We start from the raw sequence: 144,179 nt of genomic DNA on the forward strand, positions 1-144,179 counted from the left end.
TTAAGTTGATTAACATGTGCCCCAGGGCCTCGGTTAAAAAGTTAAAAACTTAAAAAGCTTAAAAACAGAATAAAGAAGAAACCATAAGCTATATACAAAGGGGTTATGAGTGATAGGAAGCCTACACAGATTAAGAGAATTTGGGTTACAGGAAGAAGATTAAATATATATACTCAACAATCTCTGTATCTTGGACTTTGGTGCATGAATATAGCTCTGCTTTCATCAAATGACAAACTATGGAAAATAGAATAATAACTGCCATTAGATTCTAGCAAGCTTGGTACTGAAACTGTGGGCTCAGGATGTCAGAATAGCTATAGAAAGTCTTGCTTTAAATGGGAATACTAATAACCAATTTGGGTTGCATAAATGCTCTATATGCAGAAAATGCTCTATAATCACCACCAACCCAGTTTGCATTCATAATGACAATCTGGAAGAAAAGGGCCAGATCCCACATGGATAAATGCAGATGCCAAAACCCAACAAGCAGCAAAGTCTGAGCTATGTTAATCTGAAACTATGTTAATACCTAATACCAACAAGCAAGTGATTGGACTAGAAGAGACAGCCTGAGATTTTTATATACAAGGGGATTAAAAGACTCAATCCAGAATCTTGTAGTGGACTTAATAAGCACCTTGTACTTAAGTGATAATGTTATGTGTGGGTGACACTGAGGGATAATTGGAATTAAGATGACATATAGCCTCTTTCCAAACCATTTTTGATACAACCACAGAAACGGAGAAGTATTAGCAAAATACTATTATCTGGTAAACATCCACTTTCCCTACTCAACAAAGGTTTCAGGCCTCAAGTCCCAAATACTTGCTGGCTTCATCACTTTTCTGAGATAGGATCTGGAAGATGCTTACATTATTGAGTACTAAATGGCCCATTGGCTAATATGCTTGAAACATTAGAACTACAAATAATATGAGCAATCTATGCAAATGGCTAATTGTCAAGCCTCCAGGGAAAGAGACTGCCACACAGAGCTCCATGAGACTGTCTCAGTGACACTACTAGAAAGAACAATTATTTTGTAATCCCCATGTTTAACAGCAAATACATTTTTTTCTGTGATGTTGCCTGAAACCTATTAACTGTCAGTGACACCACTAGAGTTAATTCATCAGTGGCACTGAATTAAGAAGCATCTGTAGCCAGTGTTTCGCTAACATCTTGTTACTCCACATGACTCCAGCAACAGTAACTGTTAATAGAAACCTGTATAACATGAAATTCAAAGACCCACATAATCAATGGTAGTTGCCAGAGCCCAAGTGAGTTAATGCTCCAGGGCCAGCATCAAATCACAGATGCTAACCGTTCTTGAAGATTGGTGTGGTAGCCAGTACCCAAGAGGACTCCAATAACCCTCACCTCCTGGTATTCACACTGTGTTTAGTCCCCTCCTGTGATACCAACAGAATACTAGAGAAGTGTATTACTGCCTCGGCTATCATAAAAAATACTAGATTTTCAGCCTTGGTCTCTGTTGGATCATTCTCTCTTGGGGAAGCCAGCCTCTGTGTCATGGAAACATTCAAGCAGTCCTACAAGCAGGCCTCCACAGGAAGGAACTGAGGTCTCCCACCAACAAATACCTCAGATTTATATGCCATGTGAGTGAACCACCTAGAAAGCTTGTCCTTTAGCTCCTGCCAAGTCTTCAAATGATAGCATCCTGGGCTGGCATCTCAACTACTAGCTCATGAGAGACACCTGAGCAAAAACTGCCCAGCTAAATGCTCCCAAATTCCTGATTCAGACAGAAAAAAATGCTCAGGGTAGTTTTAAGCCATTTGTTTTATGGCAATTTGTTACACAGTAATGGTTAACTAATAAAAGTGGGTTTTATCCTCTCCATCTTAATGATCTTACAAGTCTGAGTTAGTGATCCTCTTCTGTATTTCTTCAATATCCAGTGTTTATATCTGTTATGCCATTTATCATTCTCTGTCATAAATGATTACTTATCTTACCCTTCTTTAGATTGCAGGGCCTTGAAGCTAGGCCCTGGGCTTCCCCAGGGCCAAGCATTTCAGGTGCAAAATAAATGCCTGAAGAATGTCTGTTGTCTACAATAAGATGACTCTGTTGGTTAGAGTATGGAAAAAAAAAAGTGAAGAATACATGGTTCTAAATCACCTATCAGATGCCAGGGAAGATATAAATAAACTAGCAAGAACAGGGTGATGAGTATTAAGGAGGGCATGTGTTGTGATGAGCACTGGGTGTTACACACAACTAATGAATCACTGAACACTACATCAAAAACTAATGATGTACTATACAGTGACTAACTAAACATAATAATTAATAATCCCCACTGGGGATACAAACTGGTTGTAATACCACATAAGGGATTCTTTTTCACTTTAACTGGAAGACTTCTTCTTTTTTTTAAGATTTTATTTATTTATTTGACACAGAGAGAGAGAGAGAGATCATAAGTAGGCAGAGCAGCACACAGAAAGAGAGGGAAGCAGGCTCCCCACTGAGCAGAAAGCCCAGTGCAATGCTCGATCCCAGGACACTAAGACCATGACCCAAGCTGAAGGCAGAGGCTTAACCCACTGAGCCACCCAGGTGCCCCTAATTGGAAGGCTTATTCATTTCTCTCTATGGCACTTAGTCTCTCCAGCACTCAAAAAAATGTTTTTCCATCATTCAGAGCTGCTGCAATGTTGAGAACCATAAATACCAAACATGCTTAGTTCCAATATCCATAATACTACTATTGTGCTAAAATCTCATTCTATGTAATGCTTTCAAAATTTCCCCTGAGTATTGTATAAAATAAGAATCTAGTCTATACTCTGTTTTAAACATGGGGACTTCTATCTAGGCATTTTAAGGCATGTTGTAACTGAGGTTAAGTGAATTGTTAAAGGCTACTCAACAAATCAGCAGGTTGGTCCAAATTACCTAGCTTTAAATTCTACTTTTTTCCAAAGACAGTTCTCTGGAGTTTGTTATATCAGCACTAGAAGAAGTGTACGATGTAATACGCACCAGTGAAAGATTCATTCTTATCCATTCTTATTTAAAAGAATGACCAAACCCTATCTCAACACCTTTGCCAAAAACAAATCAATCTTTCTTTCTAGCAAAAAGGCAACAGAATTAGTCTTCATCTACTATAGAGCAAATATTACCTTGTTTCTTACAAAACTTACAGGAACATGTTACAATAGAAAAAAATAAGTCTTTAACATGAAATCAGATCTAAGTGGACCTGCCTCCTTCATGCCCAAAGAGTTCCTATATGTGAGTCCATTATACCCATTAAGTATGGCTGTTTGGTCCTCTCAGTTGCCTAGATATACAACAAAAAGATTTAATTTGAAGTTACTATTAATAAAATCTCAACCCATATTTTAAATATATGAAATTTTATGTTTTTGTATTTCTCATTTCTGTCAAAGGGTTCTCTACTTCTCGCACTCCATATTATTTTTCCCGAAATAATGACTTTTAGCATGCATTACACTTGGTCTTTGGAAATGTAAAGTTGTTACTAATCTGGATGGGTAACTCTTCCAGATTTAAATGGCAATTTCAAAACTGATTCTCTAACAAAGAGCATTATAGAGCCAATTGGTTACAAAGATCTGGATCATCTGGTAAAAGTTGTATCCAAAAGAACAGATTGCAGCTCTGAACATCTTGGACTTAAAAAAAATAATAATAAAATAAAGTCACCCTGGCCATCCCTGAAATATGAGCTTTAAAATGAACCTATTCAAGGGGCGCCTGGGTGGCTCAGTGGGTTAAGCCGCTACCTTCAGCTCAGGTCATGATCCCAGAGTTCTGGGATCGAGTCCCACATCGGGCTCTCTGCTCAGCAGGGAGCTTGCTTCCTCCTCTCTCTCTCTGCCTGCCTCTCTGCCTACATGTAATCTCTCTCTGTCAAATAAATAAATAAAATCTTTAAATAAATAAATAAATAAATAAAATGAACCTATTCAAAAAGAACCAAATCCATGTACTTGATCAAAATTGCATCAATAGGTAATAAAGCCACAGAATACGATGAAAAAGATGAATAACATATTCATAAGGTGAATAATGATATTTCTAAGCACTCCAATTTCTTGAATTTTCCAACAGTCTCACATTCAGTCAACAACCTATGTCAATTAGCTGTAAAAATAGAGAGCATTTATACAAATATAAATGAAGTTTTGTTATCAGGTTATTCTTCAGTAGATGGAAGGAAAATGTACTCTATACACACACCTGAGATGTAATTCTTATTGACAGTAAATACAGCAAAATTCTTTCTTGGACAGCTTTGAGGGTTTGTTACAAATTCCAATGGAATGTGAAAATATGTTAATGTTAATATTGCTTACATCTACAATGTGTCACATCAAATTAGCAATAGCTAATATATTTGGTTCCTAAAAGTTCTCAAATATACATTTTTATAATGGTATATAAACATAATGATAAAACTGAAATGAAGAAACATAGAAAATGTGATGATATCCTGACAAATCATTGCAACCAATCCTTAAAAAGATAACTAAAGCACCTAGGAATTCAAGAGAAATGCACAGTTTTGAACTAGAATGACTTAAGTCATTGAATCTGTGTAGAGTGGTCTACCCAAGCTACAGTGAGTTCATGAAACTTAAAACTAAGTTTTCCATTGAAGAACCTTTCTCAAAAATAAATTTATGTGCAACAACAACAAAATATTTAGGATAGCTTACATCTAACAAGAAATGGTCCATTTTTATACTTTTATCAATTACCTTTTTCTTGCATACAAAATTTATTTATGATTCTGTGAGCTGGCTGAGTAGATCCTCTGGTCTACACTAGCATGGCTGGCAATGAATAATCTATGATGGCTTACTCACATGTCTGAGGGCTGGCAGGCTTGTGGTCTAAGGAGATCAGAGCTAGGATGGCTTGTCTCTGGCTCCACAAGTATTTCATCCTCTAGTAGGAAATTCAGGATTTCTTTACACAGCAGTCTCAGAGTTAAAAAAAAAAATAGCAAGATGGGGTAAGCTCCAACATACAATGTTCTTCAAACGTCTGCTTGAATCAAATTTCTCAGTGTTCTCTTAACACTACCAAGGTAAATCATATTATCAAGCCTAGATTCAAGAATAGAGAAAGTAGATACCATCTATGATATATCTGTGACTTGTTTTTTCAACTAACTATGAAGTCTTCAACTTAGTATCAATAGCCTTGTTTAGGATTTGAGATATAAGGACTTTTTTTTTTATTCCAATGTTAAGGTTGCTTCTCCACTTCTGAATTGAACTAATGCTGTTATCTTTTCTCTTGTTATATAGTCTTCATTTCTTTTCATTCTCTCCCAACATTCCCCAGAATATAGATGCACTTTAAGAGAATAGAGAAGCAACATGGAGGCTTAAGTGGGTAGAAGAAGAATCAATGAAACAAGATGGGATTGGGAGGGAGACAAACCATAAGTGACTCTTAATCTCACAAAACAAACTGAGGGTTGCCAGGGGGAGGGGGTTTGGGAGAAGGGGGTGGGATTATGGACATTGGGGAGGGTATGTGCTTTGGTGAGTGCTGTGAAGTGTGTAAACCTGGTGATTCACAGACCTGTACCCCTGGGGATAAAAATATATGTTTATAAAAAATAAAAAATTAAAGATTTAGAAAGAGCCAGGAAAAAAAAAAAAGAACAATTTGTCTCTTTTATTTTGCATTGTCTGCCCCATTAATTTTCCCAGAATAAAATGTCTTTAAACAGAAAAAAAAAAAACAAAAAAACAAAAAAAAGAGAATAGAGAAGCTAATGAGGTAATGGGAAATATCAAGAATAATGAAAGAAAAGACAGCACCATCATGTATCCCTCTATTTATATCTCAAGTCAAAAGAAAACATGATCTAGAAATTTCTGATATGCTTTATGTTCTATGGATGTGATCTAAGCACAGGTCTGATATTCAGGGGAAAAAACTCATACCAATAGTTGCAATTAATAAAACATTTTGGGATCTGGGATGGGCAATTGATTTTTATCTCAAAAAATGAAAATATTATTATTATAAAAAAACATATATTACATTTAATATGGAAAACTCAGCTAATCCAATTTTTTAAAAATATACTATCCAAAGGCAGTCATTCAAGAGCTAATACCAAACATAATGCAGATTCCTCTGCTAACGTTATTAGAGTAATGAAAACCTTGTTTTCAGAAAGAATGTCTAACATGATGGCAGCCATTTTGTTGAGCCCAATCTGATCAAGAACACTTCATCATGGGTAAGTGACAAAGAGCTTCATTGCCATCTTAATGGCAATTAAATAACCACTGACATCATTGGTAGGAAATGTCTTTCATCACCATTTCATATTTCTTGAAATAGCAGGAGACATGATTTTGTCATCGTAGTGTTAATTCAGTTAGGTTGAGTAATAGTCTCATAAAAGTAAAAATAGAGCTTAAGATTTAATGACAATCACTGTCACTTTTTTAAGACAAACTATATGCATTTGATCAAGCCCCCAAACAGACTCGTAAGGTATCTTTTTCTTGTCAGTGAAACCATTTCTATTCCATCACAGAATTAATTATTCCAACCTAATAAGAAAGGCAGTCAACAGTAGAATTTAAAGTAGAACTGTGCATGTGGAAGTAAAAATAATCCATATATTTTTCCACTGGTATCTGAAGGCATCACATTTCTTACATTTGCCTTTAAACCACTCCTAACCTTTTTCTTTTATTTGGTCAATCTTCATGAAAATCTCTTACCTTAAGAACTCAAAATTCAAAATAACATATAATTTTGTGATATTTCATTTAATTCAATAATTGTTTCCATATTTTTTGGCTCTTTCTGACTAGCGTCAAACTGTTTTGATTATTAGCTGGTGAAAATAAGGAAATTTTTTTCGCCTGTACACTGCTGTTCAGCTTTCACTTAATAGCAGTTATTTCCTCTGATATCATGGCTTGCAAGCACTGCTTAACCATTTAAATCATGTGCTTCAGATTTCTGACTTTACTTCAGAGTAATTCTATGTGGAAGCCTATCTCTACTCCCAGAAGAAATTTTACTACTGGCAGCTACAGTATCCTTCAGAATTTAAAGAGAAAGAGACCACCACGATTGCAAAAAAATACTGTAGTGCTCTCATTCTCTTAAAAATGTGAAAATCCATGGACAAAGGAGTGAATAGTATATTGCAGTTACTCTTCTTAAACTATGGCAAGGTAAAACAATATTTGCCAGTCTTAAAAAAAAAAAAAAAGAAAGCCCTTACCCAAAGAATCAAGTAAGTTAAATATAACCAGAAATATTTTATACTTTTGTTTTCTTATTAATTCATATTTGGTTTTGTTCAAAAATTTACAGTGCAGTACCTGCCTGGCTCAGTCTATGCAGCCCGCAACTTTTGATCTTGGAGTTGTGAGTCCAACCCCCAGGGCATAGAGATTAAAAATTTTATGTTTAGAGTAATAAGCACAGAAAATTTTATACTATCTCAGGCAGCCTTCAAACATCTTTGGTGAGGTTAATCAGAGTTGGGAATTTTTTCAAACTTCTACAAAAACAAGATCTAGACTATAACTTAAAAAGGTTCTCAATGCAAAAAAGGAAAATGGCCAAAAAGATACCTCAACTCTCATCTGCATCTAAATTTGACTCTCACGTGTCCTGTGACAATACTGCCTTTGAATGTATCTACTCCCAGCAATTAACCTTTTACTCAGTGTCTTCCTCCCCTTTCCTCAAAAGCTCATCACATTTAAAATCAATTTGAAATGAAGACTCAAAGGAAATTACTACTACAATCCTAGCTTCTTGATTAAGTCTTTCCTCTCACAAATATACACATACTTTACTGAGAGTTGGGGCCACTACAGCTCAACTCTTAGAAAACTCCATTCCTATCATTCAAAACTGATGGTATGAAGGCATAGCTGGACAATTTGTGCCTGCTCTGGTCTTAATCTAGAAGAGACAGTATTTATGCTCATGCTGGCTTGCTTCCAAAGTGATCACCATTTTTGACAAATCATTACTCCTGGTTTTTTTGTTTTGTTTTGTTTTCTTTCCTCAAAGCAAATCTAGAATTCTGGAGTCAGTACTGCCACCACCTGAACTGTAGAGTGTCCTTTGAATGGGAATGTCCCACGGTTAGTGTAGTCAGCAAGAGCAAATGGAAGTCAAAAATCTGCTCACAAATCTAAAGTTTGTGAAGAGTCACAAATATTAGCACAAATTTCATGAAGCATCCACCCTGGGGGCATATTACTTCAAGAGAAACCGAGGAAAAAAGGCTAGAGGAGGTTCTTAGTTTTATTCTAACACTAACCTACCTACCTACGGTTTCTAAGTGTCAATGTATATCAGTTGGATATATGTGGCATGTCTTAATTCCACTTTGAGCAGCGGAATCATAAAAATTTTCCTCCCTTTCCATTATCTTATTTTCATACAAAGGGAAATAAATATCACTATAAGGAAAGAAATGATGAGAAAGAAAAACAAAATTTCTTTGATATGTGAAGAATAAAGTACACACTAAAGCACCGAATGACCCTTTAAAAACACTTGTCTAAAAGTAAAATCCACAAAGTCTGAGAAAAACCAAGCTTTAATTGTTATTCAAACATGGAACTTCTAAATAATTTTTAACTGAGGATATCTTCATTCTTTCCTAATGTTTATGTGTACTCAAAAGGAAAGTTAAATATTGTGATTTTTCAGAGTTGTTTTGTTAGTGTTTTGATCCAAAGAGTTCAATTTACTGAACTTCCCCTGAAAAGAATGTTTTGTCCTTATTTTCTTCAGCATAATTTGGTGTGTGTGAGGAACTGGAAGGGATTATAAGAAAACCACAAGACATAGTTCTCTTCTGGCTATTATTATTATTTGGCACCAGAACTTGAGCCTGAAAGGTTTATTTCCGTAAAGTTCAAAACACATCTTGTGTGCACTATGTAATTATCATATTATATGTTATATTTTTTACCTCCTTGAGGGAAATTTGCTCTTCTAGTTTGGTTCCCAGATGGCATAATTTCATAAGTCCGTAGGTCTAGTGTGTGTGTGTGTGTGTGTGTGTGTGTGTGTGTGTGTTTGCGCGCATGTGCACACATACACGCGCTTGCGCTTAAAAATACATCTCAAAGCATATATTTGACAGATGTCACAGTCCTCCAGACCAGCGCTCAGCTGGTTCTAAAGTTGGTAAGTCAAAAGTTCTATTGCTTGGCCCTCAGCAGTTTTAGTATTCATGTCCAAACTTCTGTCTTTAATAGTCACAGAATCTTTAGCCAGTTTCTTGCTACTTGCCTTGTTGGGCCACATGGCAATGCTACCACCTAGTGGAGCCTGATTATCCTTTGGTGAAAATGTTGCAATCTAACCCTATCGAGAAAGTCCCCACTTACGGATGGGTAAGTAGCCTTCTTCCAAGAATGCTCTTCCCCAAAATATTCCTTCCTACAGCAACTGCCAAACACTGATCTGTTCAGAAATTGCCATAAGATTCACTTTTGGGAAAGCTAGCCTTTGAAGAATGTATCATTGCTTCCAACAGGATGTGCGCTTAAATGTATGTGAGAGCTAGGAGGGAAAACTGTAATTCCTCTATTTTTTTTTCAAATTAACAGATTTTTTAATCTAATTATCAACTAAGAAGTAATTTCAATGCCAAAGTATAGTATGCTCAGAATATAACCTGAAGAACATGTACCAAAATATTGGCAGTGATTACCTCTGAAGGGTGCAGATGAAAGTAAATGGAGCAAGATGTAATGTTTTCTTGGCTTTTCAGACTTTCTGCAATGAGCAAGTATTTCGAAATTAAACAAATAAATGTAAATTTTTATTTGTATACCAGCCATGCAGAATGAATCAGTAACCAAGTTTTCAAACTGCTCAGTAGTAATATCCTTTTATTATAGACAAGGTAGCCACGGCTTAGAGAATTTAAGGAACTTATCTGAATTAACAGTGATGCTTAATTTTATGTGTCAACTTGACTGAGCCACAGAATGAACAGCTGGTTAAACCTTATTTCTGAATGTGTCCATGAAAGTGTTTCTAGAAGAGATTAGTATTTGAATCAGTGGTTTATGTAAAACAGCTGCCCCATTGCAAACTTGGTGGTCACCATCCAATCCAAGAGCCTTGATAGAACAAAAAGGCAGAGAATGCTTGGTTTTGCTTCCTGCCTGTTGAGGCTGGGACATGGATCTTCTCCTGCCCTCAGTGCCCCTGGTTCTTGGGCTTTCACCCCAGACTGGAACCAACACCATCAGCTCTCTAGCTCTCGGGCCTTCAAATAGCGCTACCCCTTCTTTTCCCTGTACCCAACCCCCACCCCCTGCCATCTTCCCTGAGTCTCCAGCTAGCAGACAGCAGACCCTGGGGCTTAGCCTTCACAATGATCTAAACTTATGAGCTTAGATAGATAATAGATAACTTTCTAGATATAGATATCTTTCTAGATATATAGATATATACTTTTCTGTTTCTGTTTTTATATTATCTATATATAGAGAGAGATATATATATACTCTTCTGTTTCTGTTTCTGGTTCTGTTTCTCTAGAGAATTCTGACTAATACAGTATCACAGCTAATCACTGGCAGAATCCCAGCTTTTCCGCTTCATTTCCAGTATTTATGCCACTATACCATGACACCTTTCCTCCATCTCCCCTCTGGTTGGATTTCTTACATAACCTCTTTCCACAGTGCTCATCTCACACTTACTGTATATTTTCCTATGAACAAAAATTTAGTCATGTATTCTTGTATGCAAGCGGAACAATAAGACTAGTGGTAATGAATGTCACATAAGTGACAGGAACAGAGTACAGTCTCACTGTGCATCAAATAATGTGCAGCATCCAATTATCTCAATTGATCAAAATACTTCCAATAGGCTAGTAACACTGGAATACTGACAAAAGTTTTCAGACTTTCTTATCAAAATATTCTTAAGGATAACATATAAAATAAAGGATAACATATAAGAAAAAATATCAACACTCTAACAAAAGCCTAAAAATCTTTTTGAAATAGTGAGTAAGGAATAATCCTACCCTAACATTGACTTGGTAAAATCCATGAGATGTTCTGTTTCTCACACCATCCCTCCTTGGCCAACGTGCAAGTAAGCAGGATATAAGGATACTGCCCAAGTATCCTTGGCTGCCCAAGTATCCTTACTGCCCAAGTAAATATACTAATTATATCTAATCATTTTCAGTTTAAAAGAACATTCTAATCTAGCTTTTATCAGTACTCCTTGTTATCATTTGTTAAGGTGCTACATTCTAGGTGCTTTGTAAATGTCACTAATTCTTAGAATAAACCCACAAGGTTGGTGGTGTTACCATTTGCTTTACTCATAAAGAAAATGAGGTTCTAAGAGCTTCTTGCCCAGTAATTCACACAGAGACACTACCAGTTCTCCCCTCATGAAGATTAAATATTTATGTCTAGAGTTGCATTTAATACTTTGTGTGCTAGGTGCTAACAAGTTATATCAGGATCTTGTTTACAATTATCCTGGTCACAAACCATTTCAGCAGTTGACCAAGTTGCCCGCTTGACAAGCATCTTCTTTTGCAGACAAAAGTATAGACATGAAATTAATTAACTGTTCCTTCTTAAAAAGGCCAAGTCTATTCAAGGATGAAGCAGAAAGGCTATATAAGAGACTCCTCAGAAAAAGAAAACACTATAACTAGTTCTTTCATTGAATTTCCTGAGGGGGAAGTAAACTGCCCAGTCTCCCAGAACATCAAAACTTTAGTTGAAAATGAGCTAATCTTTCAATCAGCTCCATTGGGCTCTTTGGCAAGAGGCAGAAGAACCTTGGACAGTTACAGTCTGTTGTAAGACTACAAGATTTTCTTCCTCAGTGCTATTATTTTGGCACTTTTCACAAGCAATAAATCCTTTAAAGCCTAACAAGTAATTGTAGAGATTGAAACTAAAGCTGCCATAGTGCAAAAGCTTTTAATGTATCACAGGAGTAAACCATCATGTTCACTGTTCTGAACAGAAATGCCCTTCAATACTATGGGGTTATTTTTTACCATCTGCTATATATCTGGCACTGTGTTAGGAACTACAAGGACTACAAAAACACATGTGTATCCAAACCAGTAATTCCTGTCACAAGAAATTTAATGTAACAATGAAGAGGCAAAACATTTATAAGTAATAATCATAATTTCTTAGTGAAACTTTCCCAGCACATTAAGAACAGATTCATAGCTGGGACATTCCAAAATTGTTAAATCCAAATATGAAGTTGTAGAATCTTGTACAGGTCCCATCAGAAAACAGAATTCTCCCTGAGATGGTTCAAATTAAAACATGCTAATGAAGGGACCAATAACAAAGGTGTGGGAAGAACTAAGCTAACAAAGAAGGGATGATAAGGCATCCAGAGACCCAATCATGGGAAGGCATTACAGCCCTAAGGCTAAAGGGGTAAAAGGAGAAAATAATGTTAAAGGAGCCCAGTAAGAGCTAAACCTATGGAAGGGTCTACCCAAGGAGAGCTAAATCATGGAAAAGGACATCTATTATAGGAGAAAATGCTACGTGGAATCTGTGGCTCTCTTTTCCTCTACCCATCCATGTCCTTCCTCCTAAAGCCTCCTCTGGCTAAACCCAAATGGAAATCAGCTAGAAAGGGGAACTAGGTAATACTGTTCACAATCAGCAGTCAACTCTCAGGCTATGAAGTAAGGGGGGAAGGAGGACAAATACAGAATATCTACATATATGCTGTTGAATTCTTATTATTATAAATACCAATAAGTAGTAAACATAACAGATTTATAATGCCAAACACTGGTCTCAGTATTTTACATATATTGAATAATTTAATCCTCACCATGATCTTATGAGTTAGAATTTGTATTAACCCATTTACAGATGAAGAAACTGAGGCACGGGGAGGTTAAGTATCTTGCCCATGGTCACAAAGCTAGTAAGTGGTAAAGCCCAGATTGGAACCCAAGTGATCTTGCTCCAAAGATCATGACTTTAAACATTATGTTCCACTGCCTATCCTAAGCCTACAAACCCTCTCTCCATGACAGCACCCCAGAGCAGCATCTCTGGATATGAATCAACAAAATAAAATCAAATTTGATGCCTCATGATTTCACCTAATATTTCTGTTAATTAACATGAAGAATGAGGTACATTCCTCTACCACACATGGAAAGAAAATTAGATATCATTTTGATTTTAACTTTAATTCCCACAGATGCAAGAATTCTTGGAGGGGTAGTGGGAAAATAATCAGCAAATACTCTATTGCAAAGGAGAAAAACAGTGGCGGAAAGGAAAAAGACATGATTTAAAGCCCAAGGAGAGAAGTTATTTTAACAAAGAGCAACTACTGCCATTGCTTGGCCTCTCCAGACTTGAACCTGGAGAAATGTTGATATTCTCAAACTAGTAAAACTGTAAAGCTCCTCAGAGACATTTCTTCTTGGAGGCAGAAGAAAACTGATTAGCCATTTAACCTGAGGTAGGTACTCAACTTGAGTTTAAAAGAAAGCAGGCATAAAGGACGACTTATTCAAACAAGTCTGCAATAGTCACCAGATTGTTGTTGCAACTCATCACATCCTTCCTGAAAAAATATGGAAGAAATGCTAAGCTTTCCCTGGCCCATAATAAATCACTCAGGAGCTGCCACTCCCAGGCTAAATCTTCCGGTCTGCTCCCTACCTCTCCCTTTTTTTCCCTTCATATTTTTCCTCTCTCATATTTCTAGTCTCCGTTGAAGGGAATGAGAAAAGAATGGAAATAAAAGTAGACCATTTTCCTGCTTCTCCTTAAAATTTCTGCATCAGAAATCATAGCTGACAAGGGTCCACCACGAGGACTTATCATTTTGGCTTCATACTTAAAAAGAGTGGGTGATCCGCTCACCTAAAAAGATGCAAGTTTTAAGATGGATCAGAAGATTTTTTCCAGAGTTTCTCTCCCACTATCCTGTATCAAGTCATCAAATTTCTTGAAGTTTTATTTTTTTGAACTATCAGTAAAAATAATTGGCTTATGTGCTGAACACATTTCAAAGCACATTAGAAGTGTTACCTATTTGATCTTCATAACAATCCTATGATTTATCCAACTTGCTCATCTCTGTTCTTATCACCACCATTGCTTATGGGGATTCATAAGGTAGGGACTCTAACAATTTGAAGACTAAGTGAGGCAGTATAGAAATGGGAAAAAGGGAGTCATTTTAAAGTGGAGAAACCTGACAAACACTATTTAAACCAGGTTAGAAAGTTTAACATCAAGAGTGATGAGACATGTTAGTAGTGTGCACTCTTGATGTTAAACTTTCTAACCTGGTTTAAATAGTGTTTGTCAGGTTTCTCCACATCTCTTGATGTTCTGGAAATGGCACTTTATCTCTGTGATTTTCTTCCCCAAAACACATAAACCCAGTCTAAGTATGAGAAAAATATAAGACAAATCCCAAGTGAAAGACGCCTATGAAATCCCTGACAAGTACTCCTCAAAACTATCAAAGTCTTCAAAAAGAACGAAAGTCTACCATAGCCGAGAGAAATTAAGATGTAATGATAAAATGTACTGTGGTGTCCTAGAAGAGAAAAAGGACATTTAAGTAAAAAAATAATAAAAATCAGAATAATTTTAGTATAGTTAATAATATATTAATATTGCTTTATTAATTGCAACAAACTGTATACTGCATTAATATGTTATTAATAGGGGAAAGTATGTGTAGACTATATGGGAACTCTCTGTACTATCTTCATAACTTTTCTGTAAATCCAAAACTGTTCTAAAAAGTAAAGCTTAGGGGCGCCTGGGTGGCTCAGTGGGTTGAAGCCTCTGCCTTCCACTTTGGTCATGGTCTCAGGGTCCTGGGATCGAGTCCCGCATCGGGTTCTCTGCGCCTGCTTCCCCCTCTCTCTCTGCCTGCCTCTCTGCCTACTTGTGATCTCTGCCTGTCAAATAAATAAATAAAATCTTAAAAAAATAAATAAATGAAGCTTACTATAAAAATGAAATGAGATAATATATATGAAGTTTTTTTAAAGCGACAGTATATTCTTAGTGTGATGATGTTGGTAATGATTAGAGCTGTGTTTTGGTGACAATCTGGCAGTAACTGGAAGGTAGATTAGTGCAGTATTCACAAAGGATTTTCCTTGGCTCAAATGCATACTACAATAGTCACAATTTCATTTTCTTGGAAAACACAAATTTGCAGATACATAATTTCTGAAAGTAGTCCTAATAATCATCAGATAGATACCAGAAATTATTTAATAGTTTATGAATCATTCTGAAAGTCATTTCCTTTAGTATTCTCCATGTTGTGGTTACTGTCTTAAGCACTGGGAGCACACAAAGACTCACATAGTTGATCTGCACTCCCAACTCCCAAGGAATGAATCCATAAAAGAAAAAAGTTAAAGAAACTAATGTTTATTGAGGTCCTATGGTTTAACAAGAACTTTACCTACATTGCCTCATGTAATCCTCATGATTTAGAAAACTTCTAAGGAATCTATCATTGTTTCCCAATAGTGTATCCAGTTCTTATCCCTCTTCTGGCACTTATGACACAGTAGCAATAGTCAACATACTGTCCATACCCACAACTAAACTGTCAAGTCCTTGAGGACAAAAACCTGTTCAATGTTGTAGTTCAAGCATAGTAAAGCATAAAACCTGCCTGTAATTGGTGAAGTGGGTGAATGAGATTTCGTTAAGCCTCTGAAAGCTTCCACCAATAAATTTCATCACCCTTACATAGGATCTAGCTGAATAAGTAGTATAAACTCTAAAGAAGATTCCAGATCATATTCCAGATAACTTACTGGATGACTTATCATTTAATATGCTACTCTGTACTCTACAGTTAAGAATCATTCCTGCTGGCTCTCTGCTCAGCAGGGAGCCTGCTTCCTCCTCTCTCTCTCTGCCTACCTCTCTGCCTACTTGTGATCTCTCTCTGTCAAATAAATAAATAAAATCTTTAAAAAAAAAAAAAGAATCATTCCTGCTGAACAACTAATGAAGCAACATCTCACTGCTTTTCTAGACCAGCTCTTTTCTACTTTAATGGAAGTCATCTAAGACAAACTGGATCATATCTGGAAGGTTGCTTGACATGCACTAGATCCCTGCTTTTATTTCCCACCTTGATTGTTAATACTTGCTGGGAACTCTATGAGATGTGTCAAAAATAAAAAATATAATTTTTTTCTGAAATTCAAATTACTCTGTACTTCATTTGGCAGCTGCAAACTAAAACCCACTAATGCAGGTTAAACTCAGTTAATTTGGGTACTCTTTCAATCAAATCAAAGTAAACTCAGTTTAGGGTTTTCTCCCCTCCTTCTTTAAGTTCTAGCTGGCTTAGTGTCATGGCATCAGGGAAAGGCACCCACTCCTCAATCCATGCTGACCTCTGCTGATATGCACCTCATTCCATCTGACTCATGAAAGGCATCATATCTCCATTCTGGCATCTGCTGAGGACATCTATCTATCTGTGCTACTTTCCAGTGATGGTCCTTGTTACAAATGCAAGGGCACTCCACAAATGCCTGCTATCAGGTACACGTCCACACCACATTCACACCACTCTATACTGGAACAGATTAGGCTGTTCCTCACACTACATAGGAGCAGAAGGAGATTCTCTCTAAGACCATTCTCCAGCAACCCTGTGCTGTCTTCAGCTACTCTGCTGCCCCATAGATAAGGATTGCAGAACCCTTGAAAAACCAGGAAGGGAGTAGAACACATAGCTTCTCTGAGTTCACCCAGACGTGGGCCAAAACTACTGCTGGGCCAGGTGTAGGGAAAAGCACAGGGCCCCTTGCCAAAGACCTCCAAGAGTGTCTAATGCCATTCCTCTCCAATTCTTTCTCCATAGCCCAAGGAATCGTTATCAAGTCTGGGAAAGAAAACAGCATTATCTTATATTATCATGAATTCTTGCCAACCCTCCAATCCTTTCTTTTAACCACTGCTTCTACTAGGAGTTTTAAACTCTGAAGCTGGGATCAACTAGTTTGTTTTCAATTGTTCTTCCAGGCCTTCCTTCTCTGAAACATGTCGCTCAGGCTATCTGAAATGGAGAAAAAGGTCATTCAGAAAAATTCTTTAAAAAAAGGATTACTAAAAATGTTAATGTCAAAATTCTCCCCATGATATAATCTGACCAAACTGAATTTCTGTATTTGAGGCACTGAGACCTGGGCCACAAAAGTGTAGAATGCAGATAGAAAAATAGAGCTGTTTCAAGCTAAACAGACTATGAATACTTGCTTTCAGAGTGACTTGACAAACTTCTTCACAAGAATTTTATAATAGTTTTAAGGCTATCCTAAGAAATGATCAGAGCAACCACCTGAAAAGATCTATGTAGTTTTCTTTGGCTAAGCCCTTAAGTAAATGATAACCAAGACAAGACAAGAGGACAAACTTCATGTTTAGCATTCAGACTTTTGTAATGAACATCATAACTTTATCATGGACACAAACCATGGCAAGTATCCAGAGGGCACTATGTGGACAGAGGTTTACAAATCCTCCCTACCCCACCCCAATCACCATGAAATCACTCTCACACTCCATCCTGAAGAAAAGCAAGGAAAAGGGATACAAACCTAAAGCACCATGCATTTAACACAAAGACACCAAGCCATCAAAAAGACATCTAATAAAGGTTTTAGTACCCAAAATATATAAAGAACTTATAAAACTCAACACTCAAAAAACAAATAATCCAATTAAAAATGGGCAGAAGACATGGACAGACATTTTTCCGAAGAAGACCTATAGATGGCCAACAAACACATGAAAAGATACTCCATATCACTCATCATCAGGGAAATGCAAATCAAAAATCATAATGAGATATCACTTCACATCTGTCAGAATGGCTAACATCAATAACAACACAAGAAAAATTGTTGATCAACAAATGTTGATGAAGACATAGAGAAGTGAACCCTCTTGCACTTTTGGTGGGAACGCAAACTGGTATAACCACTCTGGAAAACAGTTATGGAGATTCCTCAAAAACTTAAAAATAGAACCTTATGATCCAGTAATTGCACTATTAGGTATTTACCCAAAGAATACAAAAAAACATAATTCAAAGGGATCCATGTATCCCAATGTTTATAGCAGCTTTATCTATAACAGGCAAACTATGGAAACAGTTCAAGCATCTACCAACTGATGAGTGAATAAAAAGATGTGGTGTACTATCATATGATCTCCTTGATATGAGGAAGTGGAGATGCAATGTGGGGGGTTTAGGGGGTAGGAAAAGAATAAATGAAACAAGTTGGGATCAGGAGGGCGACAAACCATAAGAGACTCTTAATGTCACAAAACAAACTGAGAGTGGCCGGAGGGAGGAAGGGAGGGAGAAGGTGGTGGGGTTATGGACATTGGGGAGGGTATGTTCTGTGGTGAGTGCTGTGAAGTGTGTATACCTGGCGATTCACAGACCTGTACCCCTGGGGCTAATAATACATTATATGTTTATTTAAAAAATTAAAAAATAAAAAAAGATGTGTTGTGTATACACACACACACACACACACATATATATACATGCACTAGAATATTACTCAGTCATAAAAAATGAATGAAATCTTGCCATTTGCAATGACATGGAGCTAGCGAGTATTCTGCTATGCAAAGTAAGTCAGAAAAGGATAAATACCATATAATTTCATTCATATGTGGAATTTAAGAAACAAAACAAGTGAGCATAGGGGGAAAAAAAGAGAGAGAGAGAAGTAAACCAAAAAACAGACTCTAAACTATGGAAAACAAACTGATGGTTACCACAGGGGAGGTGGATGAGGGGATGTGTGAAATAGGTGATGGGGATTAAGGAGTGCACCTGTTATGATGAGCACTGGGTATTGTATGGAAGTGTTGAATCATTATACTGTACACCAGAAATTAATATTACACTGTAAATTAATTGGAATTTAAATAAAAACTTTTTTTAAAGAGCCTAAACTAGAAGAGTGTAAAAGATTATAAATTGCATATCACACTTTATTTTTTCCCTAACTACGCAGTGAGACTGTCAGCAATAGGGAAAGAAAAAAAAAAAGATGCTCAATTTTCCTTGCACTTCCAAGTGTAATGAGAGTGACTGCTGCTCTGCTAGCCAGTCCTCCAAAATCAATCATGCCAACAGTAGTATTTAGCAAAATGGAATGAGGCAAGACAGTACTAACTGCTCCCAGGTAGCAAATTACAATATTCCAAATCAAATGTCACAAAAGTTTGTACTCTGCTTAGTACTTTGGCTGAGTTGTGAACACTGAGGTGGTTAAAGAAAAAGGCAAACACATGGAAGGAAGAAAGAAGAGAGGGAGGGAGGGAAAAAGAGAAGAAAGGGGGAAGAGCCAGAAGGAAGGAAAGAAAAGGAGGAGGAAAAGAGCAACAAAAACGACTTGTGTTATACATAATAACTCTATGGTAAAATCATTTCCTCAACAAGTCCTGAGTCAAATGAAAGCCAGTGACTGTGCCAGATTATTCAAATAAATAATGATTCAGAAAGCTCTTCAGTAAATCCTCAGAGAATTCAGAGCAACAATAACAACATTTAAGATTTCTCATCTTTATCCTCCTGGTCTGAGTCTCTTCTCCAAAAGGACTTGATAACTCTCTATGCACCAACTGTAATATTACCAATTTATTAAATGTTATAAAATGCTGCTTTTTAAAATGAATGAAATAAAGAAGAAAGGAAGAAAAGAAGCATAAGGTAACCTAAAGGCTTTGAACATGTACACTTTAATGATTTTTATTAACATCTCCATAGAACTTACAGGTAAGTTCTAAAACCCATATCCATTTACTGATTTTCTATGCTATTGCTTATAGTTGAAAAAGATCTAATCCTCTCAGCAGAGTTGTAACCCATTTATCAGACTACACTGTAAATGAGCCTTCTTTCCTCCCAGGCTCCCCAGAAAGGGTGTAATCGCAACTCCAGTCACCATAATTGTTCCACAAATGCCTTCCAGGAGATCTGAGAAGACCCAAAAGCCCACAAAGCTTACTGACTTACACAGAATACACAAAGGAATTTTATTTTCAATTCCAATTTCTTAATTTTTTTTATTGTTTTCCCCAGCACAAAGCAGTCTTTGTGCCTGTGGATTTCCCTAAATGTTGATGTCCCAAAGGAAACAAGGGTGTGAAAAATGTGACTCATGTTCTTGATAAATTCACATTATAAGACATGGCCTTGAAAATGAAAAGAAATGAAATCGTTCTCTCCTTTAAATTTTCTTTCAGGTCAAAGGTTAGTCTTGCTTATTCAACAACTTGGACCCAGCACTTGAAAAATAATGAGTCTATCCAAGCAGTATCAACAACTAGGATTTTAGAAACATGAACAGAAAGCCTTTAGCAAAATAGGAAGGGTTAGCAGTTAGAGAAGAGTTCACAGTTTTACTAGTCTAGAAATAAATTATTGCAAACTGAGTAACTGATACAATGTATTCATTTCCTAACTTCTCCATAACCCACCAGGAAAATTTAAGAATGAGAACATTTGACATTAACTGCCTAACTCACTCTTAGAGAATCCTAAAATCTTGAATATTCATCCTATAAAATAAAACTGTTAAGAATGTAACAATCAAAAAACAAATTCTTCTCTTTTCTAGGAAAAGTATAACATTTAGACCTACATTTTAAGCCAACAACAAATCCTAACCAGATTATCCACTTAACACGACACAAATTTTTGCAAAAAATTTATTATTTGTTTTTTCTCTCCCACTGTTTGCAGGTTAATGAGAGCAAACCTCTGGCAGGCCACCAAAGAATTTAGCTTTAAATAGCACATAAAATAGTTGGACATCAGTCATTCCCCTTTCTGTTAAGGACTGGGACTTCTCTTTGCGTTTAGTTTACACAAGGAACCATTATGAAGTTATGAGTGAAAATATGATGGTCGCAAAATTTACCTGACAAAATGCCCTTAAACTGTCTGTTAACATGAACTGTTTGTCTACTCTATAATTTCTTAGTCTGTATTAAGGTAAAAATAACAGCCAACATGTAAGTGTGTGCTTACTATGTGCCAGTACTATTTAAAGCACTGACAAGGGTGCCTGGGTGGCTCAGTGGGTTAAGCCTCTGCCTTCACTCAGGTCATGATCTCAGGGTCCAGAACCAAGTCCCACATCTCATCGGGTTCTCTGCTCAGCAGGGAGCCTGGTTCCCCCTCCGCCTCTGCCTGCCTCACTGCCTACTTGTGATCTCTCTTTCTCTTGCAAATAAATAAATAAAATCTTTAAAAAATCAAAATAAAAAAATAAAGCACTGACAAAAATTAACTCAAATAATATTCATAACACTTTCTGCATTCCTTGGAAGACACACTAAAACCAATTAATATGAGAAAATGAAAAACAGTCCAAATTGTTTCGATGGCTAGATCATGAACTAATTTTTTCTTTCATTTTGATTGCCATTAACATTGCCACTGCTGTTGTTATTTTCACACAGTAAATACACATGTGAAGTTTTTTTAAAACTTCTATTTCCACCCTGAAAACTGGAGATAATAGTAGTACCTTCCTGATAGCGCTGCTCTATCCATTTTACACACTGCAAAAATCTTTCCAAAACACCACTTCTATTCATACAGCATTCAATTATTTGCTGGATCTAATCAAACTTCTTAGCTGGTCGTGCAAGTCACTCATAAACAAGAGTATCTCGCTACTTCTCCACACAACCTGTCATTCCAGTCAGTCCTACATTCACATCTAAATCATTTCATCTATTTGAACTCACCTTCCCTTCCCACCTCCTTATAAATATACTCATCACCCCTCTGCTAATCACGCCTCCCCCATCCTTCATTTTCCAAGTCACATTTTCCCTATCTCCTTTAAGTCTTCCCCATCTGACATGGATCTGACATGTACAGAGGGCCAATAATGTGCTTGGCACATTTTTTGTTATTTAATCCTTATAACAATTTTAGAGATAGTAAATAGTATCCCTATTAGATACATGAGGATTAGAGAGCTTGTGATTTTTTCAGGGTGGTGGACTCGGGGTTTTCTCTCAGTTATGCTGAACCGTCCTGCACTTAAGAGCTTGTAGCACAGAGTGCCTGGGTGGCTCAGTTGGTAAAGCATCTGACTTTTGATTGCAGCTCAGGTCATGATTTAGGGTTATGAGATGGAGCAGTGCCTCGGGCTCTGTGTTTGGCAGAGGAGTCTGCTTGGGATTCTCCCTCTCCTGCTTCCCCTGCACTCTCCTCTCTCTCTCCCTTAAAAAACAAACAAACAAACAAAAAAAACTTGTGCCATACAACTCCTTAAGTTTATATTGTCTTGTAATGTTCTCTAATTGCTTAATATGCTAAATCCATGTAATCCCATAAGTTCCTTGAGGTCCACATATCATGCAGTTCACACTGTATGTGCTTAGTTAATACTGCTGACTTGAATTAGCAAACAAGGAAAGCCTCAAAAGTGATAAGGGCTCCTAGCAGGCAAAGTTAGTTAGACGCTGCATTCTTCATTCCAGCTCATGTCTTGATCTCAAGGTCTTTAGATCATTGAGCCCCACATCTGGCTCTGAGCTCAGTGAGGGTTTTTTCTCTCTGTCTCCCTCTGCCCCTCCCTGTACTCACTCTCTTTCTCTCCTTATCTCTAGAATAAATAAATAAATCTTTTTTTTAAGTGATATGAAATTCCCATAAAAGGGTTACTCTTCAAATATTAAATCATCCCAAAATTCCCTAAAAGGACTACAAACTACCAGATGCTTCAGACAACCTGGTAGAAGCTTCATGAAAGCACCATCATATAGAAACACTCAGTAGGTATTTGAAGATGTTGATGAGAAACTCTTGAGGGAATTGGACCTTTGACAGACTAGAGTAGAAGTGTTCGAGGAAAATCAGAGTTGCCCTGCTAAATGTTAAGCACCCAAACGTTTAACTTCCAAAGAGTTTATGTCTTAAGAAGAAATAGGAAAGATAAATAGGGTGTTTCCTTCTATCACTTTCATATTTCAAGGCATTTCTTTTTCTTTTTTGACCCTAGAGGTTCACGTCAACTGAAGCAGATTTAGAAGACAACTAAATTGGGTTGTTTCACTACCACTAAGAAAAATCTGACATAATTCTTTATCTTCCATCCAGAGGCCTGGATCCAAACGGAAAGGAGGGAGAGCAGTTCCTGAACGTATCTCAGCAACCAACCACTCACGCAGCTCTTACTCCGGTATCACCAGGAAATACCTAGCCAAGCAGCCTGAGTTGCTGTCTTGTATCCCTTCTACACCAGGCACAGCAACTGTATAACAGAACATCCAGCCCTGAAGAGGTGCCCTGGGGATGGAGCTAATGCCAATAAATCCACAGCCAAAGATCTATCTGGGAAAAGCAAAACTTTGATAGCTTTGGGTTTCAACCTTAGCTGATGGCTAATGGCCACGCCTTTAAAAGAAAACTCCTATCCAACACCTTTTCAAGCAGTCTTCTTAGTAATTTTTAAATACTAATTATTTCTATCACTATGGTCCTTAAGTGCTTCTTAAAAATTCGTCCTTTGGAAACAGTGAACAAACCAGCAGTTAAAATCCCCTAGCTCCTCATTGCAATCCTGCTCAGCGATGTGTATGAGTCTCTTTGTGACTTTTATTCAGGGCATGTGGCAGCTGGAGCACAGTCAACCCCATCCTTCAACAGCCTCATGTGCCTGGCTTTCAGGGGTCAGAGACAACACTCCAGCTGCCAGTTCCATGCCCAATGACAGGGTGAAGGATCTTTTCCACAAAAAGGTAATGTTAATAAACAGCCCAAATCACTGACTTACTCTTTTTACTCTCCTTCCTTCTCATGTGCCAAGGGACCCCCCTCAGCTTTATAACGCCTTCTGTCACTAACACAATTAAGCCCACTACCATGCACCCACCCCCAACACCCTGACTTGTAGAGAATACTAATGCAACAAGACTTGGGCCAGCAGAGGAAAGAAGTAAAATATCTTACTGGGAAGATCTGTTCACTAAACCACTCATCTTTTAAGAACTTATTTCTATACTCCTAAAAAAATTAATAAAGCATTATTACCTCCCTCAAACTTCTAGGCACATTACATAAATCAGCCAAGAATGTATTTTCTTTTTTTTTTTTTTTAAGGACTTGCTAGACTATCATATGAAACATTTTTACCATATGAAACATCCTCAAAATATAAATATATATATATTATATATAATGTATATAAATGTATAAGCACAAATACATAGAAACACATAGAGAGCTGTGTATTATTTATGTTTTGAATTTTATCTATTATTTATATTTATATATCTATATATGAATATATATAAACATATATATGTATTTTAATATAGAGATATTAATTTTGTTAACATGAAATACATTAACATAAGTATTTCAAGTAACATACAGAAAATTTATCTTATATGTAAATACAAATATTTCCCAAAAGACCTTGTGAGAGTCATTAGGTCCACAGTGAAATTTTTCTCACCTCTTGTTTTATCTTTTCATGTTCGTTTATGTTATAAATGTGGAGGTGGTAACAACTACAGAATCACCACTTCTAATGAAGCCTGGCTCTACTATCAGGTCATGTAAAAACATCAATGGTTCTACAACCTTGAGGTGTCCTCATTGTTTAAAAAAACACTCTCATATTCAAGAGGAAGATAAAGGCATTATAAATAAAAGTTTTACCCCTAAATATCAACTAAAATAACTATTATAACTATTTTTTATGGACTTCATAGGTCAATATAACGATTCCAAAGTCAAGACTAAAAGTGGAGAGAATAGAAACTTTTAAATAATGCTAAGACAAGGATAATATTTATTCCCAGATACACAGATAACTTAAATAATATAACATAATAATATAACAATAAAACCATCAAATAATATAGTCTCAATCTTCAGAAAAAGGTTGTTTATTGGTTTCAAAATGTGTATGTGCCTATCTAAGTCACAAAGAATTTAAATCAAGGAAGATATAAACATACAGTTCTTATTAACTTATTTTTTATTTATCTACTTATCACTCAACAAATTTCAAAAAAGCATTTGAGGCAGAATTCCTTTCTAAACCATCAAAGATTTTACTAGTCAAAGGGTGTGGGGAGCAGTGGAAGTAGTGTTAACATGGCTGCTGCTTTTCCTGTCCTTCCCCAGACAAGGCTCTTTTACACCAGGTCAGCACTGTCGTCTCCCACTCCCTTGATTCAAACAAAAATAAATAAATAAACATTTTACTATCTGGCACTACGTCTGACTTTTTAAAAGCCATTCAATCAAACATTAAAAGTAAATAATTGTACAGTTTATGTATACAACTTGCATTGTTTATGGCAATTACGAAGGAAGAAAGGCAAAGAGGAAATATTTTCTTCTGGCACTTCAAAGCAGCTTCTGACATAACAAGTTACTGCATTTTAAAAATATAAACTGCCTCGATAAATTATATTCCCCTCAGGAACTGCTAAAATTGCACTCTACAAACACTGAAAAAGAAGAACAATAATACTTCTGCCAAATACCAAGATGGTATCTAACAGTGAAAGAGTTAAGAAAATGATAGAGCTCTGTAATAGATTTTGTTTTCATTCTAAATATGTTGAAAATGTTTTAGCAGCTCAGATGGATATATTTAGCACCTACACCTTGAAAGAAATTATTAATTTCACTTAAAAAGTTTACTATCAATGCTGTAACTTTTCCCAAACATTTTTACCACAAAATTGTTTCATCACATACATATTAACATCTTGTCAGATACTAATATTCTCAGGGCATAGCACAGAAATCAATTATACAAAATTTAATATCTGTTATCCAGTGGTATGGATAACAGAAGTACAGACAGGTGCTGAAGAAGGGGATATAGGTATTTATAGGTAGAAAATGCTCCTCAAATACTACACTCAACAGTCCTGAGTCCCACTTCTCCCTTCCATCCAGTCTTATTCAGTTTCCATACCTTTTAGATAATTCCTATTTTCCTAATTTAAGTTCTCAAACTAGCTCGTTTCTATCTGAATCAATTTTAATCAGATTTTTATTTAGATTTTTAAATATTTTATTTATTTATTTATTTATTTAACAGAGAGAGATCACAAGTAGGCAGAGAGGCAGGCAGAGAAAGGGAGGAAGCAGGTTCCCGCTAAGCAGAGAACCCAATGTGGGGCTCGATCCCAGGACCCCAAGATCAAGACCTGAGCCGAAGGCAAAGGCTTTACCCACTGAGCCACTCAGGTGCCCCTTATTTAGTTTTTTTAATAAGTCAAGCAGAGAAAGACAACTATCATATGATCTCCCTGATATGAGGAAGTGGTGATGCAACATGGGGGCTTAAGTGGGTAGGAGAAGAATAAATGAAACAAGATGGGATTGGGAGGGAGACAAACCATAAGTGACTCTTAATCTCACAAAACAAACTGAGGGTTGCTGGGGGGAGGGGGGTTGGGAGAAGGGGGGTGGGGTTATGGACATTGGGGAGGGTATGTGCTTTGGTGAGTGCTGTGAAGTGTGTAAACCTGGCGATTCACAGACCTGTATCCCTGGGGATAAAAATACAGGTTTATAAAAAAAAAAAAAAAATTTTAAAAATTAAAAAAAAAAGCCAAATTAACTAGCCAAAGCCACATTAAGCCTGTATAAATTATATTAATAACATAGTATTGAAATGGCAAAAAATAAATGAATTAAAAGATATTCCCCTTTTCAAGAACACTATAAAATAGGATAGAGAAATGCTAGAGTATATATAAAATAACTCTGAAAGGATACACAAAACTGATAATAATTGTTGTCTCTAGTTATTTTTTACTGTGTATTCTTTTGTAGTGTTGGAATTTTTCAACATATATATTGCTTTTGCAAACAATAAAAATATACATTAAATTAAAAAATTTAAAACAGAATATATAAAATCTAAAAAAATAAAAATTTAGAATACACATAGCAAACATAATATTGTAGGATTTGCCATCTACCTCATACATGAGATTTCATATTTAGTGAAAAGTTAAGACTATGATAATCATTTGATTAAACATTACAATTAACAAGAAATATTAGGATCTCCAGAGAAAAAATAAATAGCTATCCAAAACAAAAAATAAGGCTGATGCTAATGGGTTATAGCTGACTCCTGATTCAACATTAGTATTCAAATAAATATCTAAAAATTTTAAATTATTGAATCCAAAGTTAGAAGCTATTAAAAAAGCATTTCAGAATGTAAGAGACTTGGAAGAAGGAACATTAACCTTTCTAAGCAGTGACACCATGACACAAACAGAAAATTCTTAGGAAAAGAGAAAATGATTCAGACTTAAAACTTTTTATTTGAATACTGTTGATAAACAATGTTACATTAATTTTAGGTGTACAACTCTGTGATTTGACAAGTTTATACATTTCTATGTTCACCACAAATGTAGCAATCATCTGTTCCATTACAAGGCTATTACAATATCACTGACTGTATTCTTTATGCTGTGCCTTTTATTCCACTGACATTCATTCCATGACTAGAAGGCTGTATTTCCCTCTCCCATTCACCCATTTTGCCCAACTGTCCAACTCCAGCAACCATCAGTTTGTTCTCTGTATTTATAGCTCTGATTCTGCTTTTTGTTTATTCATTTGGATTTTTTTGATTCCCCTCATGAATGGAATTATATGGTAGCTATCTTTCTCAGCCTCACTTATTTCACTTAGTTTTAATACTCTCTAGGTCCATCCATGTTTTCTCAGATGACATAATCCCTTCCTTTTATATGGCTGTATAATATTGCATGGTATATATACCACATTTTCCTAAACCACTTGTCTATTGATGGACACTTAGTTGCTTCCATGTCTTGGCTATTTTAAATAATGCTGCAATAAACATAGGGGTGCATATATCTTTTTGAAGTAGTATTTTCACTTTCTTTGGATAAATACCCAACTGTAAAATTACTAAATCATATACTATTTCTATTTTTAATTTTTTGAGGAACCCCCTACATTGTTTTCCATAGTGGTTGTACTAATTTACACTCCCACCAACAGTGCATGAGGGTTCCTTTTTCTCCACATACTTGCCAACACGTTGTTTCTTGTCTTTTTTATTTTAGCCATTCTAACTGGTGTAAGGGAGAGACTCATCATGGTTTTTACAATTTTTTACATTTTATATTCTTGAGCATCTTTCCATGTAACTGTTGGCAATCTGCATGTCTGGAAAAACACCTTTTCAGGTCCTCTCCCCATTTTTTAATTGGATTTTTTGGCTTTTTGGTGCTGAGTTGTATAAGTTCTTTATGTATTTTGGATATTAACCGCTTACTAGATACATTATTTACAAATCTCTTCTCCCATTCAGTATGTTGTCTTTTTGTTTTGTTGGTTTCCTTTACTGTGCAAATGTTTTTAAATTAGGTATAGTCCCAACAGTTTATATTTGCTTTTATTTCCCCTACCTTAAGACATATCTAGAAAAATGCTGTGATGGTCAATGTTAAGAGAAATTATTGCCTGTCTTCTCTTCTAGGATTTTTATGGTTTCATGTCTTACATTTAGGTCTTTTACCCATTTTGAATTTTTTTTTGGCGGGGGGGGGCGGACGTTAGAAAGTGGTCCAGTTTCATTTTCTTACATACAGCTCTCCAGCTTTCCCAACACCATTTGTGGAAGTGGGAAAAAAATAAATTAAAAATAAAGTCTTTTCTCCATTGTGAATTCTTGCCTCCCTTGTCATATTAATTAACCATACAATTATGAGTTTATCTCTGGGTTTTCTATTCTGCTCCACTGATCTATGTGTCTATTTTTGTGCCAGTACCATAATGTTTTGAGTATTACAGCTTTGTAGTATATTTTGAAATCTAGTACTGTGATACCTCCAGTTCCTTCTCAGGATTCCTTTGGCTACTCAGGTTCTTCTGTGGGTCCATACAAATTTTAGTATTATTTATTCTACTGTTGTGCAAAATGTTGTTGATATTTTCATAGGGATTGCACTGAATCTGTAGACTGCTTTGGATAGTATGGAGACCTTAACAATATCAATTCTTCCAACCTATGAGCATGGACTATCTTTCCATTTATTTGTGTCATCTTCAATTTCTTCCATCAGTGTTTTATAACTTTTCCAGAGTATAGGTCTTTCACCTCTTTGGTTAAGTTTATTCCTAGATATTTTATTCTTTTTGGTGCAATTATTAATCATGGTTTTTTTTAGGGACATATGGTTATATAAGTACTGAAAAATAAGCCATAAGAAGAAAAACATTATATATTAAGACATTCATTACAGTTTAATTTTAAAATAGGAAAAGATGGAAGTAACCTATATGCACATTAATAGAGGAATTATTCAAAATTATAGAGTATCTCCTCAATTGAATTTTCATTGATTTTCATCATAAAACCTGTGGGAAAAAATGAAAATTATTTTTACCTAATGAAATTATAATATAAAACTGCATATATTCCATCATCAAAATGTGTTTCTGTGCCATATTGGTGGTAATTCACTACTGCAGCTACAAGACCGTAGAGAGAAAAAAAGCTAAAAGCCAAGATTCCTATGTTCAATCACACACATACACACACACCCCTTCCATCTCTTTAGGGTTGGCATGAGAATGGACACACATATCTGCCTCATGAAGAACACTTCCCAAAATACTGTCCCCTTTCCCAACCTTGAGGAAATTCCCCCAAATAACCCATATCTGTCCAGGATTAGAGAACTATCCTATCCATCTCAACACAAGCCAGTCTTCTACCTCCTCCCTTTTTTGAAGCATATTTCTAAGTTTCATCCTCTTAACTGGACCTAAGACCCTGAAACACAAAAGATTTTGACGGCCTCTCTGCCAGTTAAGTGATAATGTCAACTCTCAATGTCACAAAACAAACTGAGGGTGGCCACGGGGAAGGGAGTAGGGAAAGGGTGGTAGGATCATTGACATTAGGGAGGGTATGTGCTATGGTGAGTGCCGTGAAGTGTGTAAACCTGGCGATTCACAGATGTACCCCTGCGGCTAACAATACATTATATGTTTATTTAAAATTTTTTTAAATTATTTTTTTTTAAATGATAATGTCAAGAAGAAAAAGGATGTTAGGGAAAGCTGCCAGGATAGTTGAGGAAAACAGAACTCATTTGCTCCATCATCTAACAAAAATTTATTTCATGCACAGTATATACTGGCATGGAGAACAAAGCTGTAAACAAAATAAACACAGTTCCCATTCTCATTTGGGATAATTAATAATGAGTTATATCTGGACACACTAAATTTGAGTTACTGTCAGGATAACCTAATGGATAAGTCTGCAGACTGATAGAAACATGGCTTTCAAGAAAGTGTAGGCATGACTCCACAGGATTAGATGCTGAGCAGAAGAAATTGAATAAAGAGGCTTTAAAGGGGTTGAGTAATTGAGTGTTTCATTGAGACTACAACCCAGGCTTGGTAGAATGGGCAATAACCAAGATATCAATTCCACAAATTTTGGAGATGGAAGTCTACTTATAATGAATGATGAGGTCTAGAGTCTAGAGTATAATCACACCAGAACAGGATTAAAGTGGCGTGAAGACAAGAATTGGAGACCTCAAGGACAGCCAGGCCCACTAAGCTGAAGAAATGGAATAGGATTGTTTTCATTAGCCAAAGATTTTTCAACATATGAGCAATTTCAATCAACACAACAGAGCTTGAGATAAATTTCAATAATAACTCCATAAATGATTCTGAAAGAGAAGGAAAGCCTAAAAGAGGGTGACACACCTTAAAAGACCTGAGAAGGGAAATTTTCCTTGAATACAAACAGTAAAATGGCCTGGAGATGAGCTGAAAGACAAGGATAAATTTACAACTGTGTACGTTTTTATACGTACATATGTATTTTTTAAGTATATGACTCACAGAAAATACATTTAAAATATATTTTATGGAAAAAAAACAGTAAGAAAAATGTTGAAAATATATATATACAGCCTCAAAGATCACTGGAAAACTTGGAAAGAAAAAAAAAATGGAGGTGAGGAAGAGAGAAAAGAGCTAATAACCATTTCCAATTTGGCTCAAATGATGTCAAAATTTTTTACTAAACTAATAAATAATATCAAGATATGAATACTTTGTAGCCACTAGTGACCTAAAATTCCCATCTCTCATTCATACTGTAACCATAAACAATAAACTACACATTTGGAGACCATGAAATAATCAAAATAAAAGTTGCCTTTGGGGAGGTAACATTGGATAATACTGCTTTATCTGCAGTAATGAATGAGAATAAGCCACTGCAAAGAATAAAGAACTCCAAATTTTCTATATTGAGAGAGAAAATGTTTGGTTAATGTCACCATGGTACTTAGAGTAGCATAATTGGTGTGCTTTTCAGTAAATCTGATGTTTTTAATAGTATTTCAACATTTCTTCCCTGGCATCAGTTTTTAAAATTAGAAAATTCCAAAGTCAGTCAGAGAGAATTTAATCATTATGTAATTTATTAACTTGGGGGGCAGGTAGTTTAGTGTTTCATTTCAAAACTTACCTTTTTTTTTTTTTAGCTGCAATGGATTGAATCTGGTGAAGTTTTCCATATTTTTATGAAGACAAAATGCTATTAAGACCTATAAACAAAATGTATTTTTATTAAAAATGACTAATGCTTAGTGAAAAGTTCAAAGGCTGGAAAAGAAGCACTGAAAAGAGTTTTTAAAAGCAATAGTTCAGCTCACTCAGTTACTGGAAAAGTCATTTTCATAGTTAACCTTCAGGGCTATGCAGCAGCTGGAAAAGCAACCTATTTTATTTTATAGTTAATAAACGTCATGCACTTTTCCTGAAAGAGTCAAAATATGTTACCTTTAAATAATGCAAACAACTCCATAAAAGCAAACAAGATACACAATAGATTCAAGACACAATGCATACCACGATAAAAGAAATCTATCATTTGAATGCAGTGTATAGTCATTGACTGGTTTTTTTATCTAAAAATATAAATAAATCAAAGGCCATAAAAAATGTTAAAATTGAATAAATTTGAATACAGAGTCTATATTAAACTACTCTTACTGAGTTTAAGTTCAATTTTTTCAGTTTAACAATGTTTTAAACTTAGAGAATGTCTTTGTTAACACCTTAAAGACTCATGCTGTAGTATTTGGGGTTTAAATGTCTGTAACTTACTTTCATATGCATTTATTATGTGAGTGTATCACAGAGAGATAAAACACATGTTCCAAAAAATAAAAAATTGGTAAATCTAAATGTGGTGTTATGTACATCTACTGCATTATCATTCCAATTGTTCTATAGATTTTTAATTTTTATAAATAAAAATCTGGGGTGGGGAGAAAGCTATCTCAATCCAACATTAGAAAACAGACTCTCTACAGACAGGAAAATATCACTACAAAACCAAATTTATTTAGCATCTAAATACACATGGTACACTGTACTAGGTAGGTATTCTAAGAAAAAACTAACATCATATCTGGCTTTTAAAAACATACAATCTAAGGTAAACACTGTTGATAAAAATTACTTAAATAGAAATAAGAACACGTATATAAATCTACACAATAAATCAAGCACTTGTCCTAACAATCACCACTTTTCTGATCAAAGAAAAGCTGCCCAGATTTAACAAAGCTCATTCCAAACATTAAGACTGTAGGTACATACTACCACTTCATTTGGCCTCATGGGATACAGGAAGTTTGACCAGTGTCACCCTTTGTTTCAAGACAGCAGACTTAAGTGAGCATTAACGAGGGACTTGATTTTGTAAGACAAACTGGTTCATTTATGTTTAGACACTATAACAGAGTATTTTTCTGTTTAATTACAAATCCACCCTCTTCCCAACCCCTGCTTTCCTTCATGAGTCAATACAAATGTTCTTTCTTAGAAGCATTTTCTGTGGGCGCCTGGAGACTCCGTCAGTTAAGTAGCCGACTCATGATTTTGGCTCAGATCACGATCTCTGCGTCCTGGGATCAAGCCTGCATTGGGCTCCATCCAAAGAGTGGAGTCTGCTTGAGGATTCTTTCTTTTCTTTTTTTTTTTTTTTTCCTTGTCTGGCTTACTTTATTTAGCAGAGTGTTTTCAAAGTTCATCCACATGGTACCTTGTATCAGTACTCTATTTTTCTTTTTTTTTTATATTTCTTTTCAATGTTCCAGAATTCATTGTTTATGCACCACACCCAGTGCTCCATGCAATATGTACCCTCCTTAATAATCACCACCAGATTCACCCAACCTCCCACAAACCCCCCTCCAAAACCCTCAGTTTGTTTCTCAGGATCCACAGTCTCTCATGGTTTGTCTACCCCTCCGATTTCCCCCAACTCACTTCTCTTCAACTCCCTATGTCCTCCGTGTTATTCCTTATGCTCCACAAATGAGGATTCTTTGTCTCCCTCTGCCCCTCCCCCTGCACTCACTCAAACGATCTCTCTCTAAAATAAATAAATAATCTTAAAAGAAGAAGCAGCATTTTCTAATTGTTCCAAGTTACATGTCTTTTCATGTTCTCTTATTTATCCCCTAGTATTATCACTGATACTTTTGTCCACACTAATTCAGTATTTGCTAGGTTCTTGAAATTCAAGAATGAATAAGATATTTTTAACGATATCAGCAAGCTCTTAGCCTGATGAAGACACCAACCATGCAAAGAAATAATGATATCTACCATCTATTATCATGCCATCTACCAAGTTGTCAAAAACCTCAGATTCTTTTCTTGATTCCTCTCTTTTCTCAACTGACATCTAGGCCATTAGCAGGTTGACTTTATTACCAGATATATCCTGAATGCATCCATTTATCTTTATCTACACCATCACCATGGTCCAGACACTACCTTCTCTCACATGGACTGCTACTATGAGATACAACTGGCCCTCCCCTCTTAACTCCCTACAATCTATCTTCCACACAAGATCCAGAATAATCTTTTTTTTTAGTAATTTTTATTTTTTTATAAACATATAATATATTTTTATCCCCCGGGGTACAGGTATGTGAATTGCCAGGTTTACACACTTCACAGCACTCACCAAAGCACATACCCTCCCCAATGTCCATAACCCCACCCCCTTTCCCCCAACCCCCCTCCCCCCAGCAACCCTCAGTTTGTTTTGTGAGATTAAGAGTCACTTATGGTTTGTCTCCCTCCCAATCCCATCTTCTTTCATTTATTCTTCTCCTACCTCCTAAATCCCCCCTGTTGCATCTCCACTTCCTCATATCAGGGAGATCGTATGATAGTTGTCTTTCTCCACTTGACTTATTTCGCTAAGCATGATACCCTCTAGTTCCATCCACGTTGTTGCAAATGGCAAGATTTCATTTCTTTTGATGGCTGCATAGTATTCCATTGTGTATATATACCACATCTTCTTGATCCATTCATCTGTTGATGGACATCTAGGTTCTTTCCATAGTTTGGCTATTGTGGACATTGCTGCTATAAACATTCGGGTGCACGTTCCCCTTCGGATCACTACGTTTGTATCTTTAGGGTAAATACCCAGTAGTGCAATTGCTGGGTCATAGGGAAGTCCTATTTTCAACATTTTGAGGAACCTCCATGCTGTTTTCCAGAGTGGCTGCACCAGCTTGCATTCCCACCAACAGTGTAGGAGGGTTCCCCTCTCTCCACATCGGTTCCCTGCTTCAACCTTTCTCACTGTTTGCAATTGGAATAAAATCCAATTCCTTACCATGACTGCCTATGAGGTTCTACATAATCTGGACCTGTCTAGCTCTGGCCTCATCTCCATCTAGTCTCCCTTTCACAGAGGACACTTCAGGCACACTGGCCTTCTTTCTGTTCCTCAAATATACCAAACTGTTCTTTCTTACACTTTTGTACTAGTGATTTCTTCTACATAAAATGCTATGGATATTTGTGTGGCTGGTTCATTACTGCCAGGCAGATCTCAATTAAATGTTATAACAAACATAGCCTAAAGCCAGCAGAAGGAAAGAAATAATAAAAATCAGAGAAGAAATAAATAACATGGGAACTAAAAAAAACAATAAAAATCAATGAAACCATGAGCTGATTCTCTAAAAAAATTAATAAAAGTGATAAATCTCTAACTAGACTTAACAAAAAGAGAAAGAATCCAAATAAATAAAACCACAAATGAGATAGGAGAAATAACAATCAATACCACAGAAAAACAAACACTTATAAGAGAATATTATGAAAAACTATATGCAAACAAATTGGACAACCTGGAAGAAATAGATAAATTTCCTAGAAACATAAACTACCACAACTGAAAAAGGAAGAAATAGAAAACTTGAGCAGACCAATAACTAGCAAAGAAATTAAATCACTAATCAAAAAACTCCCAACAAACAAAGCCCAGGGCCAGATGGCTTCACAGGTGAATACTACCAAATATTTTCTTTTAAGATTTTATTTTTTTAATAAATCTCTATATCTGACATAAGGCTCAAACTCACAGCCCTGAGATCAAGAGTTGCATGCTCTACCAACTCAGCTAGCCAGGTATCCTGAAATATTTAAAGTGTCTCCATTACCAAATATTTAAAGAAGAGTTAACTTCTATTCTTCTAAAACCATTCCAAAAAATAGAAAAGGAACAAAAACTTCCAGATTCATTCTATGAGGCCGGCATTACCCTGATACCAAAACCAGATAAAGACTCCACTAAAAAATAGAACTACAGGCCAGTATTTTTGATGAACATAGATTTAAACTCATCCATTAAACACCAGCAAACCAAATCCAATAATTTATTCAAAAAATCATCCACTACAATCTAGTGGGATTTATTCTTGGGTTGCAAGGGGCATTCAATACTCACAAATCAATCATGTGACACGTCACATTAATAAAAGAAAGGATAAGAAGAACCATTTGGATCATTTCAATAGACCCAGAAAAAGTATTTGACAAAGTACAACATCCATTCATGGTAAGAACCCTCAACAAAGTGGGTTTAGAGAGAATATACCTGAACATAATAACAGTACATACATGAAAAACATACAGCTAATATCCTTAATGGAAAAAAACTGAGAACTTTCCATTCATTGTAAGGAACAAGACAGGAATGTCCACTCCCACTACTTTATTTAACATACTACTGGAAGTCCTAACCTCATAATCAGACAACAAAAAGAAATGAAAGGCATTCAAATTGACAAGGAAAAAGTCAAACTTTAACTATTTGCAAATGACATGATACTCTGTATAGAAAATCCAAAAGATTCTGCCAAAAACTGCAGGAACTGATAAACAAATTCAGTAAAGTTACAAGATACAAAAATCAATATACAGAAATCTATTGCATTTCTCTACACCAATAATGAAGCAGCAGAAAGACAAATCAAGGAATAAATCCCATTTACAACTACACCAGAAACAATAAAATATCTAGGAATAAACCTAACCAAAGAAGTGAAAGATCTATTCTCTACAAACTATAAAATACTGATTGAAAAAATTGAAGAAGACACAAAAAATGAAAAAGTATTCCATGCTCATAGATTGGAAGAACAAATAATATTAAAATGTCTATACTAGCCAATGCAATCTATACACCACCTCATCAAGATACCAACAGCGGTTTTTGCAGAGCTAGAACAAACAATCCTAAAATTTGTATGAAACCACAAAAGACCCAGAATAGCCAAAGCAACGTTGAAAAAGAAAAACAAAGCTGGAGGCATCACAATTCCAGATTTCAGGTTATATTACAAAGCAGTAGTAATCAAAACAATATGGTACTGGCAAAAAAATAGACACAGGAAGTGGTGATGCAACATGGGGGCTTAAGTGGGTAGGAGAAGAATCAATGAAACAAGATAGGATTGGGAGGGAGACAAACCATAAGTGACTCTTAATCTCACAAAACAAACTGAGGGTTGCTGGGGGGAGGGGGTTTGGGAGAAGGGGGTGGGATTATGGACATTGGGGAGGGTAAGTGCTTTGGTGAGTGCTGTGAAGTGTGTAAACCTGGTGATTCACAGACCTGTATCCCTGGGGATAAAAATATATGTTTATAAAAAATAAAAAATTTTAAAAAAATAGACACAGGGAATAGACATGGGGAAAGACAGGGAAATGTAAGTCAAAATCATAGGGGGGTTTTTTTGAGTAATTTTAAGACACCACTTCATAGCCACTAGGATGACTAAAATCAAAAAGAGACATTAACAGGTGCTGATGAAGTTTTTTATACTGACAATCCCATCTGCAGGACAGCTTACTATTAAAGCTTTATACTTGAATAAAATTATAAAATAGATATGAATGAGGCATTTTTCAGGAAATATATTTTGAAATTTATGGCTGTGTCATATCTAAAGCAAACTCACTAAAGAGAAAAGGTATCTACAGAGAAATGGCTGCAGAAAATGTCAGTAATCCGTTATTCTTCACTATGCCAAGCTTTTACCTAAAACTAAAGGAATCAGAAATTTAGGAGTTGGGCTTAGCATCTGTGTTTTTCAAAAGCATGCAGTGGTTCTAATTTGTAGCCAGGGTTTAAAAATACCCTTTCCTAAAATTTCTAAATTCTAAATTTCTAAAACTTACCCCTGAATTAAACAAGGCGATCATAAAACTGAGCATCCAAATGTGTTATATTAGACTCTACAATACACATACACACCATAGAATTTATTTTCTTGAATAGTGATTTGAATTAATGTCAGGCTACACTGATGGATTTTATTTAAACCCCCATAAAGTTTCTCACTATATTTATCATAAATATGATGCTAAAGGGGCACCTGGATAGCTCTGCTGGTTGAGCATCTGACTCCTGGTTTCAGCTCATGTCGTCGTGTCATATCATCAGTCATTCAACTGATCCCTATATCAAGCTCCATGCTCAGTGCAGAGTTACCTTGATGATTCTCTCTCCCTTTGCCCTTCCTTGCACTCACACACACACTCAATCTCTCTCTCCAAAATAATGAATGAATGAATGAATGAATGAAATGCACTGCCAAAGACACTAGTTTTTACCCTATCTCATAGTGCCCTCTTTATGAAGTCTCACGGGAGATGTTTTATTCTGATCTCACTACCAAAAAATAAATAAACTCTCCTGAACTACTTTTATGTCATGAATACTGTGAATTGTGTAACTGATCTTATTCTCTACCCTGGTTGGCTACTGTATAGCTTGAAACGAAATTATGGTTTTGAACCTAGTAAAAGTACAGGACCTCCCAGCATAAGTTCCATATACTAATCTTACCCTTGACCTTACTTTATTTTTCCATCAAGCATCACAGAAATGACTCTGAATCTGTTCCAGTATCCCAGGTGCTGTAAAATACAGTTTCTATGTTCACCATGATATAAGAAATGTTGGGAAGCTCTGCTTTATGGTGTTAATGATACATAATTGTCTGTAATAAATTGTGAGAAAATACTTCTCTCTTAGTTTATAAGAAAATGGAATCTTAGTCTCGCTAATATCTATGTGTCACAGTTTCCTATAAAGCTACTCTTTTTCTATCTATGTCATCCCTCTCTATCTACTTTCTATTTTATGTAGTTATGAAATACTGGTCCAGAAGAAAAACCAAACTGGAAGATGCCACTCAAAAATTAAGATTTCCAGGGGCACCTGGGTGGCACAGTGGGTTAAGTCTCTCCCTTCTGCTCAGGTCATGGTCTCAGGGTCCTGGGATCGAGCCCTGCATCAGGCTCTCTGCTCAGCAGGGAGCCTGCTTCCTTCTCTCTCTCTCTCTCTGCCTGTCTCTCTGCCTACTTGTAATCTCTGTCAAATAAATAAATAAATAAATAATTTTTTAATTAGGATTTCCATTTATTCAAATAATCAAAAAGATGTTTACCAAGAGGCTTTTTGGTGTCTTTGTGAATAAACTTCTTTTAATCCTTCTGAATCAGCTCAAAGGGCATGTCTAGAGCCCAGTCAGCTTGGGTTGGGACCCATGCTACCTTAGCTTCCATGTGTTATACACTCGGACACTACAAACAGATGGATCTCATTTACTCCCTACAACAACCCCCTATTCAGAAGGCATTATCATCCCATTTTGTACATTAGGAAACGATTTCAGAAGAGCAGCAAAGTCTTATCAGACACTTAAACTTGAAAACAAAGCAATAGGCATGTTCTGTCTGACTTTAAATCACATACTCTTTGAATCTGAGATGCTCTAAGGTTTTGCAGTCATGACTTTAACCCCATTGCATACCACTGCCACCCTAGCACACCCAACACACAACTCCCAAATCTATTGCACCAACAAGGACTCTAAGTTTGATTCATTTCTAAGATTTTTGAGTGCCCTGAATTTATAGAATTAATGGTTTCATTATCTTAAGACTACAGATTCCCAACACCAAACCACCGACACAAAATCAAAAAGTCTAATTCTGGACCATCAAGTAAACTCTTTCAAAAAAGGACCTTATTACCTTTGTATGTTGTTTCCCTAGAGAATCCCAAAATAGCATCCAACAAGATAAGCAATTAATCTGTGAAAGACCTGATATTTAGTTCTTTTAATAGCATTCAGGTTCTTAGAGAAGGGTGGATACCATTACCGCTGTTCAAACATTAAGAGTCAAACAAGAGGAAATTGGACAGGAATGGGATGATGAGGGGGTATACAGGAACTCTCTGTACTTTCTACTCACCTAAAACTGCTCTAAATAAATAAAGTCTAGTAATTGATAGATAAGCTTTTAGTAGGACCAGGGGTTTTAGTAAGTGGAAGAACATTTTGATCTTGGTAACATATAATAGCATATATTTGGCTACTGACCTGGATTAGTTTCTATCAGCTATACAATTGGCTTTTAACTACCATGACTGTTGTGAGAGAAACAGCACCCATGTGCTGCCACATGGGTTCCCGCTGCAGCCCATGGTGCCTTACCCATACTAAATGGCTGTTCAGCAAACCAGTACTAAAGCGATGAGAGACTTCAGTCAAAGAGGCCATACACCAACGGTGGAGACTAGGAGAATGGGATGTTGCAGCTTGATTTTGAACTACACAGGTATGGCTTGAATATGCCAGAGTAAACAAAAACTTCTTAGAAATTTCCATATCCCCCTTGGGTGGACTTTTGCTGCACTTAACTGCAAGCGTTCCTATTTGAAACAGCAGTGAGTTCTAGCTATACAGTCTTAGAAACTTGTTATAAAAGCAAGTATCTGGGGTCACCTGTGTGGCTCAGTCAACTAGGCTTCTGCCTTCAACTGAGGTCATGATCTCAGGGTCCTGGGATTGACCCTGCTTCAGGCAACCTGCTCAGCAGGGAGTCTGCTTCTCCCTCTCTTCTATCCCCCATCTTACATGTGCACTCTCTCTCAAATACTCTTTAAAAAATAAAAAATAAAAATAAAAGCAAGCACCTGTCCCAGATACCTGACCAACACCAACATATGCCTACTAGTAGACCCCCTCCTAGAAGACACAGTTCACAGCCCTAAACAATTCCACAACACTGAAAATACCCCCTTTCAGGCACCCTAGAAGCTCTTTCAGTGTACAGAGACTGCACAAGATTCACCATCAGGAACATGGGGCTCAAAGGGGATATGGAAACAAAAAGGTTTTGATAGTATATTAACGGGTTTTCACTAAGGTGGGGTAAAAATACCTCAGGTGAGACTTGGTAATTAAAATTAGGGTTGCCAATATTGCAATGTTTAAACTTAGCAAGAAAACAAACAAAAAAAAAGTCTCTATAACCACTTTCTGAGGATGAGAAATTATTCATAGGCATTTCCTTCCTCCAGATATAGTTAATTCATGTTGCCAAAATTAATCTCTTGATAAGGGATTTCTTTCAATCAAGTTTAAACCCATTAGTTACAGATGCTGGATGTCTGGCTCCACTGGCATCCAGATGAAAGTGAAACAAGATTTTCTCTTTCTTCCTTTCACTCTTTTGTTTTTCAATTACAACACCAGGTATCTTCACGTTGTGCCTCCATTAATGGGCTCCTGTGGCCTCTGGCTTCTGGAAAGTTCAGTCATTTGGAAGCAACAGCAAGAGACTGGAGAAAGGAAAGAGAGTGACACTGGACTATATACTCCCCAGGTTCTCTCACTGCTATGGTCGAATATCCTCTCCCACAATTTTCTTCCTTTCAGGGTTCCAATAATCTCTCATTTCCCCCTTTAGATCTAGGGGTAGTAACAGCCTTCCAATTACAAGCCCCAATTATTGCCTTTCCAATGTACACTATAACCTGTGTCTTCTCAATGCCCACAATCTTATTAAATTCCCCTTAGATTATCTGAAGTAATGGCTAATGAAGATACCCTTGAGTTTCTGGCATGGACCTTCAAAAACACTAAGTATAAGGTTTTAGAAAAAATAAGTTGGCCTGGGATAGCTGTTTTCAGGACTTAAGACCCACTTGAGTAAGGAATCGGTAATGTGATAATGTTAGATGGTCTGTTAGCCCTAGAGAATTTTTTTTAAAAATCAAGTTTATCAGAGATTTGATTCTGAATCAATAAAACCTCTGGGACCTTAAAGAAACTTCATCAATGCCAATGAAAAACAGTATAGGCTGTAACTGTGGAAAGAAAAACAACTCAACTCAAGACATCAAGAATCCTCTAGCTAAAACTAAGCATAAAAATTTGAGGTCAATTCAAAACATCAGTTCTTAGAATTTTAATTCAAAGTTTAAAAAGAATTTCATATTTAACCTTAATTCCCCTGGACACTTCACTTGAAAAGAGATGAATATTTGAACATCCATTTTTTTCCCCAAGAAATTTATAATGGGAAAATGTTCTTATTCAAATTCTGGGCATTTATTTTTACATTTCATTTTAGGTACAATCTAATCTAGTTTCATTTTAGTTTATAATTTGATTTCATTTTATTACTTCTAAGCTTTGTTGGACAATATGGGCATCATGATTTTTATGCAAAATGGGTGTCAAGTTTCTATCTTGTGTACAGAGGAATTTTAGAGTCCACTTAAATAATGTGCTATTTTATTTTATTTTATAGGTTTTTTCTGCTATTTTATTTTATTTTATTTTTTAACATCTTAATTGTATTTTTTTCAGTGCTCCAAGATTCATTGTTTATGCACCACACCTATGTTCCATGCCACAGATGCCCTTCACAATACCCACCACCAGGTTCACCCATCCCTCCACACCCCCTTCCAAAATGCTGTTTGTTTCTCAGAATCCGCAGTCTCTCGTGCTTCATCTCTCCAATTTCCCCCAATTTGCTTTTCCTTCCTTCTCCTAGTGTCCTCCATGTTATTCCTTATGCTCTACAAGTAAGTGAAACCATATGATAATTGACTCTCTCTGCTTAACTTACTTCACTCAACATAATCTATTCCAGTCCTGTCCATGTTGATACAAAAGTTGGGTATTCATCCTTTCTAATGGCTGATAATATTCCATTGTATATATGGACCACATCTTTATCCATTCTTCTGTTGAAAGGCATCTTGGCTCTTTCCATAGTTTGGAGATTATGGATGTTGCTGCTAGGAACATTGGGGTGCACATGGCCCCTCTTTTCACTACATCTGTATCTTTGGAGTAAATACCCAGTAGTGCAATTGCGGGGTCATAGGGTAGCTTTATTTTCAATTTTTTGTGGAATCTCCACACTGTTTTCTAAAGTGTCTGCAATGACTTGCATTCCCACCAACAGTATAAGAAGGTTCCCCTTTCTCCACATCCTCTCCAACACGTGTTGTTTCCTGCCCTGTTGATTTTGGCCATTCTGTCTGGTGTAAGGTGGTATCTCAATGTGGTTTTTATTTGAATCTCCCTGATGGCTAATGATGATGAACATTTTTTCATGTGTCTGTTGGCCATTTGTATGTCTTCTTTGGAGAAGTGTTTGTTCATGTTTTCTGTCCATTTTTTTTTAAAGATTTTATTTATTTATTTGACAGAGAGAGATCACAAGTAGGCAGAGAGGCAGGCAGAGAGAGAGAGAGGAGAAAGCAGGCTCCTGCTGAGCAGAGAGCCTGATGCGGGACTTGATCCCAGGACCCTGAGATCATGACCTGAGCCGAAGGCAGCGGCTTTACCCACTGAGCCACCCAGGCGCCCTCTGCCCATTTTTTCATGTGATTATCCATCTTGTGTGTGTTGAGTTGGTGGAGTCCTTTATAGATCCTTTATAGATCTTACAGCCCTTTGTAGTGGCATTTGCAAAGATTCTCCCATTCCCTGGGTTGCCTCTTTGTTTTGTTGACTGTTTCCTTTGCTGTGCAGAAGCTTTTGATCTTGATGAAGTCCCAAAAGTTCATTTTCGCTTTTGTTTCCTTTGCCTTTAGAGACATGTCTTGAAAGAAGCTGCCATGGCCGATGTCAAAGAGGTTACTGCCTATGTTCTCCTCTAGGATTTTGATAGATTCCTGCCTCATGGTGAGGTCTTTCATCCATTTCAAGTTTATCTGTTTGTATGGTGTGAAGGAATGATCAAGTTTCATTCTTCTATACATAGCTGTCTAATTTTCCCAGCATCATTTATTGAAGAGACTGTCTTTTTTCCACTGGATATTTTTTCCTGCTTTGTCAAAGGCAATTGACCATAGAGTTGAGGGTCCATATCTGGACTCTCTACTCTGTTCCATTGGTCTATGTGTCTGTTTTTGTGCCAGTACCATGCTGTCTTGGTGATCACAGCTTTATAGTAAAGCTTGAAATCAGGCAACATGATGCCCCCAGTTTTGTTTTTCTTTTTCAACATTTCCTTAGCAATTCAGGGTCTTTTCCGGTCCCATACAAATTTTAGAATTGTTTGTTTCAGCATTCTGAAGAATGGCAGTGGAATTTTGATCAGGATGGCACTGAAAGTATAGATTACTCTGGGCACTACAGACATTTTAACAACGTTTATTCTTCCAATCCATGAGCATGGAATGTTTTTCCATCTTTTTGTGTCTTCAATTTCTTCCATAAGTGTTCTGTAGTTCCTCAAGTATAAACCCTTTAGCTCCTTGGTTAGGTTTATTCCAAGGTGCCTTATGGTTCCTGGTGCTATAGTAAATGGAATCAATTCTCTAATTTCCCTTTCTCTATTTTCATTGCTAGTGTATAAGAAAGCAACTGATTTCTGTGCATTGACTTTGTATCCTGCCACATTATTGAATTGCTATATGTGTTCTAGTAGTTTGGGGGGTAGAGTCTTTTGGGTTTTCCATATAAAGTGTCATGTCATCTGCAAAGAGAGAGAGTTTGACTTCTTCATTGCCAATTTGAGTACCTTTTATTTTTGTTTGCTGTCGGTAGGACTTCTAGTATTATGTTGAACAATAGTGACGAGAGTGGGAATCCTTGTGTTCCTGATCTCAGTGGAAAGGCTGTCAGTTTTTTCCCATTCAGAATGATATTCGCTGTGGGTTTTTCATAGATAGATTTTATGAGTTTGAGGAATGTTCCCTCTATGCCTATACTTTGACGAGTTTTAATCAGGAACGAATGTTTTATCTTGGTCAAATTCTTCTTCTGCATCAATTGAGAGGACCACGTGGTTCTTCTCTCTTATTGATTAGTTCTATCATATTGATTGATTTGCAAATGTTGAACCATCCTTGCGTCCCAGGGATAAATCCCACCTGGTCATGGTAGATAATCTTTTTAATACACTGTTGAATCCTATCAGCTAGGATCTTGTTGAGTATCTTAGCATCCATATTCTGAAATTCTTTTTGATGGGGTCTTTGCCTGGTTTGGGGATCAAGGTAATGCTGGCTTCATAGAAAGAGTATAGAAGTTTTCCCTCTATTTCTATTTTTTGAAACAGCTTCAGGAGAATAAGTATTATTTATTCTTTGAATGTTTAAGAATTCTCCCAGGAAATCTGTCAGATCCTGGACTCTTGTTTTTTGAGAGGTTTTTGATCACTGCTTCAATCTTGTTACTAGACATTGGTCTATTTGGGTTGTCAATTTCTTCTTTTTCAGTCTTGAAAGTTTATGTTGATCCAAACATTCTTGAAAAGGATGGTCTTTAGCTTCCAAGTGTTTGGATTCCTTCCAAACTTTTTCTTGTGGTTGAGTTCCAGTTTCAAAGCATTGTGGTCTGAGAATACACAGGTAATAATCTCAATCTTTTAGTATCAGTTGAGCCCTGATTTGTGACCCAGTATGTGGTCTATTCTGGAGAAAGCTCCATGTGTGCTTGAGAAGAATGAGTATTCTGTTGTTTTAAGATAGAATGTTCTATAATATATCTATGAGGTCCATCTAATCAAATGTGTCATTCAAAGTTCTTGTTTCTTTGTAGATTTTCTGCTTAGATGATCTGTCTACTACTTAGAATGGCATGCTCAGATCCCCTACAATTAGTGTATTCATATTAATATGACTCTTTATTTTATTAAAAGTTGGTTTAAGGTAGTTGGCTGCTCCCATGTTGGGGGCATAAATATTTACAATTGTTAGATCTTCTTGGTGGATAGACCCTTTAAGGATGATGTAGTGTCCATCTGTATCTCTAAGTCTTTAGCTTAAAATCTAATTTATCTGATATGAGAATTGCTACCCCAGCTTTCTTCTGAGGCCCACTGGCATGGAAGATGCTTCTCCATCACTTCACTTTCAGTCTGGATGTATCTCTAGGCTCAAAATGTGTCTCTTATAGAGAGCATATGGACGGGCCCTGTCATTTTATCCAGTCTGCAACCATATGCCTTTTTATGGGAGCATTATGCCATTCATGTCAAGAGTGATTATTGAAAGATAAGTTTTTATTGACATCATGTTGCCTGTGAAGTCCTTGTTTCTATACATTGTCTCTGTAACTTTCTGTTCTGTGTCACTCCTGGGTTCTTTCTTCTTTTTTTTTTAATAATTTTTTTATTTTTTATAAACATATATTTTTATCCCCATGGGTACAGGTCTGTGAATCACCAGGTTTACACACTTCACAGCACTCACCAAAGCACATACCCTCCCCAATGTCCATAATCCCACCCCCTTCTCCCAAACCCCCTCCCCCCAGCAACCCTCAGTTTGTTTTGTGAGATTAAGAGTCACTTATGGTTTGTCTCCCTCCCAATCCCATCTTCTTTCATTTATTCTTCTCGTACCCACTTAAGCCCCCATGTTGCATCACCACTTCCTCATATCAGGGAGATCATATGATAGGGTTCTTTCTTCTTTTATAGAATCCCCATGAATGTTTCTTGTAGTACTGGCTTGGTGGTCACATAATCTTTTAGACTTTGCCAGTCTTGGAAGCTTTTTATCTCTCCATCCATTCTGAATGTCAGCCTAGCTGGATAAAGTACTCTTGGCTGCATGTTCTTCTCATTTAGTTCCCTAAATATGTCTTGCCAGCCCTTTCTGGCTTTCCAGATTTCTGTGGACAGGTCTGACGTATCCTGATGGTCCTTCCTCTGTACATAAGGAAACTCTTTGCCCTAGCTGCCCCTAAGACATCTTGTCTGAAATTATGATTCATGAATTTCCCAATTAAGTATCTGGATATCTTTCTAGAATCCTTGATCTTGGGGGTATCCTTTCTGCCTCTAGGACACGAACACTTGTTCCATTCTCCAGATTAGGGAAATTTTCCTCCAGTATTTGTTAAACTATATCTTCTAGTCTTTTCTCTTTCTCCACCTGCTCAGGGATCCCAGTAATTCTGACACTGGAACGTTTCATGACCTCATTTATTTCCCTAATTCTGTTTTCATGCTTCTATCTTCTTTGTTCCAGGCCTCCTCCTTATCCTGCTTTCCTATCAGTTTGTCTTCTAGATCACTAATTTGATCTTCTGTCTCAGTTACCCTACCTGTTAGAGTATTTAGATTAGATTGAATCTCATAAATGCATTTTTTAGTTCTTCCAGATCAGCTCTCACTTCCGCCCCTAGAGATTCTATGTTGCCACTAATGGTTGTCTCCAACCTAACCATTACCTGGACAATTTTTACCCTGAATTCCATTTGCGGCATATAGTTTATGTCCATATCTAGTAGTTCTGTGACAGAGTTCACAGGCTCTGAATTTTTCCTCTGTTAGGTGTTCCTCCTCCTAGCCATTTTGGTGAGGGGTGGTTGAGGGGATGTATAGCTGAATGTATCAACCATGATCCAGTCAAGGTGCCCCTCTCTCTGGGCCTCTGTTTGCCTCGTGACTATGTGGCTCTGGAGGTCACCGGCCACTTCCTCCAGCATGGACTGAGGAGAAGCCGGAGGCCTCCTAGCTCTTGTAGCTCTCCCAAAATGCAAAACCAGCTCAGAAACCATGCCCTCTTCCCAGGCCTGCACATGCTGTCCCAAAACAAGTGGTAAAACCCAGGATGCCCTGCAGCCACCAGAGTCCTGGACAAGAACCTGCCCCAGGTGCTGGTGACCTACATGCCCTGGGTTCCGCCCAGGCCGCAGACCCCATCTCTCAATAATGTGCAATTCTGACCCATTTCAGAGCCTGCAAAGAACAAAACCTATGTTGCCATCAATAGCTCAAAAGGGATCCAAAAGAAGCAATGAGTTGCACTGAGGGACCCGTCTCAGTAAAATGTAGCAGGAATGCTCCTGACACAGTACTCATCACTACTCCCATGAAGCAGACACAACCCAGTAAATTCAGTTCAGAGTGTCTCTAGGGGACATTTTTAGGAAAATTCTTCATTATAAAGGACTGTTCAGTGCATCGCTGCATATTTAGCATCCTTGCCCCCCACCCCTGACCACCCCACTACATACCATCAGTATTCCATAATCATTGTTACAACAAAAACTTCCCTAGGGGAAGATAATCCCGGTTTAGAACCACTAGGTTAAAAGATTAAGAATTTCAAAAAGTAACTCCTTTCTTGCTCTTGAGGTTTCCTTCCAATGTGAAGGGAGCCCCATTAAAGTAACATTCTTGGGCTCTTGCCAAAACTTTACTCCCTCCTCCCCAAGAGAGGCACACAGATTTACTGATTGCAAATTTTTTAAAAATACAATGTCATGTTCAACCCTTTCCCCTTCCTTTTCTCTTTGAAATAATCTGACTGCAACAAGCAAACATTCAGTTTGCTTCCACAGGCTGAAGGTTGTATAGGGCAGCTGTGACCCTGTGGGGCAGCCTGCCTAGTCCTGTGCTTTTTGGACCTGGGAAGGGAAGACTGCCTAGCTCTGGAGTCCGTTTTGAGGAAGTTCATTGTCCCTACAGCTAAACCACAACCACCAACATCAGCTTCATGAAAAATAAAGGTGGTGCTTTGATCTGCCATCCTTCCTATATCATTTCTCAGTTCATTCAAAACATTAAAAAAGGGCGCCTGGGTGGCTCAGTGGGTTAAGCCTCTACCTTCCGCTCAGGGCATAGTCTCAGTGTCCTGAGATCACAAGCTGCATCAGGCTCTCTGCTCAGCAGGGAGCCTGCTTCCCCCTCTCTCTGTGCCTGCCTCTCTGCCTACTTGTGATCTCTCTCTCTCCCTCTCTCTCTGTGTCAAATAAACAAATAAAATCTTTAAAAAAAAAATTAAAAGAAATGGAAGATATTATTTACCTAATCTTCTCAAACCCAAATACCTACCATACTTCTGCCTATCTAATAACTTAAATTTTCTACTATTCTAGATTTCTTTCCCCATCAGACACATCCTTCTTCAAAAAAACTTTTCACCATCCAAATCAAGCCCACATTTTTAAAAATCTAGTCTTTTCTCCCTCTCCTAGTCATATGCAAAATCTGTGGTAGCTAAGAAAATCCAGACACTTAGAAATAATTTGGTATTAAAAGCTGAGGAAAGCATAACAACAGCAAGTGCCATCAAGGAAAACCTTAATTCACAACCATTTTTCCCTAAATATCTAATTTTTTTTCTATTCCTGAAATTCCTGAATAAGGTTGACCTTCTTCTAAAAGATCTCCAATAAAATACTTCTACCACTGAGATTGATCTTTAGAAACCATACAGATTAAAAACTCACTGTTAAAGTTTATTATCTCTCATTGTTTTATTAGCAGTACTTTCATTGCCAAAAATATTTTCCACAAAGATATCCCAATTCAAGTCTTTTGAGCTACTCAATTGTTCAACTATTTGGGGTTTTGAAGAAAAATAACAGACAGCATTTTTTCAGCCACTTTTTCCTCTTAATCGCTAAACATGTATACTTTAAGAGAAATTTAATACAACTTCTTCTGGTTGCTTCCATTTAAATCATTAAAATGTTATTTTTTAAAAGTCATTTGTTGTCCAAAAGACTTTTAAATTAGTTTCTTTGCTTGAAAGTCCAAATTGGCCATCAGAACACAAGCTCTGAAGCCAAAAAGATCAGGTTTGGAACAAAAGTGTCAGCCCCAAGTTGGAAATCAGTTTTAAATGCAGGCTGTGACATAAAGGGACCATATGCTCCTCCCCCAACTCACTGAGACTTCTGTGGAAGCAAACATTACAGCTGAGGTTACCAAAAGGTCTTCAAAATAAATCCTACAATCAGTAATCAGTCAGAGCTTCTGAAAATTCTAATTTATTACCTTAATTGTCTCACATTTGTGCTAATCTCATGTGACTTCTCCTTTACATTATTCAAGGGGAAAAAGCTTTCGACTAACATTTAACTCAAAAATAATAAAATGCATTCTCCTTTTTTTTTTATGTTTAACTCTTTTCCTATTCCCTCAAAATTAAGGAAATCCCTTCAATCAGAGGAGAAACTAATATCATTATTGGAGCTCATTTTACGTCTTTCTATCCACTAGAAAACTCTTTATGTTCCCCAAAACTACCATTACCACTAGTGGTAGATTTTCGTACAATTCTGTTCCGTCATAAACACAGAGAAAGCAAATACTTCCAAATATAAAGCAAGGTACCAAACTACCATGTTAACAGTGAGGGAGGTAAAAGAAACTGGAAACAGTTGTTTGCTTTGCTTATTAGTAAAAGAAAAATTAAAGCTGAACTTCCTTTCTGCACAAGTTTCTCAGTCTTCCTAATAGGAAGAATCGACTTAAACTTTACTAACTTCTTTATTACCGACTTTGTGCACTAGAAAGATATCATCATTTGAACTTGCTTACTTCTTTAAAACAAGCAATCTGAAAATATATTTCTATGAGCTATAAAGATTAATGAAATAAAAGCAACAATTTTCAAATATATTAAGAGTATTTTCTTGTTCACGTCTTAACATACAGGCAATTGGAAGAAATGGCTCAAAGAAATAAAAGATGGAGAAGGAAGAGCACAAGTTGAGACCAAAGATACAGTTTAACTAAGGGACGCACTGCTAATTTTCCGAATGCTGGTTTCTCAGGAAAGCATTCAAGAATACATTTCATTTCTCACTTTGATTAGCATTTAACAAATCTAGTTCTGGCTTCCCAATTTAAAATATGATGTCAAGGGGCACCTGGGTGGCTCAGTGGGTTAAAGCCTCTGCCTTCAACTCAGGTCGTGATCCCAGGGTCCTGGGATGGAGCCCCGCATCAGGCTCTCTGCTCAGCGGGGAGCCTGCTTCCCTTCCTCTCTCTCTGTCTCTCTGCCTACCTGTGATCTCTGTCTGTCAAATAAACAAATAAAATCTCTAAAAATAAATAAATAAATAATAAAATATGATGTTGAAATGTCTTTGAGTATGCTTAAATGACTTTTATGCACACTCATCTATCTACTTCCCTGAGGTACTACTATTCCAAAAGTCACCAAACAATTCTGTATCACTTTGTAGTACCTTTATTGGTCCATTAAACCAATGCATTAAACTGCCACCTTATAAACCATTATTTATCAGATGATAATTTATGTTTCAATTACTCACTAGAGGTTAATTTATAATGGTATCTTAATGAATTATGGTCAGTGATGGCCCCAAATATAAAAGATGAATAAACTTGCCTAATTAAAAATTGAATAGTAGCTTTACTTTGAAATTCTCATAATTCATTATTGTTAAGCTTTTAAGCAGGACAAAGTTACCCTTATTTATTGCTATAATTTAAATTATCTTTTGTTACTTCTCTTTAATTCTCTAAGGCTCTACAATGATAAAGATAAGTAACACATGATATAGGAAGACAATTATGGATTAATAATAACAAAAAGTAATAATTTTCAGGGTTTCTCAAGTATTAAGCTGTTTGCATAGCCCAATGCTGACATCTGTAGAAACATAACACACTGTTCAATAAAAAAACAGTAAGTTTTTTCTTCTTTTACATTACCAGTTTTAAAGGTAGGCAGAGTATGTTAATGAGCTTACTTCATAAATCTGCTATAAGGCAAATAATCTGACAACTCCAAACAAGGGACACTGTATATTCTAAAAAAAAAAAATAGTAAGTCACATAAAAAAAGAATTAAGCTACATATCACTTATGCAATGGTTAATATATTTTTAAGGCTTATATTTTAATATGATGGCCTATAATCTGAAAGGTATCATTTTAATCTGAGAGGTCCTGGAATGTTAAACACTGGAATTTTAGAGAGGATGAATATAATTGTACATTCATAACACATCCTCACAAACCAAGTAAAAGGAAACAAAACCACTGGTAAAGAGTCTGACACATCATAGGAGTATCATGTCTCTGCTATTCAATTTACTATAAAGCATGAATAATATTACTTACTTGCCTCACTTAAGTTAATGTTTTCTTGACAGTAAAATCTGTTATTTTTTTAGAAGTCTCTGTTGCTTTTAGATTTCAACCCTTTGCTTCATGAAAGAACCCAGAAAAAGATGATTATTTTCCCACTTGCATTTCTGTTCTTTTCTTACCAACACTTGTTTTCTCACAACCAAAATACACAGAAATTTCACATTGTGTTTGTACGGTAAATCCCACTCAACATTTGGCATAGCTCACCCAAACCTATCTTTAATAAGGCAGTAATCCCTTTCCTCAGAGGTGCTGCATCATTCTGACAATCATGGCACTGGTGTAATTTCCTTTGCCAACATAACAAAACAGAGAACGTTGTACAATGCCTCACGAGCACCAGCCCAGTGAGACGATGAGCTCAGCTCTCTCATGACAGAACACCATTGTGAGAAAATAAAAAGGTCCATGTAATAATTTTTAGGTTTTATAAATGCTCTATAAATTTTAATACCAACAATATCATTCAGAAGAAAATAAAAATTAATCCAAAAGAACAATTACCTTTTCCTATTAGGTTCTTCATTTCACAACAGGCTACTCTAGAAAATCTTCTTGGTTGATTCCCAAAATCAGGATAAAAGTGACATCCACTGACAGGTCCAGTGGATGCCAAGAAGAAGCCAAGTTAAGAGAAATAAAGAGTATTCACCTTTTTTTTTTTTCCACTGGATGCAACTACGACAAGAAAGGCTGGTTACAGCAACACTAAACTTGGCTCAATCATGCAATGGTCACAGTTTGGGATAGAATTGAATTCATAATGTATGACAGAAGCAAAGTTGTAATGTACAATTATATAATTTACTTGAACAGTTGCTTTCCATATGGGAAGTAACAGATTGCCCAGTTGCATTTTGGCTAAGACTAAACCTACCATTATTCAGGGTAAAACAATTTTGTTGAAATTTGGAAATCCTGCAGAAAGCATCTCTAAATCTCTCTGATGACTCCTGACATTGTTTCTTTTTTCATAGGAATAGTATACAGCTGTATCCTCCTTTCTAAATGCTCCTGACCCATATTTAGCACATAGTAGTTTCTGGAAAACATAACCATAACTATGTCCAACAGATTTTATAAATGAGATAACCACTCAAGCCATTCATCCAAATTTCCATGATGAAATCAAAATAAATTCAGAGACGAAAGGATAAAAAAAAAACTTTGTGTGCATTTTCTTTTCTAAGCATTTAATATTGTAAGGAAAACATACTTCGAAAGAAGTGGGTCTTTTTCTTTCTCATTTTATATCTCAGTTGAATACTAAAGTAGAACTCCTACATACTTAATAATATTCCCCCTGCTTAAGTTATACTCCAAGAAAAGTATTTTATGGGCTGTGGAACATTCTTATTCATGACCTTAACATTTTGAAACAGGTTGATGGATAAGCAATGCATTTTCTATACTGGTGCATAAATGATCTGGATCCCAGAATTTATCTTCAAAGTTTGAAACCTTACATTGTCCAGTAAAAATATGTCATTATCACCCTTTGAAAGGGTCTTGAAATTGCAACTATCTATGGCCAAATATTATTTTCTGAAATATGTCCCCCTGTGCATGGATTTATGAGTCCCGTGATTGAACAAAGGGAAATTATCCAAGGCAAAGTTGTCCAAATAGGCAATTATCCAGCACACTAGAGCCAAAACAATCCCCTGGAGGTAACTGCACAGGTTCAACTGCAGCTGTGTGGGAAGTATGAACACCAATCAGCTCTCTGAAGAGTTTGGGTGTCTCCAGGAAGAATAAACTGGGAAGACTGCTTTGTGTCCTAGGCTATTGGTTTACTTGTTTTTGTTTTTTTTTTTTTAAAGTAGAGAGGAGGCTTAAAGCATTTGCATACCTATAGTACAACTACCTCTAAATACCTATGTTACTCTGCAGTATTTCTACTTCGAAATAATTACTTTGCATTATATTATATAATGTTACAATTATACTATAACATAATAAACTTTTTTGCGGCTCTGGAGTATTCAAAGAACAAACAAAAGGGTGTAAACCTAAGACTGGAAAACACAAGGCAACAGTATTAGACACTTTCATGTACTGCTTGCAGAGAATAATAGTCTTTCATGTGCAAACTAGCTGCACATCGTCAATCTCATTTGATCCTCTGGATAACCCAAGAGATTCACAGGGAAGTTCTTATGATCCTTTTACAGATGAGGAATTTAAAGCTCAGAAAGTCTGGGATATTTTCAAAGGCACCCACCTAGTAAGTGAGGAGTAAGGATTCAAAACAGATGTTATTTGAGAACTAGGGGTCTCTCCACACATGACTTTTAGGGCAAGCTCTGTATTTGAGAGTACAGAGCCCCTGTACTACCATCTCCACTACCACTACTTCCACCCTACTGATAAGTGAGCTCTGCATTCTAGTAAGTCTTCTTTTATGATGAAAGCATCTCTGGGAGTTTTTAACATTTTAAGTCAACACCATTTAATATGACTTACCTATTTTTATCAGATTTTTTAAATCTTCAGAATAAGACACAGAACTAGTAATGTCTACAAACCAAAAAAAGCAAAGAAACTGGGTAGTAAAAAACACAGAGGAGTCAGGGATGCTAGAACTGAAAATAGTCACTAAGGTTGACCCACTTTAAAATGATACAATAGGAAATACCTAACTATATTCCATTTTCCAGATGTCTTTGAAATCCAAGCATGATTTAGAAGAAAAATTTTATAGAATAAAGAGAAATCAGCTATTTATGCCAATGTCATCATACATTTTGAGTCCATCACTTAACCAGAGCAATGCCTTTAACACTGGTTTATCAAATTCTACTGGTGTCAAATACTGAGCTAAATTCTGGGATTAAAAGCACAAATAAGACAGTATCTCTGCATCCAAGAAACCTGTAGTGAAGCAAGGTAGACATATATCACCTGACATTACATCCTTTCTAGGAACTCAATTTGTTAAATGACAAAAAACTAATTAATCTGACACTGTCAATTATCTCTCCATTTCCTTTGCTTACATGACAGCAAGTGGGGTGCTTTCCCATAACCTGTCAACCTTCCTCTCAGATGCCTTTGTGGGTTCTCTGTTGTTCTGCTCACTTCATAAATGCCAATGTTCCTAAGTAATCTGTCAATTTGCTCTTTTCTCCCACTATACAGCCTCTCCCTGGGCTATCTCATACTCATAGGATAATGACTTCCAATCAATGTATCTAGCACACTTTCCTCTCCTGAAACCAGTCCTATAAATTCAGCAGCTCACCAGACAGCTCCACAAAAATGCTTCAGCTATCTCACTTCCAAAATGGCTCTGCTTTCTGGATTCCTTTCCCCAGTGATTGGCAACATCAGCCAATTCGAATCTCAAACTCACATATTAGGGTTTTGGGTCCCAAACGTTCACTCAGTCTATACATTCAATCGGTTAAAAGTCACCCACTCATTGATTTATTTATTCAGTCATGTGTTAAGTCTCTATTTATTACCATATAATGTGCCAGACCCTAGGGTGCAATGCTGGGCTAGTCACTGCTCCTACAGAACTCATAGTCTATTCCATGATACAGACAAATACACTAGTAAATACATTTTTATTAATGCCATGATGACATACATACAGGGTGCCATAGAACCTATCCAGACTTGAAGTGGGGATGTGAAAAGAGAAAAGGCTTTCTAGGGGCATCCAGGTGGCTCAGTCAGTTAAGCATCTGCCTTCCACTCAGGTCTTGATCCCAGGGTCCTGGAACTGAGGCTCAAGTGGGGCTCCCTGCTCAGCTTCTCCCTCTCCCTCTGCCCCTCTCCACCAACCCCTCCACTTATTCTCTCACTCCCTAATAAATAAAGTCCTAAAGAAAAAAAGAAAAAGAAAAAATGCTGTCTAAAGGAAATGATACCTACGATAAAATCTAGAAAATGAGCAAGAGTTAAACGAATGAAGTAGGAAGAAAAGGGCATGGGCCAATGAGAAAATAAAGAGAATATGAGTGAAAAATGCATGGAAAGAACTTTCCTATATCTAGTGCTTAGAATAAAAAAGGTTAAGTGGTTAGTGGAGAGTGTAAAGTAGAACCTTATAAGACATGCTTAAAAGTTTAGGTCAGAAGAGGAACTAGAAGTTCCTGGAGGATTTTAGCCAGGTGGATAATAATATGTGCATTTGAATAGATTTACAAAAGGAAAGATTATAGCACAGAGATGAAATAGAAGGGTCTTGTGTTTATCCAGATGACAGCTAAATGTCACCTTGAACTAGGAAAACAGCACAGGAAGAGAGAAATGTTGGCCTATCAGAGAAATATTTAGAAGGCAGAACAAATAGGATCCAACCATCTTTAGATACGGAACATAAAGGACAAAGATGAGTCAAAGATCATTGTCAAGTTACTCCTTTGAATAACTAGATGAAGACACTTAATGAGATTAGAAACAACAAAAGATAAGCAAGCTTGTGGGAAAAGATAAGATGTGTTGTTTTGAAATACCTACATGATAGCCTAGTGAAAACATCTAGTAGGCAATTATATATATAGGTTTGGAGTTAAAAACTGCTGAGAAGGAATCAACCACTTGGAAATCAACAGCATATGGTTGGTATTTTAAGTCATGGGAACAGATGGTCTAGTGAAAAGAACTATAGAATGAAAAGAGAAGGCCGTAGGAGAGACTCCTCAGGGAAAGAATCCTGGAAAGATGAATACGAAAGAACAGCCAGAAAAGTAAAAGGAAACTTTTACCTAAAATATCAGGAGGTCAAAAGAAGAAAGTGTGTCAGGATCAAAAATGTCAGACAAGAAAGACATCAAATAACATAAGGATTGAGCCATGCCTCTTGGCATTAGCAAGATTACTAGTGACTCTGGAGAGACAAGTTTCACCCAAGCCAAGGAACCAGTGTAGTGAAGGAACAGAACTAATCAAGGAAGTTAGGAGGTGAGAGTGGAAGCACAAAGTATAAGCAATTCTTTCAAAATGTGTAACTGGGAGGGAATGGAAAGAGAGCAAAAGAATCCAGAAAGGGAAGAAAGATCTAAGTATGATCCGTTTACAAGATGGGAGCAACTTATGCCATATTTAAATTCTGACAGAATATAACAGAAGGAGAAAGGACAAGGTCCCTGTGATGATGGCAGTTTATGAGACTCAGAGCTCACCTAGAGAGATTATATTTAAACAAAAAAAAGGATCCTCTCTGAATTATAACAGGAGGGAATGAGTAAAAGATGGGTACAGTATAGATTTTCTTTATGGCAAAATACATTTATCTGTTAAGAAAGGAGTGGTTGGGGGAGGGCATAAGTAGCTGGAGTCAAAGGACAAGTTTTTTCATTTTTGTTTTTGGTTTTTTAAGAATTTATTTATTAGAGAGAGTGTATACATGCACAAGTAGCCACAGGGAGCGGGAGAAGCCAACTCCTCACTGAGCAGGGAGCCTGACTTTGGGCTGGGTCCCAGACCATGGGATTATGACCTGAGCTGAAGGCAGATGTTTAATCAACTGAACCACCCAGACATCCCAAGAATGGATAAGTTTTTAAAGAACTTCTAAGTAAAATGAAAAAATAACATTAAAAAAATGACCAAGATATGTAAAACATAAGGAAGTTTAGGGAATTGCTCAAGCGTGGTTGAAATGATGAACCATGGAAATTAAACCAGATAAGACAGAAAGACAGGGAGTATCAATAGAGAGAATCCTGCAGAGTCAAGGACGAGAGGTCCCCATGCACAAAAAAAAAGAAGAGGAAGAAGAAGAAGGCAGCAGCAAAAAAGAAAGCAAGCCTAGTGAAAAAGACCAATGCAACAACAGAAAGGATGGTTTATTATTTCTAAGAAAGAAGTATTAGGTATGTCAATGTCTAGGGTATAGCCATAGAAAAGGGTGAAGAAACAGAATGGAAATAAAGCTGTCCAGAGCCAAGTAAATGAGCAGGTGACATGTTTAACTGTCTACAGACATGAACATGATAGTCCCCTAAAATGATGTCACAACTTAAAGAACACAATGAACCAGAAATGTGAGTCTAAAGGAATGCTATCCTCAAGCAAGGATTATATCCAATGTTTTAATTTGTTCTAGATTGACACACACTGTATTAGATACCAAGTATGACAGAGTTCATAATTCAAAATAAAACCATTCTTCCTCCCAAAAATCTATTCAAAACAAACTTGTAGTTGCCAGAGGGGATGGAGGTGGGGAGATGGGAACAATGGGTGAAGGGAATTAAGAGACGCAATCTTCCAGGCGTGAAATGAAGGAGTCATAGGGATGAAAGGTACAGCATCCGAATATAATCATAATATTGTGATAACTTTGTATGGTGACCCATGGTAACATCATAGTGAGCATTTTGTATTGTACAGGATTAAAAAATAAATTACAAGGAGATAAAGAAGACACCACTGGTACTAAAATTCAGGCCCTCAGTCTTTCTATTCCACTACTCTTGGCACACTGGCTTGTTGCAAAATGAATTCTACAGCTTTGCTCTAGTCCCTCATTCAGGGCAGGAAGAAGAAAGAGAGGAACATCAGCAGCTATATCCATTCTTTCAATTAAGAAAATGAGGGGCACGTGGGTGGCTCAGTGTGTTAAGCCACTGCCTTCGGCTCAGGTCAGGATCTCAGGGTCCTGGGATCAAGCCCTGAACCAGGCTCTCTGCTCAGCGTGGAGCCTGCTTCCCTCTCTCTCTCTCTCTGCCTGCCTCTCTGCCTACTTGTGATCTCTCTCTGTCAAGTAAATAAATAAAATCTTTAAAAAAAAAAAAAGAAAAAGAAAAGAAAGAAAATGAAAAGCTTCCCTAAAGATCCTATAGCTGACTTCCCTTAGGTATCAAGGCACCTAAGGGTATAACATGGCTACATTTAGCTAGGAGGGAATCTGAGAATAGGGGGAAGGAATACCGTGATTAACTTACACCTGTGGTTCTCCCTTAAACGGAAAGGAATGCTTTAACATGTGTGAAGACATTTTGATCATTGCAGTGAGGGAGAGAACCCAATGGCATGACTAGCTACCCATGCCAAGAGGCCAGAGATGCTAAAAACACTGAAATGTGGAAAACAATCCCCCACAGTGGAGATTTGTACTGTTTATAAAACACCAAAACACCTCCATCAAGAGACACTGGCTTAGACCAATTGCAACCACCCACTGGAGTGGGCGGGCCCATTGCTACCACACTGCAAACAAAATCTGTGTTCTGTTAGCAAACAACCTGTGGAGGGGGACAGTAGGAGAGTGAGATGAATATTGGAAGAGAAGTTTGTGCCCTGTCACGTAGTTAATGAGAAGCCATAGAAGGTTTTTTAATTAACAAGGAACATGATCAGATCTTAGATTTATCTGGTAGCAGTACTGAAGATGAAATGGAGACATATGAACCAATATAAACCAGTTAAAGCAATCCAGGCCAAGATAATGATGGACTCAACTACACTTGGAGCAGTGAGACTGGAGAAGAGGGAGATTTATATCCATGATGTTAACAAAGGAAAATCAGCTTGGAGTCTTAGTTACTACATTTGACCTTAGTTCAGACCTGCTTCTCCCACCCAGTAGCTATATGACCTTAAGTCATAAGTTACAGAATTCTCAACTCAAATTTCTCCTTGACTTTATTTTTTTTTAAGATTTTATTTATTTATTTGACAGAGAGAACAAGTAAGCAGAGTGGCAGGCAAAGGGAGAGAGAGAGAAGCAGGCTCTCCGCTTAACCAACTGAGACACCCAAGTGCCCCTCTCCTTGACTTTAAAATAATAGTTCCTAACTCACAAAACTGTTATAAGAATTCAATGAGTTAATGAGGTATGTTAAATGCCTTTCATAGTATTTGACCAGTTCTTTTTATCACCATCATCAAAGGAATGAGGGGAAAATCAGTCCCTAGGTGTCTATGTTTGTTATCTGGATATAAGAAAATAGAAATGAAATGAATAGTTTTCAACATGTTAAGTGCCAGCACATAATAGGCCCTTGAAAAAAATGCATTGAGAAACAAATGCACTTAAACAAAACAAACAAATGAACAAAATAAAAAAAGAAACAAGCAAAAAAATAGAATCTTAAATACAGAGAAGAAGCTGGTGGTTGCCAAATGGGAGGGAGGTGAGCAGATGGGTGATGCAGAAAAAAGAGATTGAGAGTATGCTATCACTAAAAAAAAAAAAATGAATACCCTTATCATGATGAGCACTGAGTAATGTGTAGAACAGTTGACTCATTATATTGCACAGCTGAAACCAATATAACCCTGTATGTTAATGGTACTTCAAGAAATGAAAGAAATAAAAATTTTTTCATGCACTAGACATTAAGGAGGGCATGGGATATAATGAACAGTGGGTATTAGATAAGACTGATGAGTCACAGGCCTGTACCTCTAAAACCAATCATACATTATATGTTAATTAATTAGATTTAAATAAACAAATATTTAAAAATAGTAAAATAAAATAAAATGCAGTAAATAAATGAATGCTTAAAATTAAAATGTCTGTAGGAAAACTGAAAGATTTCTGCCTGTATGTATCAGAAATTTAGAATCTGAGAAATACAGATCTGGAAGTTATGTATGACCGACTAAAATCAAGTGACATGAACACTATGGAGGACAGAAAGGAGCAAAGGTAGACTAAGAAATGGCAACATTTTTTAAAACCAGGCAGAAATAAGTAAGATTATTATTTCCCATTTGCCATACTTCCTATCTGACAAAGGAGACTTATTTGTAATTTATGATATTTATAACAAATCACAAGACTTTTGTTAACATTATCATACCCTTCAGAAAACAGTATTGGCCAAGATTATAAGGGGGAAAAGAACATAACCTATATGAGGAAGTTTGTCTTTTCTACTCCTTTTATTAATCTTCATGAAAATATTTCTTAACGAAGAAGCTCTAAGGGGATATGTCAGACTCTTAAATAAAATTGACACATATAATGAGTGAGGGAGGAAAGACAGTATTTCTTTCCTATGATCAAAAATTAGAAAGGGAGAATGTGAGTAAAAAACAAACATATATTTGGTCTTTGCCCAAAGTTCCTTCCACAGATCTCCTAACACCTCTATAATTTCCTGAATGACACAGTTGATAGGAGCATCTTCTGGTCTAATATTTGGTCTTTATCCCTGGTTCCTGACACAGAACTCCTATGTCCCTGGCAATTTCCTGGGTAATAGGAGCATCTTTTCTTCAATTGAAGCCATTTTTTTGGTGGGCCCTTAGATAGTTCCAGGATGTATACTGGTCACCAGAAAGACCAGGGCAAGATTAAAGTACTGGAATTTTTAGCCCGGCCCCCTCACATCTAGAGAGGGGAGAGGGGATAGAGATTGAGTTCATCACCAACAGTCAATGATTTATTTAATCAACCAGTGAAACCTCCAAAGAAACTCCTAATAAGATTCAGAAAGCTTCTGGGTTAGTGAACACACCACGGTGCTAGGAGGGGTGACATGCAAGTTCCATGTGCCCCTCACCTATAACTTGCCCTATTCATTTTCCCATTTGGCTAGTCCTGAATTGTATCTTTTATAAGAAATCAGTAAGAGTAAGTAAACTTAACTCAGTTCCATGAGCCGTTCTAGTAAATTATCTAACCTGAGGAGGAAGTCATGGAAATCCTCAATATATAGTTGGGTGGTCATAAATATAGGTAACAACCTGGAACTTGTTACTAGCATTTGAAGTAGGGCAGTCTTGTGGAGCCTGGGTGGCTCAGTTGGTTAAGAATCTGCCTTCGGCTCAGGTCAGGATTCCAGGATCCTGGGATTCAGCCCTGCATCAGGCTCCCTTCTCCTTGGAGAGCCTGCTTCTCCCTCTCCCACTCCCCCTGTTTGTGTTCCCTCTTTCACTGTGTCTCTCAAATAAATAAATAAAATCTTTAGAAATAATAATAATAAAATAATTTTTTTTTTAAAGAAGTGGGGCAGTCATGAAACTGAGCCCTTAGCCTATGAGGTCTGCGCTAACTATGGTAGTTAGTATCATAACTGAACTGATTTGTAGTTCAACCAATTGATGTCACACAATGGGAGAAATGGTTGTTACTCAAAATTGTTGTGAGGTAAAAAAAGGTTTAGAAGAGATTGATGAATGCAAATGCCAAGTACTAAATAAAAGTTTTAGAGCCTTAGGGTATTTTCTATTCGCACAGCTAATCTATTATTAATCCCCAATAGCCAAATGTTCTTCAGATGATGTATTCCACAAATATGCTTCTTTTCACTCAATTTTTTTTTCAATCTTAACAGTATAAATAATAAAGAGAAAATGCTGTCTATTGACTAGCTCTTGCTCTGCTGAACGGACTTTCAGTACGCTGATGGGGTAACTACCTTCCACAGAGTGACAGAGAAAGAGAGTGAGAGCGAGCCTAAAAGATAATTAAATAATAAAATATTTGTACCATTTTTCCTCAGGCAAAAACTTACACAAGCTAAGCCCCATTATTATTTCCTTTTCTTCCCAATTTGCATCAAACTTATATTTAAAGTAGGCTCTGCTTATCAGCAAGGTTAATATGGAAAAATTGCACTAGCTGAAGCATGGCTCTAGGCAGCAGAGCGTTTGAGAACAATTCTTTTTATGGAGAAGCTGACAGGAAATCTCCAAAGATGCAACACAATATTCTGGAGCAAAGAACAATGGATTATGTAACCTAGGTCCAAACATCTCTCTTCAAACACATGCACAGAAACCCAATAGTATAGAAGAAAAGGGATTGTGCTGGCCTCACGGTGAAAGTTACTATTAACCTTCACTGCCCCATTTAATCTTAACTTCCCTTCTCACATTATTGTAGTATAATATTTTGTGGAGTTTTCCTACATATGGTTTCTTTACATTTGCAATATACTGCAGAATTTTTTCCATTTAATCCTGTATCAATATTATTTATAGAACAGCCTCTTTTTCTTCCAATTTCTTCTCATAACCCAGTTAGCATCATAAAGTAAAAATTGTACCTTTGTATGGGAGAGCCCCCAGATGAAGCACACTTTTATTCCATGTTTGACAGATGTGGCATTATATCTACTCTTTAAGCAACCATGTATAGCACTGAATTCAGATAAAACACATGTACTTCCCCCTAATGTATAAAACTTAAACTAGCATATCCAGAGGCTGTTTATCCTAAGAGTCTTCTCTGCCTAAACTTAATTAGCACTCTTCCAGTGAGTACTATGGTTCTAAATTCCTAATTGCTATAAACTAATTTTCTTTCCTCAATCTAAGCCTGGTAATATAGCTCCAACAGATGACCTCCATAATATAACTTGTTCTATGTAAGGCCCCAGTCTGAGAATAATGTTACATATTTTAATTGAACCTAACAGAAACCACAACAGCATCTCTACCTTTGCCAAGAGAGTAAAAAGGCAACAATAATATACACTATATTACATAATATGCCTAACATTATGATTATAATACAACATAATACACATTATGTATATCATATATATTAGTATGCCTAAGCTTAATATGTTTCTAAAATAAACCTTTCCTTCTAGTTATTCTTTTATTTTTATATATGCTCAGCAAGTAATCACTATTCAAGATTTCAAACTCAAAATTAAGTCCCCTTAATTTTACAGAAATTGACAAATTTGGATTCTGCTGGGTTTGTAATAGGAAGGGTATACTTTTTGACAGGGGGGGAGCATGAACAATGTTTCCTTTGTCAATGCTTGCGTCATCAAAAATAATCTCAAAATCTTCTTAGAAATTCTTTAGTTTATTTAAATAATCAAATCAAACCTAAAACCAGGTATCTTTACATTTTAAAATATAAAAATAACTTGCTGAAGCAGTTCTTAAATTACTGCACTACAAGTGCCTAGTCATTCATTCATTCTAGATGCATTTCCTCATATAGATTAAGGTCAAGGTAGAAACTAAAGTTACCTTGGTAAAAAAAAATAATAATAATTCCAAGATTAGAAAATACTAACTATAGATATATATGCCAGTCATAGCTAAAGAGAATAAAATTGCAGGTGTCTTAAAGAAGGACAGAAAATGAAAATACACCCACATTTTCCAAAACTATCGTAATAATAAACTCCCCACACATAAAGAGAACTGCCTTCTGTATACAGGTGGGAAAAAAATAATACTCACAGGTGCATGTTCCCACCATTGTGATAGCATTTTCCATTGTCATGATTTTTTAATCCCAACTAAACAACCCTTCCTATCAAGTATTTATGACTTGCTGGAAGCCCAGAGAATACAGTTTGTGATGGTTATGGACATTTTCTCTGGTAAGACTCCTCACATTAGTTCTCAAATATATTTCCGATATATGGAACTAGCGGGTCAGTCGGCCCATTGTTCCCTAATTTCAAATCCATTCGTGGGTGAGGCACTAATTCACAAATGGAGCAGAGTGTGCGCAACACAACAAAGTCACTGAGTTCTTCATGGCGGCTGCATTATCTAAAAAGCTCCCCAATATACAGGCATGACTGAAAATGAGGAAGCCTGATGCACCCAGGAGAGGTATAAAGGAGACAGTTGTGGCAGTAAAAGGGGCCAGGAGAAACATTTGAGAAAACGGGAAGAGGAAGGTGAAGAGTGCAGTCAAGTTATAACCATTAAATATTTGAAGAATTGGGAAAACACTCAAACCATGAAGCATTAAAAATTGGGGCAGGCAATTGTACATACAGAATGGCCCCAGTTTTCTGGTAAAATTGTGTCTTTTCTTGAAGAAAACCAAATATTAAGGGTTTTTTTTTTCCCTTAAACTTTTAATTTTTTCCATTCTACTTTCCTATCTTTAACACAATCTGTGCCTGGTAAGACTGAAAAAGGGCACGCTACACCAGCGTTCCGTGAAAATGTGGCATTCTTTTCCATTGAACTGATAGAACGTGGCGTTCAGGTTCCCACTCTCAGTGGCATGAGGAAGTAAACCTGTTTGTTGATCAAGGTTACTCCTTTATTCCTGATTGTAAGACAGTGTGTTTGGGGTAGAACAGCAACTTCCCGGTAGTCTCGGCCTCTTTGGGGTAATGGCCGATTGTTCAAGGTTCCTGTCCTCTCCTGCTCTCCAAAATGGAGGCGGAGGAGCTCAGCAAGCTACGACTCTCCCGCTTGCCATCTCCAAGCCATGGTCTCCGTCCTCGGGAACCCACCGAGGAAGTGCTTCCTCACCTGGCATGTGGGCCCCACCCGAGGCCCCAAGGTGTGCCGGACGACCATTGCGGCGTAGTCCATCCAGACAAGGCTCGCCAGCAGCTAACCGCGCGGCTCCCAGGCTCTCCCTGGGCACTGCGCACCTCAGCCGCGCAGCTCTGCCTCTACCATAGGCCTACGCGGACCCGCCTTCCCTGTATTTCCTGCTCTCTTGTTGGGGCGGGGGGAGGGCCGCTTGTGGCCCACGCCTGCGCAGTGCTGCCCTGGTTCCTGAGCCTAGGCACACACAGCCTGTGCGGCCGTCACTCCCTTTAAGGCACAATGAGGGGCTTTTTGGTTCCCACGGCCACCCTCAAGTTTTCTGGGAGTGAAAGCCAAGCTTCCTTGCTTTTTATCACACCCTCCCACCGCGGAATAAACTCCGACACGCATGTCTGACCATTCGCTTCCTCAGGCCCGCCTGATTTTGTGTTTACTTGGCCTGACTTAGACTTCCTTTCCATCCGTCTTCCTCTTCCCAAGGCAGCAATTCTCCCCTACTCAACAACTGTACTGGTGAAGTGGTTGCAGAGAAACATTAATTTAGGGAGGGTTGAAAAAAAGAGTTTAATATGTATAAGATTCTTCATTGCATCGTTTCTACTTATATAATCTTTTCCCAAAATATTATTTTTAAAGTGTAATTATGGGAGTCCTCGGGTCATTCTAAAAGTCACAGACAGGTAATTCTCACTTACTGCCAACAAGATAACCTTTCTGGAAATATGTTCTATTTTGAATTCCAAAAGAGCACATTGCCAATCCTGCTTAGGCTGAGAGAGCATGATGAGACCTGCACTGCATGGACCCTATAATATATATGAGGTGTTTAGCCGGCCAGATGTATTGGTATTCAATAATGTTAGCTATGATGACCATGTTGCCGAAGGTAGCAGAAACAGAATTTAATCAGAATGCCACAGTAGGGAAAGAATTGATCCTTACAGTAGTGAGATAGATAGATAAAGATATAGATATATATATGTATGTGTGTGTGTGTGTGTGTGTGTGTATATATATATATATCCATAAAAACTAAACTGGCTACTAGTTCTCTGCTAATTTCATGTGCTCTCCTAATCCAGGAAACAAAGAGGACACAACACACACTCAGTGTTGATCTCAAATGGACAGGGTTGTTGGATTTGGAACCACTATTTAAAAGGTTCTGCTTTACAGTGAAAATACACAAAAAGATTATTTGAACCCAAGGTATAGCAAGATTCTGTATGACAAAGTTTGGCTAGTTTTAGAAAATGTCACTCTAGTAATGAAGATATAGATATAAATATAGATATAGATATAAATATATAGATAGATATACTTTTTTATTCAGAGAGAAAAAAAAAGTTTTCCAACCACAGGAGGTGTTTGGGTAGGGGGAGGTGTCTGTCCATCCAGCCCCAGCCCCTAGCCAATGTAGTTTTCATAGCAATCAGGGGCGTGGGATAATGGCCCCCAAAATTAAAGTGGTATCTATGTGTGTCTGGGAAGGAGAGGAACCCAAAAGCCGTGAAGGGGTGTTTGGGATTTTTTTTTATGCTACCATGCAAAAAAACTTTTATTAACATTCTGAACAGCTATTAAGAGAGTGTGTATATATATACACACTCACAAGTGGAGATAGAGTTCAGCCTGTTAGACTTGTTACTGAGAGAAGGAAAGAGAGCAAGAGAGGAAGGAAGGAAGGGAAGGAATTAAAAAATCTTACCAACATAAATTCTGAATTGAGGAGATGAGGGGAGTGTGGAGAAGACAGGGCTGGTAAACTGGTTTGGAAGGTGAGGATGGTTAGGAAACATAAGGAAATCAATTTGAACAAGTAACTTTTGATATATTATCTTCCAGAAAGGAGCAATAATAGAACCTTTTTTTTCTTTTTTAAATATATTTTAGATATAATATAAAAGTCTTATATTTTCAATATACTATTAAGAGTCTTTCTTTTTATTGAATTAATTTATTTATTTATTGGAAGAAAGAAAGAACCCAGCATCAGGTTGTTGAAGACTATACAAAATCACTCCTTATTTAAACCAAGTCCCTTTAATAAGGCCAGAACAAACTCAAACTTAACAATGTGTGGATTTTTTTTTCTAAACAGCCTACTATAAGATGACAAACATACAGAACAAAAAATGTGGTAAATCATTTGCAACTTTATCAAATTAAAACCAGCAACTACTATTTCAAATGCCCTAGGGTTTTTATGTTCTATGAATGGAAATCATAGTTTAAATTGTTAACAAAGATGCTGCTTGATGCACTACTCAGTAGGAAGTCCTTCAGGAAGGTTACTTGGAAGGGCAAAGCAATACTGCTTACCAATTTTGTTAACTTAATCCCAGGCTTAGCAATGAAGTGGGAAAAATCAACTGAAAGAAGAGCTTTTTCTTCAGCACAGCATTTAAAGAAGTAAAAATAAAGATACCGTTGAAGCTATTTTAGGTAAATTCTAAAGTACCTACTAAAGGCCCAGGTCAGTTTTTCGGGTTCTTTTTTTCTGGGAGGGGAGGGATGCATTATATAATGACTAATGTGCTTTAAAATAACTACAATATATGTTCATATTTCATAAATATTGGTTTATGCCATGTGGTAACTCAACACTCACAGCTATGACTGTAACATAAAATATTTCCAGAGGAAAAAAACAATGAGAAGTCTCAAGACCAGTACACCGTCTTACACTAAAAGGAAGGAAGATTAGAACATACAATTTTCGTATTTTAAAAGCTCCTAAAACTTGGATTTTCTTGTAACCAAAAAAGGTAACCTCCTGATCAATTCATACACAGTCTTGTATCCACTTCTATGCACCTCTCTCACTCTTCATATTTGATTTCACTTTTTGGGATGCCAGCAAAAATCTTCACTGAAGTCAAAAATAACCTTCACAACAGAATTTCTTTTCCAAACTGTACAACTTGAAAACTTGAAGAGTCACAGTGCCCTCTAGTGATTCATTGGTAAGACCGACTTTTATTTCAATTTCAGAGAACAAAAAGTTTAAGGGATTCTTACACATTTCCAGGGAACTTTTTTGTTGTTTTGTTTTTTTGCAATACATATTTATAAATGGAAACTTCTATTTCTAATGGGGGAAAGTATAAGTTACAATAAATTAGCCATACACCACAATGAAGAATAACTCCCTTTTTTATCTAGTGCTCCCACAGTTATACTGTATCTAGAGGGGAAAAGGGGCTTAATTTCAATCAATCCTGCAAAACAAGATACATTAATATATACAAATGTAAGATTCTTAATCTACAATTGTGATGAGGACAGGTTTGTGGAGCTGTGGAGCTGTACTATAGTCCGGAATCTGTCAATGCCTGACAATGAGACCAGTGTCAAAGAACTTCTTTGCAATTTCTCAGTCTCACCGAACCTCATTTTTCTTCCTCTGTAAATGAAAAAAGGGTGGATGAGGATGCAGGAAAATGGACTGTAAACACTTCTACTGGGAGCATTGATTTTACAGCCTTTCTGGATTCAATAACTCTCTAACAATTTCCTATGTACATTGGCAACAATTCTCAAAAACCAAAAGTTTCCATGTGTATATCATCTTAGTGCCAGAATAATGGCCAATGTTGAACTCGTACTCTGTCCCACATACTGTTTTAAGTGCTCTAAGTATATTTGCTCATTTAATCCTTACAAAAATTCTATAATGTTGTATTAATAATTAACCCCATTTTATATAGCAAGGAACTGAGACACTGAAATTTGTCTGAGTTTACAAAATCAATAATTGGATACAAACCCAGTTTATATGGTTCAGAGTCCATGCTGCTAACTATTATACTATACTCCCAGAACTACTTCTTCTGGGAATTTACCCTAAGAAAATTGCCAAGGATGTACACAAAGAATTTTCAATCACGGTGTTAATCTCAGCATCATTTATAATAGGGAAAAAATGTAAAATAATTAAATATATCAAATATACTAAGTGAAAATAACAGTTTAGAGACATACATACATTCATATTTATATATAGTGGATGCTTCCATTGTTTAAAGAAATATATATTAAGAGGAAGGCAAGAAATTTGCAAATGTGTAAATAATAATTACGTTGTGAGCATAGCATAACATATAGAGAAATTGAATCATCCTATGTTGCACACCTGACACTAAAATAGCATTGTATATGAATGATACTCAAATTTTAAAATTATAATATTAATAATGTATAGAGAGTAAGTGGGAGAGTAGGCATAATGATTTTTAATGTCCATTTTCCAAATTTTCTACAAATAATTCTAAAAATATTTTTATATTTGGGTGCCTGAGTGGCTCAGCCATTAAGCGTCTGCCTTCCGCTCAGCTCACAATCCCAGGCTCCTAGGATCTAGCCCCTCATCAGGATCCCTGCTCAGCAGGGAGCCTGCTTCTCTCTCTCTCCCACTCCCCCTGCTTTTGTTCCCTCTTTCACTGTGCCTTTCTCTGTCAAATAAATAAATAAAATCTTTTCAAAATAAAATAAAATAAAAATATTTTATATTTTTAAGAAATGAAGGTCAACTTTTTTTTACTTTTGCAAAATTTTAAAGTTGGAAATTTTCACATAAAAACTTTGCTTTTGGCCTCTACTTTCCATGTTTGCCCTTGCTATTTTATTTTATTTTACTGTAATTCCAGTAGAGTTAACAGAGTATTATTTAGTTTCAGGTATATAATATAGTGATTCAACAATTTCATACATTAGCCAGTGCTCACTACAACAAGTACGCTCCTGGGATGTCTGGTTGGCTTAGTTGGTAGAGCATGGGACTCTTAGTCTCAGGGTTATGAGTTCAAGCCCCAAATGGACATGGAACCTACTTAAAAATAAAAAATAGGGCGCCTGAGTGGCTCAGTGGGTTAAAGCCTCTGCCTTCGGCTCAGCTCATGATCCCAGGGTCCTGGGGGGGGGGGGTCTCTGCTCAGCAGGGAGCCTGCTTCCTCCTCTCTCTCTGCCTGCCTCTCTGCCTACTTGTGATCTCTGTCTGTCAGATAAATAAATAAAATCTTTTAAAAAATAAATGAAAATAAAAAACAAGGGTGTTCCTTAATCTGCATCACCTATTTCGTCCCTCAAGGAAATACCATCAAAACTATAATGAGATGCCACCTCACATCTGTCAGAATGGCTAAAATCAACAACACAGGAAACAACAGGTGTTGACGAGGATGTGGAGAAAAAGGAACCCTCTTGCACTGTTGGTAAGAATACAAACTGGTGCAGTCACTGTGGAAAACAGTACAGAAATTCTCAAAAAGTTAAAAAATGAACTACCCTAGAATCCAGTAATCACTATACTGGGTATTAACCAAAAAAATACAAAAACATTATTCAAAGGGATACATGCACCCATATGTTTATTGCAGCACTGAGCACTGTTTACAATAGCCAAATTATGGAAGCCACCCAAGTGTACATTGATTGCTGAATGGGTAAAGAAGATGTGATACACAAACTCTCTCTCTCTCTCTCTCTCTCTCTCACACACACACACACACACACACACACACACAGGAATATTATTCAGCCATAAAAAAAGAATGAAGTCTTGCCATTTGCAGTTACATGGATGGAGCTAGAGAATATAATGCTAAATGAAATAACTCAAATACAACTATCATATGATTTCACTCATATGTGGAATTTAAGGAGCAAAACAAATGATCAAGAGGAAAAAGAAAAAGAGAGAGAGAAAGACAAGCCAAGAAACAGACTTTAACTGTTAAAAACAAACTAATGGTTTACCAGAGGGGAAGTTTGTGGAGAATGGGTAAAAATATTTTATTTTTAATGGGAAATTCAGGCCAATTGTGCTCTAAGATACTTCCTAGCTCTAAATATTTATGATTCGGAAACAATAAATAGAGAATAGTCATGGAATTTTAGAACTTGTGGGGAGAAAAACATTTATCATACCTCTAAAGGTTCCCATTATCTGCTTGATTCTCAGAATCACCTGGGCTAATCAAAGACAAACTTCTTGCCTCCCTCTTTTTCCAGTCAAGATCACCTGAGGATGAGGTCCAAGTGATTCTTATGAGCTGACTGTGGGAAACCTCTAGTTTACTCCCATTGCATCATTAAAATCATCTGACTGGCACATAAAACAGCACTCTTATAAACCAAACGCAGACCCGAGCCTTCATATAGTGTTGGCTATTATAAGCAATCCAATTGAAATTGACAAATTTCAAGTTCAAGTTCAATTTTTAAATTCTCTTGAGGAAAAATGTGTCTTAAAATAAACAATAAATTTACTAATAAAAAATTGTATGCATAAAATAATGAATGTCAGACCTATCAACTATAAACAGTGAGAATGTATTCTTACCTATATTAATTTGCATGTAGCTTGTTCACATTTCTAACTGCATACTTATTTAAAGGAACCAAAACTTCTTAGAGTTCATAGGACACAAAATCAGACCCAAACAAAAAGAACAATTTTGATATTATTGGCAGGTGTTGGGGAGGGTGGAGTTAATGCAACAAAACACAATTTTGTTTTAAGCAAAAGATTGTCTAAAGCCTTCTCAATAGTCCTAATTGCACAGAGTAAGGAAAAGCCACCCTGGACACAGTGAAAATATTTGTAAATGAAGAAAGAAGGAAAGTATCTTGCGAAATCATCCTTGAAGTTTCATACTTTAAATGTTTGTCACCTTTTCTGAAGCCATTGAGCATATTCTTAGAGCAACAAGTTTTATTTGCAGTATAGTAACCTAACTGGTCTCAAACTGATGGTACCAAAAGAGATAGAGTTACAGTAACTTACGTGAGACAGTCATCATAGACTTTATTTTATCTAAGCCACAGACCTAGCTGCCTGGCGTGCCCATGTCATTTTGTGCAGGAAGACATCTGCTAGGTGCACAGCATCAGGAAACAGGGGGCTGACTACTGATCTAAAAAACTACAGGTAAATAAATATGGAAGGTAAGATGGTTCATCTTTGCTTCCTACCCTTCAAAAAGAAAGAACTCTTAATGTACCAGTCTCAACAACAACAACAACAAAACATACATACACACTCTCATGGAGCAACTAAAAAGAAAAGCCAAGACTGATGTTGAATTGAAAAACTGTGAAAATTGTTTGGTAATAGTGAATTTTTAGGTGACATGAATTGTGGATATCATGTGCTGTTGCTTTGATTGCTTGGATGACTCATCAGATAACATCCTCCCCCAAGCCTTAAATGCAAACTGTTTCAATTCCCTTACCTGAGCTTTCGCACTTCTCTCTTCAGAGTTCTGGAAAATGTTCTACTCAAGGCAGCAAGTACACACACAGCCCAGATGAACTATAATTAAGGTGGCAAGAAACCAAGGAAAAGAGAAGGCTGTATTAGTTCAATTGTTTCCTTCGCATGGGGAGCAGATGGACTCCAAGGTCTAATAACCCTTTTGTACCTCAGCTAAGGCTGACAATATATCATTATACTCAGATGGAAGCACGAAGAAGGTGCCTAGCAACTTAGACTTGGAATGCCTGAGCTTTTGTCAATTTACGTCATAATCTTAATATTAAACAGGCTCGCTCTCATTTGCCAGTCATCACCTCATTTTGTTTTTCAAACACAAGAAGATTAAACAGTCTTTCCTGAAAGTACTTTAGCCCCTTAGATATAGAACAGTAGTAGTATTTAAGAGTCTCCCCTTATAAATGTATACATAAAATCGCCATGACCCTTAATGGAAATTATGTAAGTTGAGGGGCCTTCTGTGGGTAACATTTTCATTAGCCACAGTATGCACATAACCCAGGGTCTTTTTGAATTTGGAAACCAAGCACTATTTCTTGGACCCCATTGTGTTTGTGTGTTTTGTGTAGATAAAAAGTTATTAGAACTTTCATTTCTTTTTTTTATATAAATTCTTTTAATTTATTTTCAGCATAACAGTATCATTATTTTTTCACCACACCCAGTGCTCCATGCAATCCGTGCCTTCCTTAATACCCACTACCTGGTACCCCAACCTCCTACCCCCCCACCACTTCAAACCCCTCAGATTGTTTTTCAGAGTCCATAGTCTCTCATGATTCTTTCATTTCTATTTAGTTTTATCTTTTCCTTCTTTAATGTCTATTTGTCTACATTATAAAATATAGACAATTATACATAATATTTTATAATAAAAATAAAAAGTGAATTTTGGGTTGTGTGCTCAAATATTTTAGATATCTAGATCATGGTAGGAGATCAATTAATAGCTAATGAAAGGTAATAATGAAAGAATGAAGAAAGGAAGGAGACCTGAAAATGACTCAAAATCACTGGACCATCAGTGGACCAACCACATGCCCTTCTCACAGGAAGAAAATTCTATTAGTAACATATGATCAAGGGGATGACAATCACCAATTCTCTCCAATATCCTACTGGGGTATCTAATTATGTCAATACAGGAGGGAGACAGAGCTTGTTAATTTCCCATTTTACTCTATGGTAAAGAAGAAAAATATTGGGGAAAATTAATTTCTGTTAGGAAACCTAGAAATATTGGTTGGAGATATCAATAACATACCCAGGTCCTCAGATCCCAGACAAAGAGCTTCAAATATAGTTCATATTCTCCTGGCTTTCTCACTGGAGATGCCAGTGAAAAAGAAGGAAGAGATAATTATATAAAGAATAAATCTGAGTCTTCGCTGAACTCTTGCAAATCTTTTTGACAACAATAATAAAAAAGGAATAAAAAATGCTTCCAGCAGAATTATCCTTAATTGTGATGAAAAATATATAACTGAGTATGTTATTCTTAATAGGACCCATCCTCCCCAGCATGGACATTTGGTATTTGGAATAACTTCAAGGAGGAGAGAATTAGGAGATTTTCTGGACCACATAGTTCTCATCAACTCAGGGGAGAGAGGAAGGCCCCAGTACAAACTTGACTTGGAAGAGAAAAATTCTGCTATCATTATATTGATGAATGTTGGTCTAATATAATATCTTCTCCATTCTTCTGCCAATGCATACTGTCCTACCATATGACAAACACCAGTGAGAGAAGTTGTGAGTGTCTGTCTCATTCTTATCTTCTCCCTATCCTTTGGTATGTAACCATGTATTTGGAAGATCTTATGTTAAACAGGTCATAAAATAGTGTGGAGAAAAAAAAAATGTGAAAAGAGCAAATGTACTGTAAAACAATTACTGGAGACAAAGGAAAAACAAAAGAAAGTAATTTTAGCCTGGCCATACAAGTTTTCTCTCTTAAGTCGATAATGTCACATTCCTGCTTCAAAAAAAAGAGGGGTCTAATTGTCTTCTTCCTTATATTTCACAGCCATTCTAAACCTGTTCAGATATCATTAGACCTTTTCAAGATTGCTGTTGAACTTCTTCAAGATCTAATATTTTGTAATTCTTAATGTAAAGGAATAAAAGTAGACCAATATCCTTCTCTAAGCTGAATAACTGACTTTGCATGGAGACTTGAGAAAGTATTTTAACCTTTCCAAGTCAAGGCCTTCTCATGGGTAAAATAGAGCTAAGTAGCTTTCTACACTTTCCTCATAAATTGTTTCAAAATTCAAAAAACCACTGGGAAGAGTTGAAACATTTTGTTACTTTTTTCTTCAAAGATAAAAAGGGATCATCCCTTCAATGAAGGAAAGATGAAATATACAGGATTAATTCATTTTAGATACTTAAATGTACAGCATTCTTAAAAAGGAACCTTAAACCTTCAGCCCTGGATAACCTCTCACAATTGAGCCACTGTTTAATACATTCTTATAATGCCAAGGTTTTAGAAAAGAGGGTAAAAATACCTTCTTTGGGCAATTTGTGTGCAAATGAAACAGCTTATTAAAGATCCCCTCAATGAGAATGTGTAAACACTACTCTTGGCCACAAAGAAACAATTTCCTGGGGCAAACTTCATGGTCTGATTTCCCAGAAATACCCTGGAAAATGAACAGAAGGAAACGCCTTATACTGCTTTGTCTGTAGCCACAAAATATACACATAGGGTCCCACCCAGCTGGAATTTAACCCTGTGCCACCCAAAAAGAATAAAAATAATAACAAAAGTTCCATAATGAAGCCATTGTACACTTAAAAATAATACCTACACTATCTACACATGAAGGCCAATATAATTATGGTCCAGGAAACCGAGTTCCTTCGGAGTAGAAATGTGAAGAGGTGCCCTGTCATAATATTTTTTAGGCAAGAACCATTCAAGGTTATCTCCTCTCCCCTTGGTTCTACTTAGTTTAAATCCATCAGAGGGAGGAGGGGGAGTAGGATTTATTCAATTTAGAATGGATTAAGTGAACATCCACAATGAATATGTCTATCAAACATTACTTTTTTTTAAAACTATCATTATTGTAACTGTCGATCTAATAGAAGAAGGTTTAGAACAATTCATTTAAGGAACAGTCAATTCTTGTATGGTTGACTGTATCTCTATCACCATCTAATGTCTAAAATCAGGCTATCAATGTGTTTCTATCCTAGTCCCATCTCATCAAACCCCCTTACTGTCAAGACTACCCACTTCTGTTAGCAGATTGGAAACCACAGACTCAACATCGACTTCTTCCTCTCTTTATTCTCAATTAATCAACATTGCTTTTAAGTATTAGTTTAGAAATGCCTCTCCCTTTCCTCTGCCACTATCATGGTTCCAGTCTTTGTCATCTCTCTCCAATTGCTTCCAACTTTGCCTTTCCACCACTAGTTCTCAACACTGGTTGTACTTTAGAATTACTTCAAAATATTTGAAAAACACCCTAAATCTTTTATACAAATATCCTTAGATGGTAAGATCTTTTTGCTTGCATCATTCAGTCAAAATAAAAAGAACGTTTAGGGGATGCCTGGGTGGCTCAGTTGGTTAAGCAACTACCTTCGGCTCAGGTCATGATCCCAGCCTCCTGGGATCGAGCCCCACATCAGGCTTCTTGCTCAGCAGGGAGCCTGCTTCTCCCTCTGCCTCTGCCTGCCATTCTGTCTGCCTGTGCTCCCTCTCTCTCCCTCTCTCTCTCTGACAAATAAATAAAATCTTTAAAAAAAAAAAAAAGAACTTTTAGTATAGAGACATATGTAATTTATCTTATTACTTTTAAATGAGAGTACTTGATTGTAATACTTATGTTCATATTATCAAAGGACACCTAAGTATTTCTCATCCCTGAGTAAATGCCTGGCACATTTATTTTTTACAAGAAGTTTTTCTTCATGAAAAATTATCCACAGGTTACAGATTGTTTATAACTGAGTTAGAAATAGTTATTGCTATTTTATGATGTAAATGAAAGAACACAGGACTGGGGATTTGAATTTTCATTCTGATTCATATTTATGCTGCTAAGCATACGTTCCTTTTTTAAAAAAAAAATTGAACAATAATACCATCCCTACACACCTAAAAAAATTATTGTCAGGAATAAATGGAATAATATATATGAAAAAGTATGAACAACTACAAATTCCAAGTGCCCTTCTCTTATATTGATGCATTTTATTCCTAAATAGGCTATAAACTCTTAGATTAAATGTAGTTTAAGTATTGAAAATTAAGCAACATTCTAAAAAGAAAAAAATGTATTTTCCAAGAGAGTTATTGTCTCTATTACAACTTATGCTTACTGTATACCAGAGGCAGCCCTCTATTCCACAGAGTATGTGGAACCCCTCTCAAGCTGCCAGCACTTTCTCCTTCATCTGTAATCACTCCCTACTGTCCTTGGCAACCCCTGCCTAAGTCTGCAAATAATTCCCACTCCCTAATTTCAAAGACAAGAAAAAGCAAGCCAATCAACAGGTAAATTTCCAGCCGCATCTTGCTTCTACATTGGTTCACTGGGCCTGGTTATCTTCTAAATGCCCTGCTGGGGAAAACACAGGAAAAACTTCTGCTGAGGGTGAGGGTACTCACATCTGCTAAGAGTGTATCCTCATGTGTTTGCCTGTGAGAAACAAGAGTGTGTCTAAATGCAAATTCAGAAGATGAAATTGAATGACTGCAAGGCGGGAGGTAGAGAGCCAAGACGAGTTTCAGTCCAAAGCCACAGCGTAGATACTCACAGTTAAATCTGCCTTGGATCCTAGGTACCTCCTTGAAGATTTATGTAGACTACCACCTGATTCAGGGACTGTAAGAATTGGTCAGGGAACTTGAAGGTATTTCTAATCACATTCAAATATATACCCTAGTTAAGTTCAAATCTTAGCCAAAAAAAAGCAAAAAAGCAAACAATCACCACAAACCCTTTTTGTAAAACAGTATTCACCTGTATCAAACCTCTTTATCTTAGATATGTAGAGACATGGACAAGTCTTAACAATAATCCAATACATCATTCTGAATATAAATTTGAGGATTCTTCAATTAAACTGTATTTAAATGTAATATTCATTTATTTCTTATCCAACTGATTATTCAATTATTTTGAAGGTTTTGCACTAAATTTCACTTGGCAAAATACACCTTTTTTTTTAATCAAAGAGTTTACAATATGGTATTATTTTACAGCCATTTGGAGTTGTTGAATCTTTTGAAAACCTGATTAAAGACATAGCTATTTTTATCAGAAATACAAAAATACATATAAAGTTTGCCTCAGTTTTAAGGGCTAAAGTCTACCTAATGCTTATTAGGAACAGTTAATGGTCAAGAAAAAGTAAGAATGAAGGTAATACAAAGTAGCAAAATATTAAGGCAATAAGATCCACTATAAGAGCTTAGGTGCATTTATTTGGGTGTAAAATTCTCAAAAATTCATGATGGAGGATACTTTGAGGTTTGCTCTTAAAGAATGAATAGGACTTTTCTAGACAGAGGTTGGAACATTCAAGTCTACAGGAATGGCATAAGAAAAAGCAGAGAATCACATAAATATATGAATGTTAGGCATATCCAAACAAGAAAAATTTCAAAGTTCTACTAGAAAGTTTGGATTTCATTCTATAAGTAAAACCAAGTCGTTAATGTTTTTTAAGCAAGAGAGAGAGATGATCAGAATGGTGCATTAGAAAAATCCTTTTGAGGGAGTCTGGGTGGTTCAGTCAGTTAAAGCCTCTGCCTTCGGCTCAGGTCATGATACCAGGGTCCCGGGATCAAGCCCCGCATCGGGCTCTCTGCACAGCAAGGAGCCTGCTTCCCCCCTCTCTCTGCCTGCCTCTCTGCCTGCTTGTGATCTCTGTCAAATAAATAAATAAAATCTTTAAAAAAAGAAAGATCCTTTTGACATTAAAGTATAAATTGGCGAAGATAACATTAAAAATAGAAGATTACTGCAGTGGTATAAGCAAGAAATAATGAATCAGGAGCAATAAGGCTCATATAATGACACACTAGAGGTAGAACCAAGCAAAACTGACCCTTCATTAAAATATGGAGAGTATAGGAAGAGAAGGGATTAGATGTGATTACAAAGGTATCTCTTCTCCTAACTCCCCATGTCCACCATGCTATTTGTTATGCTCCACAAATAAGTGAAACCATATGATAATTGACTCTCTCTACTTGACTTATTTCACTCAGCATAATCTCCTCCAGTCCCGTTCATGTTGCTACAAAAGTTGGGTATTCATCCTTTCTGATGGAGGCATAATTAGAAGAAGGGAGTTGGGGGAAATTGTAAGGGGAGGTGAACCATGAGAGACTATGGACTCTGAAAAACAATCTGAGGGGTTTTAAGTGGTGGGGGGAGTGGGAGGTTGGGGGAACCAGGTGGTGGGTATTAGAGAAGGCACAGATTGCATGGAGCACTAGGTGTGGTATAAAAACAATACTGTTATGCTGAAAATAAATAAAAAATAAATTAAAAAAAACAAAGGTATCTCTTTTAAAATGTTAGGAAATGAAGTACATTTTGAGTGAAATATCAGTTTATTTATGGCAGATTGAGTTTAAGCTATTAATTACTCCTGAAAATAAAAGATTTTACTTATGAACCTATATCCATCAGAATACTAATAGTATTAATAACTATAATATTAAAAGAAAAAGACTAAACAAAATCTTGAGATTCTATCAGGAGATTGAAAAATCCTCCAAGAGAATTTTCAACCTTTATTCAAACAAGCAGGAATTCAGTGATAAGTTTGCAACTTATACCACATTTCCAAGATCCAGCCTCTTCAGTTTTGTACTTTACAACTTTTATACTTTGCACAAACTAATCTATAGTGTGCAAAACAGAAGGTGTGCTAATATTCAGCAATAAACACAAATAAGCAATGTTGCCAATCTCATCAAAAACACTGATTTCTTCCCAAGAGAAAGAATCTCACCAAATAAGTGGACAACAGTTACTTGATAACAGCAGGCAGCAGAACTTTGATCAGAAACCAGCTTCCTTCCTCCAACCCAGCTCCTCAACTATTAATTACTCCTGAAAATAAAAGATTTTATTGGATTAAGATGTAATAGATTAAGATCTAATTGGAACCCAAGAAATCATCTAATGCAACCTTTTTTATGTAAGAAAAAAAAAAAAAAAAAAAAAAAACAAAACAAAAAACTAATGCTCAGGGATATTAAGGAAGTCACTTTGGTAATAAACAACAGAACTGGAACTAGAACTTTTGTCTCCTGACTCCCATTTCAGGTGTGCTTTCCTCAGCCCCATATTTTCAAATGTTTCTTTGAGTCATGAATTAACCCAGTGGACTTGGAGTTAACCTACGTCCCACAGAGCAGACCTCAGGAGAATACTGAGCTGCCATACTGATGGATTGTTGGGGTTGTTTCCAGCTGCTTGGACAGAACCACTCAAGCATCTGGCTGAGCTGAGGGGATGAGTGGCTACACACATGTGTGCTTACTGAGGAAAAGGTTAGAAAGGGGAAATAGCTTCTTCATAGGTGCCCTGCACTCTTTCTCTGCATTTCTTTCCTAACAATGGCTGCTAAGAGACCTGATGTCAAAGACCTCCATATCCTCTGCCCTCCAGCCTGCCCTTCTCTCTCCCTGAGCCTCATGCCCCCAAATTATCTATCCCTATCCTTTCTTTGAGAGATTCCTAGCTCCTAAAAATTGCTACTCTGAGGAATAGATAAGCAATATAATGAAAATGGTGTTTGAACTTCAGAGTTTGGAAAGCCATAATTAAACGGCCCCTTCACTAAACTCTTACAGGAGCAGATACTAAATGCATTATCAACAATGGTTGGAAAATCAGTCTCTGAGAGCAGGACCCAAGAATCTGTTCAACAAACTCCACAGGGAGTTTTAATGTTCAGCAAGGTTAGAAAATCTCCAATATAATCTTCATGAAAATTGTTTTCCTTATGATTACATTTTGGATGACCATTTCAAAAGCCAATCTAAAAATCTTAAGTAGGAAAAAGGCAACACAAAACTGCTGGAGATTGAATGTGACAAAGCAAGTACTGGAACTAGAAGGTTTCAGAGATTTCATCTAGGTTCCTGTTTCTCAAGCAGAAGAATGCCTCATGCACTGCTGAAATTTCACAATGTTGCACTTTCATGGAAAGAAAGATTAAGTATACTTTTTTCTTTAGAAGGCAGACAGAGTAAAATTAAAAAACAAAAACAAAAAGATATCAATTTCAACTTAATTACTGAAGAAGAAAATAGAAACTAAATGTAGACAAAATTTGAGTACCAATTTACCCTTCATATGCTAAGTCCTTAACATGTTCTCTGCTTAGGTGCTAAATAAGAGTTTATGTGCCCCAAAATATTCAACTCACTTGACACTTTACATTAAGAAAAAATAGCGAGCTTCTCATTCAGTGAGACCCCGCTCCATGGCTATTTATAAATGGAGTAGAATAACAAATCATTAGGACATGTTTGAGAGGGAGGGGAAGGCATGAATAACTACAGTTAGTATATTTCATGTGTCAGTCTACTATCTCAGCATGTATAGAGCCCACAGGAGGAAATTTTTTTGACATTTCTTTTCAGTTAAAACCAGCTGGTAAAATTTATAGCTTTTCTGGTTCACAGAATACTATGGCCTTTGTAAAGGAAGGGTGTTTGGCTTTAAGTAAGTAGAGAGTTAATGATATTACCAAGAAATATAATTTCTCAACTTATTTTATATGGGCTCAATATCACAGTCTAATCTGCACATTTTCCAGAACCTTCTAAAATTGAAAAAGAAATCATATCAGAATATTGGATTAGTCTTACAGAATGAACATCTCAAAGAAAGAATTGTTTTCTGTGTTAGATGAAGTTTCCTTTGGATAAAGTCAAGTTGTACCTGCACACAAATGTTCCTTAACAAACACTATACTTATTAACTAAGACAAAGCTTAGTAAGCAAGCTCTGTTACATCTTGCTCTATATCAACACTGAATAATGTCTGTTATATGGATTTTTTTTTCCATACAGTAGACTTGAGGAAAATATGCAGAAAATTGTGCTAATTTGGATTTACTTGTCAAATTACACAATCAGGAAGCCATAGAATAAGATTCAGGGTATTTGAGGTGCACTAAAATAATACTGTGATGGCATAAAGATTCTTACAGCGCAAGAGGATTCTGTCAGACTGGCAATACTCTGCGTCTTCACCTGATCAGATACTTTGTAAAAATCAGTGAACTATACTCTTTGTACACTTTCTATACATTTGTTATATTTCACAGTTTAAAAAAATAGCTAAACAAAAGAGCACATATCTCAACCATTCATTAATCTCTGCTATCTCCTGAGAATACATTAAAAGTACATCGAAAGGATTTTTTTAAGTTCCAAATCCACAAAGCAAAAAAAAGATGATGTAGAAATAAGATAGGTCAACTAAGTTTTGGAAGGTGGAAAGTACATGGACATATAACAACTGACTTAGAAGACAAGAGGAAAACCAAATTCCTACACAGAAATAAGAAATGAACCTTGAAAAGACTCAAGAGTTGGGTCTCACAAGTACCACTGAAGCTCAAGTATTTGTGGGACTGAAAATAGAAGGGTTGGTTATCAGCCTGTAGAGGAAGCAGTTCAGCTCCTAGATGCCCTCCATCACCCCAGTAAAAGATTAAAGAAGTCAAACCTTAGAACTTTGGGTTAGGAGTTATCGGGCACAGCTGAAGGCAGAGATGCCATACTGAGTGAAATTTATATACTAAATAGGGAGACCCTTGAGCTCACCCCTACCTTCGTCACTACCACAGCAACCTGAATCTTGGCGCTCTTGTGGTGACCCTTACAACCCCTAGGCAAGGAGATAAAGGATTTCTACCTGGGAGAACTGAACATGTATAAAGAAAAGATCACGTACTCGAAGTTGAGCATGAACAATGAAACAGCATAATCTCCACCCAAATAACCTGCATAGCAGCCTGTCAATCAATACACCCTATAGGCCTCTGTGCACACACATGCCCACATGTGCATGCACACACACACACTTACACACAGAGATTTCAGTGAATTCTTAAATCCTTCATTCTTTTTTTTTTTTAAAGATTTTATTTATTTATTTGACAGAGAGAGATCACAAGTAGGCAGAGAGAGAGGAGGAAGCAGGCTCCCCGCTGAGCAGAGAGCCTGATGTGGGACTCGATCCCAGGACCCTGGGATCATGACCTGAGCTGAAGGCAGCGGCCTAACCCACTGAGCCACCCAGGCGCCCTTAAATCCTTCATTCTTAAATATGAGCAGGCAAAACAGGCAAAAAATCCAGGTATCTAAAGCATAATCTTTGACACGAATGATAGTGACAAAAATAAGTAAGAAACATGAAGGTCAAGAAACAGTCAATACAAAGAACAAAATAAAACTTTTAAACACTGAAATTAATATCCTGAAAGACATAATAGAAGATATTAAATTCATGATATGAAAATAGAATGTAATGAAAAAGAAACAAGGGGCACCTGGGTAGCTCATTGTGTTGAGCCTCTGCCTTCTGCTCAGGTCATGATCACAGGGTCCTGGGATCAAGCCCCACATCGGGCTCTCTGCTCAGCAGGGAGCCTGCTTCCTCCTCTCTCTCTCTGCCTGCCTCTCTGCCTGCTTGTGATCTCTGTCTGTCAAATAAATAAAATCGTCAAAAAAAGAAAAAGAAACAAGTTCTTGAAAACTCTACATGATTATTGCAGAAATTAAATAAATAATATTTTAGATTAAAAAGTGTTAAGTAATTGGGATCAATGACAAATTTTCTGACACCAGGGATAAAGAGAAGATCCCAAAAGGCTTCAAAGACATAAACAGATTGCAGGCAAAAGAATGGGAATTTAAAATGTTATCAATCTTTTCAGCAGCAATATTGGACTCTGGAGGAAATGACACATAAAAATTCTGAGGGACATTCATCTCCAACTTAGAATTCTGGAACTATATAAATTTAAAATCAAATGTGAGCATCAGATAAAGATATTTTCAGTTCTATGAGTTCTCAAGAAAAAAATCTTTTCTCATGTATTTATTTTCAGGAAGCTACTGAAAGGTGTGTTCCACCAAAACTAGGGACTAAAACAAGAAAAATTTAGGTAAGAGGGCCACAAAAACACAGAAGAGTAAAGAAGTATATTTACAGACTATTAGTTAACAGAAATCCCAAGACAATAACCAAAACAAAGACAGCAACTAGTTTACATTGAAAGAAGAGGAAGGAAAGTTTTAGAAAGGAAATCCCTAAGACAAATATTGAAGTAATAAGATTACCTGACGTGTCTGAACATACAGAGAGAGTAAATTCAAATTTCTGACATGAAGTTTAAGGATACTTAGTGACAGATACAAAGAAAACAAAGGAAAGCAAAAAGGAGGAAAAGAAACAGTCCAAGAAACAGGGAAGTATTACCCTAGAGAACTTGGGCTCCTAACCCAGATGAATTAACAGGGGCTGAACTTATTCTACTACCTGAAACAAACAAAAGACAATATATGTAAATCAATGGTTTTCAAAAACTGGACAGTAGGCAATAAAAGAAAGTGGTCTATCAAAGAATGTTCCTTACAATAGCATAATACCTATTCTTTTCAAGGGCACACAAAACAGGCTATACTATAAGCCATGAAAGAAAAAGGCTCAACAAAAAAAGACGAACATGCTATAGTATCACTTATATGTGGAATCTAAAAATGTCATACGCATAGGATCAGAGACTAGAATCGTGGTTACCAGGAGCTTGCAGGGTGGGGTGAAAGGGGAGACCTTGGTCAAAGGGTACAAACTCCACTTTTAAAATGAACAAATTCTGGGGATCTAATGTAGAGCATGGTGATTATAGTTAACAATACTGTATTATATACTTGAAAGTTGTTTGAGAGCATATCTTAAATGTCTCTACCACACACATACACACATACACACACACACACAAATGGTAATTGTGTGACATAACACAAGTGTTAGCTAACATGAGGGTGGTGATCATTTTGCAATATAGAAGCTTATCAACTCAACACATTGTACACCTAAACTTAGTGTTATATATAAATTGTACCTCAGTAAACTGGGGTGGGGGAATCTCAGTGGCAAATAAGCATTGCTAAGTTCATACAAGATTAGGAAACTGCAAATTAGAACAACAATGAGATTCCACTAAACACCTGTTAGAATGGACAAAATCCAAAACACTGACAGCACCATGTATGGGTGAGGATGTGGAACAACAGGAGGGCTCATCCACACAGGTGGGAATGCAAAATGCAACAGCCACTTTGGAAGATGGTTTGGCAGTTTTTTGGAGAACTATGCATACTCTTTTTTTTTTAAGATTTTATTTATTTATTTGACAGAGGGAGAGAGAAAGAGATCACAAGTACGCAGAGAGGCTCACAGGGGGAGAGGGGGAAGCAGACTCCCCACTGAGCAGAGAGCTCCATGCATGGCTCAATCCCAGGACCCTGAGACCATGACCTGAGCTGAAGGCAGAGGCTTAACCCACTGAGCCACCCCCAGACACCACTGGAGAACTATACATACTCTTACCACATGATCCAGCCATCATGCTACTTGTTATCTATGCAAATAAGTTGAAAACGTATGTCCACCCAAAAACCTGCACAAGGATGTTTATAGAAACTTTATTCACAATTTTCAAAACTTGGAAGCAACCAAGATGACCTTCTATTGAATGTGAATATATAAATAAACTGCGATAAATCCAGACAATGTAATACTGTTCGATACTAAAATGACATGAGCTATCAAGTCACAAGAAGAGATACAGGAAATTCAAATACATATCACTAAATCAAAGAAGACAAATACGATCAAATAAGAATAAATCTAATCAAAAGTATGAAAGACTACACTAACGACTATAAAACATTGTTGAGAGAAATTAAAGTTTAAATAAATGGGGAGAGGTATTTTGTTGACAGGTCATAAAACTCAATATTTTTAAGGCATCAGTTCTTCCCAAATTGATACACAGATTTTTTTTAAATCCAAGGAAAAAATCCCAGCAGGATTTTTCTAGACACTGGTAAGCTGATTCCAAAATTCACTGTAAGTGCAAAGGATAGCCACACAAATTTTTAAAAGAATAAAGTTTAGAGATTAATACTTCTTGACTTTAAGACTTACAATACGACTATAGTAAAAGGATCTGAAGAGACTATTTAGCCCCCCAAACCCTTGGGGAGAACCGAGGGGCCTGGGGCTAGAGCACTGGTTGCCTGCCCTTCCCTCCAGACCCCACTCATGTAATGCCAACTGGGCTGGCATCATGTAATGCCACCCTGGGTTGGGCCATGTCTAATAGGCTCTACATACTACCAAGCATAGCCACAAAGACCTGAAGTTGGAAGTGTTCAGCAAGTTGCTAGCAGACTCCAAGGCACAGGTAGAGAATCACACACCTAAGATCCCCGATACCACGACTGGCTACTCCCGGAACCAAGCTGGCACTGGGACCCCAAATCCAAGCAAAATTTGGCCCATCTTTCTAGATGCCCAGAAATTCATTTCAGGTATTTACAGTGATGTCCGTGGCACCGCAAAATGAAGGACATAGCTTCTGGCAGAAAAGGACCACACGTACACTCTAACCATGGAGGGCTTGACCTGTGCCCTCAGCAAATACGACATCAATGTAAAGAAGCCACAATTTCACCTGAGCCACCCCACCTAAATGTATTTGTCTATCTCTGTGTCTCCATACCAGTGTTTTTTCATAAACTTCACTGTGACAAGTAAAAAAGAAAAAAAAACTACAGTAAAGACAATGTGAGATTAGAGTTAAGATACATAAATAAATTAGCAGAATGGAATGGAGAGCTAGAAATAGACCCACAAAGCTGATCTTCCATAAAGATGCAAAGGAAATTCAGTAAAGAAAAGATAGTCTTCAACAAATAGTGCTGGAACAATGGGAAATCCACATGTGCACGCGTGCGTGCGTACACACACACACACACACAAAAGAACTTTGACTTATACCTCACACCATACACAGAGATTAATCCAAAATGGATCATAAGCCTAAACATAAAGCCTAAAATCATAAAACTCCTGAAAGAAAACACAGGAGAAAATCCCTGTGACCTTGAATTAGGCAAAGATTTTTGGATATAAGACCATAAACACAATCTACAAAGGAAAAAATTTGTAACATGAACTTCATCAAAATGTTAAGCTTTTGTTTTTTGAAAGCTTTTCAAAAGTTAAGAGAATGAATAAAAGCCACAAAGTGGGAGAAAATATTTGTAAATCAAATATCTATAAATGACTTGTACCCATAAGTACAGAGATGAACTTAAAGCTCAACAGTAAGAACATTTTTTTTTTTTTTTTAAAGATTTTATTTATTTATTTGACAGAGAGAAATCACAAGTAGATGGAGAGGCAGGCAGAGAGAGAGAGAGGGAAGCAGGCTCCCTGGTGAGCAGAGAGCCCGATGCGGGCCTTGATCCCAGGACCCTGAGATCATGACCTGAGCCGAAGGCAGCGGCTTAACCCACTGAGCCACCCAGGCGCCCAACAGTAAGAACATTTTTAAAACTCAATCTTAAAAATGAGCAAAGGGGGGGGCACCTGGGTGGCTCAGTGGGTTAAAGCCTCTGCCTTCGGTTCAGGTCATGATCTCAGCATCCTGGGATCGAGCCCCACATCAGGCTCTTGGCTCAGCAGGGAGCCTGCTTCCTCCTCTCTCTCTGCCTGCCTCTCTGCCTACTTGTGATCTCTGTCTGTCAAATAAATAAATAAAATCTTAAAAAAAAAAGTGAGCAAAGAGGGTCACCTAGGTGGCTCAGTCAGTTAAGCATCAGACTCTTCAGCTCAAGTCTTGATCCCAGTGTCATGAGTTTAAGCCCTGCATTGGGCTCCACACTGGGCACCGACCCTACTTAAAAATAAATAAATTAAAATAAAAAACAAAATTAAGCAAAGGATTTGAACATACACTTCACTCAAGAAGATACACAGATGGCAAATAAGAATGTGAAGAGATGCTTAATATCATTAGTTGTTGGGGCAACTCTAATTAAAACCACAATGAGATACAACTATATACCTGTTAGAATGGCTAACATTAAAAAGACGAAAGTGTTGGAGAGGATGTGGAAAAACTAGAATTCTCATACAGTGATAATATGAATGTAAAATGATACAACCACTTTGGGAAATGGTTTGGCAGTTTCTTAACATGTCAAACATCAGGGCTCCTGGGTGGTTCAGTGGGTTAAAGCCTCTGCCTTCGGCTCAGGTCATGATCTCAGGGTCCTGGAATCAAGCCCTGCGTCAGGTTCTCCACTTGTCAGGGAGCCTGCCTCCCACTCTCTCTCTGCCTGACTCTCTGCCTACTGTGATCTCTCTCTCTGTGTCAAATAAATAAAATCTTAAAAAAAAAAAAAAGTCAAACATGTGCCTGCCATATAATACAACCATTCCACCCCTAGCTAACCAGCCAAGAGAAATGAAACATATGATCATACAAAGATTCAGACATGAATATTCATAACATTTTTATTTGTAATAACCAAAAACTAGAAATGATCCAAACACCCAGTAATAATTGAATAGATAAATAAATGGTAGTATATCCATACAGTGGAATAAATTTAGCAATAAAAATAAACTTATTATTTGCAACAACAAGAATAAATCTCAAAATAATTATAAAATCTCAAAATAAGTGAAAGAAGCTAGACAGAAAAAGACTAATGCTCCATGATTTGATTATGCAAAATTCTTAAAAATGAAAACTAATCTCCACAACAAAAGGCATATTAGCGTTTGCCTATCAGGTGATGGTAGTACAGAAAGACACCAAAGGGACACAGGAAATTTTCAGGGTGATGGGTATGTCCATTATCTTGATTATGGTGATAGTTTCACTGGTATAAACTTATGTAACATCTTATCAAATTTTCTACTTTAAATGTGTCCTTGTATTGTTTATCATGCCTTAATAAATGTTTTTAAAAGCCATAAATCAAATGAGATATAATCATAGATATGAATAATGTTCACATAATCACAATAATATAAGCACCAAGTGTTAGTTTAACCAAAATTGTGACATACTTTTCTGAGTTGCTGAAGGCTAGGTTATTTAATTTGCATTTGCGGGGGGCTTTCTCTAGTAAAGTTTTGCATCTCTTTATTTTTTTTACTTTTTTTTTAAAGCACACTACAATAGTTAATTTTATTTGTTTAAGGGCTCATATTGCAAGCATTAAACCAAGCATCAGCTTTGATTCTGTGAGCCCAGATTCACATATTTAGGAAAATAAGAGCAAACTATGATCCATGTATATGGATGAAAAACTAAAGGCTCACAATTAATTACATTGTAGTTTTAAATTTCTACAGCCTAAAAGCCAGGATTCACAGATCTTTTACATCTTTCTTGACGTCCCATAAGATACCTGCACTTTTCTTGAGCTGGGCAACCTCATCATCCTTCTGCTTCTGTAATCACACTGGTTAAGCCCCAAGTGTTCAGATTACACAGAAAGCTCAGAAAGACTTCATTCTGAATGCCATATATCCCCTTCGCCATTGTTGACACTGGATGAATCCCGGATAAATTCTCCAACATGGATTCAATGAGATCAGCCACACTTAATTCAATAGCCCAGTTGGTATATCCTTTTAGCCTGATGACTTCTTAGGCACTTTCCATCACCACCTTATACACTTCCTTCCGATTCTCACTGCCATCTGTTCCCATTTCTGGATTCAGTTCCTGAAGAGAAACATCTACCATATTCACTCCACTCCACACAGCCACAATTGAATCACCATGTTCTCCCAAAATACATCCATGGCAGCTGCTGGGATGAATGCCTAGTTTTTCAGCCTTAAAATAGCAAAATCTAGCAGAATCCAGATTACACCCACTTCCAATCACACAGTTCTTGGGTAGTCCACTTAGTTTGCAGGTAACATGTGTGAGAATATCCACTGGATTGGAAACCACAATTATGATGCTGTCAAGACTATACTTGACTATCTGCAGAATAATGAATTTGTAGACATTAGCATTCCTCTGCACCAGATTGAGCCGGCACTCTCCCCCCTGCTGGCAGACTCCCGCAGTCACCGCCACAATCAATTGGCAGTCACAGAGTAATCTTTATCTGCCACAGTTTTAGGTGTCTGAAGAAATAAGCTCCCATGTTACAGATCCATCATTTCTCCTTCAAGTTCATCTTCCAAAACATCCACAAGGGCAAGTTCATCAGCCAGGGACTTTTCCAGAATGCTGATGGAACACACCATTCCAACTTGTCCAATACCCAGTACAGTGATATTGTTTGGGATGACTGCCTCTTCTGCAACTGGCGCTATCAGTTTTTCCTTAAGAGTTTGTGCCCAGAGAGAACCTGCTGGGAGAGTCGCAGGAGGAAGACAATGTTACCTGCCTGCTTCTCCTTCAGTGCAGGATCTGCAAGGAGCATTTTTGCATCTCTTTTTCATAGTCACTGGTCATTTGAGATTTCTCCTTCTGGGAATTGCTTATTTGTGCATTGTGCCCACTTAGATTAGCTTTCCTGTCTTATCCTTGTTGCTTTGCAGAAGTTCCTTGTGTATTCTACATATTAATCTCTTTATTGGCTAAATATGCTGTGAAACTCTTCTCTCAGTCTGTTTCTGGCAGCTGACTTTGTCTAATGCCTTCCCCTTGCAGTCCACTCAAATTTGTCGGTCCAAAACACTGGGCAGGTCACAACTTCAATCAACTTTATGTGTTAGCTATGTCAACCTTATCACTCACTGCTCTCTTGGAATTTAATATTCTGAATATAATATCTTAATACAAAATATCTTAAAGGGCCAACAGATTGTATAATATCGAGGATTTATCAGTGAGTTTGCCTAAAAAATGAGTTTGTTCCTGCCAGAAGAGTTTATATATAATTTCAGAAAGTAGCAGGCTATGCAAAATGGTGATAAGAGAAATACTCTGTTTTCTTAAACTTACCTTGCAGAACCCTTCAAGAATGGATCTGATAGTGTATGTAAGTGCTGACTTAGCAAATACCTAGCCCACAGCTAGTGCCCAGTAAATAGTCGCCCTGATTATCACCTGGTACCCTTCCCCAGCCTGTTCTCCCTTGTAACCTGACAAAAAACTCTTCTACCTATCGTTTAAAGCTCAATTCAAAACACATCTCTTCCATAAAACTCATCCCCACATCAGTACACGTCAAATCTAGCATATCACTGCTTAAACCACACTTTCACTCCAAAATATTAATCACTCTCATCTCTGTGGTCTCAAGCAAACCACTCATTTTACTTGTATGTAAGTGTCTGAGGATACTGCGATGAGCTCAGTACATGACTTTTTACTATAATAAAGTGTGAACTTCCTGAAGTCAGAAATAATTACCTAGGTCACCCATTTTTAACATAGTGAAGGGTTTTCTTCTTAAATAAACAAGCAAATAGGCTAAACACATTATATAGATATAAATGAAAAAGGGACCAAAGAAAAAAGAAACAATTTTGACTATCTTTGTACTCACAGATGGAGGGTGATACCGGGGTGGCTCCATCAGTTAAGGGTCTGCCTTCGGCTCAGGTCATGATCCCAGGGTCCTGCGATCCAGTCCTGCATCCGGCTCCTTGCTCAGCGGGGAGCCTGCTTCTCCCTCTGCCTCTGCTCCACCTGCTTGTGCGTGTGCTCTCTCTCTGCTGATTAAATAAATAAAATCTCTAAAAAACAAAATCACAGAAGAAGGAAGAAGAAAAAAGAGAGGAAGGAGGAAAGAAGGAAGGTGAGGTGGGGAGGGTTGGGGAAGAAAAAAGAAGCTTATAGAAAATTTGGAATATTATGATGTCCTACCACATTATCCCTTTGCAAAGTTCAACTACACACCCCATATGAATTTCATCAGTAGAATTTCTTTAAATTGCTTTATTTATTTGCTTATTTATTTATTTATTTATTGAGAGAGAGAAAGAGTGAGAGAGAGCAAGCACAAGCCAGGAGAGTCAGGCAGAGGGAGAAGCAAACTCCTGGCCAAGGAGGAAGCCTGATGCGGAGCTCCATCCCAGAACCCTGGGATCATGACCTGAGCCAAAGGCAGACACTTAACCAACTGAGCCACTCCAATGCCCCTAAATTGCTATATTTAAATCAATATGTATCTATCATCAATGAAAGGCAAAATGTCTGTCACCTTTCTTTTTTTTTTATTTTAAGATTTTATTTATTTATTTAACACAGAGAGAGATCACAAGTAGGCAGAGAGGCAGGCAGAGAGAGAGGAGGAAGCAGGCTTCCCTCCGAACAGAAAGCCTGATGCGGGGCTCTATCCCAGGACCCCAAGATCATGACCTGAGCCAAAGGCAGAGGCTTTAACCCACTGAGCCACCCAGGCTCCCCAGTCACCTTTCATTTTTAATTTTATGTAGAATTACAATTTTAGATTTATGTGAAAGTTAGAATCAATTTTCTCAACAAGTCATTGTGAACGCCCACATAGTGAGAAACTTTACTTACATGTGGAAACTTTCACTTCTGGGTGAAAATTAAGTGCTTAATTAAAATGAACTTTTATGGGCTCCCTGTCTATAACACTTGTCTTTCTAAAAAGGGTGTCAGATATTGCAACACCTATAGTGTGAAAGCAATTCCCTGGCCTAAAATATTCCAATTCTGATTTCATGATGAAGGAATATAGAAAAGAATGAATGTATGATTCAACACTTAAAAAATGTGATTTAAACTTTAAATATGCTTTTATTTTTGCTCCAACTTTTTATTTCTTAAGTAAAATAAGGCATGTTACATTTATTTAATATCCACATACCTGAATAATGTTTGTCCTACTTCCCAGTGGCAAACTCATTTTTAAAAATTAAAATTTAAAAAAAAAATTTTAATTTAAATTAAAAATGAGTACCTGTTGGGGCACCTGGGTGGCTCAGTGGGTTGAGGCCTCTGCCTTTGGCTCAGGTCATGATCTTGGGGTCCTGGGATCAAGCCCTACATTGGGCTCTCTGCTCGGTGGGGAGCCTGCTTCCCCCTCTCTATCTCTGCCTGCCTCTCTTCCTGCTTGTGATCTCTATCAAATAAATAAACAAAAATCTTTAAAAAATGAATACCTATTATTTATACATTATTCTTATCTTTTGAATATGTCCTGGTTGTCTATTTTGACAAAGAAAAAATCACTCCAAATTGAAATGGCTTAAAATAGCAATCAATTTGTTATTTCCCATGGCTTCTATGGGTCAAAGATTTAGGGAGGCCTCATCTGGGTGTTTTTGGCTTGAGGGAATCTCATGTATTGCATGTGCTATATGATGCCTTAGAACTTTCTGGGGTCTTAGAAAGAATAGCCCTATCTCTATCCCTTAGATCTTTATCCTAAATCATCTTTCTCTCTTTTTTTTTCTCTTTTTTTAAGAGAGAGAAAGAGATTGGGGGGAGGGGAGAGGAGAGGGAGAGAGAGAACCTTAAGCAGGCTCCACACCCATCATAGAGCCCAACACAGGGTTCAATCCCAGGACACTGAGATCACGACCTGAGCCAAAATCATGAGTTGGACACAACCAACTGAACCACCCAGGCATCCCTTAAAGCCCTTTTTAAATTTGAGAACAATTTGCTTTCTACAAAGACTGCTCTGAATCCTTTGAATTTTCTGTGAATTCCATTCAAAACTAAATAATTAGTTCATTAGTTCATCGGTCCATTTTCATTGTAGTTTAGGCAGCAAGAAATACCAGATCATTGAGTTCATCAGCCACACAGTCTGCGTTCCACATTTACATAGGCAAGGGTTTCACTAAACTTGCTGCCAGTCCATAACAAAGGGAACGAGGATCCCCTTTTCTTCAGCTTCCAATTATGTTTTCCTCACTTTGCTTTAAGTCCTCACAGACAGACTTCTTGAAGCCCTTTAGGCTTTTGCTAACACTCTCCTTGAGTTCCTTCCAGCTTTCAGTAACAACCTCTCTAGGTGCTTCAGGATTTCACTTAACAGTCTCTTCCTAAAGGATTGTGTCCACATTATGTTTTTATCATGTCAGCACTCCATTTCTGCATCAAATTCTGCTCCAATTATCTATTGCTGCATAATAAATCACCCCAAAATGTAGTTGCTTAAGACAACAACAATCATTTTATTATCTTTCATGATTATGGGTCAGGAATTCAGAAAGGGATTGGCTCATGGTTCTGGCACAATCACTCATTTGCATACAGTACCCAGTAGCTAGACTGGAACAATTCAGAGGTGGAACAACTAAGATGGCTGGACATAGATCTCTCTCCATGCAGATTCAATATTTCTCTCTGCTCTCTGCATGTAGCTAATTTGGATTTCCTCACAACACATGTGTATGGGGGAGGGCGGGTACAGGGATTGGTCAGTTTACATAATCTGACTTCACCCTGAACAATCATCCCATGAGAACCAAATAGAAGCTTCTGGTGTGTTCTTAGCTCGTATCAAGCAAAGTCACCTCAACTACATTCTGTTAGTCAAGTAGTTGCAATCCAACCCAAATTCAAGGGAAGGGAGAGAATTAGACTTTTTTTTTTTTTAATTAGAATTTTTATGGGTTCTGAAAGTGCATGAGGCTAGGGAGTTATTTTACAACCATTTTCTTTTTTCAAAAATACAATCTGCTACATAATAATACTTTTAGGCTTTGTTCTGTAAGGTCTCTTTGTCTAGCTATTTTAAGCAAGAAGTAAAATAAACCATCAGCCATTGAAATAGGATCCCAATTAGGGCTAGAGGGAAAGCAAGTCATTTAACACTTGGTAACCAGTATTTGGGGAGTTTGTTTGTCCGTTTGTTTGTTTTTAACCATGACTTCAAAATTGTGGAGATATAACCCTGATTACTATATGAAATTAGGTTTTCAGTATATACTTTAAAAGGAAAACTTTTTTCTTGAAAATGTCTATATATGAATACAATTGTTTTGTTATTCTTCACCTATGAAATGCTAGACTATATTGCTATGCACACCTTAATTCCTCTACAATAGATAGTACAAAATATCAAACATTTATTTCTCCATTCATTTTTCACACATGCAGCACCATTTGTAAGGTTTTCTTTTAAATAGCTTTATCAATCCACCAAATAACGGCAGAAGTCATCTGGTTTGTGGTGTTAAAGCTCATTTTTATATATTTTTTTCAAAACATCTTTTATAGTGACCAAATTGTCCAAGTGAAAATTGTTATTTTTTTATTGGAAAGGAATCAGGTTGGTTTTTTGGGGTTTTTTTCAATTTAACTTTAACCCCTCACATGTATGTCAACATGCTGGAAACTTAAGAAAGATTATATTTTCAGTGATTACAACACCTCCAAATGTCAGTACATATTACCATAAGCACATAATTAGGAGAAAGACAAATATATGAAAATAAAGTGTAATAAGCAGTTTAATACATCTAATACCATATATACACATGTTTATAACTCACTCCTGCTTTAAAAGAGGTATTAATAAGATGATATCATATCCCCTAGAAAGAATGACCCATCCATCACACAAAGTATGATGTGTGATTCTGTGGCAATTTGGGAAAGCAGGCCTTCTTGATTCACTCCTGCTATTCGTACAATGTCCCATGTGCCTTTACAACTGAGGAAAAGACATAATCATCAGTGTGAATTTCCTTATCTCTATATCTGAGTAAAGTGTCTTTTGCTTGAATTGAATGAACACACTCTGGATTTTTTGGACAGCCCAGTTCCAAAAGTTGTGTTTCATAAGTGTGTTTGTCTTAATTTTCGATGGAGAAAATCTAGGTCTTCCATGTTAACAACTCTAGCGAGTCTATGTCAATACATAAACATCAGTCCAGGTGAAAGTATAACTTGGCAGCATTGCAATGAAAGGTGCATAAATTTTGAAGTCAGAAAGACCAGTGTTCAAATCCCTACTGACTCACCTATTATCTCTGGGATCTTTAGCAAATTCCTTCTCTTGAGCCTTTGTTACCGTGATTGTATTGATGCTTGCACAGGTGTTTGGGTATTCAAACCCACTGAATTACATGTGTTAAATACATGCAGTTCTTTGATTATTGATCATACCCCAATAAAGCTGTTTGAAAAATAGTATACGGTATAATATCCTTATCTCATAAAGTAGATTTGGGAGATAGAAGCAAGAATATAAAGTGCACGTCACATGAGTAGCTCTGAAAGCTGTTTTTTGGTAGTAAAAGTTTAGCATTAATTTACTTGGATTCTTGCAAGGTTCTAGGAAATGCCAAGAGAAAAGAGAAGGAAGTAGAAGTATAACTGGACTAGAGAGCGTCTTTCCTTAAAATAACTTTACTTTTCTTCAAAAGTAACCGAATATATTTCCCTGAGAAACAGAGGCTTAGGGGACATTTTAGCTTTAGCTCTATGAGAACAAGACCCAGATTCCAACTCCAGTCTTCCTATGTTGACTTCTCAGTGTTCATACCCATGCTAATGCAAACACATGAAAACAATTAAACAGCTAAATTCCAGCCTGGCTTCTCAATACTATGGCTTATTTAGCTCTTAGCAGGGGATACTGCTGTGGCCAAAAAACTGGTTTACCACAGAGTGATTTCTGCAGAGAATGCAAAATCATATCAGCAGGTTTGTTACAAATTGTATCTTGGCAGTAGAATAAAGCTGGAATATTCACTTGGCAGCGTGTATGTATACCTCCTGTATGACCACGCCTACCCTAGAAGATTAAAGTGGAAGATTAAAAATAGCCTAGATAATTTGGGTAAGAAGAACAATAATAAAACCTGCTGTTTATTCATGGAGAAAATGGTGATGGTTTGAGTATCTATAATATATGAACACAATTAGTTTGAATATTCAGTTCTCATTTATATTTACAGATAATTTTATCATTATATTTACAAGGGATTATCTCTCTCTCCACTTTCTTTGATCTGTTTTGACACAGCTCAATATAATATAGTATTGGCAGAATCAAGATCTTCTAAAGACATTAGTCTCTACCCCTAGTCTCAAACTTTCGCATTTAAATCCAACTAAAAATATAAGAGGAATTTTTTAATTACTGTAAACCAAGATAGAATCCTTTTTAAAAGGTGCAGCAGTTGAGGGGCACCTGTGTGGCTCAGCTGGTTAAGCCACTGACTCTTGATCTCAGCTCAGGTCATGATCTCAGGGTCCTGGGATGGAGCTTTGCTTTGGACTCTGCACTCAGCAGAAGTCTGCCTGAGACTCCCTCTGCCCCTCCCCCCTTCTCTATCTCACCCTCTCCCTCCCTGAAAATAAATGATTTTTGTTTTTAAAGATACAACAGGTAGAAGATCTCTAGATTATCAAGATGGCAAATCATTTTTAATCATATAAAAATTATACATTTCACATCTAGCTATCACAGAGCAATGAGACATTACTGTTAAGTCTGCAGAAATGATAATATATCCTAAAGTTTTATACATCATATGTGTGATTTTTCATGCATTATAAAAATAAATATGTGATGTAAGCAAAGGCATTTGTCTCTAGGTTTTGAAAATAATTGCTTAATAAAAATAGAAATGGAAGGAATAAAATATTATGAACATTTAGAAAATCAATAGGGACATATCCTAAAACTTTCATATTAAAAATATTGGAAGAATCTTTCCTCTGGAAATCTCAGATTGTGAGAGTTCAGCATATTCAGAACCATAATTTTATAATTCTATATTTTTCATGTCAAGATACTTTTAAGTAAGTTACTTTTCAAACAATTATATTCTTCTCTAAAATAAAACACATAATTTCTGGGTCACCGGGGTGGCTCAGTGGGTTGAGGCCTCTGCCTTTGGCTCAGGTCATGATCTCGGGGTCCTGGGATTGAGCACTGTATTGGGGTCTCTGCTTGGTGGGGACCTGCTTCCTTCTCTCTCTCTCTGCCTACTTGTGATCTCTGTCTGTCAAATAAATAAAGAAAATCTGAAAAAAAAAAATCAGATTTTGACCCCCAAAGTCATAAGAATTCAGTGAGAATGTGGAAGAAAAAGATCAGATAGTATATGGCCAGGTCTGAGATGTAGTGGGTACATGAGAAAAGATTCTAGTATTTTGTTCCTAAATCACAAGTGAATCTAGGACTGAGGTATGTTTGGCTGGACCAATACTGTAAAGGAGGCTGTTGTATCTACTATGGAGAATTGTTAGCTTTTTGGGGCCACTGCCTCTAGGAGCTTACAGCAAACCAGCTGGTGGTGGGCCTGGGGCTGCTGTTGGTCAATAGGGCAGGCAGTTAGGAAGAGCTAAAAGCAGAGTGGAGAAATGCAGGTATGAACCGGAAACTGCTGGCGTCTTAGCATCTGTATACACTGCCTCTAACCAATGACAACTTTCCAAGTATAATGACTACTGCTTTAGTCTCTGCCTCCCAAATCTCCTACAGCTTCACTTAGGGTCAACTCCAGTCTAGAATCTTACAGAAAAACTAAGTTCACAGCATGAGCAAGGTTACCATGGAAGGATGTAGTATAAGAGATTAGACTACTGAGAGACAAAGCCATAGTTAGAGAGTGGTTTAAGTGGGGATACACAGAAAGGAACGAAGAAGGCATTGCAGAACAAGCCACAGAACAACCAAAGACATAAATATGGAATCAACACGACATGGATAGGAGTCCAGAACGTAGAGGAGAACAGGAGGACACAGGTGCTAGTTTAGTTAAGGAAGCCATGTGATGGAGGGCACAAATGCCAATTCAAGCTTGCAGATGTGAGTGCCGGGTGGTGTAGTCGGTTAAGCGTCCAACTCTTTGTTCCTGCTCAGGTTATGATCTCAGTGTCATGAGATCGAGCCTTGCATCTGGTGCCACACATGGCCTGGAGTCTGCTTGAGTTTCCTTCTCTCTTTCTCTCCCTTTGCCCCTCCTTCACGAAAATAAATACAAAAATTCTTCAAAAAAAGTTTACAGATAGAGTTAAGTTCTTGAGGAAATTACTAATGATGGAAGTTAGGGGAAGATCAACATAAGCTTAGAGTACGAAATGATTTAAAGTGCAAAGAGGCTCACAAGGATCACTTAGATGAAAACATGGGCAAGGGTAAGTGACAACATGACAGAGAAGAAAAAAAAATCTAAAATCTTATTAATTGACAAATCAACAGAACTTAACACCAACCAAAAGGCAGAACTTCTAGGGGATGAAACATTGGGTAGCAGTTAATAAAAGAATGCTTTCCCTGATTTATTCTATTGACATACTTGGAACTATGATTTGGATCTGTGACAACTGAGTTAAGATTTATGCACTAGAACTTTTTACCACCAACTCTACTGAAATATATAAGGCAACTGAGATAAAGTAGCTTCCCCAGTTGTCAAGAATGTCCCCATTGCCCAGGATGGTGTTTGTTGTAGTCAACCCTAACTACCTTAGGTCAGCTTCCCATGGACCGTTTTATTTCTGGTGTAGAAAGAAATGAAGATCACCCATATAAGAACAGAGACTATTTTATTCAGAGTTTGCTGTGCCAAGGGAGTCAGTCATCATCTCCTATGTTTGGCAAAGATGCAGAAGCAGGCAGGGAGCAGGAAAGCTTATAGTAAGAAAAAGAAGGAAGAGCATCAGACATGCTCGTATTGGAAGTTGTTGGCATAGGGAAGATGAAGGTAAACTACCTAGAAGCAGAGCATACTACCTGATGGTTTCAAGAACATACCTGGCTTTCTCTGGTTGGTCCTGATTTGGAAGTAGTGGCAAAAATAGGAAAGTTGGGGGTCATTGACCAGTCCTGACTATTCTGGGCCAGTTGCTTCAAAGGTCTGGCGCAGCTTCCTGGGCTTCTAAGTCTGAGTTCTATTGTCATATGTGATCTGACATCGTTCATTTACATAATTAGCACTCTCACTAGGAATAAAACTGGATGAGAGTTCACTGTTTTTCATTAATTCGGTACCTTCACAGATTTATATATCTATGGGTTTCACTGCCCACACTATATAATTGTGTTTAACTGCATGAAAAACACTGATTATCATGGAAGTCTTCCAAGAGGAAGAAAGTAGTTATTGTGTTGAAAGAGGAGTGCATTTCTCACTTCATCTATAGTAATGGTACAGTCTTCCTAGAACACAACTCTCATCATGTCATAACTCAATTCAGAAGTTTATAATGGTTTCCTGTTTTCAGCCACCTTTGCATAATATCAAATTTCACCATCCATTCATTTCTCAGTTATTATGTGCCTATAACATATTAGGCATTATAATTGAATGTTGGGGTCATAGCCTGAATAAAAAAGCCAATAATTAATAAGTGATGTTATAAATACCAATACAGGACATTGTGAGAACACAGAGGAGGAAAGTTAAAAGCAAACTGAGGGTTTTGGGGTGGGGGGTGTTGAGGGGGAAGGAATGGGTTAAATGGGTGATGAGCATTAAGAAGGTCACTTGTAGGGCGCCTGGGTGGCTCAGTGGGTTAAAGCCTCTGCCTTCGGCTCAGGTCATGATCCCAGGGTCCTGGGATCGAGCCCTGCATCGGGCTCTCTGCTCAGCAGGGAGCCTGCTTCCCCCTCTCTCTGCCTGCCTCTCTGCCTACTTGTGATCTCTGTCTGTCAAATAAATAAATAAAATCTTTAAAAAAAATGCTTAAAAAATAAAAGGAGGTCACTTGTGATGAGTACTGGGTGTTGTATGTAAGTGAAAAATCACTGAATTCTACTCTAGAAACCAATACTACATTATATGTTAATTAAATTGAATTTAAATAAAAATTTGGAAGAGTGCCTGTCAAAAAAAAAATGCTACCAGGATACCTCCCAGCCTCCACCCAAAGGCAGAAGGCAACGCAAGCACAGGCTGTTCCAGCCTCCCACACAGTAGTAGGAGACTGCTGCTATCTTCTGTCCCTCTCCACCCAATGGCAAAGAATAACCCAAAAGTGATACTCCTGACTTTTCCCTCAGCGACAGAAGACAGCCTCAGGAGGCACTCTCTTCCTGCAAAAGCAGAGCCTGAGCAGAAAGCACACTGGCACTATCTGACCAAAAAACAAGCCAGGTGAAATGTTCTCCCTCTTACAGGTCTGACATCCCCCATCACTACCTCCTGACACTGGAAGGCCCAAGGAAGTACTTTCTGTCCCCTAAGTGTCACAAGCAGGGACCAAATGGGAGCTCCAACAGCAGGAAGAACAAAACAGACCAGAATGCATTGAAAGCATTCTGAAAACTAAATGTCACTGGATTCGTAGCAGCAATGTCCACAATAGCCAAACTGTGGAAGAAGCAGAGATGTCCTTCAACAGATGAATGGATAAAGAAGATGTTCATATATACAATAATATTACTCAGCCATTAGAAAGGATGAATACTTACCATTTACTTTGATGTGGATGGAACTGGAGGGTATTATGCTGAGCAAAATAAGTCAATCAGTGAAAGACAATTATATAGTTTCACTCATATATGGAATATATATATGTATAGAATATAAAAAACAGTACAGAGGATCATAGAGGAAGGGAGGGAAAGCTGAATGGGAAGTCATCAGAGAAGGAGAAAAACCATGACTTTTAGCACTAGGAAAAAAAACTGAGGATTGGTGGGGGGCAGTGAATGGGGGTTGGAATAACTTCTTGATGGACATTAAGGAGGGCATGTGATATGGTATGCACTGGGTGTTATACACAACTGATGAATTACGGAACACTGTATCTGAAACTAATGATGAATGTTGGCTAACTGAATTTAAATTAAAAATAAATAAATAAAATAAAATGTCACTGAAGCTACATTAAACATAAGTAACCTAGAACTGGGGTGACTGGATGGTTCAGTCAGTTAAACATCTGACTCTTGATTTCAGCTCAGATCATGATTTCAGGGTGGTGACTTTGACACCCACATCTAGCTCCACATTCAGCAGGGGAGTCTGTTTGAGATACTCTCTCCCTCTTCCATTGCCCCTCCCCCTGTACTCTCTCTGTCTCTCTTAATTAATTAGTTAATTAATTAAATATTAAAAATAAATAAGCCAGAACCAACATACTAAAACTGAAATAAGGTGACTGCAGCTAAAAGAGAAGATTTAAATAGAACCAAAAATCTTCTAACATAATATCCAAAATGTCCAGGACACAATAAAAAAATCACTCATCATTGAAAAAATGGGAAAATCACAACTTGAATAAGAAAGGATAATTGTCTGCCACCAAAGCTGAGTTGAATGAGAAGGTGGAATTATCTAAGAAGGATTTAAAAGCAGGTATATAAGAAAAATGCTTGAATGAGCAATTACAAAATCTCTAAAAACAAATGAAAAGTAGAAAAATCTCAGCAATGAAATAGAATTTATTTAAAGAACCAAATGGAAATTCAATAACAAAAAAGAAAGAAAGAAAGAGAAGACTCACCTTACTGGATGGGCTCAATCGTATATGAAGATGATAGAGAACAGAATCCTTAAACTTGAGGACAGATCAGTAGGATTTACTTAAACTGAACAACAGAAAAAAATAGATTAAAAAAAATGAACAGAGTCTCAGAGATCTTTGAGACATTAACAGAAGGTCTAACATTTGTATCATTGCAGTCCCAGAAGGAGAGGAGAAAGACTGTGGGGCTAAAGACAGTGTTCAAAGAAAAAAATAGCTGAAAACTTCTCAAATTTGGCAAAAAGACAGAAACATAGAGATTCCAAAAGCTGAACAAACCCCAAAAAATATAAGTGCAGGCAAATCCATGCCAAGACACATCATAATTAAACTTCTGCAAACTAAAGACAAAGGGAAAAAAAAAATCTTCAAAGCAACCAGAGAAAAACAACATATTACCGTATGCCTATAAGTGAACACCAGTTCTAATGACAGCAGGTTTTTCATCTGAAACCATGGGGGGCCAGAAGGAAGTGCACAACATTTTCAAGGGCTGAAATAAAGAACTGTCGACCTCAATTCTATATCTGGGAAACTGTTCTTCAGAAATGAAGAGGAAATAAAGATATTCATAGGAAAAAAAAGTAAGAGAATTTGTTACTAGCAGACCTGCCATTAAAGAATGGCCTAAAAAACTCTCTTCAAACAGATAGGCTATAACAGAAGAAGGCTGGAATTTTGGAGGGGAAAGAAAATCAGAATGGATGAAAGCTGAGTAAATATAATAGACTATCCTACTCAGGGATATTTGTAACCATTTTTGATGGTTAAAGCAAAAACTATGACACCATCTAATGTGGTACTCAATGTATGGAGAGGAAATACTTAAGACAATTGTATTTTAAAAGTGGGGAAGTAAAGAGACCTAAATGAAAATAAGGCTTCAATACGCCTTTTAAAGTGGTAATACAGTGACATGTAATAGGTTGTAGTTAGTTATGTATTTTACTGTAATAGCTAAAGCAATCACTAAGAAAACTATCCAAAGTAAAATCCTCAAAGGCACATTTAATAAATTAAAAATGGAATTCTAAAATATGTTGAAGTAACCCAAAGAAGGCATACTGGTCTGACTTACTAGGAAAAAATGGAACCAAGCTGGTCAAAATCATCTTAGTTGGGCCCAACCAACCTGTAATCATGTGAGAAATTATTTTTTAAATGCCCTTTTTTTAAAGCCTTTGTATTTTTAGAGCAGTTTTAGATTTATAAAAAAAAAAATTGAAGAGAAAGTACAGAGATTTCCCATATGCCCCCCCATCCTCACACATGTATAGCCTTCCTCATTATCAACATCCCCCACCTGAGTGGTAGATTCTTTTTAATAAGTGTGGCTTTACATTGACACATTATAATTACCCAAAGTCCACAGTTTACCTTAGAGTTCACTCTCAGTATTGTACATTCTATGAGTTTGGACAAATGTATGATAACATGCATGTATCCATCATTATAATATCATACAGAATATTCTCAGTGTCCTAAAAATCCTCTGTCCTCTGCCTATTCATCTGTCCCCCAACACACATACAGCCCTGGCAGAAAATAACCTTGTTGTTGTCTCCCTGGTTTTGCCTTCTCTAGAATGACATAGAATTGGAATCATCCAATATGTAACCTTTTCATATTGGCTTCTTTCACTTAGTAATATGCATTTAAGTTTCCTCCATTTCTTTTTGTAACTTGATAGCTCATTTCTTTTTTGCTCTGAATAAAATTTCATTGTCTGGATGTACTACAGTTTATCCATTTACCAAATGGAAGACATCTTGATTGTTTCCAAGTTTTCACAATTATGAATAAAGCTGCCAGAAACATCCTTGTACAGGTTTTGTGCAGACATAAGTTTTCAACTCCTTTGAGTTGAAATATCAAGGAAGACGACTGCTGGATCTTATGGTAAGAGTATGTTTAGTTTTGTAAGAAACTGCCAAACTGTTTTCTAAAGTCATTACAGCATTCTACATTCCCATCTGCGATGAATGAGAGTTCCTATTGCTCCACATCCTTGTCAGCATTTGGTGTTGTCAGTATTCTGGATTTTGGCCATTCTAATAAGTGAGTAGTGATATCTCATTGTTGTTCCAATTTTCATTTTCCTGAGGACACAGGATGAGGGAGCACTTTTTTGTATGCTCATTTGCCATCTGTATATCCTCTTTGGTGAGGAATCTTTTTGGGGTTTTGACCCATCTTTTAATGGGCTGTTTATTTTCTTATTGTTGAGCTTTAAGAGTTCTGTCTATAGTTTAGCTAGCTGACCCTTATCAGATGTGACTTTTGCAACTGTTTTTTCCCTAGTCTGTGGCTTGTCTTCTAATTTTCTTATTGTCTTCCACCCAAGGTTTTTCACTTTTTATTTTATTTAAATTCAATTAATTAACATACAATGTATTATTAGTTTCAGAGGTAGAGGTCAGTGATTCATCATCTTATATAATACTCAGTGTTCGTGACATCTTGTCCCCTCCTTAATGAGTTCCAGCTTATCGATTCTTTCTTTTGTAGATAACATCTTTGGTGTTATATAACAAATGCTATTTTAAGCCATTGCAGTTTTTGAGTTATTTGTTATGCACAGTAGTTAACCAGTATTCACCCAAAAGCCATGACTAAAAAAAAAAAAAACACCTAAGTTTTTTTCTGTTTTGTTTATCTAATTACCTAAACCTAAAATCTAGGAGTCATCTTAGTGTCTTCCCAGTCCTTCATTTATTTTATTCTTTTGGCAAAAAAGACACTCTGAAAGATTTTAAGCAGGGGGGAAATATGATCAGATTTCTACTTTAAGAAGATCTATACCTACAGTTCTCAAAAGCTGGCACAAGAAGCTCTAGGGTCCCCAGCACCATTTTAGAAGGTTTGCAAGGTCAATAATAATACTGTGTACTCCCATTCTTTTGTGAGTATATAGTGTACACTCACAGAGATTAAATGATATGGGCATCCCAGCAGATTGAAAGTAGAAATAGATATATGAACCCATCTGTCTTCAATTAAATCAAACATTACAGAGACTTGCAAAAATATTTTAAATGCTACTCTTCTCACTAAATTTTGTTTAGTTTTGTAAAATGTATTTTTAATAAAAATATTGTTAACATGAAATGAGATTTTTTATCTTAAAATTTTTAACTTAATTGTTAAATTCCTTGGTGTTAATTTCTAATATGGCAAATACTACTATCATGCATATAAACAAAAGCTTTTTCAAATCCTTAATAATTTTTGAGAGTGTAAAGGATTCTTAGAGACAAAAAAAATTTTGAAAACTGCTTATCTAGACTACAGGAAATATGGTAGATAATTTCAAAAAATGCCAGATTATAGACAAATTAGAAGCTAGGCTGGATAATTTCAAAGTGAAAGGTATGCTAACATAAATAATAGTAATGTGGGTGGGTGGGAAGAGATGAGTAGAAGAGAGAGTAAGGAGATAGAATCAAATGGGCCATTTCTAGCTTAGAAAATTATCCACTTGATAAACTATAACTTGTTCTTAAAGCCAAGGTCTTCTCCTCTGTCATATCACCCATGGCCTGATATGGAACTCCATTCATATGTCTGATCTACCAGTTACAATCATTTGTCTAATATGCCTGTATCCTCATGTAGCAAAGGCCATCCTAAAAAGGAAGTATATTTCAATATAGGTGTACCTCTATTTCAAGAGGCAAGAAAATTCTCAAACACACAACCTAATCTTACACTTTAAGGACCTAGAAAAGGAACAACAAATAAAACCTAAAGTCAACAGAAGAAGGGAAACAATAAAAATTAGAGCAGAAATAAATGATATTAAAACAAAACAAAACAAAAAACAGTAAACAAATCAACGAAACTAAGAACTGGTTCTTTGAAAGAATTAATAAAGTTGATAAATCCCTAGCCAGACTTATCAAAAAGAAAAGAGAAAGGACCCAAATAGATAAAATTATGAATGAAAGAAGAAAGCTCACAACAAACACCACAGAAATACAAACGATTATAAGAGAATATTGTGAAAAATTACATGCCAACAAACTGTACAATCTGGAAGAAATGGACAAATTCCTAGAAACATACAATCTACCAAAACAGAAACAGAAGGAATCAAAAATTTGAACAGACCCATAACCAGCAAAGAAAATGAATCAGTAATCAAAAATCTCCCAACAAAAGAAAGTCCAGAGCCAGATGGCTTCCCAAGGGAATTCTACATTTAAAGAGTTAATACCAATTCTTCTCAAACTCTTCCAAAAAATAAAAATGGAAGGAAAACTTCCAAATCCTTCTACAAGACCAGCATTACCTTGATTCAAAAACAAGATAAAAACCCCCATTAAAAAGGAGAATTATATTCCTGATGTACACGGATGCAAAAGTTCTCAACAAGAACTAGCAAACTGAATCCAATAGTACATTAAAATAATTATTCACCACAAACAAGTGGGATTTATTACTGGACTGAAGGGTGATTCAATATTTGCAAATCAATCAACGTGATATACCACATTAATAAAAGAAGGGATAAGAGCCATATGATCCCCTCGATAGATGCAGAAAAAACATTTGACAAAATAAAGTATCAATTCTTAATAAAAACCCTGGACAGAGTAGGTATAGATGGAAAATACCTCAACATAATAAGAGTCAATTTATGAAAAACCCATAGCTAATATCATCTTCAGTGGAGAAAAACTAAGAGATTTTCCTTCATGGTCAGGAACAAGACTTCTCAGGATGGGATGTCCACTCTCATCATCAGTATCTAACATAATACTGGAAGTCTAAGTCTCAGCAATCACACACCCAAAAGAAGTAAAAGACATCCAAACTGAAAGAAAGAAGTCAAACTTTCACTATTTGCAGATGATATGCTACTCTATGTAGGAAATCTGAAACACTCCATCAAAAAATTGCTAGAACTAATATGTGAATTCAGTAAAGTTGTAGTATATAAAATCAATGTACAGAAATCTGTTGCATTTCTCTACAACAGAAAAATAAATTAAGGAATTGATCTCATTTACAACTGCACCACAAACAGTAAGATCCCTAGGAATAAATCTAACCAAAGAGGTAAAACATCTCTACTCTGAAAACTAGAGAACACTTATGAAAGAAATTGACAAGGACACAAAGAAATGGGAAGACATTCCACGCTCATGGATTGAAAAAACAAACATTGCTAAAATGTCTATACTACCCAAAGCAATCTATACATTTAATGCAATCCCTATCAAATTACCATCATCATTTTCACAGAGCTAGAACAATTCTAAAACTTGTAGGGAACCACAAAAGACCCCAAATAGACAAAACAATCCTGAAAAAGAAAAGGAAAGTGGAAGGCATCACAATTCCAGACTTCAACTACATTACAAAGCTGTCATCATCAAGACAGCATGGTACTGGCACAAAAAAACAGAGACACAGAACAATGGAACAGAATAGAGAGCCCAGAAATGGACCCACAACTATATGGTCAACTAAACTTTAACAAAGCAGGAAAGAATATCCAATAGAAAAAAGAAAGTCTCTTCAACGAATAGTGTTGGGAAAACTGGACAGGCACATGCAGAAGAATGAAACTGCACCATTTTCTTACATCATGCACAAAAAGAAACTCAAAAGGATGAAAGACCTAAATATAAAACAGGAAACCATCAAAATCCTAGAGGAGAAGACAGCCAGCAACCTCTCTGACCTCGGCCATATCAAAGTCTTACTACACACAGCTCCAGAGGCAAGGGAAACAAAAGCAAAAATTAACTATTGGGACCACATCAAGATAAAAAGCTTCTGCACAGCAAAGGAAACAACAAAACTGAAAGGCAGCCTACCAAATGGGAGAAGATATTTGCAAATGACATATCAGATAAAGGGCTAGTATTCAAAATCTATAAAGGATTCGTCAAAATCAACACCCAAAAGATAAATAATGCAGTTAAGAAATGGGCAGAAAACATGAACAGACATGTCTCCAAAGAAGACATACAAATGGCTAACAGACACATGAAAAATATTCAGCATCACTCATCATCAGGGAAATATAAACCAAAACCACAATGAGATACCACCTCACACCTGTCAGTATAGCTAAAATTAGCAACTCAGGAAACAAGAGATATTGGTGAGGATTTGGAGAAAGGGGAACCCTTTAATATTGTTGGTGAGAATGAAAGCTAGTGCAGCCACTCTGGAAAACAATAAGGAGGCTCCTCAAAAAGTTGAAAATAGAACTTCCTTAAAACCCAGCAATTGCACTACTAGGTATTTACCCAAAGGATACAAAAATACAGATTCAAAGGGGCACATGCACCCCAGTGTTTGTAGCAGCATTATCAACAATAGCCATACTATGGAAAAAGCCCAAGTATCCATTGACTGATGAATGGAGAAAGAAGATTATATATATAAGAAGATATATATAATAGACTATCACTCAGCCATCAAAAAAAATGAAATCTTGCCATTTGCAAATGATGTGGTGGAGCTAGAGTGTATTATGCTAAACAAAATAAGTCAGAGAAAGACAAATACCATATGATTTCACTCATACATGGAGTTTAGGAAACAAAAGAGACGACCATGTGGGTAGGGGGAAAAAAAGAAAGAAGGTAAGGGGGAAGGTAAAGCATGAGAGACTCTTAACGATAGAGAACAAACTAAGGGTTGATGGAGGGGAGGGAGGCCAGGGAGAGGGGGAGGATGGGCTAAATGGGTGATGGGTTAAGGAGGACATTTATTGTGATAAGCACTGTAAGTGATGAATCACTAATTCTACTCCTAAAACCAAAATTACACTATATGCTAACTAACAAGAATTTAAACAAAAATTTGGAAGAAAAAAAATCGAATATACTATTTAAAGCCACACTGTCAGAAAGTCAGAAAGATTTAAAATTGTAGATTGTATTACTTCTAAAAATATAATAATAATAATAATAATAATATGCCTGTATCCTCTACTGGACTTGAATTTCCTGAAGTTGAAGACAATATCTTACTCACTTATGTCCTCTCTGCCTCCACAGTGTCTGTCATACGTAACAGGCTTTCAACAGATGTTAGATGAACGTGTAATAGGTAGAAAAATTACTGATTTACCACCACCCTTTCTGCTTACAAAAAGGATCTTATCTTGTTGAGCTAACTTCCCTGCTACTTTGGCCCATCAAGGTAAGTTCAATTGTTCTGGAAATTCCTAGATTTTTGGAAGGAAAAGGACCAAAAAAAAAAAAAAAAAAAAAGACCCCCCCAAAAAAGACAAAAAAAATTAAGAGACATAGAGCTAGGTTTGAGAGAGAAACATGAGAGGACAGGAAGGGAGACAAGAGCTTCTTGAAGTGTTACTAAGGGTTACAAACTCGTAGTTCATTTCATATTCTTAGGAAGGCAGAATTACTTTTTAATTACTTTCGGTTGCTAGCCTGTTTCTTTAGTGCGGTAGTGTGCCAAGACTGGGCCATATGGGGCCTAAGAATTTATTTGGATTATAAACTAAGCATGCACGCATGAACTAAGTTTTTTTTGCTAACAGACTTTACATTTCATAGTATTTTGTGTGCATTTTGGTTAAGCATATCCAGGGGCTTTGGTTTCAGCCTAAGTTTTCTCCTCTGCTGGGATTCTGACAGGTCTGGGCACGTCTGATGACGTAGTAGCAGCCCACATGTCTATACAAATTGATCTGCTCAGGGGTGTGGAGGAGCTGTAAGGAGTAGGGCTTTCCAAGGCACACTACGGGAGACACCTGGGACTTGAAGGGAACAACACAGTGGCTTTCCCGCTCAAGACTCATAGACTAATGTTTCAGCTCTAAGGAGAGAGAGGTACCACAGGAAAAAAGGAAAAAAACTTTTCCCCAAAAGAACTTAGGAGAGGCTGTCTAAAACCTCTTTGTGTGCCCGCTGACAAAATATATTCTGTGTGGAACACAGCTTGTATCTGGGCCAGAGTCAGCTGCAACTCTGCTTGGTCTCTCTAGCTTGCAGGGTGGGGAGTGACCGCAGGCTATAACTGCTCTGAGGTATTTTCTCCTGCAGGGAACATCATTGAGCAGAACAGCTTCACAACTGCATAGGAGATACCTGCTAACGATACCTAAAAATATAGTTGGCAGGGAGTTTTCGGAGGCTGAGGCTGTCACAAGTCAGTAAAATTTGAGTTGTTAGAGTTCATGTGACTTGATTTGAGTCCACTGATTTCTAACACAAATGATGAAACAAGCCTAGCTAGCACCATGCTTTGTGGAAGCCACGTTAAAATACAAATCATTACAGCATTGATGAGTGGATCTCTTATTTTAATCAGTGAATAAATCTTACTTCACTTCATAAGGATTTGAGGCAGCTGGCTATTAATTTAACAAGTTGCTACCTGAAGCTATTCAGTTGAAAGAAATCTGCAGTCTGAAGTAGGTTGAAGGCTCATCTAAGGAATGGAATTATGAGAGGAGAGTTCCTATTTACAAAGAATGAGAAAAAGGAAAACTTAGCAGTCTGGAACAGAAGCGGGTGTGCCTTGTCCTGACATCGGTATGGGACACCGGCTTTTGTTTTCTCATACAACAAGACCCTACAGAAACCTTCTTTTCTCTTTATATCATCTAATACCACCATTTTGCATTTTCATAGCATATGCACCTAAAGTACGCAACAAATCTCCTCTTCAAATCTGTTATAGGGTATAGGATAAGGACTATTTTGTTTTGTTGATAGCGTATCTGTGATAACCCTTCAAAGAATGGTTCACTCCCACACAGGGCTTTGGGTTTCACTGATAACTGGATGGGAATGTCCCAGAGGAGAGATGACCTACAAAGAACTATATTATAATCTTTCAGTAAAAAACAGGAGTGGCACCTGGGTGGCTCAGTAGTTAAGCGTCTGCCTTCGGCTCAGGTCATGATCTCCCCATCCTGGAATGGAGCCCTGCATAGGGCTCCCTGCTCAGCGGAAAGCCTGCTTCTCCCTTTCCTTCTTCCCCTGCTTGTTTTCTCTCTCTGTGCCTGTCTCTGTCAAATGAATAAGTAAAATCTTTAAAATAAAAAATACATAAATAACAGATAATAGATCAAAATGACCCTTCAGGAGTCTAAAAATATGAAAGATCATGGTTCTTTTTCCATTTTTTCCTTCCCTACAAGTAATTTTTAACTTACTCCCAAGAAACAATTCTTTTTCATTTCTAAAAAAGCCAATATGAAAAAAGAAGAATCTAAAAAGCTGTTGGTTTTACCTTTCTTTAGAATTCCTGTGTACCCTTATAAAAGATTTATCTTGACTAATGCCGACAAAGGAATCTGAAATTTAATCTGCTTCTGGTAGCAAATTAAATAAAGATTTTTAGACCCTGATCAAATCTCATTCTATGGCACAGACATTGCAATGAAAAAGTCAAAACCTGTTAGAGTTTCCAATTAGTAAACTGCTCCTTCCCATCGCTGGACTTACAGATAAATACAGGTACTGTGATAAATGTGGAGATAGAGAGCTTTAGGCCATGGTCAGACATTACACAGGTGTCCTTCATAAATGTCAGAGACAAAATCAACTATTCCTTGGAGACTGGAGTTTTCAGGGCTAAAGCTCTAGACACATTCATCACAGAAGCCGGCAAGATGCCATCGCCCCAAAGCAGAGCCAAGCCAAGCGTTCTTAGTTAACATTAAAATCTCACAGCATATCTAGCAATCAGGAGCCCTACAATGGAAACCCAAGTATTAGTGTAGGAAAGTGATAATGGGAAATAAAATCACAGACATTCAGTTTCTAATTGTGAAGCTTATGATAGAATTGCAGTCATTTTCTCTGGACTTTGTACAGCAAAAGGAAATCAAATTATTCCAGGAGGAAAGTATGCTGTGGTTTTCTTTTCCGAGGAAAACACAATTTGCTCTCTCCTATTATGTTTGACTGAGGTCAGAATCAACATTGTTGCCAGTGTGTCTGCTATTAAAAGTCTTGAATAAACCTCTAAATAATGACATGTTAAAATACTGAGCAAAAAGAGAAAACCTCAAAGGTTTGCTTTTTGAAGATAATATGAATCATTCGTTTAATTCAGTAGCTTGAGACATTTATGTATAAACACACTTAGAAGAATTAGTGATACTATACATAACATGAGTCATTTAAAACCTCATCTTCTTTAATTAGAAAGTCCAGCCTTTAACCCCACTCAGTCTGACCAAACGTTTCATGATTTGAGTGTTCATTCTGTATTTTAATGCTAAGTCTACAACTTAGCTTCATTCTAAATGTTATTTGACCTAAATTTTCAGTTTCCTCTAAAGCAGTTAGGAATTCTTCATTAAAAAGCATTTATCAAGGGGCGCCTGGGTGGCTCAGTTGGTTAAAGCCTCTGCCTTCAGCTCAGGTCATAGTCTCAGGGTCCTGGGATCAAGCCCCACATCGGGCTCTCTGCTCAGCAGGGAGCCTGCTCCCCGCCCCCCCCCCCATGCCGGCCGCCTGCCTCTCTGTCTACTTGTGATCTCTGTCAAATAAATGAATAAAATCTTTTAAAAAAAAATTATCAAGAACAGCCAATAGAATTCAGGAAGTTGATACTAACCCAAGCATAAAATTCTTAGAGAATTCTAAGACAGTGATTAGTAACAGTTTAAACAGCTAGAACAAAGACATTCAAAACAGTGGTTCACGTAAATGGATTTTTTTTTTCTCTTCCATGAAACAATTCAGATACAGATGGCTAGTCCACAAAACCATCGGGGACCCAGATTCCTTGTATCTTTTTATTCTGCATCCCCTAAAGTGTGGTCCTGCGCCATATGGTCAAAATTGATTTATCAGCAATTGGATGTTCCAACCAGCAAGAATAAGGAAATACAGAACGTAAAGAGCAAACAGCTTCTTTCTAAAGAAGTAACTCACACATTTCCCATATCACTATTGTTCATGGTTTTTTTGTTTTTGTTTTTTAAGATATATTTGAGAGAGAGAGAGCAGGGGGAGGGACAGATGGAGAGAATCCCAAGCAGACTTCCCACCCAGCCTGGATCCCGATTCGGGGCTCAATCCCAGAGCCCCAAGATCACAACCCCAGCCAAAATCAACAGTCAGATGCTCAACCAACTGAGTTGCCTGGGTGCCCGAATTTTGCTCACATTCTCCTGGCAAAAACTTATCTTCAGGGCCACAATTTGTTATAAAGAAGCAGAAAAATATATGTTCAGCTGGAAGACTATGTGGTAGCTAAAATTCAGGGATGCTCTTACTAAAAGAAAAAGAAGGCCACCTGGGTGGTTCAGTCAGTTAAATGTCTGCCTTTGGCTCAGGTCATGATCCCAGGGTCCTAGGACGGAGCCCCACATGAGGCTCCTTGCTCAGCAGGGAGCCTGCTTCTCCCTCTCCCTCTGTGGAGCCTGCCACTCCCCCTGCTTGTGCTGTCTAGCAAATAAACAAATAAAATCTTTAAAAGTAAATAAATAAAAAGGAAAAAGAGAATGGATACTGGGGGACAATTGCAGTCTGTCACAGACAATGTATCCTGAGGTGTGTTAAGGAAACAAGAGTTCCATAAGATGTCAACAGCTTGCCAAAAAATAAGTTCTTTGTATCTGGACTTATCAGAGCCTTTAATACACTAACATTTAAACTCTATGAGGGAGGAATAGCTTTGCTACATTTCTCAAATTCATTTGGCCATGGATCCCATTTTTCAAAGGTCAACTCTTAGAGCCAATACACTACAGAACATATTTTGGGAGCCACTACTCTAGAATGCTACATCTAAATTTATTAACTCTGGCTACGTAGCAAAATTCATCCAAGTGAAAAATGAAAGCATTGTCATATTTCAGGTGCTATATACTTTAAAGGGACTGAATATACCTAAAGACTGCATATTTTAATTCTTACAGTGAACTCATTAAGATTAGCTTGTGAAACTGTCTTGCTTTTTCCTTAAAAAGTGGGGAAAGGGCATTTTTTTATGTAAGGCAAAATAAATGCATATAATATGCATCCTACATAAGAGAGTCTCCCAACGATTCATGGTCTAGCCCAGGTTAAATTAGTAAGCCTCTGAGATCAGTTTCATGAGGCCCCAAGTCAAACAGTTTAACAAACAGAGTATCAGTTACCCAGTGTTTTATGGTGCCTAGATCACTGCCCTTAAACATGCAAAGGTACAGGGTAGGGTCCAGTTAATTAGAGCCCTTGTAACACCTTGCACACATGTTGCTGGGGTACAGGATGAGGCAGTGGAAATTAAAGAGCATTACCTTTGCTGCACAGGCCAAGAACACAGCCTGAGACTAATTAGACAATCAGTAGTGTCATCACTGCTGCTTATTTTCCTGAGCTTCAAGGAAAGCCAAGAGTCTAAGACACTCTAATACCATCATATAAAAAATTATCACCTAATCTTGCCATCTGGGAAGTGGGTTTATCTATCATTTGTGCGATTCACATTGCCTATGTCAATGGGTGGTTTCCCTTAGCCTGAATGGGTCCTGCTGAAATTGTGGTGAAAAGGACTTTGGAATCCACCAGACCTGTGTTCCAATTCTGGCTCCAGCACTTCCCACCTACGTGGCTGCAAACAAACTAACTAACACATGAGCCTGTCTCCTCATCTATCATATGAAGTCTTCACTATCTACCTCATAAAGTTTTTGTGAGCATGAAATGGGGAGCAGTATATAACGTACCTAGCACAGTGACTGCCGCATAATAAAGGTCCTAAAATGTTAGTGTTCTTCCATTCTTAACACTGCTCCCCAGCACCGTGGCTAAGATCATGGGTGATGAAGACATACAGAGCTAAATGTTAGTCCTTGCTCTGCCACTTTATAGCTGTGTGACCTTGATCCAGTTATTTAATCCTTTTAAGTCTCTGTTTCCTCACCTGTAAACGAAATACATAATAGTACTTACTTCCTGGGCTTACTGAGAATGAAATGTAGTATTAAGAAATTAGTACAGTGACTGGTATACATTGTACTTCATCAAAACTAAAACTTCATCAACTTTAAAATGCATCCTGATTTTATAGAAGTTTAAATGTGGGAGAAAAATATGTGCATCCTAGAATTGATAAAATATGGTTATAAGTGCTTAATAAATATTAGTTGTTGTTATCACATATAATTTGTTATTAAGGAGATTTATGGGGGTCCTGGGATAGAGCCTACAGAGATTGGAAACATCAACAACTTTAGTCTTAGAACACTAATTGAAATCAAGAGAGTTAGCATGATGACCACAATATAATGTGATTAATGTAATAATAAAGCTGTATCTATGGAAGGGAGATATAATAGAAGAAGCTATGATAAACTTTAGGATTTAGGTTTAGGATTATGGGGATGAGAAGATGGAAAGGAAAAGCTTCACAAAGAATTGATTCATAAGCAGGGCTTTGAACAATAAAGTGTCCTACAGCTAGAAAGGACATCCCAGACGGAGGAGAAAACAACTGAAAAATCACTAGTGTTGGAGGAACACAAGATAACTCAGCATTACTGGAATGTAAATTGCTTTCATCTTGGATGAGAGAATTCACAGGAATCCACATGGCCAGCAAAGATAAGCCCCCTTCATTCCCTGAAGGGGAAGCTTCTAAGTAAAGGAATTTAAATCCATTCAGAGAAGAAACAAAATTAATGTACCTAATCGCCAAACCCTGTAGGATATTACAAAAGAGATGAATGAAATCTCTCGGGCAATAAGAAAAATAGACTTGGGGATACAATTTCCTAAGGAAAAGTATGTCCTAATCAAAGAACAAAAGATGACAAATTTGAGTATCCTTCATGTTTCTAAGAAACTAGTCCCAAACAAATCTATTAACAAATAGATCATTCTTTAAAGAAACAAAAACACTATGTTAAGCACATTTTACTTCCATTCTAAATTTTAAAATTTTCTTTGCTACCAGTAGTACATCGGTCCCATCTTTTGGGTCTTAAAGCCCACTGAGTTTCATTTCCGTTCTTCTGCTGACATCGGTTTCTAAATAACAATTGGGTTTTGTATATATGCTGAGTATTCCATCTTTTACAACTGTGTAGAAAATACACTCTGACCACCAAATCATTTGGAATCAGTAGATAGCCCATCTTTGATCCAAAAATTCCCCTCAGAAAGGTCAAAGTAAGAGCATATTATCCTTATATTAAGAAAACTAGGGGGACGCCTGGGTGGCTCAGTTGGTTGGATGACTGCCTTCGGCTCAGGTCATCATCCCGGAGTCCTGGGATAGAGTCCCACATCCGGCTCCCAGCTTCATGGGGAGTCTGCTTCTCTCTCTGAACTTCTTCTCACTCATGCTCTCTCTCACTGTCTCTCTCTCTTCCAAATAAATAAATAAAAATCTTTAAAAAAAATTTTAAAAAAGAAAAGAAAACTAGGAATGCCTGGGTTGCTCAATGGGTTAAGCTTCTGCCTTTGGCTCAGGTCATGGTCTCAGGGTCCTGGGATCGAGCCCCGCATCGGGCTCTCTTCTCCTCAAGGAGCCTGCATCCCCCCTCTCGCTCTCTGCCTGCCTCTCTGCCTACTTGTGATATATCTCTCTGTCAAATAAATAAATAAGATCTTTTTTAAAAAAGAAAGAAAAAAAGAAAACTAATAATGCTCATTCAGGGTATTTCATAGACGGGAGGACATAGAACCAGTCTTCTCAAGTTTCTGCTTCCCTCTCAAAGTATTCCACCTTCGGTCTTTCATGTATACCATTTCCAACCACTTTGCATATATAATGGGAATTCTAAATAACTAACCCAAAATGGAAAATACAAACCTTATACATCTTGAACAAAAGTGTTTAACTTTTGAACACCTTGTTTGGCACTGTGTGAAAGAGGGTAGGGGCGCCTGGCTCTGTCAGTTAAGCATCTGCCTTCGGCTCAGGTTCATGGTCCAGGGATCCTGGGATGGAAACAGGCATTGGGCCCCCTGCTCAGCAGGGAGCCTGCTTCCCCCCCACTCCCTCTGTCCCTCCCCTCCACCTCCCCTCCCCCCAGTTCATGCTCGCTCTCTTTCTTTCTCTCTGTCTCTCTCATATAAATAAATACGATTTAAAAAAAAATTAACAGAGATTCTCCCTGAGATAATACCCAGGGCCACATCTAGGTATACACAGTATAGACTACAACACAGCTGGGCTCCAGCAATGAGCACAGCAAACTTAAAACCCTGCTGTCAGGAAACAGATGCAGACTAAGTCCAATAATAAAAATGAAAAGCAGGAAGCCAAGAGAATAAATCCCACACTCAAGGTTTTATCCTCCACCTAGATGTAGATTCTGCCTGTGGAGATGGCATTTGAGAGGCTACCCCTGGAGTCCCCTGACCCCAAGGTACTGACCCCAATGGTTTCACACAATCAGTGTCACAGCTTGCTTGTCCTATCTGTTCCTCTCACCCTCCTTTCCAACTTCAAATATACATACCCAAAGGAACCAACCTTATTTTTTTTAAAGATTGTATTTATTTATTTGACAGAGAAAGACACAGCAAGAGAGGGAACACAAGCAGGGGGAGTAGGAGAGGGAGAAGCAGGCTCCCCGCTGAGCAGGGAGCCCAATGCAGGGCTCGATCTCATGACCCTGGGATCATGACAAGAGCTGAAGGCAAATGCTCAATGACTGAGCCACCCAGGCCCCCCAGGATCAACCCTATTAAAACTGCTTTTGACTATCCAAATCTTAGCTGGGATTGTGTGACACTGTGAAAACCAGTGACACTCGAAAGGATCAGAAAAAAAGAACAGGATACTCCTAATAAGGAGGAACACATGCCCAGTGCCTGCTAATAATGCTCAACTGCTTTCTACTCTAGACCCCCTTTGCTAGAGTTTGAGGGCTTTCTCAAAATAGTCTTTCTCCATTTAAAAAGCAGCATCTCCCCCTTTGGTTCCCTAATCCCCAATCACTGGTTGAGGTTTCCCTGCTTTAGTTCTATTTCTTTTTTGGCTATGAAAGAATTTCTTCAAATTCCCAACCCCCTCCTCTGTTATGTTTAGGTTTCATAGCAATCAGTTGGGGGCAACATTTAATGATTTACAGCCCTGAGACTTTTTTACAGACTATTTTAAGATAGAGAGGGAGATTTTCATGCCACAGAATTGAGCTGTTACAAGGGAAAGAATTTCACACCTTTCAAGACACCCTTGCAGATTTTGCTCCTTGTGCTTGGGGCCTAGGGCTGGTCTTCTTAGGGCCCCTCTCCTCAGGGTCATTACAGCTCTGAGCTCAAGGCCAGGGCAGACTGAAGAGGTAAGAAATTAGGGAGGACAGAGCTGTAGGATATGTGCACAAAGGAAGTAAATAGTTAGGGAGCAGAGAAGAGCAGCGACAGAGCAGGGTGGGTGAAATGCAGTGAAAAGGACTTTGCTAGAGCAGCTCTTACAACATGAGATCCACAGGCTGAGCTCCTGTTAGGCATTCTGTTTAAAAAAAAAAAAAAAAAAAACTGGAAAAAATTGTCTTCCTTATCATAAATGTGCTTTTCTTTCTTCCTGATGCCCTTACAATAGAATCCCTCTCTCGCAATCTGAGCCTGCATCTCAATCTTGCTCTCAGTGGCTGGTAAAATCATTCTGGCTGAGTTTTCTTGTCTTTTTTTTTTTTCCTTAAGATTTTATTTATTTATTTGACAGAGAGAAAGAGGCATTGAGAGAGGGAGTCAGGCAGCGGGAGTGGGAGAAGGAGAAGCAGTCTTCCTGCAGAGCAGGGAGCCTAATTCAGAGCTAGATCCCAGGACCCTGGGATCATGACCTGAGCTGAAGGCAGGCACTGAACAGACTGAGCCTCCCAGGTACCCCATATCTGGCTAAGTTTTTAACCTGATGGTCAAAAGCAGTTTAAGTTGGGGAAATACTGAATCAAGCAAATTTAAACTGTATTTGCACTTCCAAAATTCCTCTAACTTGTACTGAAAGGGATGGAGTCGAGGTGAATACAGAGCAGTATTTCCTAAACTCATTTTTCCATAGAACTCTTTTTCTAAGCACTTTTATCTCCTCATGAAAGATAAATATTTATAAGGAACTATGGAGTTCTCTGCTAAAGTACAGCATTTTTGTCCCAGGACCCTTTGCACTCTTAAAAATTATCAAGGACCCTAAAGAGCTTTTGTTTACTGATATTTGCCACCTTGGAAATTAAAACTTTGAAAATTTAAAATTTGATTAATTCATTTAAAAATACAATAGTAAACTTGTTACATGTTAACATAAGTAATATTTTTCTTTTTTTAAATCTATATTTTCCAAAACAAAAATATTTTGTGAGGAGACTGACATTTAGATTTTTGCAACTCTCTCTACTTTCCAGATTAATAGGAGACAAGCATCTCACATTTGCTTCCACACTTCATCTATTGTGATAAGCCATATAGTCTCTGGAAAACTCCCCTGTATACTCATGAAAGAATAAGAGAGAAAAAGGCCAATGCCATCTTAGTGTCATTATAAAAAGTTTAAACCTCGAAGACTCCCTGAAAGGGTCTGAAAGATCCCCAGAGGATCCCATACTTTGAAAACTGCTGACCTAAGGCATGGATTGCCTGTGGAAAGAGGAAGAGGAGGAAGGAAAAAATAAACCATTTATGAGTGTCTACCACATGCCAAGAAACCTGCTAGGAATTTCATTAATTCATTAACGTTAATTCACTTCACCTACAAACCATCTAAGGCAGTAGTCCTTATTTCCTTTGTCATGCAGATGAAGACACAGACTCAGAAGGATTGGGTGATTTACCAAGGTCAAACAGCTCATAAGAGGCAGCGCTAGTTTGAGGCTGATTTTGGATACCAAGGTATCTTAAGTAGTTTTCAATGTTGTGTCACTATACTAACTTTCTATTACTGCATAACAAATTACCACAAATTTAGCAGCTTAAAATAACATCCATTTATTCTCACAGTTATGTAAATCATAAGTCCTAGAGGTGCCCAAATGGGTTTTCTGCTCTGGGTCTATTATTAAATAGACTTTTCAGGCTCTTAGTCTGACTGACTTCTCATCTGGAAGTTCTGAGGAAGAATATGCTTCCAAGCTCATTGAGGCCTTTGGCCAAATTCAATTCCTTACAGGTATTGGACCAAGATTCCCATTTTCTCACTGGCTGCTGGCCAGAGATCTTTCTTAGCTCTGTAGAAGTTATTCTCAGGTTCTAGACACTTATCCCTCTCCATCTACAAGCCAGCAATGGAGAGTCTCCCTTGCAAGTTTAAAAACTTTGGCATCCATGGGGCACCTGGGTGGCTCAGTCAGTTAAACATCTAACTCCATTTTGGCTCAGGTCATGATCTCAGGGCTGTGAGATAGAGCCCCAAGTCAGGCTCCTCACTGGGCATGGAGTCTGCTTAAGATTCTCTCTCTCCCTCTCCCTCTGCCCTGCCTCCCCCCACAAAAAGAACTTTGGCATCTTTCTTCTTTTTCCATTTCTCAACTTTCCCAGAGCTGAAATATATGTGCTAACCTCAGTTTGCTCTCCGTTCTGATATGAGTACCTCCATCTGGGGTCAGTAAACCATTCCTGTCTCAGGGCCAGGCTCAGTATATGTTCACAGAGCTCAGCAGATAAAACCTCTCTGTTTCACAACAACTGAGCTGGTATCTCCCTGCACCTTCTGGATTCAAATAGCCAGCCAGGCTTGACTTCTCCCCACAGACTCTGTGGTTCCATGACCCCAACTTTAAATGAGGTTAACTTCTATAGGTCACACTGGCAGCCCTCTTTCATCTGCTGTCAAAATGTCTTTTCTCATTTCTCCTTTCTTTTTCATAAAGATAAATTCAGACCTTCTTATATCATTCTTCTCCAATAATACTACATTTAGAGACCATCTCTATAGAACATTGCTATAAAACAGCTTCATTAAGTGAGTTTCAAAACTCACTTCAAAACATGAGTTTAGGATTAAAGGCTTTGGAGTTCTACAAATTCTAGTCAAAACATGATTAAATATTAAACAGAATTCATATTAATTTTGTTTAGAGAAATGTATAAGAGTATTACAAAACCCCCTTAAAGTAGCTGGAAATCAAGTTCCTTTCTTCCTTTCTTGCTGAGTTGTAAAATTAATGCCATCCCAAAAGCATGGCATGCTTTATAAGCAAACTTTTTTCTTTTGCTTTATTTATTCATGTACATTTTCACTTCTAAATTTTAAAAAGAAAACATTCAGAGAATAATGTCACTAGTGGTTTTCTACATATACTCATTGTGACTCAAGTGGAATACTAATCTAATAGCCATTGGGAGTGGAATTAGCTCAAGGATTTGTGAATTGGATTACGGCAATGTCAGAGAATGTTAAGGACAGGAATAAGGAAAAAAGTGACAAAGGAGAAAGAGGAAAGGAGAGGCGAGAGGAGATGGGAAGAGCCATGAAGAAGAGACACAAACAGAGCATTCACATGCCATAAGAAAAGAGCAAAGATTTCAGAATCAACCGATATCAGTCAATTAACTGACCAACTAATATTTGTTTGATTAGACACTTTTAGGATCTTCTGTTTGTGTGTCTGGGGATACACACAGATAAGTACAACCATAAACCTACCAGTCAGAGCTTTAAGAAATTCACATATTAAGCAATGAGCCCTTGGTCTAAGTCCCAAGTTTTTGTGGAACTGGCTTTTTGGACCTATATTCATGCAAAGGAAATGTATTATTCTAAAGAGTAGAAAATCATACCTTTTTAGGCAAAAAGAATTTATGGAGTTTGCCCACGCAGCAATGTGATTATAGTTCCTGAAGAATGAAGAGTATGCAGGTCAGTACCATCCTTTTGCCAGCACGTGTGTCCAGATTATTTGCAGGTACAGACATTTTTTTTAAATATTTTTCTTTCTTTTTCCAGTCATTCACAGATCTCTCTTTCTTCACAAGCCTCCTATGTTATTTTGATATAAAGGTTTTCTTTGTTTGGGTTTTTGTTTGTTTTTAATGTAGGTTTGCTCAGGCTGCCATAACAAAGTACCACCAACTGGGTGGTTTAAACAACAGAAATTTATTTCCTCACAGTTCTGGAGGCTGAAAGTCCAAGATCAAAGTGTAGGCAGCATTGGTTTCTTCTGAGGGCCTTTCTCCCAGGCCTGTAGTGGGCTCTCTTCTCCCTGTATTTTTATATAGTCTGTGTGTATATCTATCTCTTAACCTCCTCTTCTTGTAAGGACACCAGTCATAGTAGATTATAGCCCTCCCTAATGATTTCTTTTTCCTTTAGTTACCTCTTTGAATACATGATCTCCAAATACAGTTGTATTTTGAGCTACTGGGAATTAGGACTCCAATATATAAATTTAGGGGGAGATACAATTCTGCCCATAACAGTGATCTTTTTAGAAACTTTGCTCTGATAAAATAAATTCATATCTATGGATATAAGTCATCTTAATCAACTGTTGCTGCCATCTTTAATGCAGATTTTTATAATAAAAAGACAAAACCTACCAAGGTTTTCACAAATACAAACTCTGAAAGAAGAATTTCAAAATAGACCCCCCCCAAAAAAGGCAAAACCTAATTTATAAAATTATTTATAAATTTAAAAATAATAAATAATTAAATAATTTAAATAAATAAATAAATAAATGGATACTTTTAAATGACATAAAATTATTTTTATATTTATATATAATTATTTATATATTATATATACTTATATAATTATTAATTATAAATAAATAATAAAACAATTATAAATTATTTATAAATCTTATATAATTATAAAATTCATATAATTTTATATAAAATTTATATAATTTATATATAAAATATAAATTTATAGAATTCAAGGGGTTGAATTTTATATTCTATTTATGACTTTTTCCCATTCATTCTGACTTTACCATCATGCCATCCATGAAATAAACATCCCACTGTTTTCTACTTGGTTGTTTAAAATTTGCTTAGCTTATTGCCTTGAATAAAAGAGGGTTGTAAAGCATTGTGGGGGGGGCGAAACAAACTTGGAACTAATACTTATAAGCTCAAGTGGGCTCTCAAATAGCCTAACCAATAAATTGCTGAAAATACTGTTTAAATCCTACTTCTGCCACCCATGTAAGGTTGGGTTTCCTACTATTCACTTTGAGCTTTAGTTTCATAATCTTTATAATAGGAACAGTAACTCCTCTGTGGGGACACTGAAAGGAAAACAGAAACGAGGGTCAGACTGGTAACACTGGCACACCCTTTCCCCCTGGTGGCAATTTTTAGAATAGGTGGGCAGTGGCCAGGGCAAAACTGAAATATGGAAACTATGAAACAAAAACCAGGAGATAGCCTCCTTGCAATGCACACACTAACTTTTAATTGTTACTTTTCTTGCCTCCTCACTATTTTTTCTCCCCAACTGCTATCAGTAGTCCAAAACAAACAGTGACAGAAATTTCAGAAGCCATTCAATTACCCCAGAGGAATTGCAGTATATGTCATTAATGATGATTTTTTTCTAGAATTGTGATAAAATGCATATAACATAAAATTTATCGGGGTTTCTGGGTGGCTCAGTCAGTTAAGCGTCTGCCTTGGGCTCAGGACATGATCTCAGGGTCCTGGGATCAAGCCCAGCATTGGAAACCCTGCTCAGCAGGGAGTCTGCTTCTGCCTCTACCTCTCCCCCCATGCTCTCTCTTGCTCTCTCACTCCCTCTCTCAAATAAATAATTTTTTAGAAAAAGAAAACATAAAATGTACCATCTTAATTCTCTTTAAGTATAATGTACAATGCATTAAGTACATTCTGTGGCATTAAGTACATTCTCATTGTTAATGAAAAGAAAATAATTTTATTGTGTTTTCCTAATTTAAAAAATAATTATAGGGGTGCCTGTGTGGCTCAGTTGGTTAAGTGTCTGCCTTCAGCTCAGATCATGTTCTTGGGGTCCTGAGATGGAGCCCTGCATCAGGCTCCCTGCCCAGCAGGGAGTCTGCCTCTCCCACTTCTTTTGCCCCTCCCCTCATTCATGCTCTCTCTCTCTCAAATAAATAAATAAAATATTTTAAAAATAATAGTAATTATTATTATAATCATTGTAAATAGTTCAGAGGAATGCTGGAAACAGAAGTAAAACGTTACCCCAAATTCTACCACCAGGAAAAAAAAAGTCTTTTTTTGTTGTTGTTGATAAACAACTTCCATGAATACCTAACCCTAACATTAGCAACAGTCCCTGTGCCTGGTGAGAACTCTCCTTTGTTTTGGTACTGACCCTAAGTGCACTGCTTCCCCACCTCCATTCTCTGTTTTTATGCATAGTGACCCAGCTACTCCTTCACTATGCAAAATACTTCCTTCCTAAAAAGGCTGTATGGGTAGCAGACATGACTAATTTTTAAGATAGCAATTGGGGAAGCCAAGAAAAGTAAACAATGTAAAATTTCATTTCATACGTCCTGCACTTTTGAAGAAGTCCCTAAGCCATCCCCTCTCTGAGAAAATTTTTGCATGCCACATCTTTCATCTTCCTTGCTGCTTACATAACCTCCTTTCTGTCTTTTCCTCTCCACTCTCTCTGGCTCATAGCGAATCTCAAAATTCCTTTCAATTTCTTTTGTAGAAGAGTTCAGCTTTCTCTTTATCCCTTTCCTGTCTGTCAAAGCTCTGCCAAAAGAGCCTCATCTTTGCAAGGGAGCACACCCATCTAAAACAATTACTGTTTTCTCCCAGAGAATTCTGAGTCCACCAATTAAATATTAGGTTTTTTCTCTCTACATATATATAAATTTTTAAACCACACACATACAAAAATAACATCACACTATGAGGGCTCCTACATTGATCAGTTCTGGGGGGGCCCATAGTCTATGTGGATGGGTGCCTCTGAGGTTGGTGTCTCTGTGTCTCTATACAAAGAGTCCCTCAGTACTATACTTTTTATTTTGTACCTCCACAGTGCCATTTCCTCTATCACTAACTACAATTATATATCATTATTTTAATAACTGTGTAGTGTCCCATACTATATAATGTTCCATTGTCTATGATGGATACACATAAGTGACCCCCTTTTTCTCATTATTAAAAATGCTATGGGATGCCTGGGTGGCTCAGTCAGTTAAGGGTCTGACTCTTGACTTCAGCTCAGGTCATGATCCTCAGGGCTGTGAGATCAAGCCTCACCTTAGACTCCACACATGGCATGGAGCCTGCTTAAGATTCCTCCTCTTCTCTGCCCTGCCCCCTCTAAAGAAAAAAAAAAAAGGAAAATGCTGTAATTAACTCCTCAAACAGGTACCTTTCTGAAGATAACAAATTATAGTCATATATTATTATATCATTATATACATTATATTTAATCTAGAATAAATTCCTAGATACAGAATAAAAGGTATATACATTTTGTCACATGTTCCAGACTGCCTTCTTAAGAAGTACTAGCTTTCCCTAAAACAAATAATATATTATATGTTAATTTAAAATAATAATAATAAAATTTTAATTTTAATTTTTAAAAAAGCAGTACTAATTTTTACTACATAGGAGTTTTTTTTTACACACAATTTTCAATCATGGGCATTATTATATTCATTCTCTTTTTTATTATGACAGGTGAAAAAAGACATCTTAATGAGTTTTTGTTTTCTTTTCTCTGATTACAAGCAAAGTTGAACATCTGTTATATATATATTTGTTGACCATTTGCATTTCTCCATTTATGAATCGCATCTTTATCCTTTTATACAGGATTTGGTCCATTTTTGGTCCATTTTTATATACATGGATTTATTTTTTTCCTATCAATTTATAAGAGCCATTTAAAAAATTAGCAACATACTTACCTAATGTTGGTTTTTATTTTCCATTTCAGAAATTCCATTTTACCTCAAGGCCCTTCTGCAATTACAACTAGACCATGAAAATGAGACACTGCTTCAGTAGAGTGATTAACAGGGAGAAGACAAAAAACTCAAATTCCTGACTTTGAGTTCCAAAATAAGGACATGATATCTGTAATATAGGCAATAATCTCAAAAGTCAAAACCTTTGACTGAAAAAAAATTATGTCCTAGTCGATATCTGTCATATATGTTACCAATACTTTTCCTAGATTATAATTTCCCTTTCAATCCTTTGGGGTTTTGTTTTGGCTTAGTGTTTGTTTCTTTGTTGCTTTATATATCTTTGCATTTATTCCTTTGTTTTCTTGATTAGATTTGAAAGGTTTCCTCAGGCCCACATCATAAAAATATCCAACTGTATTTATTTTCTCCATTTTTCTTTCTTCCTTTCTGTTTCTCTCTCTCTCTCTCTCTCTCTCTCCTTCTCTCTGAGAGAATCCCGAGCAGGCCAGATGCAGAGCCCGAGGCAGGGTTTGATCTCACAACCTTGAGATCATGACCTGAGCTGAAATCGAGCTGACCCTTAACCGAGTAAGCCACTCAAGCACCCCAATTTTTCCCATTATTCTTATGACTTCATTTCTTATAATTAAAACTTAAACGCATCTAAATTCATTTAAGGGCAGAGACTATAAGAAGAAATCCAGCTATTTTTTTCCAAATCATTGTCAGCTTTCCCAACAAGATTCATTAAATAGTTTATATTTTCCTTAATAAGTTTAATGACAACTTTATCATGAATTAAATTTCTATATATACAAGAGTCTATATCTGAATTCTACTTCATTAATCCATATGGCTGCCTTTACACCAGATTATTTTAATGTTAAAACTTCATAATATATTTTAATATGTGATTGATCAAGTATCCCCTTATTTAAATTTATTTTAAGAGATTTTCTGGATATTCTAACATATTTCTTCTTTCAGATAAAATTTAATTTTGTCAACGTTTACCCAAAATGTGCTTGTACCTTTGGGGTGCCTGGGTGACTCAGTGGGTTAAAGCTTCTGCCTTCGGCTCAGGTCATGATCTCAGGGTTCTGGGATCAAGTCCTGCATCGGGCTCTCTGCTCAGCAGCGAGCCTGCTTCCACCTCTCTCTCTATCTGCCTGCCTCTCTGCTTACTTGTGATATCTGCCTGTCAAATAAATAAAATCTTTAAAAAAAAAAGTGTTTGTACCTTTTTTTTATGTTTAATGGAATTACAGATTATTTTTGCACTCTTACGCCTTCCTATTCAAAATAATTTATTAACATTTGGAAATTAATAGCCCTCCTCTACACAACCAATAACCAGTTAGAAAATGTAATTGAAGAAATTAACAATAGCACCAAAGAAGTTAAAATTCTTGAGAAAATTTACCAAGAAATATGCAAAGCCTATATTAGAAAATCTTCAAAACACTCCTGAAATACATTGAGTAGAGCTAAATAAATAGAAAGCCATCCCTTGTTCTTGGATAAGAATACTCAACACTTTAAACATACCAGTTGTATATAAGTTGATTTGTAAATCTAATACAATCTCTTGATAAAAATACCAACAAGCTTTTTAAAGGAGCTAGACTAGACAATTGATACTACACTTCATGTGGAAAAATAAACACATAAAAATAGTCAGAAAAACACTAAAAAAGGAAAGCTATGATGGAGGGAGTGATGACTAACTCTACCAGATATTAAAATACTGTTGAACCTCTATAAATAAAATAATGTGGTATTGGTGTATAAACAGACCTGTCAAATTGAATAGACACTCAAATGATAGACTTGAGAACATATTAAATTTTTGTATATGATAAAGGTGTCTCTTAAGTCTCAACAGCAAGAACAGACTTTTTCATCAATGGTACTGGAATAACTGCTTAACCGTCTGAAAAATAAAAAGATAAAACTAGATCCATACTTCACAGCACACACACATACACACACACACAGCCCTCCAAACAGAATAGAGAACACAATAAAAATAAAGCTATCCAAGTACTAGAGAAAACATAGTGAAATTCTTCATTAACCTGGAATAGGAATTTTCTAAGCATAACTAAAAACTCCAGAAGCAATTTTTAAAAGATTGATAAATTTGACTGCATAAAAAATAGCAACTTCATTGAAAAAAAAGGAAAGTAAAACAACTAACAAACATAAAAAATATTAGCAACATGTATCACAGATAAAAAGCTACTAATACATTAAGAACTCTTAAAAATTGAGAAGTTCTGTGTTAAGTGCCTGAGAGTCATGAGAGAAAGAAGAGAGCACTCCACAGAGTAGGAGGGGAGGACTTTTTGGAAGAAGTGATACCTAAGCCAGTCTGAGTGAACAGGAAGAAGGAGAAGAAAGGGAAGGTCAAGTGATAAGAGACTATACTCATCAGCAGCAAGATAGAGTCGTTGTGGACAATGAAAAATAGTGATGCTTCATTCCACAGCAGACACAATCAAGACTAGAGTATCTGATGGCCAACAGGCCATCACTATTTTATAGCATGAGTTGGCCTCTTTCACTCTCCTGGAGTTTCCATGACTGACTAGCATTCTGCGTAAGTGAGTATATACATTCAATAAGGTTACACTGATGTCTGGCTCACCTGGGGGCCATTTGGATTTTTACAGTCAGATCATTCTGATTAATAATAAAGTTTCCTTCCCAAACTGTAATCTGATTCTTAAACTCTTGGGAAATACCTCAACACAGAGCTCAGGGTATAAATGGTCAAGTGCACATTTCAAATACATGTATCATTCTTTCTGTAATGTACATAACAGATTGCCTACAGCAATGACTGCCCAATATGAAAACCCAGTAGTAGAATATAGAAATGGTCTAGTAGGGAAATGAGTCCAACAGGACAATCAGGATGGGGATGGAGAAGAGGGTCCAGAGGTACCTAAAGTCACAATCCTCCTCCCACATACAAAGAAATTATTTTTCTTATTATAAAGCTGAAGCCTGAATCTTAACCTAACATTAAGTTAATATAATCAAGAATATCACATACACAATAGTATGGCTTTATAACTTCATTTTTGTCAATTCAAAATCTGAGCACTGGGCGCCTGAGTGGCTCAGTGGGTTAAGCCTCTGCCTTCAGCCCAGGTCCTGATTTCAGATCCTGGATCAAGTCCCACACTGGGCTCTCTGCTCAGTGGGGAGTCTGCTTCCCTCTCTCTCTCTCTCTGCCTGCCTCTCTGCCTACTTGTGATCTCTGTCAAATAAATAAATAAAATCTTAAAAAAAAAAAATCTGAGCACTGGATTAGTATTTTCAACCAAAAAAAAAAAAAAAAAAAGAGCAGTATTAGTGATAATGTTCATTGAGGTAAAATTTACCCTAACTGTACAGACTATCAATCTGGTAATTGTAACATGAAAACATGATCACAAAAGTGACAAAATTAAAATAATGATGAGATTTCTCATTATGAATGAGCCACAAGAAATGAAAGTAATGGGAGTACCGATTAAGTGCCCAACTCTTGATTTCAGCTCAAGTCATGATCTCAGAGTCATGGGATCGAGCCCCACATCAGACTCCACACTCAATATGGAGTCTGCATGAAATTCTCTCTCTCGATCTCCTTCTGCTCTCCCTCTCTAAAATAAATAAAGAAATCTTAAAAAGAAAAAAAATTAAATTAGCCACGTCTCCAAAAATGGCACTTAATACTTCTACAGAGAACTGGAAGAGCACTGAGCATTACAGAGGAAATAGAGATTTTTTATGTTTGGTTTCTGTTAACTATGCTATTTTCCAATAGGAATTATCTTTCTTTTGTTTCTTACTCAGCTCCTTTTCTTGGTTGTAATCTCTCAACATTACATATCCCGATAAACTTTATTTGGTTTATACTTAGACTACTTAAAAGAGTTCCTTTAGTTCTTCTTAGGTGGGATTCTATTTTCCCTTACACCTCTGTTGTTCTCAACCTACCTCACAACTGTGTGTGGGGGGGCGTACATAGGTAAAGGTACTCATTGTACGTAAGTATTACATAGGTTTTGCAATGCGACTTCAGCTATTACATAATGTAGGCACATCACAAAAAATAAGACCTTTTTTTCTATGAATGCTTGTCAAGCAGCTTAGGAAAGTGATATTTGTAAATTTTATCACTTGCCATTGAGTTATAGAATCAATAGTAAGGTTGAGATTGTAGTAACATTACCTAACTTCAACAGCAAAAAACTGTCTCACACATAGAAGATGAGAGTCTGATTAAATCTGCAGAAATTTTCCTTGTAGAAGTGATGTACATTTTTAAAATTTAGATATCTGGTACTTTATGACTTACTTGAGAATTGCCTAAAATCCTACACCACGCAGGCCTTTAAGAGTATTTGCCGCTTACCTAATACCATCTGGTGTAGATCAGCTTATTATATATAGCATCATCTCCAAAGAATTCTCTGCATTATTTATGAATATTATAATATGGGTTGTAAGAAGTTATGGAAAAAATGCAAACACATCTGGAGGTCATTTAACAAAAATCAATAAACCCTTTATGAATTGAATTATTATTCATATGTTAATCTGATTGGCTCACTAAACATTTCCATTGTTCGCTAAACATTGTCAGTTTGCTCAAACATGCCTCAGAAGTCTATCAAAAGACTCAGTGACTACATAAAACACTAATTTTTTCATGACACTATTCCTTAGAAAGCTATAATCTCCCTGCATTGGTGAATCTTTATTTCGTCAACAGAAATGTGAACATAGAAATTTTGGCAATAGAAATGTGGGCAATTGAAGCCACAGAAGCAAAGGGAAGTACAATTGTAGCGGGCTCTAACCGTGGATCATGTAGGCAGTCCATATAAGAGAAACTGCTCATTAAACATTACTTCGCCTAGTTTTGTAAATCATCATTTCATACTTTAATGCCCCTTTCTCTATGCCAATATAAGCTTCAGAGGGTCCCATAAAAGGAATCCCTTGTATATTTTCAAACCACCAAAACCACGGTTACACGTATATAAAATCCCAATGGACTTTCCCTTGAAAAATTCCCATTGATTTCAGCAGGACACACCCCTTCCCCAGAATACAGTCAGCTTTTCTCATCTGCTCTAATGAGAGAAAACATTTTGTTAATAAAGCAGATGGCAGCCATCACAAATGTCTTATTAAATATTAAGTAATGGGTGCTTTCTCTAAGCCAAGGAACAGTAATAGGCAATATCCATTATGAATACTGTACTGGCAAAATCGCTCTTTTATAGACTCTCATCAGAATTGAGTGGTTTGACATCCCATTCTAAAAGACAGGACGGTCACAGTTTCTGACAGCCAGCCTTGCACTAAGCACAGCGTTAGGCAACAGTATATGCATTATTATTTTACAGACAATTAACTGAAGTTCTCATAGGTCACAATAAATTATCTAGTAAAGGACGTTATTTTAAAAGGTCAGGCAGATCAAAGCCCAAGCCCTTCCCACTTCACCACACTCTACACAACCTAACCTGAGGTATAAAACAGAAAAACTTGAAGGCATTCTAAATTAATTCACTTCCCTGCTCAAGTGTACAGAGAGAACGTGGCTCTTTCACTCTGAAGTTAATACCATTGCTCTTCATCAACCCCGACCCTCTGAGTAGTAAGCAGAAAAATTACTAATGTCAAATCCCATTTAAACTTTCGTGCAATCTAGTCATTTTAACTGTCCCCACAGGTACCATCTAGTGGTCTCTCTGGAGCTACTCTTCCTCTACCACAGAGCAGCAAGACTCATGTTCTAGATGGCCAAGCAAGGGATAGCCCCTCCACTCTACAATGGAGTGCTCCAAATTTATTCCTTGATACGATAAAAGGGGAGAACATGGCTTTGGAAAACCCTTTCTCATTGATAGCCTGGCTTGCAAGACTATGGTCGTGAAGCAAATCTGAATTCAGCAGATAACATTTCTCCATAGAGTCTCTCCATCCCTACCCCCATGTAAATGGATTCTTAGACCAGCCAGCACTAAGCTTATGTATTCAAAAGAGCAAAATAGAAAAAACATATTAATAAATTTCAAACTAGGGGTGCCTGGGTGGCTCAGTCTGTTAAGCATCTGCCTTCGGCTCAGGTCATGATCCCAGGGTCCTGAGATCAAGCCCTGCATCAGTCTCCCTGCTCAGCGGGGAGCCTGCTTCTCCCTCTCCCTCTGCCTACCACTCTGCCTACTTGTGCTTTATATCTCTCTATTAAATAAATAAATAAAATCTTAAAATAAAATACATTTCAAACTAGAGTAGTTTTACCAGTGACACAAACATGGGTACATGTAGCTAATCCAATAGAATCCCAGTTTTGTGAAACTATTTGTTATTTGAAAATATGAACTTTTAATTACGAATACATTGTATATGCTATGAAGATAGAAACAGATGACAAATTGTTGCAGAATCTTTTTTTAAAGAAGATTTTATGTATTTATTATTTATTTATTTGAGAGAAAGAAAAAAAATATGGGCAGGAGGAGAGGCAGAGGGAGAGGGAAAGAGAATCTCAAGCATACTGTGCTGAACATGCAGTGGGATGTGGGGCTCAAATACAGGACGCTGAGATCATGACCTGAGCTGAAATCAAGGGTCAGTTGCTTAACTGACAGAGCCACCCAGACACCCCACAGAATGAACCAAGATGCCCTTCAACAGATGAATGGATGAGGAAGATGTGGTCCATATACACTATGGAGTATTATGCCTCCATCAGAAAGGATGAATACCCAACTTTTGTGACAACATGGACGGGACTGCAAGAGATTATGCTGAGTGAAATAAGTCAAGCAGAGAGAGTCAATTATCATATGGTTTCACTTATTTGTGGAGCATAACAAATAGCATGGAGGACATGGGGAGATGGAGAGGAGAAGGGAGTTGAGGGGAATTGGAAGGGGAGGTGAACCATGAGAGACTATGGACTCTGAAAAACAATCTGAGGGGTTTGGAGGGGCAGGGTTGGGAGGTTGGGGGAGCCAGGTGGTGGGTATTAGAGAGGGCACGGATTGCAGGGAGCACTGGCTGTGGTGCAAAAATAATGAATATTGTTACGCTGAAAATAAATATTAAAAAATGAATAAATAAATAAATAAATAAATAAAATTTTAAAAAGAGAGTTTTCTCCCTTAATGTTCTTTGTTAAAATGTTTAAGCATCAATTCACACAATAAAGGAAATATATATATATATATATACATATATATTCATAATAATTTTCCTTGCTCTTCACCTCCCAAGGTAACAGGAGTAATGTTTATATCCTAATTTATATTTTTCCACACCTACACCCACACTCATACAAACATATAGACATGCAGGCATATGAATAGGGATTTTTGTATCATTATATAAATAATCTACATACATTACTCTGCAACGTGCTTTTCTCATTTAACAGTCATTAAAACCTAATTCTCAAATTGGTTAAAACAAGGTCCCACACAAATAGTAATGGGAGCACATTAAAATTTCATTTGACTCATTACTGAAGGAATCAGCAGAATGACAACATTAATTCAGTTTGAATACAAGAAACTTGGACTTAAATGAACAGTGAAAAAAGGAATGCTATTAATAAGACTGTTAGATTAAATATAAAATTGGTCATTGTCCTACAGGGAAATTAAAATCATAACCTTTGGGTTTATCTCCTTTACTATACAGAAAAAAAAAAAAAATCACCACACCTTATTAGATTTCTACAAGCTAACCTTTAATATTACCAAGTTGTAAAATGCCTGGGGCCCTTATCAATTGTAAACATTAAATCAAGCCCAGTCTCTCTTCCTCAAGAGAGCTAGATGACCCTCAGACTGGCTTGTCAGAAAATGCTAGAGCAGGATATTAATATCATGCAATCATCTTTTTTTACCCCATTTCCAAGTTTTAGAAATTTTTCCTAAACATAACAGATCATGGATATACCTTTGGATTAATAGATATATGTCTCCCATTCATTTCTTAATAACTGTATAGTCAATCCATAGTATAAATGCTCTGCAAATAATCTAACAATGTCCTTAATAATGGACATACAGGATACAGGTTTTTATCCAACCTTTCACCACTACAAATAATACTACTTTAATATCTTTGTATACATGTTCTTCAATACTGATATTTCTATTGTTAAAACAGAGTCCCAAGAGCAGAGGCATCAAAATCAAAGAAAATACATATTTTAATTTAATACCTATTGTCACACTGTTTTATGAATTTTGACAGTTTGGGATGTAGTCCTGTGTATATTTTTATCCTAGTTATGTCAAAATAATCCTAACAAGATTGAAAATGTTAATACCTACAAGCTGTGCCATCCCACGAAAGATAAGTTTCATGCCAAAAATGTAATAACAATGACTACTCAAACTGTGAATCAAAAATAGTAATAATAACATAAATGTAAAAGCAATATAAACATCTTTATTGGCTGAAAATAAAATGTTAACTTTTTTGTTATTTGCTTCCCTTGATGATCCTAAATCATTATATTTGCTAGTATTGATCAAGTTTGCTTTCATTAGTATATAAAAACTACTTTGCATGGGGTGCCTGGGTGGCTGAGTTGGTTAAGCATCTGACTCTTAATTTCAGCTCAGGTCACAATCTCAGGGTTGTGAACTCGAACCCTTCATTGGGCCCTGCACTGAGCGTGGAGTCTGCTTGAGATTCTCTCTCTCTCCCCCTGCCTCTGCCTACCCCCCGCCCGGGCTTACACACTCTCTTTCTCTGTCTAAAAAAAAATACCATATGCAAAGCTGAAGGAGGGAGAAGAGACATGGTCCTACCTGCTTGCTCCCTATTGGCTCTCCATCTTTTTACTGTTCCCAACACCACCTCTTGATCCCAGCAGCAGCACCCCCTTCCCATAGCAGGAATTGAATCCAGCTGTCACTTTTCCTGTATTTTCAGAACCAAGCTCAAGCATCTCTCAAGGACACTCCTCCAGGACCAACCAAGCAGTAACCTCTCCATAGAGGTCTGAGTTTCAGTCCTACAGAGATACTGCAAGTTTCTAAGTTTTAATCATTCTAATCTTTAATGATTCCAAGACCTTTGTTTTATATTGTACTAAATGCTACTGAATTGTTCACTTTAAAATGACTACTTTGGAGGCACCTGGGTGGTTCAGTCTCTTAAGCATCTGACCCTTGGTCTCAGCTCAGGTCTTGAACCCTGCATTGGGCTCCATGGAGCCTACCTGAAATAAGTAAACAAATATATTTTTTTTTATTTTAAATGACTATTTTTATGTTAGGACATTTAGCTTTAATAAAAACTTTCACTTTAATAATAAAAAAGAGCTGGTGTGGCTTCTGTCTCCACACTGGGCCCTGACTGATACGTGGGCCTTCATTCCAAAAACGGCAGCCTTCGAGTTTACTTTTACTGCCTTAGCCACATAGTATTTCATCAGCCCTGGTTTTTGTCCAGGTCTCTAATTCCTGCTGTCCAGGAGATGGTTGGTTGTCAGAGGAAAGCATTGTCTCAACCGGTGCTGTCCAGTACTGTAGGCCCCAGTCACACATGGCTATTTAAATTTAAATTTAATTAAATACTTCAGTTCCACTGACATTTTTCAAGCACTCATTACCCACAGTGGCTCGTGGCTATAGGAGTGCCCAGAACATTTCCTTCATGGCGAAAAGTTCTGAGCGGCGTTAGTCTACACCTCTTCAAGGGTCTTTCCGAGGTATTTTGTGGCTGTTCATCAGCTGGTAGTTACAGCCTCCCTTGGAGCCAAAAGGAAAAAAATCAGGGAAGAGGAGGTTGGGTCAGGGTCATGTTTCTTTGCAGCTCTCAGCACTTCGCTCTGCCCTTCCTTCAGCCCAGCAGTTCTGCTCTCATCCACCGCTCTCCCTAAACACACGTCAGCAGTTCCTGCATGTGTGAGTCTACATTTAGTTTGATAACATATTAATTTGAGCTGCAAAATTATGAACTCCTCCAGGCCAGAGTTTTGGGGTCTTTTTCACACACCCTTCCCTCGTTCAGTGGTGTATTCCTTGAGCATTCTCACGGAACATCCAAAGAGGCTCGCTCTGGTTTCGGGAAATTCATTCCAAACGGACAGTTTGCCAGCACAGGGGTAACACTCTGCCTAAATAAACAGAAGCGATCTGTGATGCTCCACTCCTATGATTTTTTCTGGTTTCGATTTTGTTCATGAGCGTACCACTTCAAAAACATTTCTAGTGCGGCTCAGCTCAAATAACTCCAGTAGGAGATGGTAGTTCTCCTCCGTGAAAATCAGTCCAGCACTAAATCCTTTTTGTTCTCAGGTCACAGATAAGATCCAAGATCAACCCAGAGTGACACAAGACGGAGATACGAGCCAAGCACAATGCCCTTCCCTCAAGACTTCTTCCTGAGTGTGCTTCCTACTTTTAAAGGATAAACTGAGGCATATTAAACGTTTTAAGAATTGAACAAAAATCAGTTAGAAGAGGGCAATACCAGAGCAAAACTGGTCAGGAGCACTCCAGGGACAAGAGTTCAGGGAAAGACATTTATGGAGAAATGACAGAGACAAAGTAAAGAAATTATACACTGGCTATATATAGCTGAAAGCCTGGTTTGCTGTTTGTGATTGGTTTTCCTTATGTTTCAATTTCATAACCTTGGGTGTTTACAGTCTCAGATTTTGGGTTGCTTACGCAAGCCAACATGGCATTAGAGCCACCTGCGTCCAGTGGCCTCATTATTTAATTAATTTGCCATGTTTTAATTAATTTGCCATGGCTTTCAGGGAAGACCCCTGAATATCTGAATGGAAGTTTCCAATCAGAGGGTAACTGATCAATAGTAGTCTTAAATGACTTTTTGTTAACGCTCATCAGATTTTGAAATATTGATCTGTAGATTACAACAGCTTCCTCAATACTTATGAAAACTGAATACAAGTTTGAGGAAAAATTATGCTTTGTGTAGTTTGCAGACTACGTTTGCAGGCATAAATCTGTATTGGGCTGATAAGGAGTATTTTCTTCCTAGTTTACTACACGTGTGATATTATCATTCCACATTGAAAGTGAGAATGACCAAGATTCATGAAGGCTTTGGCAAGGAGCTCAGCCTTCTTAACTGCAGGAATAATAAAATAAAATATTAAGAAAGTGGAGGGGCACCTGGGTGGCTCAGTCAGTTTGGCACCCAACTCTTGATTTCTTTCAGGTCACAATTTCAGGATCATGAGATCGAGCCCTGGGTCAGCTCTGTGTTCAGTGCACAGTCTGCTTCAGATTCTCTCTCTCCCTCTCCTTCTGCCCCTCCCCCGTTTGCATACATGCTCAATAAATAAATAATTCCCTTAAAAGAAAAGAAAGTGGATAAATACAGAGAGCCCAACTGATATAAGGCCTTGAATATCCAATAAAGAAATCCATGTGGGTATGTAAGCCAATTGTCATTGGCTCTGTCACACTCCCATCTCTTCCTTCTTCTTCCTCTGCTACTTTCTCTCTCCAAGTTTACAGAAACTACGTCCCTCTCTCTCCAAGTTTTATCTGGCCAATTTTCAGAGTGGTTGACACATAGAGGAGACCACTTTAAAATCCTGAGCAGACAAATGATATAAAATAGTGGAAGTCCTCAGTGCCTTTCTCATTTCCCCTAGCACAGGGCCTTATCCTTTCTGTGCCTACTGCCTGACCTCCAGCTGAGAGCATCTGCATCTCTTTTCCTGAGGGCTTTCTCACAAAGCAGAAAGGAAGTCTCAGGGAATTAACACCCGCTGGAAGAAGTCTTTCTCCAATGACAATGACAGTTGGTTGTCCCTTGGATGAGATCACTGTGAAATGTATGTTCCACATTGGCTCCCAGCATTTTCCGGAGGGATGACGCCCTCATTTTCCAGGGTGGTAACTGGCCTTTATTGGCTGCCTTCCCTTCTATTTCACAACCTCATATCCTTACTGATGTTTACTGGGATCGTCTCCCAAACAAACTACTTGCACTCATATCTTTGTCTCAAGAGCTTAAAGACACCAGATAATAATAACAGTTATTTGTTCAGAGGATGCCATGTGAGAGGTTGTTCTAAGAGCTTCATTCGTATTCACTGGATAAGGTAGATATATCATCATTATGCCCAGTACCCAGATGGGGGAACTGGAGCACAGAGAGGTTAAATACTTACCATTTGACCCTAGTCAGCATTGCTTCAGAGCCTGTGTCCCTATACTATGCTGCTCGCTGCCTCAAATGGGCCTTAAAGAAATAAATACGAGTGAGAAAGGAATAAAATCAAAGGAATTAATTCATAAATTCCAAGTGCCTGGCAGAGGAAGAACTAGTAGACCTGGGTACTTATTAAAGAAGTAAAGAGAAAGGAACAAAAACGAATGCAATGCCAGGGCGCCTGGGTGGCTCAGTGGGTTGGGCCGCTGCCTTCGGTTCAGGTCGTGATCTCAGAGTCCTGGGATCGAGCCCCACATCGGGCTTTCTGCTCAGCAGGTAGCCTGCTTCCCTTCCTCTCTCTCTGCCCGCCTCTCTGCCTACTTGTGATCTCTCACTGTCAAATAAATAAATAAAATATTAAAAAAAAAAAAAAAACGAATGCAATGATGAGATGGTAGCATATGTTTTGCTTGTCTTCCTCTTGAGAGGTGGAGGTTAATTTCCCTCTCTCTTGCATCTGGACTGGCATTAATGATTAACTTGACCCATGGAATGCACCAGAAGTAACTTTCTGACCTCCAGGTTCAGGTGTAAGAAGCCTCGCAGCTTTGCCTGGGTCTTTTAGGAGACACTTTTCTGGGAACCCTACACTCCGTGTGAGAAGTCTCACCAGCCTGAAGCTGCCACACTGGAGAAACCACAAGTAGGTGCCCCAATGGATCCTGTCAGATGATTACAACTTTTCAGCCGTCCCTGAGAAGGCTCCAAATATCTGTGACTCTCCAAACCTATAGTGTACCAACCTGTCTAAAGGGGTTCAATATATGTACAGAATTTTAGAAAAATAATAAAACAAACAAAAAGCCGGTCTGCTTTTGATTATCACCGTGAACTAGTAATTCTAAACAATGTCAGTGATAAAATATTACTACCCAAAGACATCTTTTGTTGCTCTAATTTCTAAACACTTGCTATGGTTATTGTTAATGATATGCAAACAAACTTTAAAGTGGCATATTTGTGTTACTTATGCTTTAATGAACAGTGTATTCTAAGTGGAAGTTAAGGTGGAGAACTTCCAGTTATCCAGTCAACCCCCAACACACCCAGTCTCAGCAAAGCATGATCTTTTCAAGCTCTCTAAAAGAACCCAGTTCTTCCCTACCATGTATTTCTTCCTTGTGTGTCTCCTTTACTACTCACACAGAGCGCTTCATTTCTGACACTTCTAGTCACCAACTGTGTGGAGGCTTTTCCCCACAACAAGCAATTCTCTGTGACACCAGCTGAGTATCCTACAATTTAACTTGTGTCTGACTCTCTCTCCCGAGAAAGCATCAGATCCCATGGTTAAAGGCTCAATCCCACAAGAGTGCCCCCCACCCCACATACACATAATTCAGACACAAATCACAAGGCCAGATTATCACTGTCTATCGCTATCACTAACTATCACTCAGTTAAAATTGGAGGTTCCAATGACTCCCTCTTTGAGTTCAATTAGTTTGCTAGAGCAGCTTACAGAACTTAGGGAAGCATTTATGCTTACCAGCTTATTAAAGGACATGATAAGGATATAGCTAAACAGCCACATGAAGAGATACATAGGGCAGAATCTGAGAGGGTCTCAAGTGCAGGAGGTTCTGTCCCCATGGAGTTGACGTACACCACCCTCCTGGTGGAGATGCGCTCAGCAGCCTAGAAGCTCTCTAAACCCCCTATGGGAATTTTATGAAAGATTCCTTGTAGAGACACAATCAATGATTACGTTCATTTCTGTCCGGAAGATGGGGCAGGGGAACCAGGGTGAAAATTCCAATCTTCTGTTCATGACCCTCATCCAGGAGCCATCCAGGGGCCCACCCAGAGTCAACTTTATAGAACAAATGATGCTCCTGGTGCTCTTATCACTTAGTTAGGAAAAAGAGTTTTAGGAGCCCTGTCACAGGTGGGCAATTTTATATACATATCTTATAATTTCACACTCTCTTTGTGGACATTGTGGAGATGTGTATTCTCCAGTTCCTGAAGGGCTACGTATTCCTGCTTTTAGATGGTAGATTCATATAAACTATGATAGCATAGTAGTTGCAAAGACAAAGAAACAGAACTTCCATTTTTCTACCTAACCACTTGGAATTTTCTTTGTATTTTAAAAACCTAAAACAGTGAAACAAGGTGCAAGTTACAAAGGTAATATTAATGTTCAGAAAGAGAAGATTTACACATGAAAATTTTGGCTGAATTTAAATAATATCTGTATAAATTAGAATTTGTTCTTCTATTTTAATTGTTAATTATTTTAAATTTAAAGAACAGATAAAGAAAATAAAATGTTGCATCAATGGTATAATTTAGTAATTGTCCAAGTTGAATCATTTGCAGACTTTTCAGCTATTATAAAATTCATTTATTAGTTATTGAACAATTACTTATTTAAAATATTACTATATCACACTGTAACCAAAAGATCAAACTATGTAGATTAGACAGAAAAACTTCAAAATAAATAGTTGTGTACTTTTCCTTTTTTTATTGAACTGTAGTATCTTTTTTCCTTTTTTTTTTAAACTGGTATGATTATTTATATAAAGTTCAACTAAAAAATTGGGGGAGGGGTTTGCCTGTGTTGCTTAGTCAGTTAAGCATCTGACTCTTGATTTGACTCAGGTCATGATCTCAGGATTGTGACACTGAGCCCCGCATCGAGCTCAGCAATTGGTGTGGAGTCAAGATTCTTTCTGCTGCTCCTTGTGCCCCTCCTCCCACCCACACTCTCTAAATAAACAAATAAATAATTTTTCACTGTGTCTTTCTGTTTTGTGGGCATTGTTGTTATTAGTTTCATTTCATGTTGTTATTGAGGATAATAATGTGCTAAAAATTATCTGTTCTGTACACTATATGCACAGATACACCAGGCCAGTTCATCAGGCAGCTGAATACCACCAAGTGACCAACATGAACACCACGTGGAACAGAAGAGTCACCTAGACAAGCAATCCCTGTCTGAACCTTAGAGTCATGAAATATAATCAAAAAGTCATTGTTTTGGGGCACCTGGGTGGCTCAGTGGGTTAAAGCCTCTGCCTTTGGCTCAGGTCATGATCCCAGGGTCCTGGGATCAAGCCACACATCAGGGTCTCTGCTTAGCAGGGAGCCTTCTTCCTCCCCTCTCTCTCTCTCTCTCTCTGCATGACTCTCTACTTGTAATCTCTGTCTATCAAATAAAAAAATAAAATCTTTTTTTAAAAAAAGTCATTGTTTCAAGTCACTAAGCTTTGAGATGGTTTGAGATAATAGCAAAAGACAACTGGAACATTTCCAAAGGTGAACAATTAGAACACTTGTGAGTCTTCACTTTCTAAAATGGTGTAACATGAATTTGAGTTTGTTCATGTGAAGCTTGATTTAATTTTTAAAATGTTATTTGTAATTCTAATATCAGTAGCTCTCAGTTGACAAAGTTCCCTGGTTCTGATAAACTCACTTCCCAAACCACCACATTTCAACATCCTTGAGAACTGCCACAGTGAAGAAAAGCACTCATTAAGGATAACTGGAAATACGTCATAATCTGAAGGTCTTGAGGAGTCTGGACTTGATTACTTTAACAACATTTTTTGACCTATCATGTGCCAGGCACTCCTCTAGGCATTGGGATATAACAGCGAACAAGGCAAGGTGCCTGCCCTCAGGGTGCTCATATCCTGATAAATTATGATAAAGAGTTTATTCTCAGATATGTTTTACTACAGAGATCATGGGACTATTCCGTCGGCCATATACAGCAGACATCAGAAACAAAAGGAATGCCAGCTAACAGAACTAAAGATTCAGATCTTAAAATGATTAGAATTTGGCATGTGTTTTACTCAGTGATAAAGAATGCATGAAATTTTTAATTTTATGACTCCTCATTAACTAGAAGTCCAACATAAACATCAGACACACCTGGATCCAGACACCCAAAGAAAGTGGCAGCTTCTCCTAAGAGAAGCGTGTGTTCGTCCCTAAGCAAAGTCAAAAATTAAGTCAGAATGGGTCATTGCTAGCAGGCAGATGGATGGTAGCCAATTCATAAGAAACCAACACAGAAGAAAAGAATCAGGTTGGGTGTATTGCTCACCGTGATGAAAAGCCAGCACCAGCATGAATGGCCTGGGCCAGGAAACCGAGGCCTTGCCGCTGCTGCCCGAGCAGTCCTCGTGCACTCAGAGAATGAAGGAGAGCCCCACTTCTCTAAAGACAATATTGCAATTCCCTCTCTAGAACAATGCCAATAAAGTATTTTTGGATAAAGAAACCTAAGGTAGATGTGGGAAGTGAATTGCCAACATCTCAGAGTTAGGAAATGACAAAGCCAGGGTTCAAAACCAAGTTTTCTAATTCCAAGGCGAGTATTCCCTCCAAAGCCAGCTCCACGGCTGCTACAGTTTAGACAGACTTTGGCTAATAACTGTGCAGAACATTTCAACTGGCAGAAGAAGAGCTGCGTGATTAAACTGAACATTCTCACCTTTCATCATGTGGACTTTGAATATTACTTGGAGAGATAAACCTTTGAGTTCATATGGAGAAAAACTGTATTGCATATGAATATTTCATTTCATTAATAACATATTAAGCGCTTTCAAGTACACTTGATCCTCACACAATCCTATAAAATAGGTAGGACTGGATTTCTTACAACCATTTATTAAAATGAGAAAAATGAGACTCAGTGAGACTAAGGGACTTGCCAAAGATGACATAGTTTTATATTAGAGGTGGAACTGGAGCGAGAACATATTCTTTATCCACAAGTTTTTTTATATTTCTTTTTCTATTTTATTAATTCTCTTTTACATACAAGAGGATATATGTTAGGATCAACCACCCAGCTTAAGAACCTGATCTCAGCTGAGATGTTGAAGTCCCTGTACTCTCCTCCCCTAGGGCTGATGTTCACAACTCCGGCGATCATCATTCACATAGAATATAGTGGGAAGGGTGCCCCCTGGAGTTGTGCCCCGATAGCCTGTCCCCAATTCATCTCTCCCCTCAATTCTGAACTGTGTTTATCATTATCTTACTTTTCTTGGTATTTCACCACATAACTTTATTACTCTAAAAAATTTTCTTTAATTTTTCCTGTTTTTTATACTTTGTAAGCAGTCATACTAATCATAGTCTTCTGCAACTTGTTCCTTCACTCCATGTTCTATCTCCGTGTTGGGGTGAGTAGCTGTACTTCTTTCATTTTCCATCGCAGTATAGTATTCTACAATATGAGTTTGCCACAGTTTTTTTGTCTAGTCTTCTGACATTGAACCTTTTGGTTGCTTCCAGATTGGAGCTATCATAAACAGTACAGCTAGAAATATTCTTGTGCTTGTCTCCACAAGAGTATAAGTATACGAGTATAAGAGTTTCTCCCAGGGGGGCACCCGGGTGGCTCAGTGGGTTAAAGCCTCTGCCTTCAGCTCGGGTCATGATCCCAGGGTCCTGGGATTGAGCCCCACATTGGGCTCTCTGCTTAGCGGGGAGCCTGCTTCCTCCTCTCTCTTTGCCTGCCTTTCTGCCTACTTGTGATCTCTGTCTGTCAAATAAATAAATAATAATTTTAAAAAAAGAGTTTCTCCCAGGTATCAAAGTAGGAGTGTAATTACTGTCTTGTAAGATTTACATATCTTCAACATTACTAGATAATTTCAAATTATTTTCCAAGGTTTTGTACAAGTGTGCATTTTTTCATCATCAGTTTATAAGAATTTCTGCTTTATTCGCATCCTCAACAACTGTTGGAATTATACACTCCTTTTTTTTTTTTTTTGCCATTATAATGGTTGTATCTCAATGTGGTTCTAATTTGCATCTCTCTGATTACTAATGGATTTGAGGGTTTTTTTCATAGTTTTTTGGTTATTTTTGTTTCTTCCTCTGAGCAATGGCTGGTCATATTCTGGCTCATTTTCTTGTCAAGCTGCTTAATTTTTTCTTATTGATCTTTTAAGAGGAATTTGTATATTTTAGGTAATATTTCTTTGTCACTTATATATATATTGTAAATTCTTCTCTCAAATTAATCTTGTGTTTCACTTTATTTAAGGACTCTTTTGATAAACAGATCTTAATTTTAATACAAGCATGTTGATAAATCTTTTCCTTTATGGACTAATAGTTTAATCTCTAATATGGTAAAAGATATTTAAATACAGCACTGATTCTATGTATTAGATTTTTCATACACTACTGAGTTCATAAGAATTTATTTAGAATTTTTACATCTATTTTTATGAAATACAGATTCCCTATGACCCTGCAATTGCACTATTGGGTATTTACCCTAAAGATACAGATGTAGTGAAAAGAAGGACCATCTGTACCCCAATGTTCATAGCAGCAATGGCCACAGTTGCCAAACTGTGGAATGAACTAAGATGCCCTTCAATGTAAGAATGGATAAAGAAGATATGGTCCATATATACAAAGGAATATTATGCCTCCACCAGAAAGGATGAATACCCAACTTTTGTATTAACATGGACAGGACTGGAAGAGATTATGCTGAGTGAAATAAGTCAAGCAGAGAGAGTCAATTATCATATGGTTTCACTTATTTGTGGAGCATA

General features: G+C 37.2%; 1 long non-coding RNA gene and 1 pseudogene across 1 annotated transcript; both read right to left on the reverse strand.

Annotated features, from left to right (window-relative positions):
- Positions 1-29,285: 29,285 nt before the first annotated feature.
- LOC106005374 lies at positions 29,286-65,023 on the reverse strand. Its single transcript, XR_001178686.2, has 3 exons — positions 64,864-65,023; positions 31,655-31,733; positions 29,286-29,511 (listed from the first exon to the last, which is right to left on the reverse strand). It is a non-coding gene; the product is annotated as an uncharacterized LOC106005374 (long non-coding RNA).
- A 23,604-nt stretch (positions 65,024-88,627) lies between these two features.
- On the reverse strand, positions 88,628-99,072 carry LOC101689286 (annotated as a pseudogene).
- Positions 99,073-144,179: the final 45,107 nt, after the last annotated feature.

Source organism: Mustela putorius, unplaced genomic scaffold (assembly GCF_011764305.1).
Source record: "Mustela putorius furo isolate JIRA1106 unplaced genomic scaffold, ASM1176430v1.1 tig00003866_pilon_pilon_pilon, whole genome shotgun sequence".
NCBI lineage: Eukaryota > Metazoa > Chordata > Mammalia > Carnivora > Mustelidae > Mustela > Mustela putorius.